The sequence below is a fragment of the Leptidea sinapis genome, chromosome 13 (assembly GCF_905404315.1).
Source record: "Leptidea sinapis chromosome 13, ilLepSina1.1, whole genome shotgun sequence".
Lineage (NCBI taxonomy): Eukaryota > Metazoa > Arthropoda > Insecta > Lepidoptera > Pieridae > Leptidea > Leptidea sinapis.
The window spans coordinates 2739642-2842477 of NC_066277.1; the positions used below are offsets into that span (position 1 = coordinate 2739642).

General features: G+C 35.7%; 5 protein-coding genes across 5 annotated transcripts; 3 read left to right on the forward strand and 2 right to left on the reverse strand.

Moving 5' to 3' along the window:
* Positions 1-2626: 2626 nt before the first annotated feature.
* Positions 2627-47353, reverse strand: LOC126967787 (uncharacterized). Its single transcript, XM_050812483.1, has 5 exons — positions 47211-47353; positions 16859-16970; positions 14259-14450; positions 9321-9573; positions 2627-7971 (listed from the first exon to the last, which is right to left on the reverse strand). The coding sequence occupies exons 2-5, from the start codon at positions 16948-16950 to the stop codon at positions 7612-7614; spliced, it is 897 nt and encodes a 298-aa protein (XP_050668440.1). The 5' UTR covers positions 16951-16970; positions 47211-47353; the 3' UTR covers positions 2627-7611.
* On the forward strand, positions 33600-33983 carry LOC126967480 (40S ribosomal protein S20-like). The gene has a single exon (XM_050811969.1). It carries the CDS (start codon positions 33600-33602, stop codon positions 33981-33983), a length of 384 nt encoding a protein of 127 aa, XP_050667926.1.
* Positions 47354-53263: 5910 nt separating the features above from the next.
* On the forward strand, positions 53264-80123 carry LOC126967765 (protein SpAN-like). Its single transcript, XM_050812444.1, has 12 exons — positions 53264-53422; positions 55036-55277; positions 58591-58771; positions 60945-61141; positions 67774-67912; positions 68820-68947; positions 70263-70506; positions 74239-74769; positions 76557-76693; positions 77978-78119; positions 78979-79112; positions 79578-80123. The coding sequence occupies exons 1-12, from the start codon at positions 53341-53343 to the stop codon at positions 79689-79691; spliced, it is 2271 nt and encodes a 756-aa protein (XP_050668401.1). The 5' UTR covers positions 53264-53340; the 3' UTR covers positions 79692-80123.
* A 5294-nt stretch (positions 80124-85417) lies between these two features.
* On the reverse strand, positions 85418-95420 carry LOC126967777 (zinc metalloproteinase nas-14-like). The gene is made up of 7 exons (XM_050812466.1): positions 95287-95420; positions 92914-92949; positions 90301-90411; positions 88819-88994; positions 87870-88008; positions 86889-87016; positions 85418-85950 (listed from the first exon to the last, which is right to left on the reverse strand). The coding sequence occupies exons 1-7, from the start codon at positions 95372-95374 to the stop codon at positions 85432-85434; spliced, it is 1197 nt and encodes a 398-aa protein (XP_050668423.1). The 5' UTR covers positions 95375-95420; the 3' UTR covers positions 85418-85431.
* Positions 95421-97744: 2324 nt separating this feature from the next.
* LOC126967791 (protein windbeutel) lies at positions 97745-100927 on the forward strand. Its single transcript, XM_050812489.1, has 2 exons — positions 97745-98510; positions 99442-100927. The coding sequence occupies exons 1-2, from the start codon at positions 97962-97964 to the stop codon at positions 99643-99645; spliced, it is 753 nt and encodes a 250-aa protein (XP_050668446.1). The 5' UTR covers positions 97745-97961; the 3' UTR covers positions 99646-100927.
* The last annotated feature ends 1909 nt before the right edge of the window (positions 100928-102836 follow it).

Here is a 102836-nt window from a genome sequence, read left to right on the forward strand (position 1 = left end):
AAAAATTCTTAATAGAATTTCTGTCCCCATACAGAAAATTCGCTGGTGGAGAAAACGATACAACGAATTGACCTGAAGTCCATACGGCTTAAGAGGATACTTTAGTCGGGATTTGTTGAATTAATGCTAAAAGCAGAGCAATACATAGATTCTTAGAAGACAACCCTGGTGGCTGATCGAACTACTGCAGGCGCAAACAATGTGAGCTGCATTACGCTGAGAAATGCCTCTAATCCTTAGGTACGAGATGACAGCTGTTAGCGCCGAGTAGAACCAACGGGAGCTTCGTTCTTAAACAGGCCAAGGCCCATTGTGCTGTACTCATCATCCATGATAGACGTAGGATATCACGAGTAATTTGTAATAACAAATCATCAATTTTACGAATATATGAACGTAAATGAATGATTACAGCATTTGTTTTCAATTTCGCTCGATGGAATGACATGAATGCGCAGTTGTCAGGCAAATATTATTTTAAGACGATGAAATTATTTTCGATATTTACTTGTTGGATCTCAAAACTAAGATGAATGAGTATTAAACATAGTGAATTTATATCAAATTAGAATAAATTGAAAATTTACACAAATATAATTAATAAACATAATATTGTCGCGTAGCAACGCTTCGACGTACTTGACGAGAATTGTCAAACTTCAAGTCATTGATAATTTCGACAGCTTCGTCAGCGATACTCGTAGCTCAGCGGAAAAGTGTTTACTTCAGACGCTGTACACCCGGGTTGATACACCTACCAGTGTATGGAATTTTTGGGTTTTGTGAAATAATGGAAATTTCTAGTAAGTTCAGGATCAAATCGAACAGAGAAAAAAAAAGACGGAAAATGTGTAAGCCGGATAAAAATAGTTAAAATAAATTTTTAGTACAATTGAAATTTAAAGTGGAAGTGGAAATTGATGCAGGAAGAAGAAGATAGAAAAGACTTAATGTTCTGTGCGGTGTGACGCGTTGAAGGTACCGCCGCCGACAAGAGGAACAGCGACAGACCGTCATGTGAAGAAAAATGAATGCAAATAAAGACTAGTTATATTCCAATCCCTGACCTACTCTCATGTCAATATTATGTTTATGGGGCCCAGAGGCGCGGAGAATGTTCAAAATACTATCTTCGGGCCTCAATAAGGCTACTGGTATCCCAAGCGCTGGCAGCTATTTCGGCCTAGCTATCCAACGTGGAAATATCATCCCCAAAATCTGGATGTGTGGCGGTCCTCCACTGTGCGCTTTTCAAGGAGCTTCCTCCCATGTACTACAAAGCTGTGGAATCAGCTTCCTTGTGCGGTGTTTCCGTGTTATCTTCAAAAAAAGCGCATACACCTTCCATAAAGGCGGCGGTGATCATTTAACACCAGGTGACCCGTACGCTCGTTTGTCCTCCTTTTTCCATAATAAAAAAATATCTTCTACCTATGTGCTGAAGCTGAAGTTGCAGTGGGCAAGCCACTGCAACTTCAGCTTCGCAATCATCCGGGCTATATCAGTGACTTTGGTTCTCTTACAGATCTCGTATTTCTTAGACGATCTCGCAAGGAAGTTCCGAGCATAGCCCTATTCTATATTCTCTCTTTCTCATAAGACTTGAGTGAGATTGTTAGTAATAAATTTATAATGTTGTTCTATATTGGTCCATACAATATACAGTTAATTACAATTGAAAGGGTCGTAAAGCGGTCGTTCGCTTTCTGAGTAGCGGACTTCTTAGGTGTGCTTTTTACGTAACAATTATTGCATGGACTTAGACTAAACCCGACTTCACCATTGAACCGTTCGCATGATGTATCATGAATAAATCTTGAAATGTCTCGTTCAACCCTCTGGTTGCGTCTTCATCTACAGGATCTACTTTACAGTTACTAACCTGCTCAATCCCAATATTTACATATTAGGAAATAGACTTAAGATGTCGCTCTTTTAAATCTAAGCAATTTGTTACTTTTTTTAAAGTGATAACCTTCACTTCTGGGATTAATTACATAAATTAAATTTGAAAACAAAATTTATGAACGAACACGGACTAGTAAAATAAGAAGGGACTCCGCGCCGTGATATTAGCAAGTGAAGCACTTTTATGCTAGTGTGTGTGCGGTTACGGGGTATACCAGAAATAAAAAATTTTCTCCCTTAAATGATCATATATCCACAAATACTTTTATAGTGTTGTTTTTACACTATTACACAACGCACGACGGCATTTTTTAAATATTTATTGCCACGCAAACTTATCTGTCACAGACGATGGCTAATCTCATAATGGCGGCCGCTCGGCTTGTATTAGTGTAAGTGTATGCGAGGGGCTGTGTGTTTACACGTTTACCGGCTTGTTTTTATGCCTCACTGTTATGTAAGATGACACGGAGTCCTTCTTATTTTACTCGTCCGTGTGAACGAATAGTTAAAATAACATTAATAACAAATTGTTTAAATACATGTTTATTCCACACTGACTTGTAGTATAAGTTGTATCTAAAACGAGAGGAAAAGTAGCCTTTGCCGAAAGACTTTGAAACATGGGTTTGGGAACTAATTACTTCAAATTTGTAAAACACAAAACTGCATTAAAATATTCTACTTGGATTTAAATATATTCAAATGAAGATCAACAAAATAAAGAGTACATTTATTTTATTATTTACAAAATAGAAAAAAATATATAATTTGGTATTTGCTACACACTGTACAAATATTGAATAATATATCAAACATACCTATTTTACAAAAATGTCCAATATTCCCAAATATAAAAACATCAAAAAATAACTCTTGTTTACAGTAAAGATTATTATTTTTATTTTATTTAGGGCTTTGGCAATGAAGCCATCAGCCCGAAACAAAACACAAACATAAATTACAATGCCTTAGACTTATCATGCATATTATAATATAGTAACACCTTTCAGTATATTTCTATAACCCCCGCGCGTTGGCACAGTGACGGAACCTGTCACGTGACGTCAGTTTTCAAACTTTTGAATGGTCGCTTTTGAAATGTCTGCCTGAACTTGACATTGACACTAAGATGGCCGCTTATCACGCGGGTATTAAAATGAAATATACTATTTTAAATCGATTTATTCGATATACAATCATAAACTTATTATACTACCGTAATAGACGAACCCTGTGTGAAAGTGAGATAGTCCTTACATAAAAAACTAGGCAACAAAAAACTAGAAAGAGACGGAATAGAAGAAGACCATGAAACCGTTTTCAAACCATTTAGTGTTCATTAGTCTCCTGTCAAATTGATTGGATTTTAATTTAATAAAAAAATATAATGGTATTGTTCTGTGTTAGACTGTGTTGTTATCTATAGCAACAATCAAAAAAAGAAACATTTCACAGGTGAAATATTGACTCTTCTATACTGATTTTGTGGTGCCTATTTTCGTAGAACATATTATAATAATAATAAAAAAATGTGTTAGAAAATAAATAATGTGTACGTGAATATGACGCCGTTTATCAATATTTGTCATAGGGATTCACCAAAAGCAAAATACTACCACTTCACCAACTCACCAACACATCTGTAAAACTATAACTGCACGTGAACATTTTAAATTTAGTCTCGTCGTAATAAGGAGAGTGTTTGTCTATTACGCGAAAATACTAAATTTAAGGTCACAATATTATAAAAAAAAATATCTATGAATTATTATTCATCGGTAACATTTTATCTAAAGCTGCTTATGTTTATAGCCACAAAACAGAATCAACAAGAATATCGGGAGAATATAAGCAATCTCGAAAATGATAATATTATTATGCCATTTTGTATAATAAAGCTATTTAAGGCTTTCCATGTTCAACGCAAATACTTCCAATTTCAAACACAATAATATTTGCTGTTATATGTTTGGAATAAATAGGATATAGTGTGCTAGCCAAAAGCCAGAAGGTTTTAAACACAAGGTATCCAAATAAACTCATAATGCCCTTCTGTAGAACTGCATCTTTTAGTAGAAATTGTTTCAGCATGTCTGTGAAAATATATAATAAATTGCCCAATGAATTGAAAGATTTACCGTTCAAAGTTTTTAAAAGAAGACTGCATCAGTGGTTAACAAATAAGTGCTTCTATAGCTTAAATGAATTATTCAATACAAAATGAATTAGTCTATTTGATAATAATATATGTAAATTAAAATACTTTTATGACATTGAATTTGTTAATATTATACATAGGTACTAAATGAATTATTAAGTTATTTACGTCTCATATTATAATATCTTAAAATTTCATTTTATAAATATTATTGATATCATTGTGAAATCCGACATGTTTCAATATAACAGTGCGATTAGTGTTTAGACAATTTTGTAACATATTTTGCATGTCAACTGACGAAACATATTGGATTATCCATTATATTGTTAACACCTTAAGTACAATGTTTCCTGCAAATAAAATTTCATTTCATTTCATTTCATTTCTAGTCTCACAAAACGACCTTTACAATTACAATCTTTAATTTTTTTAATAATATGAGTTGATAATTATGTTTTATTATATCATGAACTAAGTGAGATACAAACACACTTCGGTAGGTTGTTATAAAAAGTATCTACATAATTGAAAATATAATGCTTTTGTTTCAAACTGTAATTATAAAACAGACATTATGTAGGTATATTATACGAGGTGTTTCCTCAATATACTAGTCTGGCCATAAATACTGTTACAATTAAAAATAAACAAAATATTATATTTGAATTTGGAATCTGTCGTTTTTATATGATTGTTCATCGGGTTTTCTCATTTTGAGCCAATACATTGTAAAATATTGGAGAAATAATTGAATTAAAAGAATTGGTTTATGATTTTTGGCTAGTTTTAGAGAGTACGGCTTACTCTAAACGCCGTAATAATTTGGAGTCCCTAAAACAAACCGTACGATTGGCAGTGAATAATTTTCCCATGGAAAGAGTTCGTGCTTCTACTGATAACTGGCCTCAACGTTTAAAGGACTATATTGCAACCAATGGAGACCACTTCAAATAAGCTTTTCATATTTTAATTTGTTTTTATTTATGTATTCAACTAACACACGATAAAAGCTGTAAATGTTATTTGCAATAGAATTTTTTCCTTTGTTTCAGTATTAATGGCGAGACTAGGTTTTTGTTTTAACTGGTCTGGTCATTCCGAATCATTGTGTTCTTAAGCCTCTTCTCCACTATCGGCGATGAGAGTTACTTGTATAATCGCCTGTCATCGGCAAGTTGATCATTGATCATCGTGTAAGCATCCACACGATCGTCCGTGATCATTTATTGAGCTGCAGTCCTTCAAGATGGTTTATAGCTGCTACTACCATTCATTTCATTTCAGTATACAATCATTTCGTTAATTTAGTTGAACGAAAACCTCATTCAGTATATCTTCGGCACGGACGAGTAAAAAAAGAAAGACGCCGTGTCACCTTACATAACAGTAAAGCACCAAGACAAACCGGTAAACGTGTAAATACCAAGCCCCACGCACACACTTACACTAATACAAGCCGATCGACCGCCAGTATGAGATTTGCCATCGTCTGTGACAGATCAGTTTGCGTCGCATTAAAATAATTTAAAAATGCCGTCGTGCGTTGTGAAAAAGTGTAAAAACAATTCTATAAAAATCTTTTTGGATATATGATTATTTAAGGGAGAAAAAATTATGTAGCTGGCAGCCCCCGTAACACACACTAGCATAAAGGTTTCACAAGGCTTCACTTGCTAATATCACGGCGCGGAGTTCTTCTTTTTTTACTAGTCCGTAGTCTTCGGATATAATTTTGGTTATAATCAAGTATTGATAAGATTCTGGATACGAAATACATGAGCCTAATACATACTTATATTCGCAGACAGTTTAACCTACATAAGAGCAATTTGGCAACGACAGTCTTCCGATCTGCCAACTATTGTAACTTACATAGATATTGTAATAAAACTTGAAGTTGTTCATGACTGTATAATAATATATATTATTGATAAAAAACCTCAGCTCTGCAAGGAAAAAAAAGTACAAACGAGAAACAATAATATCTATTCTATTAATTGAAATTGAAATCTCAACATTAAATAGGTCGATTATAATAAAGAGTATTTAAGATTATTTTCATTAATTGTTACAAATATACGTTATATCTTCAAAAACACTATTCCAGAGCAATAGATATAATATTGTCATGGATTCCATAATCAGAACCCAAACAAACTCTCACCAAACTTCCTTTGAAGTTATATCCTTTCCAATAAAACAAGAATCATTGAAATCGGTTGGCGCGATATTGAGTTATTCGTAAATTTATCATCCACATACGAATAGCAAATTTAAGACTTTTATGGTTTTCTCATGGATACCATTGTCAGATCTGGACAAAATGGGAAGCACCAGCTTTAAAAAAAAGAATTATCAAAATCGGTTCACCCAGTCGAAAGTAAAAGGTAACAAACATAAAAAAAAGAACATAACAGACCAATTGAGAACGTCCTCCTTTTTTGAAGTCGGTTAAAAATCACGAAATAGTAAATAGAATAGAATTATCGCATAATTATCGCAATCTCTATGACGGGCGTCGTTTACGGTCGTACGTGCTGAGTTTTATGGTACGAGGCAACCAAAAGGCAAACGCAAGGACCGCGTTATCTATCGACAATATGCTTTTTGGAATGAATTTATTAAGTATTTTTATACGCTATTTTATCCTCTCTAGGCGAACAAAGTTTATCTATGACATAAAACATAAAAAATTGTAACACAAAGGCACACACAATGGTTTTACATATCTACATACAAACAACTTCGTATTAAACCTTAAAATTTTACCGAGAACCATATTATATTTCCTGCGTTAAGTATAACATTACTTAATCTTTCTATAGTACAGAGTTTACAATTTAGAGTACAAAATCTTTAAGTGCTTAATCTATATGTATGTAATATGAAATAATAATAATGAGCTAATTCATGTGGAATAATCGTAGCGCGCGTTTCATTTATATTGCACAAATAAACATTGGTATAAAAATAATACAGAAATAGATAGAGATCTATAACAATTGGTTGAATTAGTGACATTTGAAAAACTATACTAGAAATATTGATAGAACCTTAGATTAAGGATTGGTTACCGCAGATCCCGCAGGCGTAGTCGCAAAGTGCGGCAACTTTTTCTACGTCGAAGTGGGCGTACTCAAGCCAGTCTCGAAAAATGTGTGACGTTCACTTGCCACATGTTCAGTTAAAATTTGCTAAATAATTGAAACTAAAATTGGGTTTGCGTAGTAAAACTTTGTAAAAATAATACTACAAGAAATAAGAACGACACTGGGATCATATTATATCATCAGTAAAATAGCACGAAGCGTATAATACAAAATTTAAAAGATGCTAATGAGTGTCAAAATACTACGCACATAAGTATCTTTACAAATAGACAATACACACTATAATATAAAGTTGCCGCAATAAAAAAAGCTAATGTTCTTAGGAAGTGCGGTATCTAGTTGCAGTGCAGCGAACAGCAATCCTTAATCTAAGAATAGAATCGTGTTTGATATGAAGCTTAATTTATCTGTGCATACATTTCATCAATCTCAATCAATATCCAGGCCTTTAAAGCTACCAGTTAACGTAGCAAAGATGCCTCTACTAGGCTTCTTTATTCTCTTCTTTTCATCAGCTTTAAAGATCTCAGACTCGACCAGCCAATCTCTATAATTCTCCTCCATATTCCGTCGTTGCTCATCGTGTAGTTTCTTCACCATTGGTAAAGGACCACCGTAGTCTTCGGGCAGGTATTGTACGTCAACTACAGACGCGGGGCCGTCTGAAGAGAAGTTGAGCAGATTCAAGAGGTTAGAGTGAATTAAGGGCTTGACTAGACACATAACTTGGTTGATAAAGGAGACCGTGTGAACAACATGGATCTTCTTCAGACGGCAAGGATGCGCGCTCTGAAAATCAAGCGAATTGTTAATTCTATAAGGTGATAAGTGCATAAAGTCCTAAGTTTAATTTTTTACTGTAGGATCCATAATAGTATATTCTTCAATTAGGGAGGGTAGTAGGCCAGTAGGCTGAGTTTCCCTGCGAGATTGAATGAGGAGATCCGTGGAGAACCAGAGCCATCGACATAACCCAAATGATTGCGAAACTGAAGTGGCAGTCGGCAGGGCACATAGTTCGACGGACAGATGGCCATTGGGGCAGAAAAGTCCTCGAATAGTGACCACGTATCTGAAGACGCAGTGTTCATAGGCCCCCAGAAGATGGACCGACGATCTGGTCATGATCGCCGGAATACTTTGGATGAGGGCACCGCAGGACTAATCGTCGTGGAAATCTTTGGAGGAGGCCTTTGTCCAACAGTGGACGTCTTCCAGCTGATGATGATGATGAGTAGGCCAGTGCTTGCACACTTGCCTTAGGCTCGGCACTTTCCCATCCCGTGTTGCGTATGTAAAGATTTTTTACCCTATTATGATTCAGAGGGCCAAAAGTGCCCTTTTCGTTTCGGGAAATGTAAAAAAACTTAATTTCCGTTACAGGTTTGGTAAAAAAATACTACATACTAGACACTATTAACGTACAGCTGAACACTTTGTAAATATCATTTTTCTGCTTTTATCTAATAATATAACATCAAATTGCCTTTCAACAAGCTCTTGGCAGTGGCAAATTATTGTAAGATTTCAATATTAGATAACATTGGTAACAATAATTGCATATTAAAAATTATGGGTTAATTCTTATAATAAGAAAAACTATTAAAAAATAGGGTATATTTTAAATCAACAGTTTGTTCCTCATTTATGCCATCTGTGAGCTAGAACAGGCAATACGCTAAGTATATTTTAGATAGTATAAATCAAATCTTATAGATGGCGCTCATTCGAATCTGGTTCAGATCACAAGTTGCTTCCGGCATTAGTCTCCCCGAGAGAGGGCCCGTGTATACATGGTATGATCATGCTGGAAAACTATAGTTTTTACTATAATAATTAGCAGCAGATTAATTATTAAATATTGTCTGTCGTCTACATCTATCTCTCTCTCTCTTATGTGATCAGTTGGCACTCCAAACAATACTGGGTTGCCAACTTAATGTGGGTGCAATCACCACAAAAGTAAGAACACACGCTATTAATTTTCTTGCTTTTAATATTTTCAGATTAATTTACATCTTTAAGACGTTGATTTCTGAAGTCGGACAGACTGAAATTTTAAATTCACAAAAATTCGTATGTCGAATGCAAATCTAGAAAAATGAGAAGCCATCTTGAAAAATGCCAATAAAACTCACCTGAATGTATTGCATAAAAGTTCTCAAAGCTGGATACGTGACTCTGGTCAGATGTCCAAGACTGCATCCTTTCATATCGAATATAACGACATAACCTTCGGAGAGTCTATCTTCAGACAGTTTAATATCATTGAACATGCAGAAAACTCTGACGGCGTCCGCGAAGCACAGTTTGCTGTAGTCTGTGTCTGCCAGACGGTAAAGCAGAATGTGGTATCCTTCTGGAGTCAGGTTCGGTAATGCTACCATGTGTCTGAAATTAGTTCATTTCTGCATTACTTTACAGTCTATATGGAGAGAGAACGCAGGGCGCTGTCGGTTCGAGCGAATATGATAGCACGCGATATATTCGCGGCTTCTGTCGAGCAACGCGCGAATCATTCGCGCAGAAGTGAAGTGAAAATAACTCTTTTTAAGGCGCGGACTGACTAGGATTGTAAACGCTACAACCAATCCTACAATATTTGTGTTGATCATGTGGCTAAGCTGCAAATGGGCATTTATTTTCCTGATTTTCTTTTGTTTATTCAAAATTTACATGTTAAATTGAAAAATTGTTCCGTTTAAGTTTTAGAAAAGTACCTAATAATTCTATTAATTCCATTAAAAAAAGAAGGTTGTTATAACTGAAAATTCGGAGATTTTTGGGAAGCTAATCCCGTATAAATTACCATTCCACATTCACTGTATTTGTATTTGCGGCATATTCTGCATATATTTTACTCTAGAATTCAGCCTAGCGAAACTCACTAAGAAAAATTCACGATTCACTCGATTGTATGAAACGTGCAGGCATTGATAGATTGTCAGATGACGGCTATAATCTTGTAATAAACGGTGATAGCCAAAATCCACTACGTTTTAAGCAACTGTTTGCTTTCAAACTTAGCCGGATTACACCTCATCGCCATAGTATTGTAATTACTATTTCAAACTTATGTCAAATCACTGCACGTTTCATACAGGCAGTCCCGTCTCTTATTCTGAAGTATTTACATCCTCTTTGGTAGTATTTCATTAATAAGAACAAACCACATAAATAAGTTCTATCCCGCGCGCAAAAGGAGTGCAAAAGAAAAGGAGGCTTCTCAAATGTCAAAATGCTTGTCACTAATCTAACAAAACGCCAAGCCCACGTAAACGAAAATTTAAATAGTTGGTGAGTTGGTACTGGTCAATGTGAATTTTTAAACAGAATTAATTAACAATAACCAACAGGCAGACCAGAATTAAATTAATTACCGTATTTTTAACTCACTTAACCTTTTCATAATGTGTCAAGGAGCTGGATAATTAGCATACAATCAACATTGTAACGAAATGTAAAGATAGTTTTATATTTAAATCAATAATGAATGACTGACTTGAGACCAGACAAATATAACCATAACTGATTGAAAAATAAAGAATTTATGGATTTACTAGCTGACCCGACAGACGTTGTTCTGTACATAATAAATAAAATCCTTTTCTTATGAATTTGTCAATAATATTATGTTATAACATCAAGAATTATTTCGTAAAAAATGCTCCTAGTTGTTATAATCAAATTGTTTCTCAACAGAACTGTCAAACCATGCGTCAATAATTTCTCTCATAGAAAATATGTTGATATAAAACAAATATTGGAAAAAGTTATGGGTCCCAAACCGATATAAAACCTATCCTATCTCTCAAGTTGGACTAAACTGCACTCCATGCAGTAATTCCCTTTAAAATACGTTCATTGGAACTCTCAACTCCTAAAGAGTTCACTTTGAACAAACATCAGGGCACTGGATTGATTTTTTTTGTTACAAAACGTTTGTGTGGGAAAGGTTTTAATTTTAGGTTTGAATTATAGCATAAACGATTTTCTTAATGACACCACGAACTGGGAATAAAGCGAACATCCTCAGGCTCTATAATTATAAATGTTTATTGTACGATATCACATTGTAATCCATATTTTATATTAAAAAAAAAGCCCGCTGAGTTTCTTGCGCCCATTCTTCTCAGGTCTGAAGCAGTCTCTTTTGAATGGGTGGTAGTTTTTGACATTCAATAAGCGTTTTTTAATCCTATTTTGAATAAAAATATTTGAATCGGAATATATATATTAAGATTGAAATGTCCACAGTAATTGCAAATGCGTTTATATTTACATAAAATGTTGTAAATTTATGATCTTTATTGTTAATTCTGATAAGTTTTATAAAATCACTTCGTCGCGTGTTTTGCCTCTACACGATGCATCTTCAGTTGCTATTGACTATGCAAAGGCTGGAACCGGAGTCAGAAACGGTGTTGCATTGATTCATGTGAAACTACTACTACCAAATACATTTAAAGTAGCTGTTAAATATAAAAAAAAATCTCATATAAAGAAGTCATCCTGAAAAAAGTCCGAAAGAATGACTAATCATCAGTCATGTAATAAATTAAAAAAAAGAATGACTAATCCAAACATATTCCGAGAATGACGGGAATGTGATAGGTATCACATTCTTTTTGGCAACTACCGTCTAGCACTATTCATGTATTTTTAATTACCATTTCTTTATCTTTAAAAACAGACGTGCGAAGTATCAATACTACGATAAAAAAGTGAACCTGAAAGAAGTCCAAAAGAATGACTAGTCCCCATGGTCGAGAATGACGGTAGTTGCCAAAGAGAATGTGATATCACACTATTCATTTTTTTTTATGGAATAGGAGGACAAACGAGCGTACGAGTCACCTGGTGTTAAGTGATCACCGCCGCCCACATTCTCTTGCAACACCAGAGGTATCACAAGAGCGTTGCCGGTCTTTAAGGAAGGTGTACGCGCTTTTTTTGAAGGTACCCATGTCGTATCGTCCCGGAAACACCGCACAAGGAAGCTCATTCCACAGCTTTGTAGCACGTGGAAGAAAGCTCCTTGAAAACCGCACTGTGGAGGACCGCCACACATCCAGATGGTGGGGATGATATCCTAATTTGTGGCGTGTCGTGCGAAGGTGGAATTCGGCGGCAGGAATCAGGTTGAACAGCTCTTCGGAACAGTCCCCGTGATAAATGCGGTAGAAGACATACAATAAAGCGACGTCTCTACGCAACGCCAAACTTGAGTCTTCTGGGGCTTAAATTGGACAAGGTTCAATTTACCCCATTCCCCGACCTTCTCGAGAGAGGACTCGATAGAAAACACAAGTTTCTCCCGGCACTGGTCGACGTTTTCCCGAGAGAGACCTGCATGGCCCGTGTATATGGCATCACCAGTGCTGTCGTCTGCATAGCAATGTATGTTGGATGTGTCCAACATATCATTGATATGCAGAACAAACAGCGTGGGAGATAGCACAAAGTCCTTGGGGCACTCCAGCGTTCACGGGCTTGGGATTCGAGCAAAAACCGTCGACAACGACTTGTATGCTGCGCCCAGTGAGGAAGCTGGAGGTCCACTTGCATAAGCTCTCAGGAAGCCCAAATGATGGAAGTTTTGAGAGGAGCACCTTGTGCCATACACAATAAAAGGCCTTCGCTATATCCAGGCTAACTGCCAGGCCTTCCCCCTTGCTTTCAATAGCCGCCGCCCATCTATGTATACCAGAAAATTACCTGCCGACCGACCATGGCGAAAGCCGTATTGTCGGTCGTTGATCAACTGGTGACCCTCTACGTATACGAAAAGTTGGCGGCTAATTATGCTCTCCATGATTTTGGAGAGCAGGGAGGTTATAGCAATAGGCCTGTAGTTTGCCGGATCCGAAGTGTCTCCTTTATTTTTGGATCAGATGGACAAGGGCTGACATCCATGAGTCAGGGACTACGCCTTTGGAATAAGAGTGCCGGAATAAACGCGTTAGCACCGGCGTCAACTCAGGGGCACACGTTCTAAGCACGATTGGAGAAATGCCATCCAGCCCGCTCGACTTCCTGACGTCCAAAGAAAACAGAGCTCGCCTAACAGTTTTCTGTCTGAACTGTACTTCAGGCATAGAGCTCTGACACCGCGGGATGGCGGTGTTTTTCCGTTGTCAAGAGTCGAGTTGGAGGCGAAAAGAGCGCACAGGAGATCGCCTTTCTCTTTTGCCGTATGGGCCAGGGTCTCATTCCTCATCTGCAACGGCGGCATGGACGGCTGGTTGAAGTTACCGAGAGCAGCTTTCGACAACGACCAGAACTTGCGCATAGATGCGGACGCGGTCCACTAAATCTACGCGGGCCCAGAGAGTAGACAGGTCCCTACCCTCAAAATTTCCGAGACGGCGACAGCAGATATCCTCCCTAACGAACACACATACCCCGGCATGTGGCATAAAATTGTGCTCGATTTTGTACCCGGGGTACGATAAATATGACGTATCGCTAGGTCGAGATATCTATCTGAGTAAGGAAACACAAGGGCGGCTGCGCCGTCTCAAGGTGGTGGTGGACGGCGTTTAAGTTGGAGTAAATTCCCCTGATGTTACAAAAGTCACATTAAGCGTGGAGCAGGGTGCCGTGGTGTTACTACCTCGTTTGTCCTTGGTCATGCGCGGTACTGTGCCCTCCCCAGAATACGAGGGGCAGCCCGAGCGCGAATGCTCGGGGAGGGATTCTCCAGCTCTACAGGAGCCGGTACCTTCCTGGGTACCGGCATTCATGACTTAAAGCTGTTATTGAAGCAACTGTTTAATGGTAAATACTTAGATATACGTCAAGATAGAGTCTCTTGCTGTTAGACAACCGATGAAAACAGGATAGGTTACATTAGTGTGCGTGACAAACTACGTCTTACTCTCGCGATTTGTATATAACTTTGTGTTAGTGTGCGTGCATTGCTCAGATAGAGGTTAATTGTCAATCTCAATTTTTTTCGACGTTTTCATAGCTGTCACAGTCCAGTCAAATCCAGTATTTCATCAAGAACATCACCAAGACACCCGATGAAATGTCCATTTTAGATTAAGGTTGTTAAAGTTTATTTTTCTTACGCCAAATCCAAGATAGCCTTATTCTTCGGTACCATGGGATCCCGGTTCGTGAAGAGATCTGGCGAGCTTGCTCTGAGGGTAAAGTAGAACTCAATAGTTTCCTGGGTCTCTTTCACTTTGTAATAGTTGGAATGGAGAAACAGGATAATGAACTCGTCGGAAATGTGCGGGAGATGGGGTTGGCTTTTCATCCTGAAACAATTTTGTTGTTTTTACACTTGATAAATATTAACTCATGAATGAAATAATTATTGAATTAGGCGTTACTTTGCGGAAATCCATAATTATACAAATGATTTAAGTCCTCTTTAGTGTTAATTCCGCCAATATTTGTCTTTAAAACAATTCGACACGTGTTTCGCCTCTTCTACTGATAGATTTTGGCGAGACAACAAGTCCTGAGGATGCCTCGTGAACACTAAAGAGGACTTAAATCATTTGTATAACTTATGAATGGTCTATTATACCTACTACTGGTAGTTTACAAGTTGGAGTTTCTTAGCACAGGATGCCGGTTAGATTATGGGTACCACAACGGCGCCCATTTCTGCCTGTGTTTCGGTCTGAAGGGCGCCGTAGCTAATGAAATTACTGGGCAAATGAGACTTAACATCTTACGTCTCAAGGTGAGCGCAATTGTAATGCCGCTCAGAATTTGTGGGTTTTTCAAGAATCCTGAGCGATGGTGCATTGTAATGGACAGGGCGCATCAATTACCATCAGCTGAATGTCCTGCTCGTGTCGTCCCTTATTTTCATAAAAACAAACACGATGCCACCAAGGTGAAAAATGAGACAGCATTATTGTGCGTTTCAAATTACTTGACCAATGAGACTTAATTTATATCTCACAGTTAGCGAAAATCGTTACGAGTGACAAGTTAAATCAAGAGGCACTGCATTAAAAGGGCAGCAAAAATTGGTCCAGCCGTTTCCGACATAACTCGACGCAAACAAACAGACAGATAGTTCTAGTAGGCTTCATAAGATACATAATAGCTTTAAGGGTAAATGTATACACTTTTATAATATAAAGTCCCAGCCACTGTTCAGGCATTATCTATAAATAAATTTAAAAGTTTTATTAAAAAATGGCTTTGTCGTAAATCTTACTACTCCACAGCTGAATATCAACTGAATATCTAGGTGATCCGACAGACTAGATAATGATTATTTTATAGCAATAGCAATGAAAGTACAATATTGTATATTTTATTAAACGGAGTGCAAAAAAAATAGAATGCTGAGAGAGTTTCTTGCGCCGCTTCTCCGCTCTCAGAGCGCCATTTGTTTCCGAAGCGGTAGTAGTATCTAGTATATTACAAATGACATCAAAAAAATTCTAAAGGAATAAATTTTGAACGCCTTTTATGGCTTTTTATAGTTTTGTATCTGGGTTATGGCGAGTGTAGGAGCGCACCGGCCAAGTGTTTCTGACTTTCAAGCCAGTGACAGCGGAGGTGTGCTTCGAAGAGCTGTTTCACCTAATTCCTACTGCCGAATTTACTTTACTTATTTATGGTGAGGAGGACAAGCCAGCGTACGGGTCACCTGATGTTAAGCGATCACCGCCGCCCATACTCTCCTGCCACGCTAGAGGAGTCGCAGGAGCGTTACCGTTCCTAAAGGAAGTCCACCTTCCTTTAGGAACGGTAACGCATTTTACTGAAGGTAATGTCGTATTATATTAGTATTATTTATGATAGCTATTATCGCTGCAACATGCTACTGGAGAGAGTACTAGCCGGTAGTAAGGTAAAAAGTTAGCCATCAACTTTTAATATGTGTGTCTCTTTCCCGTACAATAATATAGTGCAGAATCAAAGACGTACTATAGACAACAATCGTCTATTAAAGCGAATCACGCAGAGCAGATAATTTATATTTTATCGTAAAGTATCTGCGGGCATACATATAAAGAAAGATGGTCGGCTTAAAGGACTTGTGTTCAAAGCCGTTAATAAATTAAAAAAAAAACGAAAGATGGTGAGATTATTATCTGTATATACAAATATATCTGCAGATACAAATTTCAAATGCATGCGCAAAAGCAGAGTCTCCCGGGAGTGTGCTGCTTTCAGATAATTAAGTTTTTATACGCAGATAAAATATTACCGTGTCTGCGTAATGTGTGATTCGTTAACGGGTCTACAAAAATGTTTGAGCTGCCATGTTTACATTAATTTATGAACATTAAAATATTCATTCAAATTAACAACTTATTTCGTGGCATTAATGTTCAAAGTCAATACGTTCATAAGAGGATCATTAATTGCGGTGCGATATTTTAGCTATTGAAATGTAATTATTTAGCAAAATGAATAAAAATGTCAAGTTGGTTAATTTAAAGGGACACTAACTTGAAATACGACACTTCCTTTTTAAGTTTGGATAATATGCCATTATTTGGACGATTTTTCACTGAACACTTTGTCATTGCGTGGCCTTGTATTCAAAGCGCGGTCAAAACAGAACTGAACGAAAACTCTGCCTAACGGACGCGAAGGCGGTGTTTTGCTTCAGACAATTTTTGAGCTAGATTGTGAATCTAGTTGTTTATTGTATCTACAATATCTGATAGGTAGTGTCTTTAAAACTTACCACTCTCTTACTTCTTGGAGTTCTTCTTCATGCCCTTCAGGCATTGGTTTCAAGCCATATAGAAACGGATGCGAGAACTTTGTCGCAGCCATCTTCGCCAAGCTTTAGCTCGCTGAAAGTAAAAAAAAAATTGGTATAAATAAATAGGAGTTTTGCACGAGACTCAAATCATGTCTCGTGCCAGATTCTGGCGAGACAACACGTCCTGAGGATGCCTCGTGTAGAGGCGAAACACGTGTCGAATTGTTTAAAGACAAATATTGGCGAAATTAACACTAAAGAAAACTCAAATCATTTGGTTAAGTTTTTGAGGTCTGATCGAACAAACTTTAGATATTTATTTAATTTAAGACAAAGAATACTACTCTCTAATTTAAGAGGATATATTTTGTCAATTTGATTTATTTTCGTGTTGTCAAAGTGATTAAAGGACCTAGAGCTGTCATTGTCAAATTATTCATACAAATAATGGCGCTAAAAAGTTTCCAATAGTCATAGCTTACATAATTTATACGTCTAGATAGAGTCTCTTGCTGTTAGACAACCGATAAAAACAGGCCAGGAATAATACTTTAGTGTGCGTGACAAGTGTACGTCTTACACTCGCGATTTGTATGCACTTTGTGTTAGTGTGTGTTAAGTGTTCTAAACAGAGGTTAGTTCTAAATACAATTTTTTTCGACGCTTTCACATCTGTCATAGTGTATCTAGAGTCTAGACGTATAAATGAGCTAAGTTAAAAACATTGTGTCTATGGTACCAAATATACTGTGCTTGTTTTTATTATTGGCCACGGACGAGTAAAAAAAGAAGGACTCCGCGCCGTGATATTAGCAAGTGAAGCACCGTTATGCTAGTGTGTGTGCGGTTACGGGGGATATAATCATATATGGCCACAAATACTTATATAGTATCGTTTTTACACTTTTTCACAACGCACGACGTCATTTTTAAAATATTTTATTGAGACGCAAACTGATCTGTCACTGACGATGATAATTCTCATAATGGCCGCCTATCGGCCTGTAGTAGTGTAAGTGTGTGTGTGGGGTATGTATTTACACGTTAATCAGCTTGTTTTGGTGCTACACTGTTATGTAAGGTACACGTAGTGTATTACACGCTTGTAGACGTGGATATCTTTGAATTTACTTCAATAGTGAAGGAAATCCAGATATTTTATATTTACAACATCACGTCATGACTGTAATACGCTATCGACACTATTTTGGATCTACAAAAACGAAAATAAATTATTGATAGATCGTTCTATAGGCTCTGTTTCTATTGTTATTAAACAGACGTTGTTCTGTACATAATTAATAAAATTCTGTTTTTTCATATTCCATAGCATCAAAAATGATTTCGTAAAATATGCTCCCTGTTACTATAGTGAAATTGTTTCACAGACCGTGCGTGAATAAATTCCCTCATAGAAAATATTATTTCCATACAAAACAAATATTAAAAATAAAAATAATTAGGGTCCCAAATCGAAATAAAAATATCCTATGTCTAAAGTTGGACGTACTGCACTCAATGAAGTAATCCCCATTAAAATCCGTTGATTAGTTTAGAAGTTCACTGGAAACAAACAACAGGACACTGGATACTGGAGACTTACTACTTAGTTTTTGTTTTAGTTTTAAGACTGTTATTTGTGTACTGTAAAGCTGAAATTTTTCTAAAAGCATACAGACTACCTGTTCTCGCGTGAATCGCATGAGTGGGCTTTTATGGTACCCGTTCAATATTTCCACCGCCTAAAACTACTTCACTAACAAAACCTAGTGATGTGCCGAGTCGCTGTTTTGGTGGATCGAGTCGACTCGATTCGATTTATACAGAATTCGAATCATGACACGAATCCGCGGTTCACCCATATTCCAGTATTCGAGTTTTAGAACAACAAGGAAAATAATTAAAGTGGAGTTAAAACAACCAGTGGGAGGCTCCTTTGCACAGGATGCCGGCTAGATTATGGGTACCACAACGGCGCCTATTTCTGCCGTGAAGCAGTAATGTGTACGCATTACCGTGTTTCGGTCTGAAGGGCGCCGTAGCTAGTGAAATTACTGGGCAAATGACTTAACATCTTATGTCTCAAGGTTTCAATCAATTGTGGTGCCGCTCAGAATTTTTGGGTTTTTCAGGAATCCTGAGCGGCACTGCATTGTTATGGGCAGGGCGTATTAGTTACTATCAGCTGAACGTCCTGCTCGTCTCGTTCCTTATTTTCATAAAAAAAAATGTAAGTTTTATATAATGACACAACGATAATACATCGAACATTTTTAATGAAAATATTAATAAATATTACAAAAAAAAACATACGTTTTATTACAAATATATTTTGAGAAGCTATTTAAGAACTTGAGATATTATAGAATCGAGTCAGTGAGTACAAAGTCGATTTTGCTGGCTCGAGTACCAGAAGCGAGACAGGCGTACTCGAATCAAATAAAAAGCCGGAATCGAGTCGGACTCGAGTCAAGGCGTAATCTGCACATCACTAACAAAAACCGTTGAGGTTATTGCCTAAATTACGATGTGCCGTAAATAATTATTCTAGAAATGTGTTCCGTGCGTTATGTAGATATGTATGTACGCATCACTGCCCATTTCGTAATACATACAATTAAACCGATGCAACCGGTTGTTACGTTCGCGTTTTCGTGTTAAAATGATATATTTTTTAAGTGTTACCCAATAAATTACTATCCTGCTTATCTAGTTTCGTTAATACAAGTCACTGGTCCGAAACCAAGCTAATTGGAAAACTCATAACAACTTGTAATACGACGAATGATGATAAAATAGAAACCCAGGCAACTTGGAGAGAGCCATCTTGCGTAATCTACGCTGACGAGTTCTCTTACAGTTTTCCCAGCCAGCTGATGACAAGACAATATAAATTGGGATTTTTGTATGACAAAACGAGCAGAACGTTCAGCTGATGGTAATTGATACGCCTTGCCCATTACAATGTAATGTCGCTCAGGATTCTTATTTTCCATGAAAGAAAAATAACCCTATCAGTGTATTAATAACAAATGCTGACTCGGCGAAACTTTGTTTTTTATAATGAATTGTGATGATATGTAATGAAATGTCATTAACTGTATTATTTGTATTGGGAATATATAGTTATTTCTATGTAAAAAGGTATATAGATTCCGGATCAGTATTCATCAACGTACCATATATTACCTTCTCCGAAACACGCTGTATCTTATAGTATAAGTATTAATCCGATCGGTTCAGTAGTTTTCGCAGTATAACCGAAGGAAAAAAAGGCTCTCTATTTATTTGGCCGTTTTCAATCACCTATCTATCCTTAGTTTAACATACTAAAGGTAGACAAATCTATCCTTTTGCGCTTACTTACATTTCAATAACCTATCGTCATAATGCATTTAGTCCATTGAAATGTTACATGAGCTTTGAATTTTTTAGAGGACGCAATTTTTTTTTGGAGATGTGTCAATAGAAGCTTAACGCTAAGTTTGTGGGGTTGCCGAACTTGTCCCCCGGCCGCCATCTTGGAAAAAGGGGTGCAAACACCATTTTCGCGTTATCTCGGAAACTATGTGTCCTACAAAAAATATATGTCCAATAAATATATATGGGGGGACACCCCACATATGTCGCAAAAATAAAATTACTTCCTCTAAAAAATGCAATATTCGGTTCTTAAATTGTAACATTTCAATGGACTAATTCTGCTATAACTATATTGGACATAACTATGTGTATACAGGATCTTCTTATTAAACGGTGAGAGCAATGTATCCGTAAGTAGAGATACGTTATTGAAAACGGCCGATAGTATAGGTAGATTTTGTATTGTTGGTTTTCACTTCAAATGTAATGCGCAGGAGGTGACGTGCAATGTAAACGCGACTAAGACACGTTTGGGATTCAGATTTCAAACAAGGCTTTTATATCAAGTGTCGACATAATACCATAGTGGGTAGACTATTTCATTTGTTAATAAAAACTAAACATGGTTTCAAAAGATATCATAAATGGCGATGTATTAATAAAATGTTACGCTTTGGGGGTTATTCCGCAAGTTTTAAATTAAACCGGTGGTTTGGTAATCCACTTCCACACTTGTGGGCGGTATGAAAGATTCATTCACGTACAAACCCTTAAAAGGATATATCAATAAACTTCACGAAAATACGAAACAGTTAATAACTTGAGTTATTAAGAATACTATTTCACGCAGGTTATCCTATTTTGCATCACATGCACGCTTTTTTCAGTCCCGCGATTCCCGCTGATTCCGCGCCCGTAATCCCGCATCTCGCGGGATTGGAAATTGGCGCGGGATCCCGCAATACCGAGATCTCGGTATTTTTGGAAGCCCGAATGGGGAGTGACAATAACATAACATGTCACAACAACTTGGTAAACGTCATGATGCTGCATCAGTTCGAAAAGGGGCTATGACATGGGGAAAAGAACTGATAAGAAACTCCGAGCCCATCTATACTTTATTTATTTATTTAAAGGTGTTCCAACAACGCATATACAATACACTCTGAAACTTAAATATTGCACAAAAATTCCAGTGTATGAGTCAACTACTAAACTACTAAATGGATCAGCCCCGGATGTCTCCAAAATATTATTTAATGAATGACAGACACGATATAGTGGCGCGTTGCTGCCAACGTTAGTTCTTACGGTGGGTAGATAGAAAAGATTGTGTTTGCTTCTTGCCCCTAATCTCGGTATGTTTAATGTTATTTTGCTCAGGATATTGGGTGTATCTAGCACTTTGTTTAAAACTTTATATAAAATTTTAAATCAAATAACATAAATAAACTTTTAAATCATATAACAACATAGCCTATTTAATATAGTATTATACAATTTTAGGTGGCCTGCGCAGAAGCCTTCTTTGTCAAAGAAGCTTTAATATAAGTACAGGGTGGCCGAGAAGTTGACGTCCAAAGCTAAAATTTGAAAGCCTTATGTTGATGAGTATCCGAATCACCCCTATGTTCTACTATTTTGCGTAGTTTAGGAGATAGATTTTTTTTCCTTTTTATCCGCTTTTTTCATATAATTGTGGTTTAGGACTTTTTTCTAATTTTTTTTAACACTTAATTTTATTGTTGATAATTATTAACTACAGTTGCAATAACCACATAAGAAACTATGAATAGTTTAGACAATGCGGAACTAGTTTAGAACTGCGGTCTTCTGCTTCCCGGATCACTCAATGTCCCATCTGAGCTATTATAGTATTGTATATAGTGGCGAAATTAAACTTTGTATTCTAATTTATTGTACCTGTTTCTCATTAAATTACGGATAAAACTACATTTTTTTAAATTGAAACCTCGCTAGATCGATTTCTCGCCCCCGAAAGTACATGTATGCTAAGTTTAATTAAAATCGTTGGAGCTGTTTCCGAGATTCAGATTATATTATATATTTATATACAACTAGCTGACCCGACAGAAGTTGTTCTTTATATAATATTAAGTTTATTTTTTACCTCCTGAGAAAGTTAGAAAGATATCAATTCTAGTAAGTTATACATTTTAAACTATTCTTTCAATTTGATTTCTGAACGACGACGGGGGACACATCAAAGGAAAAACAAAATTGTTGTTTGTATTTAATTCCAAGCATTTTCATTTTTATTCACCTTTTAAACTTCCACGAATAATTCAAGACCAAAATTAGCCAAATCGGTCCAGCCGTTCTCGAGTTTTAGCGAGACTAACGAACAGCAATTCATTTTTATATATATGGATAATTGCACGTATAAAGATTTAAGATATATGTAACAAGTCAGCGTCTATGTCAGTTAATTAATTGTCAGTTATTATCTTTTCAGCTGCGTTTGCTGCAGAACTAAGTCCATTAGCAAATCCATCAATATCGGGCCCCCCTAGTAATTTGGAATCAAGAGTAATGCTAATCTTCCCTTTGCAATGTATCCCGGTCATCATCCAGGAGCGCGTACAATGTACGAAGTACTATCTTCTCGCCTCGATAAGGCTACTGGAAACCCAAGCGCTGGCAGCTATCTCGGTCAACGGATCAGCCTAGTTATCAAACGCGTAAATTCTGCCAGTATTCTTGGTACGCTTCCCCGTAATGATAGTTTTTTTTTAATGTTATCATAGTATTGTAAATAATATTGTTATAAGATTTGTTTTGTTTGTATAAAATTCACAACGTGTTTTTTTTTTTAAATCACAAACAATCACCTAAAGGCGATCTTGGTATTAGCTGTGGCAAACATATTCCATAAAAGAAATAGTTTGTAAGGATTCACTGATTACAGAAGTTTGACAGATATTATTTTATTTTTAATTTATTTCAGAAACAAACGGTTATACAAAACTTTTTACAATTCATACTTAACATTACTAAAAAACCTATAGTTTCCTTTATTTTTAAATATAATAAACTAGATTTGCGGTACATGGTAATTTTAAACAAAATGCGATATTTGACATAAAAATGAAATATACTTGTATATAATATACAAAGAGACATGATATAGAAAAAAATAGATTATAGAATTCATCAAAATCATCAGCCGGAAGACGTCCACTGCTGGACAAAGGCCTCCCTCAAAGCTCTCCCAGGACGATCGGTCCTGCGCTGCCCTCATCCAATTTCCGGCGATCTTGACCAGATCGTCGGTCCGTCTTGTGGGGCGCCTACCAACACTCGTCTTCCGGTACGTGGTCGCCATTCGAGGACTTTACTGCCCCAACGGCCATCTGTCCGTCGAACTATGTGCCCTGTCCACTGCCACTTCAGTTTCGCAATCATTTGGACTATATCGGTAATTTTGGCTCTCCTACGGATCTCCTCATTTCTGATTTGATCTCGCAAAGAAACTCTGAGCATAGCCCTCTGCATTGCCCTCTGAGTGACCATGAGCTTTCTCATAAGGCCTACAGTTAGCGACCACGTCTGCGTACCGTAAGTCATCACTGGATGAACACATTCACCTTCAGATTAAAGCATTAAATTAATAAAATATAATTAATTGTAGCAGCTACAAATTATCAATGTCAATGGGTCATTCACCTGTTTGCATTTAGATGTGAATTTTTTCGCCAATAGACTGTGCGTTTCGTGAATTTCTCGTTTCGGAATAACGCCGAGTACGTTCGTCAAGGAATTAACGAATAAATTAAATCAAGTTTAACTGGTTTTCGCTGTGGTGTAACTGACAACCTGGTTTGAAGTATCAATGTGCTGTATTAATAAGCGAGCAGGCAATCCGTGACTTTACCGATGGGCCTGAATGAAAAAAAAACATAATACGGGAAGTTTTATTTATAACAGCAAAGGACGCAACAAGCAGGACGTTCAGCTGATGTTAATTGATACGGCCTGCCCATTTTAATTCAGTGCCGCTCAGGATTCTTGAAAAACCCTAAAAGTCTGAGCGACACTACAAAAGCGCTCGTCACCTTGGGACATAAGATGTCTCATTTGCCCAGAAATTGTACTAGCTACGGCGCCCTTTAGACCGAAACACAATACCCAATGCTTACTCACGGCACAAAAAGGCGCCGTCGTGGTACCCATAATCTAGCCGGCATCCTGTGCAAAGGAGCCTATCACTGGTGGCACGATTCCCCTTCGATATCATCATGGAAACCCCGTGCAAGGAACCTCTCTCCACAGTTTTTTCCACATACAAACGTGGCAGAAAATAATTGAAAATCGCATTGTAACGGGACATTACACAGTCACATTACAACGGCGCCTGTTTCTGCCGTGAAGCACCAATGTGTAAGCATAATTGTGTTTCGGTCTGAAGGGCGCCGTAGTTAGTGAAATGTGGACAAATGAGACCTAACATTTTATGTCGCAACGATACGAGCGCAATTGTGGTGCCGATCAGAAGCTTTGGGTATTTAAAGAATCCTGAGCGGTACTACATTGTAATGGGCAGGCCGTATCAATTGCCATCAGATGAACGATCTCTCTAGTCTCGTCCCTTATTGTCATAAAAGAAAGGGGGAATGAGGGTGTTCATGATCACTTAACATCAGGTGACTCGTACGCCCTTTTGTCCTCATCTTTCATAAAGAAGGGAAATGTATCGTGTTATAATGATAATCAAATACCAAGGTAACAAAATAGAAAGTGAACACAAATTAAATCTGCGGATTTCCCGGTGACATTTAGCTGAGCAAAGTTTAACAGATGTAAACAGAATACAAGTACCTATTGGAACAATTATCAGAAATTTATTGCCCGTATTTATGCCCGTCGTATAAAAACAAAGCAGAAATATGGAACCTGCCACAAATGACATCATAATAAGCTTCGAGTGCAACTATATCTATACATTGCCGCATTTATTTCAGCTGTTTAAAATGTTCTTGATCAATAAGCAGCAATGTAAAATATATTTATCTACACCCATGCTTTAAATCCTCTATTAAAAAATCTGAAACAGCTTATTGCCAACATTAAAACACCCAATATTCTAATAACCATTACATCATCCAAAAGAGTGTTGTAATGTTGTACTGAATTTCATAACAACACTCCTATGTTTTTTTCTCATCCCTTCATGCGCAAAGAGTTTCAACAGACAGGCGAATCATATGTTCATGTGTACACAACGTAATTGGATTTACATATCCTTTGGAAGGGCTTTTTAATAATATGAAAAAAATGAAATATTTTCGAATTTGTGGCAGTCAGCACAATACCAACTTTGACGGTCCATTTCTGTATTGAATGGCAATCTTAAATTGGATTTTAGATATTAAATTTGACTAGATTTTTTAGGTAGACCAAAACCGAGTGAGTCGTACGCACTGACCCCTACTATATACCACTGGACTGGCGGCTGTCAAAGTGCTTTTGTGCCTGTTTGATATTCGCCATTTTGGCGCTGTTGGCCATGTAGCGAGAGTCTGCGGTACTAAAATTAGTGATGACAACCTCAGCAAACATCGATAGATGGTGGGAATTGGGAAACTATTTACAAATAAAAACTATGTACTTTATCACGTTGATTCTTGAAGTATAAATAACACGGAAAACGATCGAAATTAATTCAAATGCAAAAATACTTCAGAGTACATTCTTTCGCAGCCATTTGTATAGGTCAAAATTAGTTCGCTAGACGGTACTGAGTGACGCTTCAAATAGGAACAAAAAATTAGCTGTCAAACATATGGAACAGTCTGTCCAGTGGTATTTATACGGGTCAGTGGCCGTACAGCATTCTACTCCTTCACCAAGCTCTGATCCTTATTGGTTTATTTTTCATGGTCTTATAGCTTGTTTCAATAGCTTTCAGATACATTCACTCAAATCATCCTAATTATAAGCAATCTATTACTACACGTCAAATAATACTCATTGACAGAACGCTGCTCGACCTTCAAAATCGCGCCGATCTGAGGCATACCACGCGATCAGAGTGTCTCGGAACGGAATGGTTAAAACAATTCAATAACTGATCAACCAACCGCACTGTAGAAGAACGCCATACATCCAGGTGGTGGTAATGATATCCTAATTAGTGGCGTGTCGCGTGAAGATGGAATTCGGTGACAGGAATCAGGTCAAACAGCTCTTCGGACACTCCCCGTGATAAATAGAAGACACATTGGAGCGACGTCTCTACGCATCGCCAAGTGATCTAGCCGTTTAATTAAAGTTTGTGAGTTAAAAATGAAACAAAACCGTATTTCAAAATTATTTTATAATGAAGTAATAAAACGTTAATTCAAATTCTAATATTTTTATTCAAAATAGGATATCACATCACTTTTTTTATGAAAATAAAGGACGAGACGAGCAGGACGTTCAGCTGATGGTGATTGATACGCCCTACCCATTACAATGCAGTGCCGCTCAGGATTCTTGAAAAACCCAAAATTTCTGAGCGGCACTACAATTGAGCTCGTCACCTTGAGACATAAGATGTTGTCTCATGAAGCCCAGTAATTTCACTAGCTACGGCGCCCTTCAGACCGAAACACAGTAATGTTTACACATAACTGCTTCACGGCAGAAATAGACGCCGTTGTGGTACCCATAATCTAGCCGGCTTCCTGTGCAAAGGAGCCTCTCACTGGTGAACATCACTTATTGAAAGTCAAAAACTACCTACTACCCATTCCAAAAAGAATGTCTCAGACCTGAGAAGAATGGGCGCAACAAACCCAGCGGGCTCTTTTTTTCTCAAAAAAATATCGTATTTTTGTCAACAGCTTTTACATTACCGCTTTATAATTGCAATTTTTTTTAAAGTAATAAAATGGATATAGTATGTTATCCATAACAGATAGACATTTTATGACATCGCGGACTTTTGTGTAGAACTATCCATATACACAGTTCCACAATACATTGTTTTGTTATATCTGAAAGGGTTGAGACAGTGTTTTCGTTGAAAGCTCCCAGACGGCTTATTTTATTCCGGAACCTCCAACAAATATCGCTAATCTAATATATTTTATAATTGACTGATATGATTCTCATGAAATTTTGAGTGCATATTGGGTAGGTTTGACAATCGGACAACATCTATTTTTCATCCCCCTAAATGTTAAGGGTGGTCCACGCCAAATTTTTTTTTATTATTTTTGAAATTTTTTTTAAATTTGTTTGATTATGAGTCAGCATTAAAAAATACATACAACTTCAAATTTTCACCCATCTACGATCAACAGTTACTATTGTATCGCGATTTTAATATCGGCAATACAACTATGTATATATATATACAAATATGTATGTATATAAAAACTTAACAAATCATATACTTAAACCTTCCTGGAGAACCACGCTATCCACTGGTCTAAACAATATGACAATAAGTTCTGTAGTTTTTGAGTTAATCGCGAACAGAAACACAGATAGGCGCGGCGGTGTTTTATAATATGTAGTGATTATAATAACTTCTATATACCTATTTTAAATGTTAAGATAAATTTAAATATTAGTCGTTATTTTGTGGATAAGCATTTTTATTTATTTAACACCTATATTAAATATGAGGTGAGGTAAACACGTGGGCAGGGAAGAAGAGCGAGAATTATTGTTATTGTGTTCTGTCATTACTGCTTACCCCTTTACAAACACAGCATCGATTTAAAATAATGCTATATACAAGAATCCGAACGAAAGTTACAAGTAAAAGTTTCAGCATCATAATCAGATATTAAGACGACGCATTGACGGTATTGCATCAGGGATTTCAACTTTTTTCAGCAATTACAAAACATTCGGAATTAATATTTTATGTTTTGAGTTGTTCATGAGCTTAACTTCAAATTGGTAATTGGTTTTACACGATTGGTCAACTGTTACAGCACAAAAAAAATACTCAAAATCTGCTAAATAAAAACATAGATTTTCACTTTACAACTGAACGGAACCGATTTATGCCTCTTAATTTTATATACATATAAGTATAAACACCCTTTTCAAAATGGTAATTGGAATTTACATAATTACCAATAGTTTTTATTTTATACGAGAATTACTGTTTTGGCGCTTACGACTTTTAATTTCAAGCCTAAAAAAAGCCAAAGATTATACCTTTGCTTAAGGTTCACTTAAGGCTACCTTAGGACAGAGCGCATTGATGAGTCATGATCCTAGACGTGAAAGTATACACACACCGAGAATGATTTCGCGTCGTTTTCGCGCTCTTTCTTCAAAATTAATACAAGCACAATATTATACGATAACTTCTAGACCTTAGATTTTTTTGAGATTAGATTAGTCTCCAACTAGATACCGCAGGCGTAGTCGCAAAGTGCTGCAATTAACACTACGTCCAAGTGCGCGTACTCGTGCCAGTCTCGAACAATGTGTGACGTTGACGTGGCACATGTTCTGTTAAACTTTGATAATAATTGAAACTAAAATGCCGAGTTGCGTAGGAAAACTGTAAAAAACATACTACAAGAAATGAGAAAGACACTGGGATCACATATCTTCAGTAGGTATTTTGTATTTTATTAATTTCAATGTAAAATAACACGAAGCGTATGTTACAAAATTTGAAAGATGCCATTAAGTGTCAAGATGCCACGCACACAAGCATCTAACAGTTGCCGTAATAAAAAAGCTATTGTTTGTAGGTAGTGCGGAATCTAGTTGGAGCACAGCGGAGACCAATCATTAATCTAAGTTCTAGAGTTAATATTCATCATTGGAATATATTAATAAAAAATGTTTGTACACACGCAAGAAGTTTTACTTGTTTGGCGAAAGAATTAAGAAATTGTTATTCTTCGTACTTTTTTAAGGTTCTACTTTTTAGACAGAAAATTAATATGATAAAAAAGGTGTTAAATACAACCAATGAAAACATTATTATACAATTGTATAAAATATAAAACTTTGCCATAAATCATCAAAAACTCTCAACTCTCAAGGTTATAAAATAAAAACATCAATTTTAAAAACAATAGATAATATTTATTATGTAACTTATTTTTTATCATGATGGAAAAAACCTCATTTGCGTCGCATCTCTGTTTGTGTCGGATTCTTACAAGTTGTCATTATTTTTTATTTATAATCAAAGATATTAAAGTATTTAAATGACGTAGAACAAGCATAGAGTGATCAAACAAATTATAAATACAAAATTTATTCCATTTGATTTAATCACAATAAATCTACACTAATAATAATGGAGAACCGTTTTTTTTTCATCGGTTACACTGCGAAAATGACTAAACCGATCTGAATAATACTTATTCCATTAGATGAAGCGTGTTTCGGAGAAGATTTTGGTATATAGTAAACCCGAGAGACGTTGTTCTGTGCATTTTATTTTGTCAGCAATATTTCATAACATCAAGAATTATTTATTAAAATATGCTCCCTTTTGTAAATGGAATTGTTTCACAGCAGAACTCTTAAAACGTGCTTCAATAAATTCTCTCATATATGTCCATACACAACAAATATTGGAAATAAAAATAATTATGGGTCCCAAATCTTATCTCTCAAGTTAGACTAAACTGCACACCATGAAGTAATCCCCATTAAAATACGTTCATTCAGATTTATGGTGATTTCTTATCCGGGAATTATATGTTTTTGACTTAGAAATACCTATATATTCGAAATACAAATCATTCAGTCAATGACATTTCATTACATATTATGACTATTCATACAATGACCGGGCGCGGAGTATTTAATTTATTTAGCAAAACAACGTTTGCGATAATATAATAATAGAATAGCCGTTTATTTCAGACTTTTCCATCCATATATTGTTAGTATGTTCGCGTCCCGCATCGTTCATAAATTTTGTTTATAAATATATCTAATTAATCTTAGAAGTGAAAATTATCACTTTAAAAAGTACTTTACTAATAATTTTACACTAACTAAATAATATTTTATTCTTAGAGCATTAATACGTCTAGATAGACTATGATAGCTGTGAAAACGTCGAGAAAAATGAGTTTAGAACCTACTTTTTTGAGCAATGCACGCACACTAACACAGTGTAAGACGTATCTTACACTCGCGATTAGTATGACACTTTGTGTTAGTTAGCGTAGCTTGTCACGCACACTAACGTATTAGACCTGGCCTGATTTTATCGGTTATCTAACAGCAAGACACTCTATCTACACGTATAAATTATCTATTTGTTCTGTTATTTCACATTAAATATCAAACAACGAACTGCGAAAGCCAGAAAAGAGGTATCCCTTTTAGATCGTTCTTCGATCACTTCTGTCTCCACGCGTACTCCTCTCTTTCGATCGTTACTCTCGTTCTTTTTTTAAGAAAGAGGAGGAGAAACGAGCGAACGGATCACATAATGTTAATTGATAACCATCTTCTCTTGCAATATCAGAGGAATCACAGGAGCGCTACCGGTCTTTCGAAAAAGTATACGCGCTTTTTTTGAAGGTACCCATGTCGTATCGTCCTGGAAACACCGCACAAGGAAGCTTATTCCATAGTTTGTTGCACATGGAATAAAGTTCCTGGAACGTGACGTTTCATGGTGGAATTCGGTGGCGGGAATTAGGTCAAAGAGTTCTTCGGACCACTCTCCTTGATAAATGTGGTAGAAGACTAGCATAAGCCCTAAATCCCCGATGATTCGAGCGACTCTATCGCACTCTGTGTCGCACGTGGTCATATGGTTTGAGCTGACACTGGGGTGTACCAGACCAGAGCTCCACATATCACCGAACTTGCGCTTTGTATAGCGCTGGAATGAAGAATTTCCTTGCTCTATTTATGAACTTTAGTTTCTTTGGAGCCAATTTCCTTTCCAGATGACCGCGGAATTGGGAATCGCTCTAGATTCGGATACTAGGCGAGGCATTAAGAGAAGTGTTGTCCAAGAGCGATGATACTACAATTGGTTTTTTTTACCCCATTTCGCGACCTCCTCAAAATAAGACTCAACAGAATTGACAACTTTCATTCAGCACTGGTCGACGATTTCCCGAGAGATATCTGCATGGCCCTTAGTATTCAGTTTCCTCAGTACTGTTATCCGCACAGCAATGCATGTAAAAGGCATCCTACAAATCATTGATATACAGAAGAAACAGTGCAGCTTTCACTTCAGGTTCGAGCAATTCCTGTCGACCACGACCATTGTGCCTGGTTGTCCATTTGCATTAACTCTCGAAAAGCCCAAGTAATGGAAGTTTTGACAGCAATACTTAGTGCCATACACGAAAAAGACCGCCACCTTTTTCCCCATGGTTCAAACTCTCTTCACGTTAGTTGGCACCTCCTCGGAAGGAGACACCCACTGAGCAGGCTGTCTTTTGGTTTTAGGATCTTAATTATAGTTAATCTAGCTTTCGTCACCCGTGATAACGTGTCGAACACAGCATTTGTGTCAAATCCGTTAAATCTTTCAACCATTTCAAGGTATCAATCAACGCGACGCAGTTTTTTTTAGAGTGAAAATAAGGGACGAGACGAGTAGGACGTTCAGCTGATGGTACTTGATAAGCCCTACCTATTACAATGCAGTGCCGCTCAGGATTCTTAAAATACCCAAAGTTCTGAGTAGTACTACAATTGCGCTCGTCACCTTAAGACATAAGGTGTTAAGTCTCATTTGGCCAGTTATTTCACTAGCTACGGCGCCCTTCAGACCGAAACACAGTAATGTTTTCACATTACTGTTTCACGGCAGAAATAGGCGCCGTGGCCGTTTTGGGCCGTTTTACGAGGTATCCGCCCGACACAAAGCTTCCTAACCAAATTTCTAAATGTTTATGGAGGAATTTGTGCACTTGAGAGGTCCCTCTTTTATCAGTGTCTAATATACGTTGTACAAAACTGATGTTATCTTTAGTCATTGCCGTAGAAGGCTATCGCTCACGCAGATCATCGGTGAGATTAATGCAACTACATTTAAAATAACTGGTTTAATGAGTTTAGCCGTGGTCGCACACCACGTGGTACCACTGTTTATAACTATTAACAGTGGAACTCTTCGAGATGGGAATTCTTCGTTAAGGTCAATCGTAACCTATCAGAACTTTCTGGTTAACTTAAATCATCATTAGACATCGAAAGACATAAAAATCATTTCACGAAAATTTTGTCGCGTTAAATGCATGCTGACGTGACACAGACTTATTCAATTTGCCACCAAATCGTAAAACAAATAAATAAATCACGCACCCAATAATATTGGCATAGAGTTCAATTTTCAAATTTTATGCTTATGTTTTATTATATTTTTTACAAGTGGCTAGTTGAAATTAAAAAAATGCATTGTTTACTACCAAAAAACCCTTGTACAGTTGGCTGACGTTCAACAACGGCCGTTCCCAATATTCAGTCTATATCTTACTTGAGATAAAAATCGTAACTATCGTTGACTTTTCAGTCGCAATAAACTTATCGACGGTAACTCACCTTATCCGTACACGCTGTCTGTCGATGGGACGACGTATAGCTTACCAGCGATAGATGTTTGTATGGAAATTGCAATTCACGCGTCCCAATATATCGGGTATATTGTGACAGCTTCAGATTATTGACAGCTAATTACTGACGGTACAAGGTAGTAATTTATCTCTATCTGTAGATAGTATAGTGGGAACGGCCGTAAAGGAACGCGATCGATCGGCGCAAAATTTACAAGCGTATTATATATAGAAAACTATAATTACATAATATATTGTATTTTACTTTATGAAAATAGTACAAAAAATAGTTGTATTATTAACTTCGTTTTGATGAAGTCTTCACTCCTGTCATGTGTTGTCAAGTTATTGTCATTATTAATTTTAAATTGTTTAACTCGACCGGGATATCCTAAGGGTATGTGCATGCACTGCGACCACTGTGTGACGTCAATTTAGTATACTGTGAAGCCGTTCCTTTATACTGGTAGTTATACTGGTTACTATTTAAAACGGAACGCAATCCCTTATACTGTCAGTTTAAAGTTTTCTAGTTCGTTAAAAAAACTGTTGTTGGAGTACTGTCAAATTAAAAATGTTTGGGATTAAACTGTAGGTATTGTTCATAAAACGTTAGGCGCTCGACTGGTTTTGATTACGTGATCAAAGTACTGCGAGTACATTACCTCGAAAACGCCAGTGCTCACAGAAGAATATGGCGGCGATTTATGACGTCATATATTTCGCTAGGGTACTGCGGCAGTATACTGGCAGTCCATAACGGAACGAATTTTTCTATAGTAATAGCCTTGTGCAGTGATCGCAGTGCTTATCGTAACATACCCCTAAAAATGGCGACCGCCATGGTAGAAGGAAAAGACATTGAGAAACCCCAGGCTGAAGTTTCCCCAGTACATCGCATCCGTATTACATTGACATCTAGAAATGTCCGGTCCCTTGAAAGGGTCTGCCCGGATCAATTAATGGTGCCAAAAAGGAAAAGTCCAGTCCGTATGCCAACCAAGATCTTCAGAATAACAACGAGAAAGACACCTAGCGATGAAGGTTCCAAAACATGGGACAGGTTCCAAATGCGGATACATAAAAGGGTCATAGATCTTCACTCACCATCGGAGATTGTGAAACAGATTACTTCCATCAGTATTAAGCCAGGTGTCGACATTGAAGTGACCATCGCTGATGTATTGGTACAGCTGCCAATAAATTATTTGTAATTGTGAGGACACGGCGCTCTTTAAATATTAATACATTTTACATTGCTTGAATTCTAGACTCTTCTCGAATTACGAAATGTCATTTAATTATTTCCTCTCTTTTTTTTGTTTCACACCTCAATGCAAACAGCTCACCAGGAGTTCTCCACCATCTTTCTTAAAATCGGGATTTCTCATCCAACACGCAAATATTGTCAGTCAGAAAATCATAAATTGTTCATTGTAAAGTCATTGTTTTTAAAACAAATATTGGCGGAATTAACACTAAAGAAAACTTAAATCATTTGTATAATTACGGATTTCCGCAAAGTAACGCCTAATTCAATAAAAAGTCAGAAAATCGATTAGTTTATTTAGTGTTGTAACGATGAAAAGTTTAGCACGTGTGTATTTATTTTTTTTAATAATCAACTAGGAGCTAATTTAGCTATCCATAGATAATATTGGCGGCAGCTTTCTCAACCCGACTTGCAAATTGTAGCCCAAAAGCTGTTTTATATTTTTAATTATTATTGAAGTGAAAACTCCTTCAGCGGCGTTGAACACTTTTTCTTTATACCCAATAAATGTTAAACTTGCGTCAGGACACGTGGCTTGATCGAAAATTCGTAAGACAGTCATTGAAATTATGGATGAAAGATTTATCCTTCTAACTATTATAGTTCGGCTATTTCAACCTATTGGTCATGCGGTCATTGGAGCAGTGGTTGAATCATTGTGATTGCGAAGCCGAAGCACCGCGAAGTCGAGGGATCGAATCTCAGCCATGGAAATATATTTACAGGTTAATTTTTTGGTTTTTAGGCTTTGTCATTAGCGAAGACTTTCTTTAAGGCGATAGTTATAGTTATATTTCTTTGTTACTTATTATTTTGTTTAAATGTTTATTTTATTTTATTATTTTGTTTTTTACTTCAGCTACCATAAACAGTTTTAGAGATTGGTGATGATGATATTGGTAATGAAGATGGTGAAAGTTGATTTTTCTGAAAGATAAACTTTTTAATGTAAAACAATTGTAATAATTCTGAAGTGTTATATTTTTTATGTAATATAAATTGTAATTTTTGTGAACGATAGCGTAATAAATGAATATTGTATTTAACCACATAAATGCTCGTACTTTTATACTGTTAAAAAAAGCATTTCTTGCGAAATTAATACCCAACTAATCCAAAATATTGAAAAATGCATAATATTAATGTTCAAGTTTTCACTTCTGCCGGTACTCCCGGAGTGGAACGCGTATTTTTTATACATAAGGGTCACCTGATGGTGTGTGATCACCGGAGGAGGATTTACAAGAGCATTGCCGGCCTTGAAACGAATGTAGAATCAAACAGGGGTTCCGTGGTGAAAGTTAACGATTCTACCTATTGCACCAATGGCGCTTCTAGAAAATAGTTATATTAGAATTTGTTTTGTTCTTTTTTATGTATATTATTGTAGTTATACTTCTGTAGGTGCGTTATGATAAAATGATGAGAGTGAAATTGTAAGATGCGCGCGCATCACTGTAACACAAAAGTAACAGGTTGTAGTTGGTTCCTAATATTTTCCGACGTTTGCGTCGTTCGTGATTTTTTTTTGGATTCTTCGTCTATTATTAGGACAGGCAAAGGGTTCAAGCCCATACAGCCAGATTTATTATTTAATAATTAATTGTCAAAGCCGTCTGTGCATGATTTTTACAAAATTATTCTTTCTAAAAACGTAGAATAGCAGGAGGAATATATCATTTTAATGATTTTTGCGTCGTTAGGCCAAAGAAGTATTACACTTTTTTATGTATATTATTTGTTTTATGCATATAATATTATGCTCGTATTTAAAACAGCTTATCAACAATCTTAAACTGAAAATATAAACAAAAACATTAAGAAACTGCGAGATGACATTTAGTAGATATTTTATGCTTTGTTGAATTGTTGGTATGAATAATGGCAAACAGGAAAATCCTTGAAATTCCGTAACTCTGCTAGAGCTTGCAGCTAATACAGTACCTGGAGTACAGTACTGAGATCATAGTATTCATTTTGTACCTTCAATCAATTAATAATTTGAGCGAAGTGAAGCTGGGCGGAGCTCCCACCGGGTGACTCCAATTGTTTTCTGTGTTAAATTGTTTCTCGGCCATTTCAGGACCGATTTAAAAAAAAAAGAACTCATAGAAAGCTTTCGAAATTTTCTAGGTTATTGATGTGGTTAGTGATGATTTAATTTGCTTGCTTTGTAGTCAAATCAACATTTTGAGAACAATTTTGCATGAACATAGAGTTCTATGTTCATTTACGGCCGTTTTCAATAACCTATCTATCCTTAGGTTTACTTGCTAGATGTAGACAAATCTATCCTTTTACGCTTACTTACATTTCAATAGCCTATCGACATGCGGCCGTTCCCAATATACTACTTTCTACAGATAGAGATAAATTACTACTTTCAGTAATTAGATGTCAATAATCTGAAGCTGTCTCAATATACCCGATAAGTCATTCTTATCGCCTTAAATTGGGACGCGTGAATTGCAATTTCCATACAAACTTCTATGGCTGGTCGTCCCATTGACAGACAGCGTGTACGGATAAGGTGAGTTACCGTCCTTAAGTTTATTGGGACAGAAAAGTCAACGATAGTTACGATTTTTATCTCAAGTAAGAGATAGACTGAATATTGGGAACGGCTGATAAAGCATTGGACTATAACTATGGATAGATAAGATCTTGTCATTAAACGGTGACAGCAATATTTCCGTAACTAGCGATACATTATTGAAAACGGCCGTTAAAGTGTATGTCTTTCAGTGCCAACCTTTTGACACATCTTTAATTAATGGACCATTTTAGGATTTGGGTGATCTTTCACGTTCAAATTTAGGTACGTCACATTATTTCGATTCGATCAACGTTAGTTTATCTGAAGGAGAGTGGGAGTAGAGAGGCTCCTTTGCACAGGATGGCGGCTAGATTATTGGTACCACAACGGCGCCTTTTTATTCCGGGAGGCAGAAATGTGTAAGCATTACTGTATATCGTTCTGAAGGGCGCCGTAGCTAGTGAAATTAGTGGGCAAATGAGACTTAACATCTTATGTCTCAAGGTGACGAGCGTAATTTTAGTGCCGGTCAGAAGTTTTGGGTTTTTCAAGAATCCTGAGCGGCACTGCATTGTAATCGTAAGCAGGGCGTCTCAATTACCATCAGCTGAACGTCCTGCTCGTGTCGCATCTTAATATCATAAAAAAAAGGTTTTTATGGATCTCGTTGCTGAGTTCTTGTCAAATTATATTGATTTGAGAAGCATATTTAATATCCGTTACAGTATCATGCTGGAATTACTGTAGTTGAATTCTCTACATCTTTCTTTCGGTTCAAGAATTTCGATAGCCAATATACCCCACATTGAATGTTAGGGTTCCGTAGCCAAATGGCAAAAAACGGAACCCATAAATATTCATCATGTCTGTCTGTCTTTCCGTGTATGTCACAGCCACTTTTTTCCAAAACTATAAGAACTATACTGTTGAAACTTGGTAAGTAGATGTATTATGTAAGCCGTATTAACATTTTCATTCAAAAATTGAAAAAAACAATAAATTCTTCCCCATACTTAGAACCGAGGGTTCCCATATTTAGAACTGAAACTCAATTTTTTTTTCATCAAACCCATACGTGTGGGTGTATTTATGGATAGGTCTTCAAAAATAATGTAGAGGTTTCTTATATTATTCTTGTCTGAACTGAATAGTTTGCGCGAAAGACCCCTCCAAAGTGGTAAAATGTGTCCCCTCCCCCTGTAACTTCTAAAATAAGAGAATGATAAAAACTAAAAAAAATATGTGATGTAGGTGCATTACCATGCAATCTTCCACCGAAAATTGAACGAGATCAGGAAGTAGTTTTCTTAATTTATGTTATGTTAAAGTTATGATTTTGAGCAATGATTTTTAGCCTTCTCCATTTAAATAATTTAATTCATTCCCTCTCTATAAATCTTATATATTATGTTACTAGCTGCTATATAACCCTTCCTGGGCAAGTCCGACTCGCACTTGGCCGCGTTTTGGTTCTGATATTCTCAAGCAGCATAGCTTATATGGTTGGAATTAAACTGCTAAGACTTACCCCCTTATTCATAATAGTCTGCTAACTTAAAGCATTGCTAATTCTCACTCTATCTTCTTCTATTGACCTAAGTCAGAATGAGAAAAAACACTCCTCAGCGGCTGTTTAAAGTTAGCGGACCATTATGAATAAGGGGGCAAGAGAATATCTGTGGTCCAACATTCTGTTCTACACTGTTATTGTTACAGTTTCGAGGTCAGTTTGACCGTATTATGACCACAGAACTCATTGTAATTCAAAATTTCAACATCGTGCATTCAAAATCTTTATTCAGCCATTAACCATTGTAAAGGATGTATGACACTAAAAATGTGTCATTTCATGTGTTTATATTATGAAATAAAATTCAAGAGATCACATAATGAATGTGAGAATATTGTGCTATTGTTCTTGTAACTATGTGGGAAGTTATTCGAACTTCGTGTTCGGTTACTCCAAGTGGTAGACCGTGCGTCAATAGCCGGATACTGACTGTGCGAGAAGACTCGAGGCGTCGCCGGACGTTTGCCGCGGGAGGCCGTCTCGATCTATAGATTTTGCAAGGCCGAGCCACTGACAGGCTGAGCCAGCATCGAGCTCACAGCTTAGCGTGATGTCGAAAAGAGACTGCACGTGCCTAACACGGCTTATATTATAGCCAGTTTTGCATGAGACCGAAGGAAAGATGGAAGGAAAGCTATAGCCACCACAGCCTTTATTAACCGACTTCAAAAAAGAGGAGGTTCTCAATTCAATCAGTATTTTTTATGTATGTACAACGATTACGCTGAGATTTATGATCCGATTTACGGAATTCTTCTTTAGTTCGATGCGGAATAGATGACATTGGGTCCCATTAAAATTTTAAATAGTTTGGCCCAGTAGTTTTCATTTCATAATTTTTTTTTATGAAAATTTTTGTTATTGGATGATGTAATTGTTTTTTTGTACGGTTTTTTACAGTTTTCATCCAGGTTAATTTTATATTATTACTGTCAACTGACACTAAAAAGTAAAAAATAAAAAAAAAACTACGCAAAAAAATACTGACTTCAGAAACTGAAAAGTGTAAAATAACTTTAAAATTTAATTTAATACACTGCCGTAGTTTATTTTTATATTAATTCTTCGAAAACGAAAACAAATTACAGACTGTCCAGAGCAAGAAGAATTGTGGAGAACGCCTTTGACACACAAAAATGCTAACACATTACTTGCTTCACGGCAGAAATAGGCGCCGTTGTTCTGTTCATAACAAAAAAAAACTCTAGCAGCATTTTAATCTACATCACGACCACCAATAATGCAACAATATTTTTATACTTTGTTCAGTTATCCCAAACAGAATCGCACAGAAAATAAAAAAATCGACACACATTTTATGCCTTTGACATTTTAAGTTCTGTATTCAGAATATTGAGGAAACCCTTACTATTAGAACCAGAAAAAGTTTTCGCCGTTCGTCAAACAATACAAGCGAGGCAAAACACAACCGTCTTGAGTACGCGCGGCAAATTTACCGAGGCCCTTTAAAGACCGACCCAGGATTTGCCGCACGCGGCTGCCCCTCGCGGCTGCTCGCTCAGTCAGTACGCTGCTAATAGCTCAGAAAATAAAAATTAATTAGCAAATAACATTGACTGCTGTCCCATGACTTATTAAAATATCTTTCTTTTAAAATGATTACTATTTTAATGTAAAACATACTTATGTTACTCTAACATGCACATGAAGCCGCATAAATGCCTTTATAATTCTTATTATCAATTATTTTATTAATGAGTGAAAATTTAAAACGTGCGAATGGACAATGAACTGAATTATAAATAGAATATATAATGAAAATAATAATCAGTCAAATAAAATGGCGGAATGCCAGGAACATTTTCTACTTATACTCTTTTACATTTAGTTCTTCCACTCTTTCATCAATAAATAAGAATAAAAGAGAAAATCAAGAACCAGATAATACACCTGCCCTGACCTGTAAAATGTGTAAGTGTTTATATTCTGATGAATAATAATATCAAAATGTAACATTATATCATTATTTGTAAAACATATAAAACCTCACTTGATAAAAATAATAGTAATTATATTATATATAAATTAAGGCATTTTTTTATTTTAGGTACAGAAAATGCCAACTTTGCTCAAAATATGAAGTTATATCGTTAGCGTTTCCGAGAAAAAAAAAGCAAAAACATCTAACAATGCTCCTAGCTCTTCAGTAATACGTGAGTGCGTAGTTGGTAACAAGGTAATGTGATAGTTTAATTTATCTGTTAATTAATCAATTATTTATTCAATCAAAACAAATCTTATAACTATATTTACAATAAAATAATAAAATTAAAACTATCATCACGTGGAAGGGTACCAAGAATACTGGCAGCATTTCCGCGTTGGATAGCTAGGCTGATCCGTTGACCGAGATAGCTGCCAGCGCTTGGGTTTCCAGTAGCCTGATTAAGGCGCGAAGATAGTATTTTGAACATTCTCCGCGCCTCTGGGCCGCACGGGCCAAGTGTCTCGAAAGCAAAGGGAATAAAGATGTGTAAGGGATGACTCACTGAGACATAATAATGTAATCTAATATATAACATAATCTGTTAATTATTCCTAAAGTTGATTATTATTTTTACTTCAATCGCGCGTAAAGATAACACGCACACACTTTTTATATAACAAACTAATTACAATTGAAATGTATATAACAACAGCATGCGTGAAACATTCCTAAATTTGCTATTGCGTATGTAATACGATATTTCACTTATGTAAGAGAACTCATATTGACGTCAGCGATGTAACGATTCCTTCCGCTGGGAATGCCAATGTCATCATAGATTCGGAGCCACGTCAGAACTATATAACAGCCTAGCGAATCTCTCTAAGAAAAAAGCGATTCACTCGATTGTATGAAAGGTGCAGATGATGATAGATTGACAGATGACGGCTATAATCTTGTAAAAACGGAGATAGTCCAAATCCACTGAGTTAAAACAAATGTTCGTTTACAAACTTGACCGGACTATACTTCGTATTACACTCTGGATTATACTCTAATCGCTATACTGTAATTACGACTATTTCAAACTTATGTCAAATCACTGCACGTTTCATACTAAACTAATTTTTCTTTACTTAGCCAGTCCCGCCTTTTATTCCGTAATATTTACAACTTCTTTGCTATATTTTTTTATGCAAATAAGGGACGAGATGAGCAGCACGTTCAGTTGATGGTAATTCATACGCCCTGCCCATTACAATGCAGTGCCGCTCAGGATTCTTGAAAAACACAAAAATCTGAGCCGCACTACAATTGCGTTCGTCACCTTAAGACTTCAGGTGTTAAGTCTCATTCGCCGCGTAATTTCACTAGCTACGGCGCCCTTCAGACCGAAAAACAAAAATGCTTACACATTACTGCTTGACGGCAGAAATAGGCGCCGTTGTTCTGATCATAATAAAAAAACTCTAGCAGGTGGAATTTTGTTGTTGTTAAATGTATTTTTAATCCACACCACGACTGCCTATAATGCAACAATATTTTTATTCTTTGTTTAGTTATCCCAAGCAGAATCGCAAAGAAAATAAGAAAAATCGACACACATATGACAAAAGGAGACATAGAGTTTTAGTCATGACATTTGATAATGCTTAGTTACTAGATTAGAAGAAAATAAATTATAAATATTGAGTTCGTTCTTTAGCAATATACGGTCCACTAGACTAAAATCTCAAAAGACTAGTTTTAGAATTGAAAATCCCTGCATGTCAACTAATTTTAAGGCTCATTCTATGCTCTATGATTCTTTGTTGACATAGTTTACATGCATTCAGTAGTCGAGGTAATATGTTTACAGTTATTGAAGTCAGTGGAAAAAGTGTGTTTGCGGAAACTTGAGAAATTGCGATTCAATGATTCAACTATTTATCTTATGTCTAGATAGACTATGACAGCTGTGAAGAAGTCTAAAAATATTGTGTTTAGAACTAACCTCTATTTTGAGCAATTTACGCACACTAACACAAAGTGACAAATCGCGAGTGTAAGGCGTAGCTTGTCACGCACACTAAACTAATATGGCTCCTGGCTCTGCTTTTATCGGTTGTCTAATAGCAAGAGACCACAGACTGACCGCTATATACCACTGGACTGGCGGCTGTGAAAGTGATTTTGTGCCTGTTTGATATTCGCCATTTTGGCGCTGTTGGCCATGTAGCGAGAGTCTGTGGTACTATAACTAGTGATGACAACGTAGTGGCCAACATAGATGATGGGAAACTATTTATAAAATAAAATTGTGTACTTTGATTTTTTAAGTATAAATAACACGGAAAACAAACGAAATTAATTCAAAATGCAAAAATACTTCAGGGTATTGTACGTTTCTTCGCAGCCATTTGTATACGACAAAATTAGTTCTCTGGACGCCCGCAAGTTGAGCTTCAACGAAGCACAATAAGTTTACTGTCAAACATATGGAACAGCCTGTCCTGTGGTATTTTTACAGGTCAGTGCAAGAGACTATCAAGAGGTATAAATTATCTAAGCTATTTATTGAGAATAATTTAAAATCTGTTTCTGTTTTTGGAAGCGCGTTCGGAAAGGTTACAAGAAATCACTTTCGCAACATAGATTGATAACAGAAAAAGGAAGTTGATTTAACAACAAAGCATGTTAAATCAATAATTGAAGATCCTGTCGAACACAATTGGCTTTGAGAATGATACCGAATTTATAACCAAGGCCCGAAAGAATCATTAAGAGAAAAATTTTCGGACATACAGACAAATCTGGCTGTTTAAAGATGGTCAAAATCGCTCCCAAATGAGTCGGTTACAAACAAACATACATACAGGTGAAGATAATAAAAAGCATAAAAAAGCGATTCCTTTCTACTGAAGTAACTGATCTTGAAACCAACAAACTTAGTTTGTGTAATTTAATGTTTTTTTTTTAATGAGAAAAAGTTACGAGACGAACAATTATTACAAAAATCCGTTTTCTCGTTTGGACGCGAGCCGAAAGAGACTGAATATATACAAATATTATAACAATTGGCTTCCTTTTATGGAGATGGGCCAGAGCACAGTGACTACAACAAGGTATTTGTATTTATAAGTTTCATCGTTTCACCTAATTGAATGAATTTGCTTTGATTTGATTTATTAAAATCAGTTTTCTCGTTAATTCTCGTTATTCATACCTATGAATTTAAATTAGATATCAGTGATATCCTATTCATATATTTTTATTTAAAAATAATTTTTAAATAACTTTTGAACATCATAATTTACAATCAATTCAAAGTGAAATTAAATCAGGCACAATTGGTTTATGTAGATATCACCTACATGAGCGCGAAAGTGTTTTTTACATAATTCTCAACTCTTCAAAATACGCAACGTAATAATTTTGTATACATGTGCATTATTCATTATAACAGTTATTTATTGCTTCAAATTATTTCGAGTAACTGTTTCGCCGTGTTATGTAATATACTATTCAGTACTTCTATTTGCCTATGCTTCGTGTACTCCTTACGAGTGAACTTCGTCATAAATTTTTAACAGACTTCAAAAAAGGAGGCGGTTCTCAATTCGTCGGTACGTTATTTTTATGTTTGTAACGTCAGAACTTTCGACTGGGTGAAGCTATTTTGAAAGCTGCAATTGCAATTTGGTCCAGATCTGACAATGGTATCCATGAGAAAACCATAACAGTCTTAAATTTGCTATAAGTATGTATGCGTCTGGTATCTATCTGGTCAAGATCGCCTGAGTAGGATGGATGAGGGCAGCCCAGTACCGATCATTATGGCGATATTTGGGGGAGGCCTTTGTCCAGCAGTGGACGTCTTCCGGCTGAAATGATGATAATGTATGCGATAAATTTACGAATAACTCAATATCGCGCCAACCGATTTTGATGTTTCTTTTTTTATTAGAAAGGATATACTTCAAAAGTAGTTTGAGAGTTTCGTTAGGTTCTGATTATGGGATCCATGATTCCGTTACTTTAGCGGAACTCTTCAATACTTAGGAGAAAATTAACGATAATCGGTCGAATCTTTTTATGTATAAAAATACGCAATTATTTTTTTACTTTTTAGTGCATATTATATATATATATATATATTGGTTTGAAATAGTGTTTTTAAACTCGATTTTTGTGTATTTTTTTTTATTACATACGCATATTAAAATCAAATCAAATTAAAATCACTTTATTCATGTAGGACATAGATGTCAAAAAAATATTATTCATTATTGAATTTACCCCCACTTCGTAAAGGGTTGAGCTAATGAGAAGAACTGGCAAGAAACTCATTGCCACTCTTTTATTAATCAACACTTACATTTTCATAGTTTTACAAATCACTTTAGTTACAATATAATATGTAAGGTGATGCAACAAAAATACTCAAACGTTAAATAGTCAATGCCTTACACAAGTAAGTCAAAAAAGAGAATGTAAATTAATACAAAACAAAAGTTATTGAGTACAGTAGCTGCATCATCCACACACACCGTAAATAAATGAAGGTATTTTGCGAGCATTTTATAAGCGATTATAAAAAAATATATATAAGAACTTTTAAGAATATTGGATTGTCTTTTGGGATCAGAAAGTTACACGTTAACGTAATGTTAAATAGTTACAGAGATATTTAGAAAGAAAATAAGGCCTTAAATTTTTTAATAATGTTTTCCAACTCAAGTTGGTCTTGGCCGCTAGGAAAGGTCGATGCATCTTATACATATTAATGAATTTATATTTATATAGTTTTTTCTTTGATTAAGTAACTAATTATTTTATCTTAGCGAGTGTTACAAAAACATTTAAAATAAAACACTTTTAAAGGATTAAAACGCGTGTAATTGTAACCGTTTTACATTAGATCTGGAAAGATCTCTCAGAAACCTTGGGTTAACTAAAATAAAAATGTAAATTTTACCCAAAAATCTAATGTAAAACCGTTACAATTACACGCGTTTTAATCATTTAACAGTGTTTTATTTAAATTTATTTAGTTTATTTTTTAATACTTTTTATGTAACATTTCATATTCAAAACACCTTTAAACTTGCACATGATTCATATGTTAGATGAAGCAGCTTAAAACTAATTTGTTATGTATGAATATAACAGCTATGGTAAAATACTTATTTTTTTAAAGAGTGGCTGTTGAGCTTCTCTCACGGGCTCTACTTTATCCGAACCTAATATTATGGTAAATCAGTAACTTAAGGCTGGGGACCGAGCCAACGGCCTTGAAGAATCGAACGGAACTAGGTTACCTCTCTCGTAGTATTTTTAATTTATTACAAACATAATATAAATTTCTTTACAAAACCTTAAACTAACAAAACTATGTCATGTTAAATAGTATCGGTGTACAATTAATAAATTTTCGTGCAATTTTTATCTAGATTATCATGTAATGTAACTGTGAAAGTTAGGGGTATTTTGATAATTTTTCGCACTGTCTAAAAAAATAGAAACGTAAAAAAAAATCTTCTCATATTTTGTAGATATATAATTATTTTTTGTAAAAATATAAGCTTTTATATAAACTGTCAAGAAATGGTTTCAACTATTGCTATTATAGCTATTTTGGCGATTTCTTGGAATAGCGGCCTTAAATTAAATTAAAGTTTATTTGAGTTTGTTCTAAAAAAAGATGAAATAGAATATTTATATTTATATAAGTAGATACTAAGTAATAAGATCGACACAAATTAAATTTCAAAACAAAATTTATGAACGATGCGGGACTCGAACCAGCGATCTCTCGCGCTCTGTGCGAGCGCTCTTCCTCTAAGCCAACCGATCGAGCGTTCATAAATTTTGAAATGTCTTGTTCTACTCTCAGGATGTGGCTTCATCTACAGGATCTACTTTACAGTTGATAACCAGCTCAACCCCAATATTTTCAAATTAAAAAATTGTCTTGAGATGTCGCTCTGTCAAATCTAAACAATTTCTTATTCTTTTAAAGTGATAACTGTCACTTCTGGGATGAATTACACAAATCCCAGAAGTGAGGGTTATTACTTTTAAAAAAAAACAAATTAATAAGATTTATTCAATTTGTTGATGTTGGTACAAAGTAGTTACGTTATACCTAAGTACCCAACCCTACTCTGTGGTTATACCAGTGAATAAAATATAAAAGTACTGTATACTATTTACCGTTACGTTTGCTGTTGAAATATGAGTTCTGAGCGCTTTGTGTGAAAATAATCTTTATAAAAAAATATAATTAAGGTTTGTTAAACTGTACATACGCCATTTTATTTATAATATAAATTGTATTTATTAAAAAAACTACAGATGTGTCCACGTCTTTCGACGAAAAGTCTCTTGTTTGAGATCCATACAAATCTCTTTAACAGATTTCTCTGTCGGTACGTCCTCTTCATATATTAACCGGTTTTGACTTATGTGTGAATAGATCAAGCGATATAATGACTCGGAAACGTATCTGCATTCATTTAAATTTTATTCTTTTTTCTATGTCTTTTGCCAGAGAGATTGTCTCTAATAGGTACATTATACGTTGCTGGGTTTTCAAATAACCAAAACACAACTATTACGCGGTGATTAACATAATAAATTTACATAATTAATAATAAACACTTTGTTTAAAAAAAACCCTGTATGATATGAAGTAGAACGCGGAGACACCACTATAAATAAATAAAAAAATCAAAACCCCTTAGATTAAATTCTACAGTAAATATATATATAGGTACATAATTAATACATAAACAGTAATGATCATGTTTATTAGAAAGAAACAAATACAAAATAACACTGGCCATACAAAAGTAAAAACAAATTATTAAAAGTAATTCATCGACTCCATGTTCAATCATATCGAAAATGTAATCATTAAAATAATCATTTGTTGTTAATAAATTTTACAAGAATGTAATTAAGTGAATAACTTTTATTCGATAATCAATTATCTATAAAACGCAATAAATGTCCGTTAAACAACCTTCATTGACACATTTTAAATGCTGACAACACTTTTTAATAATTATGCTTTTAAATAACTGGCCATTATGTATCCGCTGACTGCTTAAATTTCAAATTCAGAACTTACTTGTTAAATTCCAATGTACACAAATCACAGAGCACGTATAGACTCACAGGCACACGATAAAATACTGTCAGCGTTGAGCCACAACCTTGTGCAACTTGCCGGAAAAAAGTTTACTTTCTAACTTCGGATTCGCGGCTACACCGACCACTTTCATTGAACGAAATGGCGAACGTGGAATGACGATTTGAGGCCGAAAGTTCAAGAGCAATGACCTTGTTTAATAAGTGACACAGGTGAAGTTTGGGACAGTACTGTCATTTGTCAATTATTGTAATTTATTCATACTGCTTACTGATTTGTGATAAGTTGTTTTTCCGTTACCATTTCGAGATATTATTCGGTTGGAACTTACATAGTCACTTATATGGTTTATTTCGTGGTAGGTGCTATATTATACCCAAATATTACGTTACTTACTGGCCTGGTAATAATAATAATAATACTATAATAATACCGACACACTCTTACACAAATTATCTTGCCCCAAACTAGGCATAGCCTGTACTATGGGTGCAAGACAACATTATATTTAATACAACATACTTACTTAAATACATAAATACATAGAAACATCCATGACTCGGAAACAAACATCCATTTTCATTATATAAATGATTGCACCTACCGGGCCTCGAACTTGGGACCTCTAGCTCAATAGGCAGGGTCACTAACCACTGGGCTATAGGGGTCGTCGAAATGCAATGTTTCAATGTTGGCAGTACAAATCCGAATCGATGTTTTTGCAAGACGGTAAGACCCACCATACACAGTTCCATATATCATATGTGATCCTCCTTTCGTCACCAGTTGTCGATGTCTTCCAAAAGGGTTCGGTTTCGTTAGCTCTTATTAAAGAATCATGTCCTTCAGTCAGCTTGTGAGATAATAAAATGTCCATCTTTGTTGTACCTAGCTTTTTCCAATACCTGAGGATACAGGAATACAGGAGCGTTGCCGGCCTTTAAGGAAGTTTCTTCAGCTGTGTCGTAACTACTTATTCTGATCTTGCTCTACTTTTTGAACAATGGCGTCCATTTTATCCGTAACAGGGTGACCAGATCTATGACAACAAAATTCCCAGATTGAAAACGCTTAACGGCCATTTTCAATAACCTATCTATCTTTAGTTTAATTTACTAGAGGTAGGCAAAACTATCCTTTTAAGCATACTTACATTTCAATAACCTATCGGCATAAATCATTGGACTATCGGCCGTTTTCAATAACCTATCTACCCTTAGTTTAACTTACGGATACATTCCAATGCTATCTGTCAAGAAGATGTAAATAAGCGTTAAAGGATTTTATCTACCTCTAATAAGTTAAACTAACGATAGATGAAAAAGCATAAAGGCATAAAAGGCATTTATTTTCTCAAAATTGATTATTTTAGAATTCTTTTTGATGTCATTTCTAATAACTACTAGATACTACTACCGTTTCGGAAACAAATGGCGCTCTGAGAGAGACGAAGCGGCGCAAGAAACTCTCCCAGCGTTCTTTTTTTTGCGATCTTTTCAATAAAAATATACAATATTGTAAAATCATTTCTATCGCTATAAAATAATCACAATCTAGTCCCAGGCTGTCCGATCATTTAGATATTCAGCAGTGGAGTAATAGGATTTACGCATATTTTTTTATAAAACATTTAAATTTATTTATAGATAATGCCTAACAGTGGCTGGGACTTTATTATAGAAAAGTATACATTTACCCTTAAAGCTGTTATGTATCTTACGAAGCCTACTAGAATTAGTTACAAGCAATCCCTTATTTCTAGTGTTATAATAATGAAAATCACTATTAAGAGCAAAAAGGTGACGATTTTTGTGAACGTATATTAAATTTTCATAAATGTACTGAAAATGAACAGTCCTAATATTTATTTCTTTGAGAGACTGTCTATAACCAAGCTGATATATAGCTCGAACAGCTCTCTTTTGCAGAGCAAACACTATATCAATGTCAGCAGCATGACCCCATAGTAAAATACCGTACGTCATGATGCTGTGAAAATAACTGAAGTACACTAATGTAGCGGTCGCAACATTCGTGTACACTCTAATCTTTCTAACTGCATATGCCGCAGAGCTGAGTCTATCTGATAGGTTATTGAAAACGACCGTGTTGGACATAACTATGGATAGATAAGATCTTTTCATTAAACGGTGACAGCAACGTATCCGTAACTAGAGATAAGTTATTGAAAACAGCCGTAAACCAACTTCGTGCAACTTACTGATGCTGTTTTAGGTTCATAAATGTTTTTTTTTTACAGATGACAGAGATGACAGCAATACTCCATGTGTGGCCGGACCTGCGCTTTGTATAGCGCTAAAATGTGGGCCGGCTTGATGTATTGCCGTGCTCTATTAATAACGCCCAGCTTCTTCGAAGCCAATTTGGCTTTGACCTCCAGATAGCCACGGAATTGACAATCGCTCGAGATTTCGAGTCCGAGTATTCCGATACTAAGCGAGGCTTTAAAGAAAGTGTTTTCGAAGAGCGGTGATACGACAAATGGGGTTTTTTTAGTGATAAACGCGCAAACTTGAGTCTTCTGGTGGTTAAATAGGACAAGGTTCAATTTACCCCATTCCGCGACCTTCTCGAGAGAGGACTCGATAGAAGACACAATTTTCTCACGGCACTGGTCAACGTTTTCCCGAGAGAGACCAGCATGGCCCGTGTATACGGCATCACCAGTGCTGTATAGCAATGTATGTTGGAGGTGTCCAACATATCATTGATATGCAGAAGAAACAGCGTGGAAGATAGCACACAGCCTTGGGGCACTCCAGCATTCACGGGCATGGGATTCGAGCGAAAACCGTCGACAACGACTTGTATGCTGCGCCCAGTGAGGAAGCTGGAGGTTCAGCTCCCGGGAAGCCCAAATGGTGGAAGTTTTGAGAGGAGCGCCTTGTGTCTTACACGATCAAAGGCCTTCGCTACATCCAGGCTAACTGCCAGGCCTTCCCCATGGCGAAAGCCGTATTGTCGGTCGTTCATCAACTGGTGACGCTCTAGGTATGCCAAAAGTTGGCGGCTAATTATGCTCTCCATGATTTTGGAGAGCAGGGAGGTTATAGCAATAGGCCTGTAGTTTGCCGGATCCGAACTGTCTCCTTTTTTTTGATCCGATGGACATGGGCTGACTTCCATGAGTCAGGGACTACGCCTTTGGAATAAGAGTGCCGGAATAAACGCGTTAGCACCGGCGTCAACTCAGGGGCACACGTTCTAAGCACGATTGGAATAATGCCTTACGGCCCGCTCGACTTCCTGACGTTCAACGAAAACAGAGCTCGCCTAACAGTTTTCTGTCTGAACTGTACTTCTGACATAGAGCTCTGACACCGCGGGATGTCGTCGGTGTTTTTACGTTGTCGTCAAGAGTCGAGTTGGAGGCGAAAAGAGCGCACAGGAGATCGGCTTTCTCTGTTGTGCCAGTGTGTCATTCCTCATGTGCAACGGCGGCATGGACGGCTGGTTAAAGTTACCAAGAGCAGCTTTCAACAACGACCAGAACTTGCGTGTTCCGGTCGGGTAACTGGAAAGCTGCTCGCTGATTTTGACGACGTGCTTAGACTTCGCACTGGCGATTTGCCGCTTAAAAAATCTGGAGGCACTGTTATATTTCTAACTTTGCAGTTCGGTTCCTTTGTGCCCAGCGCCGCAAACCAAGTTCGATACGCCTGTTTTTTGCAGTCAGATGCTGCTTTAACAGACGCATTGAACCAGGGCTGTGATCTGCTACCAATCGGTACTACAGAGCTTGGTATAAAAATATCCATGCCCTGCAGTATCACATCGGCTACTGCAACGGCGCAGGCACTAGGATCGTCCGAAGGGAAACAAACCTTGCCCCAAGGATAGGATGCAAAAAAGGAACGCATCCTATCCCAATCTGCTGACTTATAGTGCCTAACGCAGCGGGTCGCAGGTGGTCTGCGACGTTGGCGTCGGATGGGCACTACACTCCTGACCAATGGTCGGACGTTCCGAGAGGGGCGTAGACCTGGTAACTATCGGGATGTGTAGTCAGCAGAAGATCTAATAAGGACCGCATGTGGCTATCCACATCCGGAAGCCGCGTTGGCGACTCAACCAATTGGGACAGGCCGCCGTTTGAACGCAGCCCATGAGATGATCGGTTTCTACGTTACCATTATGACCTGTAGACGCACGCATAGATGCGGACGCGTCCTCTAGATCTACGCGGAGTCAGAGAATAGACAGGTCCCTACCCTCAAAATTGCCGAGATGGTGACAGCAGATATCCTCCCTAACGTACACACATACCCTAGCATGAGGCAAAAAATTGTGCTCAGTTTTGTACCCGGGGTACGTTAAATATGACGTATTGCTTGGTCGAGATATCTGCGCCTCCGTAAGGAAACACAAGGCCGGCTGCACCGTCTCAAGGTGGTAGTGGACGGCGTTTAAGTTGGAGTGAATTCCCCTGATGTTACAAAAGTCCACATTAAGCGTACCCTCCTGAGGTAATTTCTCTTTTAATACCGCTCTCATATTTTGTTGGGGGAAATGGGGGGGGGGGGGGGGGAATGGCCTCCGGTTCTCGACACTAACCTATGCGAAACATAGCCGCACTAGGCCGCTACTTCACGCCGGTATTCTGTGCGTGTGTGGTAAGTAACCCGGACGAGTCTGGCCCGATTGAGCTGACGTCAAAAGACGGTAGCGTGACTCTCCCACTTTCAATAAGCCCGTAGTCGCCTCTTACGACACCCTTGGGCCTGGGACTATCCTATTCTTTTTACGCCCCGGGGAAGTACAGGGCACGCCCCGGGGAAGCACAGGGCTTCTTTTGCTATCGAGTGTTATACTAATGGTTGATAGATAATATAGGACCATTAACCAATTGGATTAACCAGTGGGAGGCTCCTTTGCATATGAAGCTGGCTAAATTATGGGTACCATAACGGCGCCTATTTCTGTCGTGAAGCAGTAATGTGTAAAGATTATTGTGTTTCGGTCTGAAGGCGCCGTTAACATCTTGTCTCACGTGATGAGCGCAATTCAAGTGCCGCTCAGAATTTTTGGGTTTTTTTCAAGAATCCTGAGCGGCACTGCATTGTCATTACAATGCCCATTGACAGGGCGTATCAATTACCATCAGCTGAAAGTCCTGCTCGTCTCGTCTCTTATTTTCATAAAATAATGTAGCTGTAACACTAAACTACCTATATACTTCTATCATAATTTTTCTGTATTGCCTTCCACTACTGAAGCGATTTTAAAGATGTGAATGACTTCGTAAGCAACAGACCAACGTATATTTTGCTATCTATATTCTATATATATCAATATTATTAGGCGCTTTTGAATTTTTATTTTAAACTTAAATAAATTTTTCATGATAGGTTAGGAAAAAGTCTTTAAGCAAATAAGTAGTATGTATGAACTTGTAATAAATCTGCCTATGTCATCGAAAAGGAATCGCTTGTTTTTCTTTCTTTCAATATAAGTGAATCTTTTTTTTTTTAATTTTAAATGTATCGTATTTATATATTTTATATTTAATAGAAAAGAAGAAAAAAATACAACATTCCAACGTTAACGTTCACTGTTAAAAAATGTTGCCAATATACTATCTACAGATAGAGATAAATTACTGCCTTCTACTGTTAGTAATTAGCTGTCAATAATCTGAAGCTGTCCCAATATACCCCATAAGTCATTCTTATCACCTTATATTGGAACGCGTGAATTGCAATTTCCATACAAACTTTATAGCGCTGGTAAGCTATGCGTCGTCCCACTGATAGACAGCGTGCACGGATAAGGTGAGTTAACGTCGATAAGTTTATTGGGATAGAAAAGTCAACGATAGTTACGATTTTATCGCAAGTAAGAGATAGACAGAATATTGGGAACGGCCGTTTTTCTATTTATTTCTTTATCTTCAAGCAAAGCAGTTGTTCTCCACGGCCTGTCTACGTGAAATAATCATTTTTCTCAGTTGAAACAATAAATACATTGTCCGATAAATTTTATATTCAAATATTTATTGCAACGTTCAAATCAAATTAATAAAAAAGCAATAAATTTCACGAAACTCGCGGATATATCAAATGTTAGATATTTTAAGTTAGATGTTGAAATGAAATACACGATTTCAATTTTACTTTTCAGTGGTTTTTTCCATGTAAATTGCTTAATTCCAAGTCTTAGTGTCCAAAAAGGTATAGATTATTGCTTATTAATTTTTAGGTATAGATAAATGGAACGCTATGGACGTGTTAGTGTTATAACCGATCATATAAAGACTATTCCAGCCCCATTTCCAGACCTATTTAGCTGCGTAAATATATAATTTAAATACTTATAATTGTACCAACGTCTTCAGGAGTGAAAATTAGAGAGTTATTACACGCGTCACAAAAATGTGACTAGCCGCTATATTATGATGTCTTGTTAAGGCAATTACTTTTCTTATAGAAATGGAAGACTAACGAACGTCTGCGCCACCCGATGTTAAACGATCACCAGCACCAACACTCACTCGCAACTAAGAACTCAGACGGAGAATCATAGAAGCATTGCTGGCATTTAGGAAGGTCTCATGTTGTAACGTCCGGGAAACGACGGGTAAAAATTTGGTTGTACGTGGCAGAAAGTTCCTTGAATACCGCACTGTGGAGGAATACCACGCATCCAAATAGTGAGGACGATATCTAAGATTATGGCCTATAGTGTGTTGGTGAAAATCTGTAGTAATAATAAGTTCACAATGCTATTTAGAATACTTCCCGCAGTAGATGCAGGTAGAAGACACACAATAAAGTGATCTAGCCGTTCATAGAGTTCTGGATCTCCGACAATTTGCGCAGCTCTGCGATGCACACGGTCAAATGGTTCGAGTTGATATTGGGGTGCATCAATCATCAGTTGGATCATCGATAGCTGGGCCTGTTGTTCATAAAGCACTAGAATATGGCCAGCTTGAACGATTACCTTGCCCTATTAATGAACCCTAGTTTCTTAAAAGCCAATGTGGCTCTGAGTTCCAAACGACGCCCAAAATTTAGAGATCCAGTATTTAGATAATATACGAGCCATGAAGAAGAGTGTTATCGAAGAGTTGTGATACGTTAAATGGTGTTGTTAGTAGTAGGCACGTAGGTCTTCTGGGGGTAAAATTGAACAATTTTAATTTTGCCCCATTTCACGCTCTTCTTAGGTGAGAACTGAAGAGAAGATAAAAGTTTCTCCCAGCATTAGTCGAAGATTTCCCGTGAGAGGCCTGTATGGCTGATGTATAATAATGATATTTGAGGGCGCAAAACCGGTCTAGCCAGATCTCATATCTGAGAAAATGCATCTTTAGATTTTGCTTCCCCATCGTCTTCCAGGACCATCCTATTTATACAGCAAGAAGCCCATTTGGCCTGCAATGTTTCTGTAACTTGCAACTGGGGCAGAGTGCCTTCATAGTGCATCTACATACCGATCGGTCCTGAGCATCTCTACCAATATAACTCCACGTCTTTTCAATGTCTTTCCCTTCGCCAATTACGTTCTTCCGTAAGGTTTGCTTTGGACGACCGCGTTTGCAGATTACCTAGAGAGTGCCAGTCTAAAGCTTGCCTCGGTTGGAATGACTTCGAAGAGTGTGACCTATCCAGCTCCATTTGCGGCATTTAATCTGTTAGTTGATTTTGACTTATTGACAGCGTTTCCTAAGATAATCTTTTGATATTTTGTTGGACTAGTATATATATACCAATTGCATTGAGAAGGCAATGGGACTTGTTCGCCCAGGTAACTTATATAAAATTACAAAATATGATATTAGTTGACAGAAAAGCTATCCAGAAAAAACGTCAAGACACGTTAGAAATATGCAAAATATTTAATGAGCAGAACCATTTTATAGAAGAAAAAGGCAGGGTTAAAAGAGATACGACGTATTTGGACAATCCAGCATTGAACGATGAAGACCTACGAAGGGTTGAAAGTATTGTCGATAAAATGTATGATGATAACATTGATGGTACCAAAGTTACGTATAGACGAAGGAATGGGGTAACGGTCAAGGTAATCTTCATACACCATAGGTTAAACAGGTTTTAGCGACCGATTTTAAACCTGTTGGTTCTTTAAGTTTGACCTCGAATGCTTTATTAATGGTCTATCTATAGATGTAGGTAAGTAAAAAACTGATAGGAGTTAAACTAAGTGACAGGATAAGAAATAGTGAGATAAGGAAACGTTGTGGTCTGAAAGATGTTGTGACAAAAATTGAGAAAGGTATGCTGAGATGGTTTGGACATGTCGAGAGAATGAATGAAGCACGATTGACGAAGAAAGTGTATAAGGCCAGTGTGAATGAAAGTGTTGGAAGGGTTAGACCTAGGCGGACGTTTCAAGATCAGGAACGTCTTGAAAAAAGGCCAGGTCAAGAGTACCCTAAACCGGAGAGCATGTATGAAAGGAATAATGAAAGTGGACGAAGCGAAACAAGTATGTAAGGATCGTAGCAAGTGGAAAGAAGTGGTCTCTGCCTACCCCTACGGGAAAGAGGCGTGATTTTATGTATGTAAGTAAAAAACTTACCTACATCTATAGATTGATTGAAATATTGCATCTAGTTACACTTTCGGGCACTTATTAAATTCAAATATTATAATATTTTTTCCTTTCAATTTTATACCCATTCATAACCATCGCCCCTCAACAGAATGAACGATCATATATATGATCGACGACCTGTATAGCCGGATGGTTAGCGATCCTACCTACTAAGCTAGAGGTCCCGGGTTCGAATCCCGGTAGGTGCAAGCATTTATATGATGAATATGGATGTTTGTTTCCAAGTCATAGTTGTTTAAATGTATTTATGTATGATTATATAAATTTATGTATGTTTAAGTAAGTATATTGTATTAAATATATCGTTGTCTTGTAACCCACAACACAGGCTATATATACTTAACTTGGGGCAAGATAATTTATGTAAAAAAGTGTGTCAATATTATTATTTATTTATTTATATAATTAACTGCAAGCTAATAATAGCACTATCGATATCTTCCGATATAATAAAGGGTCCAAGTTTATAAGTGAACTAAAAAAAACTGACATCATTAACTAGCTTAATGTTTTATTTTATTTAATTTTCAATATGTTTTGTTTTTACTAACGTGTTGTTGTTTTTATTTTGTGAATGCTGTTTTAAAAAAATCTGATTTAAAAAAAGTGTATACACTTTAATAGATGTTACACTTCAAACCATAGGAATTATAAGTTATGAATAATTATTTGACGACCCATATAGCCTAATGGTTAGTGACCCTGACTACTAAGCTAGAGGTCCTGGGTTCGAATCCCGGTAGGTGCAAGCATTTATATGATGAATATGGATGTTTGTTTCCGAGTCATGGATGTTTATATGTATTTATGTATGTTTAAGTAAGTATATTGTATTTAATATATCGTTGTCTTATAACCCATAGTACAGGCTTATGCCTAGTTTGGGGCAAGATAATTTGTGTAAAAGTATGTCAATTATTAGTTATTTATAATATTTAATAGTTTATAATTTGTATAGTTACAAATGCTTAATTTAAGGTCAATAGTGTATCATAATAAAAAATAAATAAATTTCTTCTTCATCACTGCATCACAACAGTAATCCAATGGTTAAGATCCCCATTGGTTAAGTACTGTTCGGGTACGGGACCCTAAGTAATGCTTGTGGCGGCGACGTGGGGCGGGGAATTCCCTTAATGTCCATTGGTCTTGCTCGTAAACAGGTGCTACTTGTCGTGGCTGGATGATCATGTTTTTTTTTCTTTTATTTTGAAAACAAACAGCTATATATTTTATATAGTTTTAGCCTTAATTTAGAAAAATATAATATGCCAGCCACGTACGAGTAAAAAAAAGAAGGACTCCGCGCCGTGATATTAGCAAGTGAAGCACCGTTATGCTAGTGTATGTGCGGTTACGGGGGATACTAGTTACACAATTTTTTCTCCCTTAAATAATCGTATATGGCTACAAATACTTATAAAGTATCGTTTTTACACTTTTTCACAAGGCACGACGGCATTTTTAAAATATTTTATTGAGTCGCAAACTTATCTGTCACAGACGATGACAATTCTCATTATGGCCGCCTATCGGCCTGTAGTAGTGTTAGTGTGTGCGTGGGGCTATGTATTTACACGTTAATCGGCTTGTTTCGGTGCTACACTATTATGTAAGATGACACGGAGTCCTTATTTTTTTACTAGTCCGTGATGCCAGCAAAGTTTTCACAAACGTGTTTTAAACAAAACAAACAGCTATATATTTTACAAAGTTTTAGCCTTAATTTATAAAAATACAATATGCCAGCAAAGTTTTCACATACGTGTAAATTCATAATTGCTAGATTAATTACTCGATCGGGTACAACTCGGCTCGGATATAACTCTAAAGTTATAGATAAAGGTAAAGGTTACCATAAACTCTGCTTCATCTTTTTAAAATTAAATTAAGGTATTTTATTTTTCATTTCTCATACTCGGAAATAATAATGTTGTCTTGATCTGATTATTGGGTGGAAAATGCTGGTTCCCTCCATGGAGAGGGAAAAACTCATACAAATTACTTTCCACCTAAGTGCCGGAATGAACTTCAAAAATAGAACTGCTTTCAGTTGTGAATAAATTTATGTAAAAAAAAACTAATTAAAAAAAAAAGCTGCGGCCATGAGACTTTCTAAACAGCCAGTGTGAACTTAGCGCAAACTTCTTTGAGCGGAATAAGCCGCAACAATTACGCGGAGAGTTCCATATTTAAAATTTAAAAAGTCGTCGTAAATTGTCCTAATTTGACAATTAATTTTAAATAGGTACTACTAATATTATGATATATTATCAATAAATAGTTTAGATAAACAACTATTTTTATTTTCTTCATATTCGAAATGAAAAGTAAAGTGCTTAACACGGGTAAAACAATCTACTATTTTATAATCGCAAATAAAATGCTAGCATAATACCATTATTTATTTACGGTGTGTGTGGATTGATGCATCTAATGTACTCAATAACTCTTGTGTGTTTACTTATTAATTTGAATTTACATTTTTAACTTACTCGTGTAAGGCGCTGAGTGTTTGACGTTTGAGCATTTTTGTTGAATTATTTTACATAATATATTGTAATAATTGAAATGATTTGTATAACGATGAAGCTGTAAATGTAAATTTAAAAGAGTGGCAATGAGTTTCTTGCCGCTTCTCCTTATTAAAGCTCAACCACTTCTGAAGTGGTGGTAAATGTTAAAACAAAACATATTTCCTTGACCTACATAAACAAAGTGATTTTGATTTGTAATAATCTAGATATTTTTATTAAAGAAAAGTGATCCAGTGCCACAGAGAAGGTATGACTTCGCGCCTGCCAAGTTGTCAGTGTCCCTTGAAGAACTGCCGGACGAACAGAGTAAAGTTAGTAACAATGCATCGTTGAAGAAAATACCATGGATTAAGAAATGGGATCATGGTATTGTTCCATACTACATCGACTCGAATACTTACGGTAAGATGTTGTTACATGTTGCTTTAATGTGAAATACGTTGACTGGATTCAGTTTTTAGGAAGAGGTTTACATACAGGTTACTTGATGGTATGTGATTACACCAGTTCTTATTTTATGGAAAAGGAGGGCAAAGGATCGTACGGGTCACCTGGTGTTAAGTGATTACCGCCGCTCAAAATAATCACAGGAGCGTTGCCGGCCTTTAAGGCGAAGAGTAAGCAGAAAACACGCAAACATGGTGTTTTTAGACAAGTTTTGTGGTGCATGTATAGCATTTCGAGCTATGAACACTACTTAATCCTGTTACACATATCCTTAAGTCTTATTTGTAGGTTGCTAATGCTTGCTGTTGGTTATAGTTAACACTGCCGAGCCTTGTTGAACTTCAACTTTTCTTTGAACTTAAACAAGTTTTTTGGCATGACGTGACGCATTTTTTTGGTACTTCTCTCATAAAAGTTATTCTTATAGCTCATACTTTTTTGTGTAGGTTCATTTATTCAGATTAGTAGTGACTAACGAGGATTGTAAGCATATAAACTGTTTTCCACGCAAGAATTTTGAAAATATTGGCTTTGTTACATAGATGGCGGGCCGGCCGAAACTCGCTTAAGGTCGCTGGCATTTAGTGTCGCCTTAAGGAAGGTGTCCTTGTATGCTTTTTTGGAGGCACCCATGTCGTATCGTCCCGGAAACACCGCACAGGGAAGCTCATTCCACAGCTTTGTAGTACGTGGAAGAACGCTCCTTGAAAACCGCACTTTGGAGGACCACCACACATCCAGATGAGGATGATATACTAATTTGTGGCGTGTCGTGCGAAGATGGAATTTGGCAGCATGAATCAGGTGACACAGTTCTTCGGAACACTCCCCATGATAAATGCGGTAGAAAACACAGAATTAAGCGACGTCTCTGCGCAACGCCAAGTGCTCCAGCCGTTCACACAGCACTGGGTCCCCGAGAAGGTCAAATGGATCGAGCTGATACTGGGGTGCGCCAGACCAGAGATGACAGCAATACTCCATATGTGGCCGGACCTGTAGTTTTTAGAACGCTAGAATGTAGGTTCGTGAAAATTTCATCTTTTAATCGTATTTTAAATAAGAAACCGCCATAAGCTTATGTCGCAGTCTACAGGTAAGTTGTCCAAGAGTAGTGCTGGCAAAACTTCTTTGCATGTTTTAGCTTAACCCCTCACACTCCAGTTCACTGTCAAATATATGACACTTTTACTCCCGACTCCCTTCAGTAATTCTATGTATAATATAGTACAAATACTTAGACTGAGATCTATACAGCTTACTTAGACTTTGCTCAGACTTCACTTACGCAAAACTTAGCTGAGTGTGATAAAACGCGAACATGACTTTCGCATTGGGGTGCCTATAATAATAAAAATAGTTTAAAAACTAAAAAACACGCTTTTGTTCCATAGTTATTGGATGAAATTTAAAATTAACATCAATTTATGCCTTATCGACGATAAATGAGTATTAGATAAATCAACAAAAATTTAAAAATTGGAATCATTTTATCATATGTATTGTCATCGATCCTCGATAAATCTACGAAGTTTTAACAAAATCCGGCCGTTTAAATTGGGTCAAAACCGCGACGAAATGAGTCAGTTACAAACAAACATACATAAATATAAATATAAATATACATAGATAAAAAAGACTGTAAAGTAGTACTTAAGAAAAAATTAAAAGAGCACTTTCTTAATGTCTCCACGTAAGCCTTAATATTTAAAGTAGTATAGTTCAGTTTTATGTATACAGGTAAGAGTATAATATGTTTTTAGGAATATTATGAATTGATAACTAATTAATGATAGGTGTGTAATGTTATATGTGTATTAGTAATAGTGTATATAACTAACAAATTAGGTATAATTTATTATAGATGCACAATAGTATAATATTGTCTAAGAACGTAAACTCGCCAACAAACTGTTGCAGCAGTTTGGCGAGATGTAAAATTTAAGTACCAACTGTGCATATATTTATCATTAAACAAATTTATAAAAAAAATACAGGTGAAGCTAATAAAAAGCGTGTAAAAACCAAATCAAAGATTATGCTAAGCCTACACTCATCTAAGTTTTACGTAAGTAAAGTGAAAGTAGGCTCTATAGTTCTCGGCCTCAATCTCTAATTGAACTTCCAGATGTTCAACTAGCAGAGACAATAATAAAGGCGTTTGAATATTTTGAAAAGGCCACGTGTATTAGACTGCAACGGTTACGGAACAAACCGACAGACAAAGATTCGCTGCAGAAGGTTGAGTGGTTGTACATTACGAATCCCTCCGGCTTGAGACAGTGTGTTCACAGCAACGAAAGAAAACCTAATACTGGAGTACAGGTACATACATATATTTAAAGGCATAAAAGGCATTTATTTTCCCAAAATTGATTCCTTTAGAATTCTTTTTGATGTCATTTCTAATATACTAGACACTATTATCGCTTCGGAAACAAATGGCGCTCTGAGAGAGAAGTGGCGCAAGAAACTCTCCCAGCATTTTATTTTGCGCTGTTTTTAATCAAAAATACAATATTATACGGTCATTGCTATTGCTATAAAATAATCATAATCTAGTCCCAGGATGTCTAATCACTTAGATATTCAGCTGTGGAGTAGTAGGATTTACGACAGAGGCATTTGTTAATAAAATATTTAATTATTTTTATAGACAATGCCTGAACAGTGGCTGGGAATTTACTATAAAAGTGTATACATTTACTCTTAAAGCTATTATGATCGTTTACTAGATAGTAGGGCAAACGAGATTGGGGTTCACGTGATGGTTTGCGATCACTGCGACTTACTGCCCGGCAAAACAAGCATCACTGGGATATCTTATATCTTTAAATGAGCAATTCTTATCAATATATATATATATATATATATATATATCTAAATATATATCTCGGAAACGGCTCCATTGATTTTCATAAACTTTAGTATACAGGGGATTTCGGGGGTGATAAATCGATCTAGCTAGGTTTCAATTTAAGAAAATGTATTTTTATCCGTGTTTTAATGAGAAACATCTACAATAATATTAGGATACAAAGGGAAATTTCGCCACTATATACAAGACTATTATAGCTAAAGAGATCAGTGATCCGGAAAGCAGGAGACCCCGGTTCGAATCCAGATGTCCTATTAGTTTTTTTTTTGTTCAAGTTTTGAACATTCTGAAAAATCCGAGCACTGCTCGATCGTCCGGATATTTATTTTTAATAAATAAACAATAATTTATTTTGTGAGTATTATAGATTGATGTAAAGGTGTTGTGTTACTGATTATTATTATTATAATGATGAAAATTCAATGAAATGAACTGGGTTAATTAAAAAAAACTTGGTAGAACTATTATATCAACACAGTACAACAGAAAACACGGAATTATTAACAACAAAATTCTAAACGTAACCATAAAAACTTCTAAAAGAAAGCAGTAATAGCACGAAAATATCACGACATGTACCTAACGGTTATGAAATTGCAAACCGTACTGACGAATCAGAACGAGTTCAAGGGGGTGAAAGGGGAACGGTAGGGGGCTTCATGTGTAGTACCTACTTTCTTGCGTGCATGCGCGCTTGTTTGAAACCTAACCTGGAAAACCGTGCAAGGAATTTCATCCCGGATCATCTCAGTACTTGGAACCCAATTCACTGTAAACAATTCAGTATCAGTGCCGGATTAACCAAATATCAAAAGCTACGGGTCCCACGCCAAGGGGGGCCCCGAATATTAAAACCCAATTATCTGTGCTCGAATTTTTGTTACTGCTGCTGAAACTTACGGCGCGGACTGACTAGGATTGTAAATGCTACAACCAACCCTACTTACAATATTTGTGTTGATCATGTGGCTAAGCTGCAAATGGGCATTTATCTATACTACTATATATACTAATATTATAAAGCTGCAGTGTTTGTTTGTTTGTTTGTTTGTTTGTTTGAACGCGCTAATCTCTGGTACTACTGGTCCGATTTGAATGATTCTTTCAGTGTTGGGTAGTCCATTTATCGAGGAAGGCTATAGGCTGTTTTTTTTCAAAATTAGGGATCCGTAATAAAATTGCTATTTTGTAACACAAGGTGTAAAATCGAAAATCTATTTTTGCGTGCGCTGCAAAAACTATTGACAATAGAACAAAATGATGTACAGGCTATAATATAGGCAATATTTTATTACTTATAAAACTATCGCGTGAATTATACTTTATATGGCAAAACAACGTTTGCCGGGTCAGCTAGTTTTACTATACAAATGATTTGAGTTTTCTTTAGTGTTAATTCCGCCAATATTTGTCTTTAAACAATTCGACACGTTTTCGCCTCTACACGAGGCATCCTCAGGACGTGTTGTCGACTCAAGTTTTTAGTTTCAGTCACACGTGTCGAATTGTTTAAAGACAAATATTGGCGGAATTAACACTAAAGAAAACTCAAATCATTTGTATAATTATGGATTTCCGCAAAATAACGCCTACATCAATAAATTTTAATTTATTTTACCCGTTTTCTTTTGTTTATTCAAAATCTACATATCTATTAAATTGAAAATTTGTTCGGTTTAAATTTTAAGAAAGTACTAATTCTATAAAATTCTTTAAAAAATTTATGTTTTTATAGCTGAAAATACGGAGATTTTTGACTTCAAAGTTTATTTTTGGGAAGCAACTTTCAAATTTTTATTGGATGTTTCAAATTATATATATAAATATTCTATTCGGTTCAAAATTTTCTTTAAGTCCTTCTTTGTGCACTGTATTTTTTGCGTCGGAATATTTTCATTGCGTTATGTTGTAATCAACTCTCTAAGAAACCAATTTTTGTGGATATTGAGGTGATGACCGCTCCTTAATCTGTGGTATATTGAGTTAACTTAATATAATGTGAAACTTTGCAACTTTTCCTACTAAGACAATCCACGTCAGACACTCGGTTACCGACTATTTCCAATATATACCAAGAGCTCTTTAAAAAATTCCAACGGGCCCCACGCTTGCTTAATCCTGCAGTGTTTAGAATGTATGTATTGTTTGAGTATTACGTGATGTTGGATTTCCACGGCAGGAATCAGGTCAAACATCTCTTTGGAAAACTCCCAGTGATGAATGCCGTCGAAGACACTTAATGAAGCGATGTCTCTGCGGAACGCGAAGGGATTCAGCCGTTTACAAATTACTGGATACCTGGATTTAATATAGGGAATTGAGTGTATGGGCTGAGAGAATAATAATAATACTGACACTTTTACACAAATTATCTTGCCCCAAATTAGGTATAGCCTAGCATACTATGGGTACAAGACAACGATATATTTAATACAATATACTTACTTAAACATACATTTATACATATAAACATTCATGGCTCAGAAACAAACGTCCATATTCATCATATAAATTGATTGCACCTACCCGGATTCGAACCCGGGACCTCTAGCTTAGTAGTCTGGGGCACTAACCATTCGGCTATATGGGTCGTCAATAGATCTAATGAACTATTTGAAGCCTATCCATGCTACACCATCTCCACTGGACCGACTGCTTCAATAAAGCTACTAATATCGTGAGTATTTTCAACGATCACGGATGCTAATAACTATAAATATGTAAAATTAACCTAGTGATTGATATTTCTATAAGAAACCTTATCTGTAATAAAAAACTAACAGCCTTACAAATAAACTTTGTATAAATTTATACCTGAAAATAAACCAAGAATATGCAAAATGTCATAGATCAAGTATAGTAACTAGACTAATTGACAGCTTCCGTCTCAATCACACGAGAAAAAGAAAAACTTATGCGAGTCTTATGTAAAGAAATGAGATAGAGTGATTTGATTTTTTTGTTTCGCCATGCGTGCTGGTTTTTTCAAGGTCAGCACACCCGGTGTGCTAAACAAACTTGACAGCGCTGTACATATATTTGGTTTACTTTTATTTGCGTGTATTAATATAAGCTATTATTGTTGTGAAACGAGTGAAATATCCACTATTTATTCAACATCAGTGACAATTTTAAGTAGAATCGAAGGAAATATGGTGCGATGTTGTGTTTTACTATGTAGAATTGATAGTGAAAGAACACTTGTGTTATATTATGTACCTTTATGTATACATATCCTATAGGATATTATCTGTCTCATGTTGGCCACGCCAAACCGATATCTAGGTACTATACTTGGTCTATGCAAAATGTTGATTATATCGCTGACAACACTGTCAATACAATGATAATTGTGAAGTTTCCCAATTGTCAAGCAGCTTTAAATAAACGCGGGAAACGTTATACGTCCGAATAAATCAATCGCAAAATGTCAATTTGTAATTATTATACATACTCTGGGCTTATACTCAGGTATGACTTTATACCAAATTTATTTGTAATGCCGTATCTATAAATTTTATAATAATAATGGAATTATTTTTTCGAAGTTTTATCATAACATTAGAACCTCGTTTGACAGTTAGTAATGTTTGTAAAAAATATACCTAACACATTTATCTTTTCTTTTTATATTTCTGAAATATATAAGTAAATATAAATATATATTTAAGCAAAATGTCAAATGCATGCGTAACAACTAACAAAGCAAAATTAATATCGAACATCACATAATTTTTGACACCATTAATGAATATTTTATAATATCCACACAATCAAAATAATATTACATGTTAATTTTCTTAAATGTGCATGTATTGTAAAAAACAGACATAGATAAGAATAATGAGAATGATTTAATAATGATTTTGGTGTAGTCGATTGCAATAATACTCGTAATTTCCAAATACATATTGTATGCAAAGCGCTTCTCTGCCATATTGATACAAAAACCTACTAAAAGAACCAATAAGTTCTCCCATAGATGGATTTAATAAACAGTACATACAACATACAACCATAACGATGCATAGATCGGTTATAGAAATGGTCAAAGCAGAAAATGGATTGAAATATAAATTTAGGATTGCCAAAAATGCCAGTAAGTCGGGTAGTAGGCGTAACAGATTGTATATTAATATAATGAAGAATACCTTATCAAATATATTAGAAAATGTTTTGGAATCAATGCGATGTTTCCGAAATATTAATTTGTTTGGCTAGGCGCTGCGTAGCAGGGTCGCTGACCACTGTCAAGTTACTACAAACTTACACACTCCCTCACTGATAGCGACGAGCCATGTTAATACGTCATGCGGGCATTTCGCAGCGTATGCCATATTTTAATATTGCGAAAATGTAAGCTATGGTAACTTCAAACTATTGGCTTGATTTATTAAAACAAAATAGTGCATTTCTTGCATACTGTGTCTCGAAATTTCAAAGCATTGCCAATTCCGCGGTCATCTGGAGGTCAAAGCGAAATTGGTTTCGAAGAAGCCGGGCGTCATAAATAGAGCACGGCAGTACTTCCAACCAGCCCACATTCCAGCGCTAAGCAAAGTGCAGGTCCGGCCACATATTATGGAGTACTGCTGTCATCTCTGGTCTGGCGCACCCCAGTATCAGCTCAATCTATTTGATCGCATGCAACCCACAGCAGCTCGAATTATCCTTGTGCTCTGGTGACGGCTGGATGACTTGGCGTTTCGTGGAGGCGTTGCTTCATTGTGTGTCTTCTACCGCATTTATCACGGGGAGTGTTCCGAAGAACTGTCTCACCTGATTCCTGCCGCCGAATTCCACCAGCGCATTACACGCCACAAATTAGGTTATCATCCCCACCATCTGGTGATCACTTAATACTTAATACGCTATTTTATGATCACTTAATACCAGGTGACTCTCGCACGCTATTTTATCGTCCTATTCCTGAAAAAAAATAAGCCATAATATTCTCGTAGTCAAGTTTCTTGTTTTTTATACATAAGAGCAAACGGGCAAGAGGCTCACTTGATAGAAAGTGGTGAAGCAAATACCCATGGACATCCGCAAAAATAGGGGTCAAGTGATGCCAACCTTTAGGATAGGAGTTCGGGAGGGTTCGGGAAAACTGCAGCCGGTAATTGATTTTAAAAAGTGGCTGTGCGAGGCAAGAAGTTTCTTGCAAAACGCGTGGTTTCGGAATGTCAAATGTCAACATGATGCTAATGAAATTTTGGTGGCGCAATTCGGCTGCTGGTTAATGAATAACTCCTCCTCCTCCTCTGTCTCCTCCCTATGATATATGCGGTAGAAGATGCAGAGAGAACCTATATCACTACGCAACACCGAAGAATTGAGCTGGTCGGAGATGAGTTGATCGATAATTCGGAGCCGCTCTTCGTTGTATACGGTTAAATGGAAGAAGCTTATACTGAGGAGCATCCCCCCAGAGGTGTAACAGAGCTCCATATGAGGCCAAATTTGAGGCCTTATATAGTTGCAGGCGCTGGCATGAAGTGAAGTACTGTCTCGCCCTACTGATTACTCCAATACAAATTATTTAAGTTTTCTTTAGTGTTAATTCCGCCAATATTTGTCTTTAAAACAATTCGACACGTGTTTCGCCTCTACACGAGGCATCCTCAGGACGTGTTGTCTCGCCAAAATCTGGCACGAGACTGGCCAGTCAACAGTCTTGTATAATTATGGATTTCCGCAAAGTAACGCCTTATTCAATAAATTTTTTTTTTTTTTTTTTTTTGATTACTCCAAGCTTATTAGTGACCAATTTGTACTTCTCTTCCAAGTGACCACGAAACTGAAGTCGCCCGATGTACTATCAGCGCTGAGTATGCAACAGTCTGTATCGGCATGCAGGCTGTGGCAGTTAGAGGAGTGATCTCGAATCGAGGGTATATGACAAAGGGAGACTTTTTAGTGATCAACGCAGATTTATGTGATTTGACCGAAAATAAATCAGAAGAATTGTTGAAAAACGTTTGGGTGGTAAAGGTTTCTATAACATAAATGACTTTCTTAATGATACCACAAATTGCAAACAACATAATTTCATTCAAAAGGTTTTTAATATTTTCAGATGGTTGTGTTTGGATACGATTGCATGTCGCTGGGTGAAATTACTCACGAAGTTATGCACATCTTAGGCTTCTCCCACGAACACACCCGTCCAGATAGAGACCAGCACATCACAATTCTATGGGACAATATTAAACCTGGTAAATGTGGAGTCATTATGAATTATATTCGGGCTACTTCGCATAACGGTGCCTATGTTTCTCCGACAGGCTGTTTGGCTAGTATTTTTACTATTATTTAACTAGGTTTTACCTAGTCTGTACCTTACTTATGTGGGCTTATCCTATCACTTAAAGGCTGAAATGATTTGGCCTATCAAAAACTTATTTACCATTGCACAGGATGCCGGCTAGTTTATGGGTACCACAATGACGCCTATTTCTACTGTAAAGCAGTTATGTGTAAACACAACTTTGTTTCAGTGTGAAGGGCGCCGTAGCTAGTGAAATACTGGGCAAATGAAACTTAACATCTTATATCTCAAGGTGACGAGCGCAATTGTAGTGCCGCTCAGAATAATTGAGTTTTTTCAGAATCCTGAGCGGCACTGCATTGTAATGGGCAAAGCGTATTAATTACTATCAGCTGAACGTCCCTTATTTTCATTAAAAATAAAATAGTTTTTGCTGAAATTGGTGTTGTCCAGTAACATATTATATTTAATTCACAATTAGGCCACCGTTCACGAATACAAAGTCCCTATTTTTTAACCGACTTCAAAAAGGGAGGAGGTTCTCAATTCTCATAGATTTTGGAGTCGATATCATCCAAAATAGGTTTGTAACTACCATACATAGTTATAGGTGAGTTGTGCTTGAGTTGTGAGGCGAGAGCGGATCGCGGCGGAAGGACACCGATCCCAAAAATTACAATAATCGTAACTAGAATTAGATTAATTAATTAGATTGTATAAAAATACGCAATTATTGTTATTTCTTTTTAGTTCATATTATATATATTGTTTTGAAATAGTGTTTTTGAAGTCGGTTGTTTTTTTGTTAAAATTTTTTTTGAAGGTGTAAACTTAATACGGCTTGTCAATTTTAGGATACAAAAAGTATTTCGCAGTGCGAGAAGAGGATGCCCTCTTAGGTCTGCCGTACGACTATACAAGTGTTCTGCACTACCCCTCAAGAGCGTTTTCCAAGAACGGTCAACAAACTATTGTGACGGAGGTAAGAAAATAAATAGAGAATAAATATTGACTCGATAATGTTTTTGGTGCAATGGGTCATCTGGTGTTAAGTGATCGCCCGACGGTATTAAAAACAAACATTTTCAAGACTGCGTCAATTCTAGTTTTTTATCTTGTTACCATTGCGATCATTAATTTAAATTCAATGAATGGTAGATTTTTACAATCTGCAAAGTTAATGTTAAAATCCCCACTAAAAACAATGGCAAACAATCAATTCTCTTCCCAATTTTAATTGACGTAATGCAGAAGCGTCTTTAGAAATGTCTTTTAATATTTTTAAAGAAAAATCTTTATTTTAATTTCATTCATCATAATAAGTTTTTTCCCATCAAAAAAAAACAATTCACACGTGCTAGAAGTGAAACCTTCAAAATTTTGGCTTCAAGATAATGAGACGAATGTATTATTTCGAGAAGAGGATAACTGATTATACAATATACAATATATATACAATTTATTCGTACATATATTACATAGATTTATTCAGACTCAGAGCTTACATTTTCGATAAATGATACTTATGGTAACTAAAGTATGAAATAAATACTTCGGTGTTAATATGGTCAATATATCTTTGGATTACTGCGTCAATTACTGTTTTTGATCTTGTTGTTGATGCAGTGCAACTGCTGCACATTTTCAAATTAAATTTGGCGTCCAAAAACTCAATCAATGGAATCCACTCTATGTGAAGTCCTGGTACATGTTGCTAGGATGACACATGATTTCAAACGCTATGAAAGACATTACTATCACCGCTCCCATATTTATGTTCTCCTGGTGTCTTTGTAATATAATAGTACGTCGTGCAGAATATATTAAGGTATACTGGCGTCATACAAAAGACAGTCTCTTCTTCAACTATGAACGCCTGGTAGCAAAACACTGTATATTGCTTCCTATCTCATTCTCCCACCGGTTTAATCCAATACATTATTTACCTGTTTGTGTCTCTATCGTCTCGCTTTTTCGTTTCATCAAGTGTTAAATCACAGCAATTCTAAAGAAGTATCACTTCAAAAATACCAACATACATGGGTTTCTACGTACATACACAATATATGTACATATTTGTATACAGAAGTGCCTGTAACCGTAACGGTAGAGCATCGTGGGTTCACTTTTTCCCATTTCAAAAGATGCCCAACACGCCCAAAGAAATTTCACCTCAAAAAATTTGTAGAAGTTCAAATTAGTTACAAAAACCCGTTGCTTTCAAACTTTTTTCTTTTCTGACTAATCAGTTGGTTTCACAGCAGTTATATGTACTATAAAATAGAACTACCTTTCAGAATGGTGTTAGAATTGGTCAGAGGCAAGCCCTAAGTGAAACAGATATTGAAAAAGTTTCTTTGATCTACAATTATGATTGTGCCGAGCGAAATAACGAGTATCTGCTCAAAACATGTCCTAACGTAGTCCAATCTGCCAGTAACAATAAAAAGGTTACAGATGCTGAAATACAAGAGTATTTTAACGAAAGACTGTGGCCCTATGGTATAATTAATTATGACTTTAAAGATCAATTGGAATTTAGTAAGTATACAGCATTGTTTTCGTAATTTAAGAGGAATATCATACACAAGGATTGATACACTTCCATTAATTGCACATTGTATATTTATTTTGATAGTGACTATTAAGTCTGTTATTGTCCACTAACGGCCGTTCTCAATAACCTATCTATCCTTACTTTAACTTACTAGACGTAGACAAATATATCCTTTTACGCTTACTTACATTAATAACCTATTGACAGATAGCATTGGACTATAACGGACGTTCCCAATATACTTTCTGCAGATAGTGATAAATTACTACCTTTTACTGTCAGTAATTAGCTGTCAATAATCTGAAGCTGTCCCAATATACCCGATAAGTCATTCTCATCGCCTTATATTTGGACGCGTGAATCGCAATTTCCATACAAACTTCTATCGCTGGTAAAGCTATACGTCGTCCCATTGACAGACAGCGTTTACGGATAAGGTGAGTTACCGTCGATAAGTTTATTGGGATAGAAAAGCCAACGATAGTTACGATTTTTATCTCAAGTAAGAGATAGACTGAATATTGAGAACGGCCAACAAAGCATTGGACTCTAACTATGGATAGATAAGATCTTGTCATTAAACGGAGACAGCAATGTATCCGTAAATTAAACTAATAGTCCGGTCAATTTAGACAATTGAAATAAAGAAAATTCCGACAGAACCAAATCTTCGTATAGACCTTAGTTTTACCACAAGGAATAAAGTGTCGAAAGTCCCCATCAGTCCCATGTGAGCTAAGGGACTTATTCGGGGCCCAAGGTCAAAATTTTAAGTTTTTTGGATTTTTCTCGAAAACTGCAAACTTTATCGAAAAAGTACCTGTAAGCAAAGTTGTAGATCTTAAAATTTTCTATAAAAATGGTCCCTATGATTTTTTCTCTAAGACCCACTATTTCCCAGATATTGCGCTTGTAAGAATCATGTTCTACATAGTACGCACACATATGCCACGTATATACATATTTAGGTACCCAAGCAAGCAAAAACGCCTACTCGTGTCTCTTTTATGTATACATTATACTATTCTAAGAACGTTTACTCTAAAATGACCGCCGGTCCCTTACCGAATCCCCTCTACTTGAATAACATCTGGCCTTGAAAAACATCTGCCTATTCTTTTGTCCATGTGGTGTCGTTCACGTATACCTGCTTCTTTTAGTGTTGAACGAGCAGTTCGAGTGACTATACGTATTTATTACAAGCGTCTACTATTGTAGTTAGTGCTGATTAATATTTAAAAAAAATGTCACAATTTTGCTTTATTTGTAATAAACTTTTGACTGAAGATGAAACTGTTGTGGTCAGTCGTGGAATGCCAACTTTAATCGATGCAAGTGTCGCGAGAAGTGATGAGTTTGCTGATTATTTAAGAAGCCAAAAGTCCGTTACAATTCACGTTGATTGCAGAAAATCATACACCCGAAAAACTTCAATCTCTGCATCAAAAAGACAACGTGAGGAAGAACAGGCCAGTACTTCAAAAGTAAGTCGACCTCATACTAGAGCGCGAATAAGTGAATCCAGCTTTTGTTTTAAAAACCACTGCTTATTTTGTGGCGATGAAGCGGATGAAGAAGCAGGAAAGAAGAAAGTGAAGATTTATCGCCGAAAAATTTTTTAACTTACATTCAAAGATTCCATTTTAAAATTAGCTAAAGATGATGTGTCAAAAGCTGTCTTTGCGCGTATTAATTTTCAGTATGATTTAGTTGCTGCTGACGCTAAATACCATGACAGTTGTTACAAATCCTTCCTGAGACCTAATACTGGCGGTAAAATTGGCCGTCCTCAAAGTGAGGCTATAAACTCTGCAATGGAGGAAATTTTCAATTTCCTTGAAAGTAGCGATGACTGCCAGTTTTCGTTAGATGAACTGAAGAATGTTTGCCAAAATGTAGCTTTAGAAAACGGGATTATAAAAGTACGATTGAAATTAAAGTATGGTAGTAGAATTATTATTACAGAGAAGCCTGGAAAATTAACATTTATTTGTTTTGTAGACAATTACCAAGACATTTTAAGTCAAGCCTGGTCTGATAACAAAAACTTGAATGAAAAGGAAAAACGGTGGAAAACTTTAAAAGCTGCGGCAGAAATTATTCGAGAAGATATTCAATCCTGTGTGTTTGATAATAATATGTACCTGCCACCGGGTAGAATGTTTGAAGATATAATTCGAACTTTATTGCCCCCTGCTCCAGAAAAACTTCTTAACAATTTATATTATTATTTTTTGCAATTGCAAAAAAGGTTGTAGTGCCAAATGTGGCTGTAAAAAAGTAGGGTAGCAGTGTTCTCCAGCGTGTACCAATTGCCAAGGTGTCTCTTGCTCAAATGTTCAATTAAATACAAGAGAGAAATATTCATGTGATTTTGATGAAGAGACAACTGATTCATCTTTATTTGAACAATTTCTAAGCGTTCATCAATAGGAAGGAGAAGAAGAAGAACAAGCAGAAAATGAAGAAAACATGATTGTTGAAGTTGAATATGAAGAGTATGAGTCAGATTAAAGTAATAAAAAAAAGTTAGAATGACAGTTAAACTCAGTAACCCATATCAATAATCTTCATACTATTAAATAATTATTGTTCCTGAAAATTACGTCATAAAGGTTCCTCGAATAGGCCTACCGGGGATACCACGTTAATAAAAAAAACGCCGAGTAAGTGACCTCACAGGTGGTGTGGAAATGTGTGCATATTATGTAGAACGTGATTCTTACAAGCGCAATATCTGGGAAATAGCGGGTCTTAGAGAAAAAATCATGGGGACCATTTTTATAGAAAATTTTAAGTTCTACAACTTTGCTTTATGGTACTTTTTCAATAAAACTTACCGTTTTCGAGAAAAATCCAAAAAACCTAAAATTTTGACCTTGGGTCCCGAATAAGTCCCTAAGCTCACATGGCACTGATGGGGACTTTTGACACTTTATTCCTTGTGGTAAACCTAAGGTCTCTACGAAGATTTGGCTCTGTCGAAATTTTGTTTATTTGATCACTATTTTTATGTCTAAATTGACCGGACTATAACGGTAGATAGGTTATTGAAAACGGCCGTAAAAGACTGCATATTTACGGTTTCGTAACTATACTAATTTGCCCAACAGCTCTTAATTATTTTGGTAATTAAAACCTAGCGGTAATATACCCAGATAGTACATACTCCTGAACTACTTAGTAAATTTTGATGAAAACTGTGTGCATTATAATTCATACCTAATTAAATTTTAAGTTGGTGAAAATTTTAAATTACTATGAAAAAGGGGTTGGGATGTTATGAGGGATATTCTATATTATCCCTCATAACTTTAGTATTACATTAATAATTAATATTTATTATTTCTGGCATGTAGACATATTTCATCTAATCTTGTTATGTGTTATTTACCTTATACTATTTACTGTATTAAATTAATTTGCATGTCTAGTTAAGCCTGGCACAACATGTGAAACTGTAAGATTATACCATCGTAACATACCATGGCTATACGCAATTAAAGAATTTGATTGATTGATTGATCAATGGATTGATTGATTGATGGATTGAAAAATTTTTTATTAGAGAAGCATAAGCTAAAAACTTATTTACATGGGTGGTTCAATAATTGCAACTGAAATATTTGAAAAAAAAGTATCATTTTATTTTTCTTTCATCCCGTTTAAATTAATTATTCTTTATACTTATTAACAACTCGATTTATGTTTAATAGCCCTTGAAGAAAGAGAAAATATTCAGGCTGTTATAAAGCACATTGAAAAAGAAACTTGTATTAGATTCAGAAATATAGGAACTACTAATTCTAATGAGTATAGTGGGGATACCTATGAGGTTGATGAGGCATTCGGAAATACAACATTTTCTTCAGATGAACTTAACGGAGTAACAGTTCAAGAAGATAAAACAAGTGACGATGATAATGCAATGAAACCATCACCAGGTGGTGACACCATCAATGAAGAAAAAAATAACGTTAATGGTGATGATGTGACAGAACAAACACAACCGACATCTGAAACAATAATAGATGAAACTAATATGAATGAAAATTCCACGGAACCCACACAAACAGAAACAGATGGAAATATGGAAGAAATACAAATTGTAAGAGAAGAAATGCCTCAAGAAGAAGACACAATTAGAAGAAATGGTGTGAATGAAGCGACACAGCGTAATGATGAAGAAAACGAAATAAAAAGCGAAAATGAGGACTTCAAAAATGCGGAAAATGATTCTACGATAGGTATAGTAACCCTTAAATAACTTATAAATTAAGACAGATAAAATCAAATCTACTAATTTTGTTTACTTTATGGGTATATTTATGATACATAAAATTTACCGTACCAAATGTCAAAAATGTAGATGCAAGTCTTTTGTTAAATAGAGAAGCAATAAAGCGCTGAAATCTGCTATAATTATTGGCATTACTCTGGATTCAAAATTATTGAAGGATTGGCGAATAGAATTAGTTCTGCAGCATACGCGGTTAAAAAGATTAGACAATTTTTTTTTATGGAATAGGAGGACAAACGAGCGTACGGGTGACCTGGTATTAAGTGATCACCGCCGCCCACATTCTCTTGCAACACCAGAGGAATCACAAGAGCGTTGCCGGCCTTTAAGGAAGGTGTACGCGCTTTTTTTTAAGGTACCCATGTCGTATCGACCCGGAAACACAAGGAAGCTCATTCCACAGCTCTGTAGTACGAGGCAGAAAGCTCCTTGAAAACCGCATTGTGGACGACCGCCACACATCGAGATGGCGGGGATGATATCCTAAATTGTGGCATGTCGTGCGAAAGTGGAACTAATTAATTAAAGAATTAACTGACATAGGTAGTTAGTTTACTCTAGTTTTTACTATATTATTATGTCCTATGGTATATTGCTATGAGGCAACGCTGCCGATATAACCTAAATCCTAAATAATCACTGAGAGCACGAAATTAACACCTTGACGGCTGAATTATTTGTGGAAGTCAAGAGAAGGTTTATAAAGTTAAATAAATATGAAAATACTCGGAATTAAATAAAAACATCAATTTTGATTTCCTTTAATGTGTCCCCCGTGCGTCGGGGGTCAATAAAAATCAAATAAAAATAATAGTTTAAAATGAATAACTAATTAGAATTTTTATATCTTTCTAACTTTCTTAGGAGGTAAAAAATAATATTCCTTAAAACACGGGCAATCACTTAAAAAAGATTCCTTTTGTTTGTTTTAAGTTTATTTTATACAACATTTTAGGTCTTTTATTGAGGCATTGAGGTAGTTCGAAGTCTGCCGGGTCACCTAGTTTTGAATAAAAATATTTGAATTTGAAAGTACATACGGTTCATCATATTTAGGTATAATTACAGTAATAAGCCACTTCACCCCACATCATAGCAATATTTCTTAAGATAAACTTTCTTCAGAAGTCAAATCGATTTTTATAGACTAACTTAACTGGCAGACCATTCTGTGAAATAGCTAAACGTGCTCATTTTAAGAAATTGTCAAAAGCCAAATTATAAATATTGTATGAACTTAGTAAAGAACTACTGAACCTTATATTTGCAACACAGAAAATGATTAATTTTATGATTTTGATTGCACTTAACAACATTAGTAGTTTCATTTCAGTTAGATCAAATTTTCAAAAAATATCTTAAAGATGTATCGTATAATCCATTTTTTTAATAATAATATTATATTAAAACTTAATAGTGTATCCACTTGTAATAATATTTTACCAACATATATTATAAAAAACCAAGCCTATGACATATTCATAGAAATACAAATAGTGGATGGAATGCTTTCCAAAAACTTGCCATATTTACACATGTACTAATTTGATGATACATGTCACTAATTAGCATAGTTGTGTTGTGGCCTACCCGTGTGCATACATGCCTAAATAGAAGTACCGACATGCAATTGAAAGAATCGGTACGAAGGCGCTCTCCTTCATCACTACTTCTAATTATTACTCATATGCCTCTGCCTTTTATATAAGATCAATTAAATAATCATTATTTCAGCACGCGTAAAGCGAAGAGCAAAAATAATAAATTCCCAGATTCCGATGAGAAGGCATGCCCAAAATATTATAAGATTGGTCAGATCTACAGAGCCTGGGTGTCAATGTCCACCGCCAGGAAGGCCAAATGGAAATGCAGTAAGTTTTTGTAAAAGAGTGAATATTACTCATATCAACAATCATGATAATAAAATAGTTTAAAAAAAAACTGAAAAACACGCTTTTTGTAGACTAGACTAGCTAGACAGCTGATAATGACGATAATTATATAAATTAACAGATATCTTATTTTGCAAATTGAAAAATGGAATAAATTTATCAAGTTAATGTATTATCATCGGTCCTTGATAAATCTACGAAGTTTCAACGAAATCTCGCCGTTTAAAGTGGGTCAAAATCGCGCCTAAATAAGTCGGTTACAAACAAACATACATATAGGTGAAGCTAATAAAAAGCGTCTAAAAAATATTTTCTGGACTGCTGACAAGCGGCGTTTTTTAATTACTATTATATCATTTAAGACTCTAATAATCACAAATCTCGTCTTCCAGGAGACAATAGATAGCATTGATTTTTTTTATGATAATAAGGGATGAGACGAGCTGGACATTCAGCTGATTTTAATTGAAACGCCCTGCCCATTACATGATTATTACGCAAAAGTAATAACCGTCTTGTTCACGATTTCTTACCCGAGGCGGGTTAACTTAACCCTACCTAAAGGTTAAAGAACTACGACAAAGCAACAAGAGAACGGCCAGGTACGGCTTGTGGCGTGTTCACATTAAACGATTTGTTATGTTGTTCAAAAAAAATTAATCCTGCTTCTACAACAGCATTTAATTCATCATTATTTGGCTTAGTGGCTGGTCCACTTCGGGGCTCATTCTTAAAGTCATTATTTCCTCTATGGAAGATATATAATAAACTAAAAATCATTAAAAGCGGTGCTTTAATTAACCGCATCATATCCAACCTCAGTAGTTGATTTTCTACTTCGTTACCCGAAACACCTATCTAAAAGTAGTTCTAATTTTAATGAATTGTTTTATACTTTTAAATCCCAATAAAAAATAATTGTAGGTGAAGCAATACAATGCTCGACAGTTTTGAAATCTAGAATGTTCTACTTCGCTGTCATGTGCAAAAGTTTTTTAAATCTGGTTTTATTTTAATCTAAAGTAACAACGCCAAAATATCATTTTCATAATTCAACCCCTATTATCCAATTGTTGTGAGCCTTCTTAAGTATAAATTCCGCTGGGTTTCGAATTCAATCAATTCGACACGTGTTTCGCCTCTACACGAAGCATCCTCAGGAGATTCGCCAAATTCTGGCACGACACTCGAGGATCTTAGCGAAATTTACACTCAAGAAGGCTCACAAAAATTGGATAAACCCCTATTTTAAAACATTTGCAGGATTTGGTAATAAACATGGACTGTTTCAATTCAGTGAATGATCTTCTACATTTGTTCGTGCATGTTCTGGGATTGGATCACCAACACAATACCCACGATAGAGATTCTTACATTAAAATACTATGGGACAAAGCTTCACCAGGTTGTATGAATTTGTCTATGACTATACATATAAACCTTGATACTCTACTTTACTACTACTACAGCATTAGAGCAATCCTATTTTTTTTTTTTTATTTATTTATTATATACAGACACTTTATCACATAATATTACATCGTATTTTGTCCCTACACTAGTCGTAGCCTGTCCTGTAGGCAACCAATTTACATTCTACTGTACTGTACTTACTTAACAATATGAACCGAAAGGTCAAAAAGTGCACTTTTCTTTACATTAAAATTGATCTTAGGTTATCTTACAGGAACTTCGAGTTGTTTTCCGCACTAATTTTCACTCTAACGGAGATGCAGCAAGATAGGAAAAAAGCGAATCAATAATGTAAACGATTATGATTGATAATTCGTGAACAGATAGCCACACTTGAAATTAACTCCTCGGTGTTTTGAATATGATACTATCAAAAAACTGATTTTTACAAGACACATAATCGACACATTGACATTTAATAAACGGAAATTTTTTAAAGATTTCGTAGACATGAAATTAAGTTGCTTGAAAAATTTAAGTAAATATATCCCAAGTAATTACCAAAATACCGCCAAACTTAACATATCTGATAATTAGTTTACATAGGGCTTGCAACGCGGATGGGAGTAGGTACCACTTATCTCCCTTTCTCTCTCTTACACCAAACTGGTTGTTTCAACATTTTCAACCAGTTTGGAGTAAGCCAGACGGCCGGGTTGAAGGCCAGTGGAAGAAGAAAGAAGTGGAAGAGATGGGGACCTTTCGCTGACTTTTCTTTGCCGTTGTTCTTTCTATGAGAGCTAGGTCCTAAGACCGAAAACTTGGATAATTATTTTTTCCATTATTTTTAGACATTAAGCTAGACATGGAGAACAAGCTCCCACCACCTGCGTCGGCTGGATTCTCCTATGACTATCAGAGTGTAATGCATTTCCCATGGTTACAAATCAATAATGGCGCAAGAAATATTATGTACCCTATTTGGGTAAGTACAGTTGACTTCAAAGTTTAAGTTTCAGACTTATCTTGTGAATTTCTTTTTTTTTTATATTAAGACAGTTTCTTCCTATCTATTTTTATGACTTGGTGTTGTGTAGTGAGGTCACATCATTGTGTCACCACCGCATTTATAGCAGGAACATTTTCGAAGACTAAATCACCTGATTGATACTCATTGCCGATAAATTCCACCATTGCGACGCCACAAACTTAGCATCGGTAATGACGTACCACCAAAGCAGCGGTAATGTGACTTTTTTGTTGAATTGGCCTCATATTCCATAAAAGAAATTTGAAATACATCCAAGAAGGTTTTATTAAAATTGAGAATATTACGCATCAATTAACGCTTTTACATTCCGTTTACTTCCTGTTCCGTGGGATACACGAAAAATTATACTATAGGAGTAGAGTTTTACAGTTCTTCTATCATCGAGTTTTAAAATTTCAGAATGACGGTTGGAGCATGGGCCATTGGCAAGGACTAAGTGCAACAGACGTGCAGAAAATAAATAAGATTTATAACACTAATTGTGCTTCACGAAAAAAACAAGCCGATACATAAAACGGTTGCAATTTTTTGTTTTCCCGAAATAAACAACAAAATAATATTGTCAAGAAAAGTGGTCAGCGTTATATGATAATGACAGATAATAAAGAAACTAAGTCAGGCCACACCAGAGCGAATTGTGAGCGATACTTTAATTCGCCGCAATGTTCGTACTACATTTACTACGGGGTATAATATGTATCGTAGGTATACTTGCAAATCGGACGTGCATTTGTGATGGTACATTGGTAGTGGGTTACCTTTTTTACCCATGGTTTTATTTGGGTACCTAGCTTTTTAAATATTTGCCATTATTATAAAACTCTGCATATACAAATAATATACCTACTACGTTTTGTCGAATTTGACACACATTATTTCTTTGTCTGTAATTAAATAATGAAGGGTTGTTTTGAACCACTGCAATAAATTTTATGTTAAATATTATGTTTTCTTTCAATTTGCAGCCCACGTAGTCTCGACGCGTGCTATAAATTAGGGCTTCCAATCCCGCGGCCTGAATTCAGTCTCGGTATTTGCGGAACTAAGAAATTTTAATCCAGCGGGATATCGGTAATTGCGGGATCCCGCATATTTAAAATATGCACATTTAAGGCAAATAAAACAATGAATTAATCAACTCCACATTTATTTACGTACATATTACTATTAAAATGAGATCAATCAAATTATACCGTTTTTTTCACAAAAAAAACTATAACAAATTCTGAATAAAATACAAATCAAACTAAAACAAATCGTTTTCAAAAAATAAACAAAGAAAATTAACAAATCAGCTTTTAATTTTAACTAAAGTTTTCCGAAGGAAACACAACATGTCCAAACTGTCGTCTGCCAAACTACTGCGTATTTTAGACGCAATATAGCCTGCAGGGGAAAATGCCCTTTCTGCTTCCACACTTGCGGGCGCTTTTTTTCAGTCCCGCAATGCCCGCGGATCCCGCGCCCGTAATCCCACATCACGCGGGATTGGAAAATGGTGCGGGATCCCGCAATACCGAGGATCTCGGTATTGGAAGCCCTACTATAAATGTCGTTCATGTTCCATCTCGAATATGTGTAGCACAGACGTAGCACCGCCAACTGCACATATCCCCAATCCCCGCTATAAGGACGATGACGTTGACATTTACGGAATGGAATTAAGTGTCAATTAATTATTCAATGCGAGATAATCACGTGCCGCCACAATATGCTGAAACTAAAAAACAAGAAAACTCAGAAAATTATTGTCTGGTGTGCGACCCGACCAAATCTAAAACTTTTTTGTATTCGTTTAAATTAATCCTGTTCCTTTTATTATATATATGACATTATTAGTAAAACAGCATAGGGCCCACCTATCCACCTAATACTACCCATAGTATTGTTTGCTAATTAAACTTCACTCACATTCAAAGTGGATAGAAAGCAACTTACATAACGAAGTAAACTATGGTAATAAAAGCGAGGTATGTAAATAAATAAAATCTGCCGCGCTAAACGTCAAAAATGTAGTGTTTTGTTACGGCCATTCCTTTCATATTCATTTTAGTTGTATTATTCTGTGTGGTTTGTGTTTGATATTAATAAAGTTTTCATTTTTTTGACGACCTGTATAGCCGAGTGGTTAGCGATCCTACCTACTAAGCTAGAGGTCCTGGGTTCGAATCCCGGTAGGTGCAAGCATTTATATGATAAATATAGATGTTTGTTTCCGAGTCATGGATGTTTAAATGTATTTATGTATGTTTATATGTATGTTTATATGAATTTATGTATGTTTAAGTAACTATATTGTATTAAATATATCATTGTCTTGTAACCCATAACACAGGCTATATATGCTTAACTTGGGGCAAGATAATTTGTGTAAATGTGTGTCAATATTATTATTATTATATTATTATTATTATTCATTCATTCATATTCAGTCTATCTCTTACTTGAGATAAAAATCGTAACTATCGTTGACTCTTCTGTCCCAATAAACTTATCGACGGTAACTCACCTTATCCGAACAATCTGTCTGTCAATGGGACGACGCCGTATAGCTTACTAGCGATAGAAGTTTGTATGGAAATTGCCAATTCACGCGTCCCAATATAAGGCGATAAAAATGACTTATCGGGTATATTGGGACAACTTCAGATTATTGACAGCTAATTATTGACAGTAGAAGATATTTATCTCTATCTGTAAATAGTATATTGGGAACGGCCGTTAGACGAAGACAATGTACAGATAACGCGTAATTGATTGCAGAGTTCAGGAATAGGATATTGTTGTGAACTTATTATAATTGATGACCATATTCATGAGTGTGTCGATAGATTTAAACAATTCTTGAAGTTTACTATGTTAACCTAATAATTAAATCTCTTTTCTTCTGCCATTCTTCAACACTCATGTCTAAAACATTTTTCGCAATTTCTCATGCTTTGCGATGAAAAAAATCTCGGACTCGGATCTGTCATTACTAAGATCAAAAAAAGGACACGAGATCGCAACTTCAGTATTAGCATGAGAACACGGTACGTACGATAGCTGTTAAGTACGGCGAAGCACTACAGTACTACTAGGGATGAAACGATACGAGTAAATACAAGTACATACTCGATACTTTTCACCGATACCAAGTAGTTTTACAATCGATACTTAGAAAATAAGTATCGAGTAGGTATCGGTCAAAAATACTCATATCAGTATGCAACATGTAGAATCTCGCTTTGAAGCCACTTAATAAATTCTTTTCGTTGTAAGATTGATAAAAAAATATCTTAAATTGATGGTTTTGAACACTTCCTAATCTGAGTTTTGTGTAGTTGGCAAGATTGTTTGTCTATGCCCCCGAAAATAAAGGTACGTAGGTAGTTGCCACCATATGTCTCTGATTTTGATTATTTACGTTTGTTCCGCGTCCCACCTAGGTACGTTATTCCTAACCTTTAACGATAATCAGTTTTTGTTTTGTGTTTAAACCATTTTAATTTCTTGTCTTGAGTGGATGAAAATCAATAACTTCCTCAAAAGCCGATGAAGTGTCAATTGAATTGGCTTATCCAGTGAGCGCTTTAAAAGCCAACCCATTAGAGGAATGGGAGGGAGGATTTAAACCCGTATTACCAGCGCTATATGAACAAGCACGCATATATTTGAACGTAGTAGTACCTCGGTACCTTGCGAAAGGCTGTTTTCCAAAGCTGACGCAACAGTCAATGCTGCCAGAAATCGTCTAACAGGCAAACATTTGGATAAATTAATATTTTAGGGAAGCATCACAAAAACAGACTTTTCATAATTTTATATAATATTATGTACTTCTCAATAAAGAATACCAATACTTGTAAATTATTGTACTCAAAATTTTCCAAAAACGATTCGATACGAGTAAGTATCGATTCTTTTTAATTGAATCCGAGTAAGTATCGTTACTTGACGACCGATACTGTGTCGAGTAAATGTATCGATACCTCGAAGGCGCGCGAGCGGAGGTGTGCGGAAAGCGGGGGGAGATGCTCCAACTCTTTACCTCAAGCCCCGACTGCATTCAAATCTCGCGCTATCTATACTAAATTTCAATGGGACACCGTATTGAATTTACTTATAGACTCTTGAAGTATAAACGTTTGAGAATATTAGATAATTAACTGCTATTTTCATAGCATTATGTTCTATAGTGTATTATTATGGCAAATACAGCAGATATTAATATAATTATCATCTTGGTCCTGCAGAAGAGGACTGTTCACATTATTTATAACGATTTCCTACGGAATTATTAAGATAAAAAAATAATTAAATTAACACGTTAAGGTGAAGCTTTAGCGTTTTTCCCACCTCTCGTATAAAAAAGAAACATGTACGAGTAATTAGAAAATAACTCGATAACGAATAATATTTAACTTACTCCTTGAGTAGTTATGTTAGTTAAACTTTACTTAAGCGTTCTTAACATGATAGTGAGATTTAACAGATTTTTATAATACATTTAAATTTATAGGTTAAATAAAACAAATGTTGATATTCGTGTTGACCTCTTATACTTTCCAAGAAAGATACAATTTAAATAAGTAATTCTTTTTTATTATTTTAGTTGAGTATATCCAATATTATAATATTTACTTTTCTAAGTGTTTCGGTTCCAACGCAGACCTAAGATAAGCAATGCTAAGTATAACTAATTATTCTAGAAATACTTTTTCATCTACACCTTACTAACTTGCAATTTTGCAAACAGGATAAAATAATACAGTTACTAACGGCCTTAAAAATAAACTAGGTATAAAGTTATAACTGATGATAAACAAAGAAAACGCAAAATGTTTACAATATCGTTGACAACACTGTCAATACAATGATAATTCTGAAGTATTCCGAATGACAAGCTGCTTTGCAAATAAACGCGGGAAACGTTATACGTCCGAACAAACCATTCGTAAGCAAAATGTCTATTTGTAAACATTTTACATATTCTTGGTTTATGCTTAGTTATAACTTTATGCCAATTTTATTTGTAAGGCCGTATAAGTAAAGTATCAGCAAATAAGCCTATACTTGCCCGATAGGGCTTATAATATGCGCTAGAGAAATTTATTGGGTACTAAAACAAATGCCCAAAAACAGTTGCTTTAATTGATATTTCATACGAAATGAATCATGATTGAAAGCTCGGTCCCTTTGTTTAGGAGAAAAAGTGTCGGACGAGCAAGGAGTACATAATATATTGGTAAGTGATACGCGCTGTCCATTATAATGCAGTACTCAGGTTTCTTCACTGATCCCAAAATTCAAAGGCACGTCACATTGAGACATAACAAGTCTCTTTGATCCAGTAATTTCACCAGCTACGGTGCCCTTCAGACCGAAAAACAATAATGTTTGAATATTGCTACTTCACACTTTGACGATATATCTATTAATTGACGCATTAGATGACACCATTTGTCATTAGCTAAGTCCACACTATGCCTTTTCATCTTCAACTTTCGCCTTCATGTTTCTATTCAACTTTTGTTTGGCGCTTTCAATAATTGAATGCGTTACCGAACGCAACGCCGATATAGTCATTTACGAGTTCCGTCGTTGATCGCTTTATGGCACAGAAATCTACCCGACGCGACGCGGGAAGACGGGGAAACAGCGCGCGCTTCGCTTTCAATCGTCATCGCGCATGTATTAAGGGCATGCCTCACGTGCGCTATAACGCATGCCCTTGATGAACAAAATAGGAACAGTGTGGACATAACTAATTGTCAAGCTCAGCCAGATGTTTACTTTGTAAGGGAAACTGTATGGCATGATATGATATTTTTCGGCACAAAAATTATTAAAAGAAGAGAAATTTAAATACAGGATTTTTAATGCAAAACAACATACACCTATATAACATTTGAACATTAATTGTAAGCTGTGGTGGAAGTTGTAGAAATATTAAATAATGAATATAAAACTTCTCTTTACATCGAAGAATATGATATCAAGAGGATATGCGGCTAGTACCTACTAGTTGGAATTAACAATTACTAAAGCTCTCTGACTAAAAAGACTACCCAATATAAAATTATGTGCGAAAAAAGAAAGCTACAATACAATCAGCTCAATAGCGAGAGTATCCAATGGAGTATACTTGAAACTAACAATAAATATTTGTAACCGATTCGAAAGTCTATATTTGCTTCACTTGCCAATGTATTTAATGATTTTGTATGAACAGATGTATTTTCAACTCATTTTTATCAATTCCTTTATTTTTCTATAGTTTATTCTCAGGTACGTTTTCAGCATCAGATATTTTTTCATTATTTTCTGGTTTGATATCAGTATCAGGTCCTTCTTTATTATTTCCTTTCTCCTTTTCACCATCAGCTACTTTTCCATTATCTTCTTCCTCGGTTTCACTATCGAGGACTTTCTCATCATTTTCGTGCTCTTCTTCATCATAAGATAAATTTTCGTCATTTTCTTGCTCGTTTTCACCAGGTATACTTACATTATTTTTGTGTTTATTTTCACTATCAGGTACTTTTTCGTTACTTTCTCGCTCGCTTTCACTATCAGATGTACTTCCCTTATTTAATTCTTCCTTATCAACGTCACTGTGCACTTGCGCTGAATTATCAAATAACCCCTTTTCTAATTGGAATGTTTTTACACATGTATCAACAAAACTCTCAACATTACGTTTGTTACATTCGTGATCAAAAAGTAGTCTTAGCTTCATTTTGTCCAACTGTGATAGTTCATCTGATGGTTTTATCATCAATCCAGACATCTAAAAATATAATATCTAGTAAATTATTAAATTTTTTAAAGTATAAAATAAACAACAATACTTGTTGTAAATAAAAGTTGAAATTTAGAGTGAAATGTTAAATGTTACATGTAAAATGTTACATGTTAAATTATAAGGTATCTAGTTGGTAAGCCTAAATATAAATAAATAAAAGTGTTATGAATTTAAAAAAATGTGTGCTTTGCAGCACTAGTTCCCCACTTTATGCCTTTTTTCGTGCGAGTGTTGTAAATTATCTGGTAGAGTGTGGCCCGTTCGTGCTGACATCATCCGATGGCAGCATGACTCTCCCACTTCTAAAAGCCCTTAGTCGCCTCTAACGACACTCCTCCTCTCCTACTTTTTTCACGTCCCTGGGAATCGCAGGATAAAAAGGGCAGGTTTCTAGTGTACAAACCTCATCTTCAATGTAACCCTATGGGAAATAATTGAACCTAAATAGATTTTGATCCCGACTGCCTAACCATTTTAAGCTTTTCTCGTAAAGACCATTTCAACGATATACATATAATGGGGGCCTGTACCTATTCTGGTTTTTGTGGAATAAAAAATCCAACGCTACTTTACTTTACTTATATATAGATGGGTGGAAATATTCTCACAACTGGATTCCATACTCCAAATAATTGAAAATTATCTTTGACTGTGGTATTTGCAACCCGTATTCACCACAGATCTGACCGATAGTTGTGTACCACGGTCCGCCTACCTTTCAGGTCAATGTTCTTAACTGTTTATGTGTGATTTTTCTTGTTAATTTTAAAAAGTACCGACAAACCAAGACTTCCTCGAATCGTTGTTTTAAATATCTTTTTACTGTTATCTGGCTACAGGAACAGTGTTCATAGCCCTGATAGTTTTAAATGATGTATTTGAAGAATGTTATCTGAATTATGTGATGATAGTAAATATTTTACCAATGGAAGAACAGTGGCTTGCCCGTTGATGCTGAAGGCGCGGTCGTGGAAATGCATTATACTCAATGGATCATATTCGGAGAGCGGCTTAGCACCAGAGCGAACAACATGGTACAAGTGACGATATTCTGAAATGATAAAAATGTTGTTAGACGAGTTACGGTACTACCACCAGAGGACCAAAGTAGCAGATTTAATTTTATACTTAAGTGTACTTCTATGTCGGAATAGTACCGCGAAAAGATCAAAAATAAACAAAATGTTAGTTTTTATTCAAATTCATTTTATCTCCTTCAGAAAGGACACTTACGCCAACGAATAATTCAACAAAACAATATTTTTTAAATCCAGAATCGACGTGGGAAGTGATAATTCGAGTTTAGAAAAAGAAGGCGGCTGTAGCCATATCTGGTTCAACAAATTGAATTTGGAACCTTAAAAATATAATTTTTTGACTGCTTATATGTTTAACGAAATCTGCTAATAATCAATTTAAATAACATGTAACCGGTGCACTTCGCTTTTTTTGTTCTAGTTTAGAAGGCGTCCGGGGAGCGTCCGGGCGGGGTTTCAATTGTAGTCCGGATTTAAAAGTTGTAGTCACCGCCGCATCTGTATTTGCTTAGGTGAAGCCTTCACCTTAGCAAATACAGATATACAAAATATTATATGCAAAATTTTTGTTAATAACCTACGAAATTTGTAAAAGTTGCTACACAAATGCATAATGCGTCTCGCCTTAGATAATTTATACGTCTAGATAGAGCTTGCTGTTAGACAATCTATAAAAACAGGGAAGGAATATTAGTTTACTGTGAGTGACAAGCTACGTCTTACACTGGGCGAATTGCTCAAAATAAAGGTAAGTTCTAAAGTCTTTTTTTTTTACGTGTTCACAGCTGTCGTAGTCTATCTAGACGTATAATAGATCTAAGAGTTTATATATAGATCAAATTTTGTAAAATATTACGAATAATTTACCTGGCCGAATATTGCTCCAGATTATTTTTACAAATTGGTCTCTTTGTGGATGTGTCACTTCGTCGTTGAAGCCAACTGCGTGGAGCAAGGCGTGAAGTATTTCATTTGGTTTTAGACAATCGTAGCCTAATACCAAAACCTGGTATAATTAAATTTAATAATATTACTCACTGTATTATTAAGCTAGGTGAAAAAATTGCAAGTAAAGCAATTACGATAACAAACACGTTCAGATTAGAGTCTTTGGGGCCTACTCCTAAAATCGATATTAGATATATCGTGGCATTAGTCGTGTCGAATCCTACTCTTTGTTGCATCGTATTCAATGTCGAATCGATATTAACGGTCCTAAACCTACTCTTAGTTGAAAATGTCAAAGACGAATATTCGAATTCGACAAACAATCAAACGTCAATTTTACGGTAATCTCAATGACACCTTCTAGACTGTCGTTGCTATTATCGTTTCAAGTTGTATAGATATATTTGCCATACAATATACATACTTAATAAATAAAATTAAAATAATTATATGTGATTTACTATTCAACAGGACATTTTTACTACCAAGTAATTTTTTTCGTAATATTACTTTGAGCACGGTGAAATGAAATGAAATGAGCATGCAAAAAGCTAACTTAAAATTAAAAACTATATGAATGTGATAAAGAAAATATGGTGTAAATAATAAAAATCCGGCCAAGATCCAAAGGCCTGCCCTTCGAATCATCTGATGATATGATTATCTTTCTAATCCATAAAGAAGTGAAATTATTCTAGAACTAATCGACATAGCGACATTGTTTTTGTGCATCAACTGAGGAAAGATAAAAAACCAAAAGTTATATTCGATGTGTATGTTGCATGTAGTGCTGATCTTTTCAACTATCAACGGCAAAAACACTCTTGTGATAAATGCGGTAGAATTTGATGTAATTTAGTATACGTACTATTTCACCTGATTCGCGGAATGTTGGACTGTGTTGACATTCCCTTTCGCGTTTTGGATTGGTTATATGTATCCAAGTCTTATTAGCTGGTTGCTCCGACTGTAACTCAAATCTTATACAAGCAGACTCTTCTAACACATCCATAGATGTTCTAACATTATCAGCAATGACGCTATCTGCCAATTAAATCGGACTGGCCGTTAGACAATTATGAAGTAATTTAAAAGTTAAAGTAGGTATGTCTTTTTAATTGTAGTTCATGCTTTCTACTACAAGTCGTAGCCCACGGAGCCTTAGCTTGGAGGGTGGAAGTACCAGTGGAAGGCTCCTTTGCACAGGATGCCGGCTAGATTACGGGTACCACAACGGCACCTATCTCTGCCTTGAAGCAGAAATATGTAAATATTACTGTTTCGGTCTAAAGGGCGCCGTAGCTAGTGGAATTACTGGACAAATGAGACTTAACATTTTACGTCTCAAGGTGACAAGCGCAATTGTAGTGCCGCTCAGAATTTTTAGGTTTTTCAAGAATCCTGAGCAGCCCTGCATTGTAATGGCACGGCGTATGAATTACGATCAGCTGAACGTGCTGCTCGTCTCGTCCCTTATTTTCATAAAAAAAGGTTTAAAATAAAATAAGGCATTTTTTAATTTATCGGTGGAGCATTATAAACAATATAAGCAGGATAGCGAAACTCTCTAAGAAAAATTCACTCGATTGTATGAAACGTGCAGTGATTGATAGATTGACAGATAACGGCTATAATCTTGTAAAAAACGGAGATAGCCGAAATCCAATACGTATTAAGCAACTGTCCGCTTTCAAACTTAGCCGGATTATACTTCGTCGCCAATCACCATACTGTAATTACTTAAATTGCAAACTTATGTCAAATCTCACTGCACGTTACATACTAAACTAAATTTCAATTTTTACTTTGGCAGCCCCGCCTCTTATTTCGTAGTATTTACATACTCTTTGGATGTAAGAGCGGGTGCAATCACCTAAACTGAAGTTGGCTGTACTATTGATAACTAACAAAGTATTTTATAAAATATATTTTGGAAGCACTTTGACACAAACTTGTATATACACAACGTTTGATTATCATCACCATCACCATCATCAGCCGAAATACATCCGATGCTGGACAAAGGCTTCCCCAAAGATCTCCACGACGATCGATCCTGCGCTACCCTCATTCAACCAAAGTTTGACTGTAACAAACTTTTTGTACCCGTCTTCTTTTCTCTTATAGTACCTATTCTATATCGCCATTTTTTTGTTCATTTTAATTATCAATGTTCCAATCCAGTTTTTCACTTTTTCTTTCAATTTACAGCCTTTGTCTACTTTCAAGTTTCCTTATAAATTGGTAAAAAAACTTGAAAAAATTTCAACCTACTCTTTGTATTACTGTTATGGATTAGTAAATGTTTATTTCTAGATTAATTTTAAAAACTCTTTCCAATTTAACTTACCATATGTTTTGTTATCAAAATAATACGCGATCACACCAAGTGGCCAGACACTAGCCGCCTTATCATGATGCATATTATTAATGTTTATAAACCTCAGTTTCTCCAAAATACCTGCAAATTGAATAGTTAATCGACAATAGACCATAGATAATACTACTATAAATAGAATAAGTACGCAGAGTGCCTGTAGTGTTATAGTAGTAGGTGCATCGCATAATAAATATCTATATTTAAATCTAAATAGAGGGATCCACCACTTGTGTTCTCGCTTTAAAAACTGTACCTTTATAAAATGTGACAAAGGTAATTACAGTGTGATAAATTACTTCATTGTATAAATTATATAAATTATAAGCGCACATTTCCTAATTGTAAAGAATTAAATAAACATATAAATAGGTGCAGCAGGGTTAACAAAAATGTACAAAGCACAACTTCCATGAGTAGTTTAAACGAGAATTATTTGAGTAACGCTAGCAACGTCCGTATTGTAAACCGAATTCCGCCGCAAACGCAAACAAGACAAAATTTAAATTGTTTTCGTTCCTAACATGGTACAATGCAACTCCCACTCCCAGACCTCTGGTATGGTTTTACACAGATGGTGGGTTTTTTTTTGGAAGAGGAAAACAGAAGAATAATTTCACCGCGGAGCCCCTGGTTCAATCCTCGCCCACCACTTACCAATGTGTTTTCACTGTTCGAATACATATTATGTAAGTTTATACGACACTTAATAAGGCCTGCAACACTTCTGTGATTCATCTGTTATTAAGGGAGAGTGTGAGATCCGTTAACACCAGATGACGCGTATGCTCGTTTGTCCTCCTTTTCCATATTAAAATCACAAGAGCGTTTCGGACCTTATTGGGTAAGTGTTTGCTTTTATAATATTATGAATTCGTAAACTGAAAAGTCTCGAAAGACTGATGGTGACGGGTAAGGTAGAACGAAAAGACCGAGAGGCCAAAGTCCGAAGAGATGGTCGGATCAGATATTCCAATATCTGAATATCGCTGTCAACGTAGCACTGCACCAGGCCATTGTGCTGTTGACAGTCTACGCAGTCACGATCCTCAGCAGTGACGGGACGACGAAGAAGAAATTGAAACCACATTGGTACGTAATGGATGAGGATCGAACTAGGGGCTCGTGAGAGTCTGAAGTTAGCAGATTCCCTTTTGTTGTTTGTCCTTTTAATACGAGTATATATAGAAAATCTCTGAATAACTGACTGTTAATTGCTATGCACATAAATTGCCTTAGAAATTAATATTTCTAAGACGATTTTTGTACTTTCTTTGTCATGTATCTGAATCATATCTTCTAAGTTTGCAGGTGTTTCGACTATTATAGCAATATTATTAGGTAGTGATGATCTATTTTGATACCTTGTTGTGAACAACCTATGTTCCAAAATATTTTTGTCCGGTGATAAAGGGTCACCTAGTCCTACCTCTTTCTATATTAATAGGATTTTCCCTAGTTTCGAGTTTCAAGCAGCTTTGACTAATTTTGTAGTAAGATAATGTGTTAAAATATTTATAAATGTATCATCATTACCGATAATTTTCAACGCCTTTCAAATTGAACCAGTAATATCAAAAGTTTTAGTATCGTCTATACTTTATAGACACTACACCACTTATAGTGAGTGGTCTATAGAACTCACGATATTTCTCTATGATTTGTTCTTATGCCTGGATGTGGTCGGTAGTGCCCAAGCCCTGGCGAAAGCCAGCTTGCCAGTATATAAGGCGCATATTCGGCCTACTATTCTGACCTCTGGGCGGGTGCTATCTAGTATCTACCAACTTTTTCCACCCCAAGCAAAGAAGAACTTCTCGAATCATCGACGATCAAGTCATCTCCGATCGGCTTGATTGTTTATCGTTGCGTAGAGATGTTCTCTCTGCATCTTCTACCACATATACCAAGTGGAATGCTCAGAAGAGTAATTCTGCCAGCAGCCAAATTCCACCACAGGAAATCTCGTCAAAATGTCATTCCACACACATTTCGTTGACGTCTGGCATTCCACAACCACGGGTATTGCGAGTGTTAGTATTGTGGAATCAATTACCTTTCGATACGACCTAGGGACCTTCAGGCTTCGAACCCTGTTATTGCGGATGCCCATGGGTGGTCCCTTACCACTTCCCATCCCGTGAACCTCTTCCCCGTTTGCCCCCTTGACGTTTTGCCGTTTATATAAAAAAAAAAATATAGAAATCTAATGATCGTTTGTTCAAAATCGCAAATCTACTAAAGTTCTTGGCTGATCGATTTCAATTTCAACACAATATGTATTCCTGTAGGAGTATGTTTATATTAATCTATATTAAAATGTGTATTGCTTGAACGAACGCTGACTTTTTGGTCTACTGGAAATTGTTTCCTGAATCTTAGTTTTGTTTTTAATTTAGTCATATTCTAGAGCCTATTGCCTAAGCGTTTCTTCTTCTCTGCCGTTGTTGTCGTGGCAACCTGGCACTTATCTCAAAGACATAAAAACTGGTTTACAGCTATTATTTGTATATCTAGAAGGTAAAACTATATATGAGGAATATATAAATTAATGACGAAATACTATGTTCTCAATTCTTCGCTCACCTTCGTTTTCCCTGACGTAAGGCTTTTGTGACACACCTGAAAGTAATCATATTGTGAATATAAAAAGAATGTACAGGCCTAGGTTGAAAAAGATTTGTGTTAATAATAATAGTTGGTACCTTTATTACGCAGCTTTCTAACACAGTAGACATATGTACCAGACGTAACCTACCTACAAACGTTCGAAATGACACACTCACACAAACATGCGCAACGACGAAACCCCTAAGCGGTTTTCGCGGTACAGACGAGTTGAGTGTCACGTTGTTATATTTTGTTTCCGCGACATTTTTAAAAATGCCAACGTATTGCGTGGCATTTTTAAAATGTCGTGGTATACGGTTGTTTGAACTCGGCTCCATAAAAACCGGAGCTATCGTTTTTTAAACTATAAAGTAGCATAGTATATTAATAATTATTTAATGTTATATTATTTAATAATAATTGTAATCAAAAGGTATTCGAATCGATAAGTGGAGATCGATAGTAATAAATTAGTGAATATAATTTAAAATATTTTATTATAAACTTATTATCAGGTTTTTTCTTATTAGTGTGTTTGAATGGGTTTCGAGGATGTGTTTTATATTTATTTATTTTGGAGCCTAAGAGAACTAAGAGAATATTTTGTTGCCTTTTTTCAGACGTTCGCAATGTCATCGTTTTCAAAGTCACATCCGCCATCTTGGATCTCGAAATGGGTGTCATATTCGTTATTGACTCTCCCGAAAACCTCGAAAGCGATAATTGCCCCGTCTATAATGTTCATGGGATGACTGCAGGGAAGAGTTTCTTAAGACTGTGGTAGAAGTGAAACTTCAACGGTCGAAGTTTAAAAACAAATATTTCAAAGCTTCCCGTCAATATTTCAAATTAAATATTTCAACGAAAAATTAAAAAAGAAATAATTGCAAATAAAATATTTCCAATAGAAACATTCAATAAAATGTTGTTTAGAAATATTACATAACAGTCACCATGTAGACTATAATACTACATTAGACACTGTAAAGCCATCAAACATAGACTATACATAAAAGTCTCACTATATATATATAAAAGTCTCACGCTTTTTACGCCCCATAAGGAACATCGTTCCAAAAATACAGTCGAATTGAGGACCTCCTTCTTTTTTAAAGTCGGTGAGAAAAATAATCTGACAACCCTATTGCTTCAATGGAGTGTACGCACATGTAGGTAAGTATTTTATCAACAAGGCTTAGTTTCCATACTGTTACATAATATGTCTACTGTGTTTCTAAGTTACACAGCTATTTTAAAATGGAACGACTGCCTGTGATGTCATTAGAACTATTAGAGATTGTCCCTCCACTATTTGTTGTGGTGATTATTAAGTGCTTTTTCCGTAGTATTTATATCAACATGATGAAAGAAGACTTCGCTAAATGAATCAGTAATTTGCCTAATATTTGTATATAAATGTATAACAACACATCTAACTATATAGTTGTTTCTTTTTTATATTTTATAGTGTTAGGTAGGTATTAATGCGATATCTCATTAAAAACCATTGTAAACACAATTAATTACACACCAAAGAATTTAACGAGTTGGTTCAATCCACGTCATTTATGTGAAGTTACGTCGTTATCACCACAGGAAATGGAATTATCCTAACAAACGAAAATGCAGTCTTATAACTTTTTTCTTAGATCATTTATATATACTATAACAGCTGTGAAAACGTCGAAAAAAATTGAGTTTAGAACTTACTTCTATTTTGAGCAATTCACGCACACTAACACAAAGTGTCATATAAATCGCGAGTTTAAGACGTACCTTGCCACGCACACTAAACTAATATTCCTGGCCTGTTGTTTATCGGTTGTCTAACAGCAAGAGACTCTATCCAGACGCATAAATTATCTTATATAATATATTATATGACACTTTTTGTTAGTGTGCGTGAATTGCTCAAAATAGAGGTTAGTCCTAAAGTCTATATCTTTCGACGCTTTCACACCTGTCATACGGCCGTTCCCAATATTCAGTCTATCTCTTACTTGAGATAAAAATCGTAACTATCGTTGACTTTGCTGTCCCAATAAACTTATCGACGGTAACTCACCTTATCTGTACACGCTGTCTGTCAATGGGACGACGTATAGCTTACCAGCGATATAAAGTTTGTATGGAAATTGCAATTCACGCGTCCCAATATAAGGCGATAAGAATGACTTATCGGGCATATATACAGCTTCAGATTATTGACAGCTAATTACTGACAGTAGAAGATAGTAAATGTATCTCTATCTGTAGATAGTATATTGGGAACGGCCTAAAGTCTATCTCGACGAATAAATGATCTAAGATAATTCTCTATAAAATTTAAAAGTCGTCAATGTTTCTTACTGAATTGACTCTGCCGCTGAAGATATGCTCTGCTACTTGAATGATAAGAAACAAATAACATAACTATAATACTCTTGAACACCGCCATGTTTATTGTACACAAAATATAAAAATCATTCAATATTTTATTAGCACTTGTAAACGAAATACAATAAAATGAATTACACATCACATAAAATATATCAGAGATCTTGCTGCGCATAATATTTTTGTTAAGATTGTTTATGTTTTGTTTTTGTTGTTTTATTTGTTTTGAACAATGGTAACAAGACCATCAGCGCAAACCAAAATACAATTAAAGAAGAATATTTAAATCATTTTTCAATATAGTCGATTACAAGAAAAACCCTCGTTAGATTTCTGGGATAAAAATATTTTTATGTAGGTTCACCATGGCCCTTTGCACCGGATGCCATCTAGATTATGGGTACCATAACAGCGCCTATTTCAGCCGTGAAGCAGTAATTTGTAAGATTACTGTGTTTCGGTCTGATGGGCGCCGTAGCTAGTGAAATTACTAGGCAAATGAGACTTGACATCTTATGTCTCAAGGTGACGAGCATAGTTGTAGTTATTCAATAATCTTGAGCGGCACTACATTGTAATGGGCAGGGCGTATCAATCACCATCAGCTGAACGTCCTGCTCTTCTCATCCTTTATTTTCATTAAAAAAAAGGTAAGGCCCCCATTTTATCACTAGGTACAATTTCTATTACATGTTTTGTTTGAAAAAAATTCTGTACATTTTTTTACATAATAAAATCACTCTCTCTCTCTCTGTGGTCGATACCTCATGACTGAGGATCGTGGCCATCGTATGCTGAAGATGCCGGTACTGTAATGCATCTTAGGATCTGTCTCCACCGGTGCCTATACATTGGATCTCTGATAACCGAGCAGAACTTAGTCGAGGGCGGGCCCTTTCACTTGATCTCTCCATCGGGAGGGGGAATATCCGCGGGCTCCTTTGCCTTCAGTGTTACGGAATTCAAGGATCTCATCTCCCCTCCTCAATATGTGACCAAAATAGGTAAGAATTCGCTGCTGAGAGATTGTAGAGAGGTGGGTTCGACACTGAAAACTTTTAGTGCTGGCTACATGTAAAAAATATAAAAATATGATTAAATTTTGAAAATGGAACTCTATGGCAATATTATTGAGTACGACTTTTTTGATCTTAGGCAATTTTTTTACGGTTTGGCGGCAATTTGAAAATTTTCTGTGACACGTCGGAATGAATTATACCCGGGTATATTTTTATGCAATGATTATTTATGACTTTGGATGTCTGTTATGCCAACAAGAAAGTTATGATAGATAGTTTTACCCTGTGGATTTACCAAACCAATGTCTACAACTGAGTCCAACTTTATTGAGTAAACCTTATGCAATAACATTTAGCGGTCAGTAAGGTCATCCTCAGGTCAGGTCTCTCACTGTTCACACAAATAACATGGATGTGATACACTGACATCATACTGAATATGATAGGCAGTTCTATCCAGTGCCTATTCTATAAATTAATAAACTAATCACCTATATCATGATGTATAAATATATATATATATATATACAAGAACCTCCTATACACTCATAAACATATAAGCCAATTAAAAAGAAATTGTGATGTATATAATGTCAATACTCGAAACAAACATAAACTCGCAATTCCATCTACCTACTAGGCTCCGTAACATTGCTAAATCTTTTAAAGTGGATTGTGTTATATTTTATAATAAACTCCCAACTGATATTAAAATATCACCAATTAAAAAAAAATAATGTATCGTAAAAAATAAATTAACATTAAGGCCTTATGGCCTATTATAATGTGAAAGATTATTTGAATGATAAAGTTAGTTGGAATGAATGTTTCTATATTTTGTTAATGGATATTGTTATACTCCTTTGAATGCTATTGTAACTTTTGTACTTTATCCTGACTTGCACTAAATAACAAATAAAGTTTTACAGTGAATATTTTTTTTTTAATTTGTATATATATAATAACGCCTCTAGATAACTAAGTATGTACCTGTTTGTAACAGGATACTAATTCATACGTGTACTGTGAAGGCAAGTAAAGGAAGACAGGTATAGTAATCAAGGCAAGTTATTATAATAAACAATAATCATGACAAAATTTTAAAAAAGCGCGGCATAATATTTTTATGATTGACCAATAGAAAAATAACACGATCATCAGCTATATGTTCTGTACATAGCGCTCTTAGGTAGCGCTAGTCGGTAAAATACTTATAAAACGATCAAAAAGAAAGAGAAAATGTAATTTGTGGAGTTATAGATGATGTTATGTTATTTAAAATATTTAAATATTTTTATGAGTTGTTTTTTTTGATAAGTTTTATTTTAATTCAATAAGAACTAAGAAAAAAAGACTAGTGTTTGAATTGTTATTTGTCAGATCACAGCTGTCAGCCGTCATAGCATTGAAGGAACAGAAGTCAGAACAACATCGAAATTTGAATTACGATTTCCTATTGTTTTCATAGATTGTTGCCGGCGAAACCACAATTAATTCATATCCGTTTTACTGAAATAAACTGATAACAATTGTCTTATGACAGCAAAGCTATAAAAGCACGATAAATAACGCATATTGTACAGTCTTTTCTTGTTACTGTACGACGTACGTGGAAATTATAGTGCTGAAATGCAGCTGTTCTTCGTGTTTGTTTCAGTGTTACTTTTGATTCCAAAAGAATCCCTAATATCAGCCGGTACCGGGTCAGTGGAGCTAGATGAAATTTCGTTTGATAAAATAGTAAACGCATTTGACGTAGCATTGGTGAAGTTTGATGTAGCATTTCCATATGGTGATAAGCACGATGCCTATGTTGCTGTTGCGAAAGAAGCCAAAGATATTAAAGAACTATTAGTTGCCGAGGTTGGCGTGAAGGATTATGGGGAGAAAGACAACGAAAGATTAGCCTCTAAATATGGGGCAACGAAAGAAAACTTTCCTGTTGTAAAACTGTTTATAAAAGGAAAGAAAGAGCCCGTAACATTTGATGAATCGAAAGGATTCAATACTGATCAGTTAAGACGATTTGTAAAACAGAATACTGGAATATATCTGAGTTTGCCAGGTTGTATTAGAGACTTAGACATGCTGGCAATGGAGTTCATGAAGACTGACAGAGATGGTAGGAAAGATGTACTGAAGAAGACTAAAGACTCTTTAAAATCAATAGTTAACGAGGTAGGTTGGAAAGCGAGGTTTAGGGATAGAATAATTATTGTTGTTATAGGGATAATTGTATGTATTTATTTAGGTATTACACTTGTATCATGGTAATTCAGACCAGCCCGGTGAATAGTTAACAATACACAAAAGGGAATGGTTATTTATAATTTGGACAGGCCTGATCAATGGTCAGACACACTACAATGGTTTATTAAAAATACTAATAGTTATTAGTCATTTTGACAGGCCTGGTTAATGGTTAAATATGTACTTATACTAACATAAGTAATGAATATTATATCTAGTAAACAAAATTGGTATAAAAATGCTGTTTAATGGATTTACTTCAAACATAGGTACTGATTTTAATGTTGTTTTACAATATTTCAGCTTACTGACGTTATATCATTAAAGTACTACTTACTAGTCTCACAAACAACTGATAGAAGTATTTACTAGTTTTATTCTATAAACATTAGGAAGATTTGTCTTATTCTATTGGAGCTTTCACCCCTCCTGTGTATATCAATGAAACTATACTTCAAACAATTTTTTTTTGTGGTAATGAAAAAAGAAATGTGAATTCTGCGGCCAAATTGTACCTTTGCATGACATAGCTCAAATTAGGATAACATCCCCACCACCTACATGTGTGGAGATCCTCCACAGCTTTCTTCCATGTACTACAAAGCTGTGGAATGAGCTTCCTTATGTGGTGTTTCCAGTTCGATATGACATGAGCACCTTCAAAAAAAGAGTGTGTACACCTTCCTTAAAGGTAGGTCGCCCCTATGATTCAACTGGTTTTGCAAGAGAATGTGGGTGGAGGTGATCACTCAACACCAGGTATCCTGTACACTCATTTGTCTTCCTTTTCCATAAAAAAAACTTATTTTTAATTAATTATTGGCTGTCAAGTTAATGAAATAAACATTTTTTATTTCAGAATAAGAGTAACAGCAAAATTTATGTCACATTGATGGAGAAAATTTTAGAAAAAGGTGATGAATTTGTGACAGCTGAAAACAAAAGGGTAGAAAAAATATTGACCGGTAAAATATCTGATGAGAAAAAGAAAGAAATTGGACAGAGGATTAACATTCTACAGTCCTTTAAGCTACATGAAGTTGTTGACAAAGAAGAGTTGTAAAATACCTCAATATCAGATTACCCCTATGAATAATTTGCGCTTATAAACTCTAGTTACCTAATCAAATTTATTTTAATATTTATACATCATACCTATTGTATATATTATGTACCTGTAACCTGAGAGGTTGCGGGTTCATATCCTGCATGGTTAGTGAGGGATATCACTTTAAAAATAATATATTGATCATACAATTAATATAAAATATCACTCACTATGTTATGTGGTATTTAACCATAAAGTCCTCAAATGGCGACTTTATGGTTGGTGTCTTTATACTTAGTGTTGGCAGGCGCCCCACAAGATGAACCAACGATATGGTCAAGATCGCCGGAATACATTGGATCATCAAGCGCCAAATTTATGCTAGGGGTAATGCTGTATTTATTAATTAATGATAATTCAGTGCTACACAAGTGTTCAAGAATTCAGCAGAGTTCATAGATATCTTAAGATATTTAACTAATTGATAAGGTGTGAAATGTCAGAATATTTCTGTACCTATTTATTTGTGTAAAAACGAAATTTTCTTTTTATTTCACAGCTGATAAATCAAAGATTCTACAAGTCTATGGCTAATATTATGTTTAGTATTATTTTTATTTAAAAAGATTTATCTATATTTGTCATAGTTTATACATTAAATATTTTCATCCCTATTTATCAGAATAATCTGTTATTCTAGGCTATGAAATTCTTTATTTCAAGTTTTGATTTTCTTGTGTAGGTACATGCAAATTAGTGTTAAATGAAAGAGCAATTTTAGAACCAAAGTTTTACCAGTGGGAGACTAGGCAATCAGTAGAAATGACGAGTGCAACTACGATGGTGATCAGTTTATTAGGGTTTTTCATGAATCCTCAGCATCACAGCTTTCTAATTAGCACTATTTATCACCATTCACCAGGCGAAAATATTGCTCGTATTGTAACTTAATTAAAAAAAAAGTTCCTGTACATAACCAATAATGGATCATTATTTCAAAATTGCACCAAGTAGGGTTGGCATAAAAAAATATATGATCAATATTTTTTTTTTACAACAATGATTAAGTAATCATAGTTACACCAACTTAATTTCCGCTGTGGATTGATGATGAAGTGTGCTAAAAAGAACTAATTAAGAATTTGATTACATTCCAAGTTGCTATGTAAGTACTTACTACTATATTCATATCAGCTGTGGAAATGGCTCAGGGTAACTGAAATGTTAGCACTAAAATAGACATAGAGGCGAAATGTGTGACTTGTTTCCAGTTTTTATGAATAAATGTGTTGATATAGATAGCTTTTCATTAACCATATTTTTTTATGTACGAGTGAGTATAAGAAGTCTATTTAGTACTTAGCACAATACTTTTTTTTATGCCAATACGCGACGAGACGAGCACGACGTTCAACTGATGGTAATTGGTAAGCCCTGCACATTACAATGCAGTGCCGCTCAAGATTCTTGAAAAACTGAGCGGCTCTACAATTACGCTCGCCCCCTTGAGACATAAGATGTCAAGTTTCATTTGCCCAGTAATTTCACTAGCTACGGTGCCCTTCAGACCGAAACACAGTAATGTTTATACATAGGCGCCGTAATAAGTAAAGTCCAGAGACATTACGTATAACAATAGTATAATTTAAACTATGCCTGCTACATCGTCAACATGGACTTAAATCTTTCTCGGCATTCAAATATGAGATAAAACATGTCTTTGTTTGTCCTATATAATGATGTACACCACTGTTTTGGAATTGGTGTTGTAGATTCTCTCAAAAATAGTCTTGAGAATGTATGTACATAGGTACCTAAGTACATAAGGCGAATCGTTTTGAAATTGCATAACTATAATGTTAGCACCAGAAACTAACTTATTATAACTCCTACTCGGTTATATCGATATTCAAAAGAGTTAAAAAACGCTTATTACGAATTCTTAAATAAGCAGAAACAGCACCAACCCTCAGGCAAAATAATTAATAAATTTTATTGTAATGAACTTTTTTTTGCGAAAATATAATTAGATTTGAAACGATCGCGATGGCAGTGCAACATATTTAATATTATGCGAGATTGTTGTACTTTCACGCCTTGACTACACATCCAATCAAGTTTGTACACGTCTTTGGTAGGAAACGACAATAATTCTTATCCGAAATTCTTAACATGCGTCATTCCGAATTATAGCGCACAGAGTCGCTGGTAGAATATACTCATCATTATTCTATCCATTAAACAACCAATTGTTATTAAAAAAATAAGATGAAATAAGGATAGCATTTAGTTCGTTGCAGTTTTTTATGTGCTGCTAATACATACGTACTTCCGCTACCTACATACATTTTTATAGACGGATTGAGCCATCGCTCATATTTTTAGGAGCTTTATCAAGAAAACACGATTTTAAACTTGTTGAATAGACCTCAGCCCACAGATTTTTAATATAGTACTAAACCGCCACATTATCTCAGGACCTCGCTGGAACGTGGAGACCTCTCCCGTACCCGCGCTCATCGTGTTGCGAGATTTTCTAAGTTTTCATTGTAACGTTCTGACTTTTGTTCTAGTAAAATATAAAAATTAAATACCTATTTTTGTACTTAACTCCTTAAATCATTTATACGTCTAGATAGACTACGACAGCTGTGAAAACGACGAAAAAAATTGAGTTTTGTACTAACCTCTATTTTGAGAAATGCACGCACACTAACACAAAGTGTCATATAAATCCCGAGTGTAAGACGTAGCTTGTCAGGCACATAAACTAATATTCCTGGCCTGTTTTTATCGGTCGACACCAAGAGACTATCTAGATTCTAGACGTGTAAATTATTAAGCTTAACTCAGATTCTTTCATTGAATTTTCATCATTATAGTAATCATATTCATCATCACAACACAACACCTTTACATCAATCAATAGTTCAGCAAAAATTAATCGTAGTTTATTTATTGATAATATTCATCCTAGTGATGCTTGTTTTGCAAACCGTACAAAGCGACGATATGACGTTAGGTGCAGAGATAATGATAACTAGTTAGTATTAATTCCGGATGAGTTTTGTCACGACAAAGAAACAAAAGGGTATAACGATCCTTGAGTGTGCATTGTTCACCTCGGCAGCTTCACTTTTAAAATCAGTGAAGTATCATGAGCAAACAATTCAATCTCATGACTATCAACTACCACAGAAGGACTA

Coding starts and splice junctions, on each gene's coding strand:
- LOC126967480 (XM_050811969.1), top strand. CDS start 33,600: ATGGCGACCGCCATGGTAGAAGGAAAAGACATTGAGAAACCCCAGGCT.
- LOC126967777 (XM_050812466.1), bottom strand. CDS start 95,374: ATGGCGGTGTTCAAGAGTATTATAGTTATGTTATTTGTTTCTTATCAT. Junction 92,950..95,286: donor TCAGCGGCAGAGTCAATTCA/GTAAGAAACATT, acceptor GATTACTTTCAG/GTGTGTCACAAAAGCCTTAC. Junction 88,009..88,818: donor TCCGCGAATCAGGTGAAATA/GTACGTATACTA, acceptor TAATTATACCAG/GTTTTGGTATTAGGCTACGA.
- LOC126967765 (XM_050812444.1), top strand. CDS start 53,341: ATGAAATACACGATTTCAATTTTACTTTTCAGTGGTTTTTTCCATGTA. Junction 53,423..55,035: donor AAGTCTTAGTGTCCAAAAAG/GTATAGATTATT, acceptor ATATGATATTAG/TTGACAGAAAAGCTATCCAG. Junction 76,694..77,977: donor GAAGGCCAAATGGAAATGCA/GTAAGTTTTTGT, acceptor AAACATTTGCAG/GATTTGGTAATAAACATGGA.
- LOC126967787 (XM_050812483.1), bottom strand. CDS start 16,950: ATGGCTGCGACAAAGTTCTCGCATCCGTTTCTATATGGCTTGAAACCA. Junction 14,451..16,858: donor CTCCAAGAAGTAAGAGAGTG/GTAAGTTTTAAA, acceptor AAATTGTTTCAG/GATGAAAAGCCAACCCCATC. Junction 7,972..9,320: donor CTTTTATGCAATACATTCAG/GTGAGTTTTATT, acceptor CTTGATTTTCAG/AGCGCGCATCCTTGCCGTCT.
- LOC126967791 (XM_050812489.1), top strand. CDS start 97,962: ATGCAGCTGTTCTTCGTGTTTGTTTCAGTGTTACTTTTGATTCCAAAA. Junction 98,511..99,441: donor TAAAATCAATAGTTAACGAG/GTAGGTTGGAAA, acceptor TTTTTATTTCAG/AATAAGAGTAACAGCAAAAT.